Below are 143161 nucleotides of genomic sequence, written 5' to 3'. Positions count from 1 at the left end.
TATATAAAGCAGTAGATAACTTTCTTATTATGTAACACTCATACAACATACATGGATGTGGTTTCTATTTGGCAAATGCTATTGTACTTTTAATATATTTTCTGCACCACATCCCACAGTATATTACAGTACAACTCTGAAAAATCTTCTGCAAAGAACAGGATTGTCACTCCAAGATGGTTATCCCGCTAAACAGATCCTTCTTTCAGTGCTGAACATTGGACCCATAACACTACCGTGCATTTTGACCTCTTTTGTGCAACACTTATCACATCCCACAGCCCTTTGAACTTCTGGAAACCCCTTAACACAATCAGCAATTACACAGAATGTCACGAACACACAAATGAGTTATCAAAGGTAAACAAATCCCATCTTGTCCACCAACTTTTAGTAACTTCTGCACATATCATTCTGCCATGACATAAAACTATAATTCTCTCAACTACTTTTTAAACATATGACAATAAGAGTGCTGGTAATGAGTTAAAACCAAAATAATTCAAAAAATGTTAATTAATTGAGTTCTAGTACTTCCCTACTGAGAAAACTCCAAGAAGTTCCAACATTTCCCTAATGCTGTACCTGCATCTGCTCAGTCTTAATTTTATGCAAGTGATAAGTCTCAAAAAGGTAATCAATTTGCCAAGTATCTGTCTAAAAAATACAAACACATAAATAAATCTGTGCAGGATTGGGACAAAAGATAATATTCCTTTTTAGAAAAAATCTAAACCTAGATGAAAAAAAAAGTTCGATCACCATAAAAAAATCTCTGCCTAAAGTAAATTGTAACTCGCACTTTACCAATTCTTTTGAACTGTTACTACCTGAAAAATTGTGTAAGCCCTTCTGAGAGATGAAGAGCTCTCTACTACAGCAGGGCCACCTGGTGGTCACCTGTCCCTGCTCTCCGGGCATGCTGCCCTGGATCTCCGAGATCCTCCTGCCCCTTTAACAACAATCACTAACTGGGCAGGACTTCAAATTTCTGCAGATAATTAGAGAGCTCCTCAAATTCTGCTTGATTTCTAAAACATCACTTGTTTCACAACTGGCCAAATACTTACATTTGAAAGCAAAGACATTTATATATTTAAACCAGAAGAAAATGCTGCCAAGTGCAAAAAAGGAGGTGACAGCACAACTCTTTCCTCACTTCCATCTTTCAAATTTCCCTTGCATAGTTATTTAAATATTAACATATTAAAGTCAGCACATATTATATCGGGTTTTTGTGTTTTATTTGGTTTTCAATGAATGCAGACACTCAAGAATATTTAATTGCAAAACTCCACAAATTATTTATTTCTGTGTCTGAAATATTAAACATTTTACAGCATCCCAGCTTCATGTGTCTCTACTGCAAAACTGTCATGGTCACTTTCACACTTATTTTGAGTACATCAGATTTGTTTTGAAAAGTTATTTTACTATAGAATACTTTAGAAGTATACTAGGATTCATTAGTGAAATTATTCTTAAGTTTTTCCTTTGGAACCAACCATTTCTTGAATTACCAAATAATATTTTGATTTATATTTACATTTATAAAATATTGCGATTACCTAAGAATTATCTAAAGAAATACCAACCAGCTTTCAGCATTTTTGGACATAGTTGCAAGCTGCATCAGGGCAGGTTTAGGTTGGACATGGAGGAATTTCTTCACAGAAGGAGAGATCAAACATTGGAATGGATTCCCCAGGGAAGTGGTGGAGTTGCCTTCCCTGGAGATGTTTAACAAAACACTGGACATGGCACTCAGTGCCATGGTCTGGCCAACATGGTAGTGTTCAGTCAAAAGGTTGGACTCAATGATCTCAGAGGTCTATTCCAACCTAAATGATTCTGTGATTCCAAATTAAAACAATTCTGGTTTTTAAAATGTTTCCATTTTTTAACCAGCTATACTTATACTTTATAAAAATCAATTGATACTGACCTGAGGAATGACAAAAATTTCTAGCTCCTTTTTTTTTTATGCTGCACAAGTATTATCCTGCAATACTTTACAGGAAAATGTAGAAAATTAAATAGAATTCAACAGGATAGTTTTGAAAGCAATGTCCCACAGAAAAGAGTTACACTCAAGCATCCACTGCTGTCAGTAGTGCACAGGTTATCCCAGTTCTAACGGGGTTACTTTAATGAAATATTTCTATCAAAACTAATGGTTTTATTCGGAAAATTTATACTCTCAATAGAAGGAAAATTACCTGCGGGTCAATCTAGGACCATATCTGCTTGGGAAAAGCAAACCAGGCAACATTTGTACTAATGCACTTCAGTTTTGCCTCTGGGTAGACTTGTCAGTCTGCTCCAGCCTCCCTGTGTCTTGCCAACCTGTTCACCAGCATGTCAGGCTGCAACCAGCAGCTCCAGCGCCAAAACACCAGCTCCTGCTTCTGATGGATGTGAACTGCTTGTCTCTGGTAGTTCTTTGCTACCAGGACCTGAGAGTACTGATGTATCTATCAGTGAGCATCACTCAGCAGTCCACACAGCCGACGGAGAGAGACTTTTCTCTCCACTTGGCACATGAAACAGACCACACTGACCAAACAAGAACATGATTGCCAGGTCTCCCTCACACATGCTCCGAGTGCTTCCAAGCCCTCCTCTCTTCCCAATCCAAATTCATGTTCCTGATTAACACATAACAGATAGAACACCACCAAAACCAAACCAATGTAAAATCCACAGCAGCAGTGGAAGTCCTCACCTACAGAATTTAAGTACAGTAATTTCACTACTATAAGGCGCACCCTTTTGACTAAAATTTTCCCCCCAACCCCAAAGTGCGCCTTATAGTCCAGTGCGCCTTATATAATGTACAAAGTTGCAAAACTTGCCAATCCGGAAGCATGAGTCACAATGGGGAGGCGGTGCCCCAGGAGCGCCGAGTCATGAGGGGAGGTGGGAACAGGTGGCCGCAGCTGGCAGGAGCTGGATGGGGAGGGAGCCAGTGCCGGCCCCAGCCCTGGCAGCCATGCAGGGATGAAGGGAGCCAGCGCCGGTCCCGGCCCCAGCCGCCGCACGGGGAGGGAGGGTGCTGCCGCCAGCCGCAGCCCAGGTGAGGGGGGATGGAACCGCTGGCGTCTGTGCTGGCAGAGTTGCAAGCCGAGCTGCGCCAACCAGTGCCAAGCAGGAGTGCCTCGGCCCGCAGCAGCTGCGGCAGCTGGGCAGGCTAAGCCGGGACCCGTGGCCACGCAGTGGTAGCCAGGAGCCGCGAGCTGCGCCAACCAGTGCCGGGGGCAGGTGGGAGTGCTGGGGCCTGCGGCACAGGGAGGGCACCTGGGGCTGCGTTTAAAGGCTACACCAGTCTGTGAAAAATGTATGCAAATTGAGCACCTGCCAGTAATTCGTTACTTTGTTGCATGCGGTGCAGCTCCTCGCTGCAAAAAAAAAGTGCACTTTATAGTCCGGTGCGCCTTATATAATGTACAAAGTTGCGTAATTTGCCGACTCCCGGAGGTGCACCTTATAATCCAGTGCACCTTGTGGTCGTGAAATTACTGTACATGATTAAATTCTCCAAAACCTTTTTATCTTTCCTTGATTGCTAAAGTTTGCTATCAATGCAGAGTGTGTAGCTGATACTGTGTATCATCAAACTTTATCTTCAAAAGTAACATCTAATCTTGTTATGAATAAACATACATAAGATGCCTGTTCCTCGTTTATTAAATATTAGCTCTGATAGAGAGAGAACGCGCATACTCTGCAGCGCAGTGGCAATGGAAAATGTGTTCTCAGCTCCAGAAGAAATGTAGGCTACTGAATTTGGGGCATGTAGAGAAATACGTGGTCTGAGCTGAAGAAGGAACACGATTTTGAAAAGTGAAGATATGCACAGGTCTCCAGGGAAGCCTTGTGATAACAAAATGATGCCTAATTTTTGCCTGTTCGTTTGATGGCCTTCAGGATGTAAAGAAGAGTGGGTGAAGATGATGATGATGGAAATTGACTCCCTCTGGTCCAGTGACTCTACAGGAAGTTCCAACTCAGAGTATGGGGTTAAGTACAAAACATGAGAGAAATGGAGGCACAAAAATAAGCAGAGAATGTCTCCAAAGACCCATAGCAAAATATTCCAATATAAGGAGACATAAATGTATCAATAAAGTATAATGAGCAATTCTACATTGCTGCCTTAGCTACATAATTTACAGAGCTGCCAAAAGATAATAGTTTTGAAAAGCCTGCCAAAAACCTGCTAATTTGCATATAATTGTCAATAATGCTTTCTCATTTACTAAATGGAAGTTTACAGTAATTTCACGATTATAAGCCGCATCATTTTGACTAAAATTTTGGTCCGAACCTGAAGTGCGGCTTATAATCAGCTGCGGCTTATATATCGACAAAGAACAAAAAGTTGCTCTTGTACTTTGGAGGAGAGGTGTCTGCTGAGAAATGCAGGAGCTTCTCTTTGAAATGGAGAATGTAAACCCCATCCCTCCAAATTATTATAATTTTTAAATCAAGAGGCTTTCAGGCAAAGATATGGGAATTAGGAATAACAGTTCTTTACTAGGGAAATTCAGATAGAAATACAGTACTACAAAGAAACAAACTCCAAACCCTGACAAAGTCAGAGTACAACCTGACACCCCGTCAGGCAGGGTGTTGGTAGCAGTTTGATTAAATGGTGGTTGCAGTCCTCCTGCAGTGACAGATGTGATTCAGTTGAAGCAGTGCTCCTTTAGAAGGTGCAGTTTCCCTCCAGAGGTCCAGTGGTGATGTGGAGAAATCTGGTTTTCCTCTGGAGTCCAGTGGAGAAAGGGGCTACCTTAGTGTCCCAAAACCTCTGTTTGTGTCTTGGTAAGAAATGTTGGATTCTTTCCCCTGGATGGAGTAACTTCCAATGGGATGAAGAAAATGACTCCCTGGAGGAAGGATGGGGTGGTTTCAATGGATGGTCCATTAGCAGAATATCTGCCGCAGAGATAAGGCTCACTGCCCCCATCCTCCATAGATGGTGATAGAATAGATACCTTTTATCACACTCTGTATTATAACGTGCGGCTTATAATGAGATGCAGCTTATATGTGGACAAAGAAAGGTTGCTGACACCCAGAAGTGCGGCTTATAATCGTGAAATTTTAACTTAATAATATAATTAAAATTAAATAACTTTATTATTTCTAATTATAATTATTTACTACAACTTCTATTTCTTCCTCTTCTTCTTCTTCTTCTTGTCCTTCTTCTTCTTCTTCTTCTTCTTCTTCTTCTTGTCCTTCTTCTTTTTCTTCTTCTTTTTCTTCTTCTTCTTTCTTTTTAATATTCTTTGTATGTCTATACCTATAATGAATATTACATTTACAGCTACCACTATTTCTTCTTCAACTTACTATTTTTATTATTCATCTTCCTATTATTACTTATCTTCTTCTTATTGGAACCATTTTTTCCTATGTGCTACTTCTTAGTATTCTACTTCTACTTCTACTTTTACTTTTACTTCTACTACTACTTCTTATTCTTATTCTCATTCTCATTCTCATTCTCATTCTCATTCTCATTCTCATTCTCATTCTCATTCTCATTCTTATTATTCTTATTCTTATTCTTATTCTTATTCTTATTCTTATTCTTATTCTTATTCTTATTCTTATTCCTATTCTTATTCTTATTCTTATTTTCTTATTCTAATTCTTCTTATTCTTATATGTTTTCTTTATTCTAATTCTTATATACGTATTCTAATTCTTCCTATTCTTATATTTTCTATTTCTTTTGTTCTTATTCTTTCTCTTTTTCGCAGTCCTACTGCTCGGGCTGCGGAGCCAGACAGTGCAACAGGCTGCAAAGAGCCCGCAGTGCCCGCTGCAGCCAGGACGGATGTTTCTTGTATGGGGCCACCGCTTCCAGACGGGAACGCGAGGCACAGGGCGGCTCTCGGGAGCATGGCTCAGATGGCCCAAGCTCAACCTGCCTCCAGTCAAACCTCCCCATCTTCGCTCCCTCTCTTCTGCATCTCCATGGAACTCCATGAGGCTCACTCCATCCCACTCATCCTTCCCGGGCTGCAAGGGTTTATCACAGAGCTTGTACATGGTACTATCTCCTTGTTGGGCCTGTCCTTGGCTGTGGTCACTTTCTTCCCTTTGGGACAGGCCTGAGCTGTCACCTGCCCGCAACCACAGCCCGCTGAGGGCCTGGTCTTCCAGCCAGGCGGGCAAGAGGCTGGCTGCCTGGGAGTCGGGCTTCACCTTTTCCTCCTCCATGTGCAACATCGTCTGGCATGCCGTGATCCTGGAGGTGCTTCGTGCGGAGCGAGTGGCGCTCCTGGGACTGGGCAGCGCAGGGCCCTGTGCCCGTTATATACCCCTGCATCACCCAGGGCCCGACAGAACGCTGCTGTGTCACAAAGGGCCCACCCGGCACCCCTTCAGCAACCAGACCCCTGGGAGTGACATGGAGCAGCCCCCAGACCGGAGGGCTTGTAGCCCCTTGTTCTGATCCACTGATTAAAATGATCAGAAATGGCTCTGCCTGAATTGGGGTGCAAATGAGACCATGTGCCAAAGTCAGTTGTATGGGTTTTATTGAACAGTAAGTGTCTCTGTTATTGTACAGAGAGAGAATGACAGAGAGAGAAAAACAGAAATGGAAAAGAGGTGGCGGGAGAGGAAGAGAGTGACAGAGGCAGATTAAGTAGAAAACCTCACCACTCTGTGGATCCCAGTGGCATCCCGTGGATGCCCTCCATCTCCATCTTCTTGGTGCTCCAGGTCCCCCACAAACAGGGGGTTGATGCACACTGGGGCTGGCTGGGAAGGCCCAGGTACCTCCCCTGGCAGGGACAAGTTTGACACAGGTTCTTGCAGCAGCCTCTGGCTTTGTTCATCCCTTTGCATCACGAGCAGAGCTCTGCTGCAAGGCCTCAGCAGTGAGTCTGGGCAGCGCTTTGGGGCTCTTGGATGGATTCTGGCACCTCCTCAGCTGCCCCTCACAGGAGTGTCCTGGGCTTGTGGCCTACCTGGGGTGGGGATTTTACAGCCAGTTGGTGTGAGGGAGGATGGGTGTTCACTGCTGTGACCAGAGGTTACCACAGCCCCAGAACTCTCCTCCTCCCTCCCTGTTGTGGGCAGTGTGTGCAAACGCGGCCTCACAGAGGAGCCTGTGGGCTACGGCTTCTCCCAGCCTGAGCCTTGCAGATGCAAGCAAGGAGAAACACTTCTCTAATTTAGAATGAGAAGTTCCTCCCTCCCATAGGCCCTTGCAGGCACATGTCAATCCGTTGAATTCTATTGGTTTATACAGTTGCTCCACCCGTGGTCCGCTCCTATTCTTTTTATTTGTGTTCCCCCTAGATGTTTCTCTACTCTTCTGTTCCCTGTTGGTCCTGTTTTTTTTAGTGTTCAACTCCTGTTACAACCTGTTCCCCCATTGTTTACCCCTCCTCTTCACCCCTTTCTCCTGTTCCCACTGGGCCTTGACCCTCAGATTTGACATTTTTTCCATGTATTTAACCCTGCATCCTCATCCAGTTGTCATCTTTGTCACTGGACCCTCTTACAGGCAATAAACTTTTCTTGGAGCTCCATTCAAGGACGTATCCTTCACCTGCAGTAGTTGACAGTCCAATAAGCATGCTCCAGGCTTTGAGAGTGCTGGTCGCTCACAGAGACCTGTTGAAGCACACCACTTCAGTCTCAGCCTCTTTATACAGAATGGCCATAATGGGCAAAAAGTCTTACATAGAAATGTTTAAACTGCTATCCATAACATATCTGTGTATCACAATCACTGAAAGAGGATTGTGTCTCCCAAGATGCCTTCTTTAAGTGGAGCTTTACACCCAGATATCATGGTGGTTGAGACTCAGAAGAATCAAAGTCTCTAAGTCAACAAATTATAAAGGAACTTAACAAGGTCTCAAGAGAATACTGTAATCAGTTTTGAGAAAAGGTAGAAAGGAAAGAAATTATTATATGGCCCACAGTCAAACAGATAAATTGATAAAACAACTGCAGCCACCACATTAAAAGTAACAGCTATTATTATTTTATTTATTATTATTATTATTATTATTATTATTATTATTATTATTATTATTATTATTATTATTATGTTGTGAATTCTTAGGATACAAAGAAAATCAGGAAAGTGATCTAGTGGCAACAGGGAGAGTCAAAGTCATGATGTTTCTCATATGAGAATATCAGTTCTGTGCATCTGCTTGAAAAATTTGCATGTAATATCAAGAAAGAACATCTGCTGCTCAGTATGCAGCAGACCACCAAAGCTGCTGTAGAGAAGAGGAGGGAGGAAGAGACTGATAAGAACTAGATCATGATAAGCAAAAGACGAAGTGGCATCCCAGTGAATGGCATGACCTCTATTATCACTTTCTAAGTCACTTACTCCCACTTCTCAACCAGGGACTAGTGCTCATGATAATGGAGGTAGCTGCCATAGGTGGGTTAAGCTGCTAGCACATTTGCTAACATGGGATAATGTTCATGGAATGAATGTTTTCCAGAACACATAAAATAGAGACTTTCAAAGTAACAAAATCCTTCATATGAACTTTTGAGCACATCACCTAACACTACCTTCCAACAGGTACAGAGTTGAAGTTGGGAATCAAGGATGTAAAATATACACTTGTCAGATACAAGTGGGGAAAATGATACTGGAGTAAATGTATAAGGATCCATTTGTGACTAATCGCTTGTAATGGGAGACATGGGAGTCAGATGTATAAAAAGCTATTGCTTCAGGTATGATTTTTAGTGTCATAAGGGCCTTATTTTTATTTCTTTTTAGCACTTTCAATGGTTCACTACACTGAAAAGCTAGAAATTACAGGATGGAGTTCTCAAATGAAGTTACTACCTGCACAATGCAAAGAAAACCATGTGGGTTTTCCTTTCTGAGTATCTTAGTAATTCAGAAATTCAGTATTAAGGGCATGTAAAATATTATCTAAAATCTGTGGGCTTTATTTCATATGTATCCATATAGGCACAGACTTTTAGGGAACCTTTTCTTCCTTTTAAAGAGTGATAATAAACAATTTGTTTTTATTTCCATTATTTTCACATGCCTGTGTTAGTTGTCTTTCTCTAGGTTTCTATACCATCCATATTAAAGAAAATATACTACTTGAGACCATTTCAGCAGCCCGTTTATACTTCAGTGCTGCTCAAAAGATGTTTTAAGATGGGCTCTATTTGGGATGAGAGGAGCACAATTATCTAATAATCTAATAATAATTTAAAAATCTGTGCTACCATCTGTGCAAAAGCCCTGATAGAGGCTCTACTTCAGCACAGTATGACTTGCTTAAAAAAAATGAATCAGTATCTTTAGTAGACAGGGTTTTTTACTATCAGAACAATCTTTCTTCTTCATATTATATGCACAGAGGTCCATTTCTAAGAAAGGTAACTAAGAGGGTATTACTGTTATAAAAAGTCACTGTACTTGTTATATGCATCAACTCTGATTAATGGATTCTGTAAAACAGAGGGAACTGAATTTTTAGTATAATCTGGAGAATTTTGTGAGGTACAATATTATGAAGTGCCAAGCGTGGTTATTAGTCACAGAAGGATCTGAGACTTCTGCTTATTTAATCAGTGAACAGAAATATTCAAAAAATGTGTAATTTTGTGAGTCACTACCACAGAGCTATTTTTTGCAGAAATTATTTTCTGATTTTGAGCAATGAGCAAAGTTGTTCAAAACCTGTTCTCTCTTCTGCCATGCACCTGTGAGCCCCTGGAGTGCAAGCTAGTGTGCAGTTATGGTGTTAGCCCCATGTAAACATAGATGCAGACCATTTTAGTGTTTCAGCTTAATCTAGAAAGAACAGCTGCATAATACCATGGATTTATATAAATATAAAAGCAATTCTACTACAACATAAATAAAGTCTACACTCTGAAAACTGCAATTCATTTTGCCTTCAGAGCCTGAGGAATAAATGGTAAGTAAAATGAACAGAAAAGGGGGAACGAGACCTTGAGGAGGCTGCCTTGTGCAGCTTCACCACCTGCACAGTCATAGACAACTTTTGCTTAGCCAGCTGGAGCGACTTTTGTTCAGAAAGCTTCTGTCAAGTACTACTTCTTTTGGTATTCTCTTAGTCTGAATGGCCTTCTGGTTGGGTTAGGGAGAAGGTAAGCAGAGGGGAAAAGAAAAAAAGGGAAAAAATAATAATGTTTCAAGACATTTTGGTTTCCTCTATGAATTGTACATAAAATAAAGAGGTTAGTAGAGTTTTCTTCCTCTTGTGTCCTTCCAACTGTGGAAAAAAGGTAGGATATGATTCTTGGTTATCTGTCAGGACTAAGGCAGCAAGGAAAATTCGGGAGACGTATACAGAAACAGTAGAGTTGAAATACACACAATTAAATATTTAATTGTAATTATTCTATGTCAGGGAATTTCGTTAAACCTCAGACTTAAATCTGAAATACTCTCCTTTGCTTCACTTAATACCCATAAAATCTAAAAGCAAGGCTTTTTAGCATCTTCTGGAGCATCATGTTGTGTAATGACTTCGAGATGTTTATTTCAAAAACACTTTGGAAGAGAATTTTTATATGAGACACGTCTCAAAGTTGTGTCAAGTAAGAGGCTTTCTGATAGGTATCATCTTATTAATATCTACCTCTTGTGAGTCATAATTCATTTTGTCACAGACTAAAGCAGCAGTACTTTGCTTTGATTAAAATGATAGCTTTGTTCACTCTTCAATGTTTGGAGCCATTGCGTTACAAGGGTCACTTTGTGCCTCCTCTGTCACCACGACCTTCGAATTAGTGCTTTACTTTCCACTTCAGTCTAACATCCTATTTTCATTTACTTGGTGGTTCCATGGTTCAATAGCACTTAGAGGGATGTTGACAGCAAATGGAAAAGTTTGAAGATGCACGTGTTTAAAATAAGACTGCCTAAACCTGTTGCATACCAAATTTATTTTCTTTTTCTTTTCAGATTAATGACAGTTACTTTAAATGATAGGTTTGATTTTGTTCTTCAACAATTACTATTTTTTTTCTTTTTCCTTCCCACCATCGTCTCCCCCTGCCCTACCATCCCCTGAGCCTCACATCTGTGCAAGGGGTTTGTGTCTCAGTCTACACTGAGGTCAATCAGTCTTCTTTCTGCTAGAAGTTAGTACATCCAGCTTTGGGTAGAAAAGTATAATATCTTCCAAAGATGTTGTAAATATGATGTACTCTGCTCACTGCAGCTGACATGAAAGCACAGCCCGGGGAAGGGAACACTGAGGTTGTGTCTTGACAGTCCTGAGCTGCTCTTCCATCCTGTAGAAGGAGGAGCTATTTCTTCTCATCTGTCCTGAAGAAGCCTCTGTGGTAGGACTCAAGGAAACAAATTTAACATCCAGATGGCATGTTGACTAACAAAAATGTTCTCACATTCACAGGGATAATGGGGACACAGAAATACACCTACCACAGTCTAACAGGAATGCAGAATCTTGCTGAATCTGAGTCTGCTGCTGTATTTTTGCTTGAATGAGATAATTGTAACACACAGGTAACTCTTCAGTATTTCTCTTAATGCTTTAGACATGTATCTCACTGCTCTTCATTCTGAAATATATGCATCCTAGAATGATATATTTTATCTTTTAAATTAAATTATAAGTATTTTTTAATGTGATGTCCCTTGAGAGATACGACACAACATGGATAATTTTTACACCTTTGGGAATCTTTGGATATTTTCCCTCAGTTTCACTTGTTGACAATCTTTACTTTTGTGGTCAAAGTTACTATGTATTTAACCTTTGTGTTACTCACAGTAAAGCACTCTAGTAACGAAGAAATCAAATTCTGTTAATGCTTGCTGTCCTGTTTGATAATGACTTTTGTTTTCTTGACAGTCTTGGAATGTACTGCCTGAGTCATCTCTTCTCACATTCCTTGATGATGTCTCAACCCCTTTCAGTCAGAGGTAAAAGCAGGGCACTCAAGTGGATTTATTTATTAGAAGTTTTTAATGACCTTCATGTATTAAATGAAGTGAGTTTTGTGTGATCTGGCTTTATTTGATCTCTTGTTAGCATTGAACATACTGGATCAGGCGCAGAAGATGCTCTTGCAGCACCTAGTACTTTGACTGCCATGAGTGTTTGACGTCCAGGGGAGTGTAGTCCTGCTGTGCATCTCTGAACATGCATTTCAGGTGATTGACTCAGGTTGAGGGGGCCAGTTGAGAGTTGAATTTATTGTCTCATCGTTTACTGTTGTAATTTTAGCACTTCTTTTTACCAGCCTGTTCATGCATCTGTTCATTCCTCTGGCTTATGTTATTACTTATACACGGATGACATATAGATCCACAATTCCTGTTGGTGTTCCCAGACTTTGCCTTGGTATTTCTCTGCCTGTATCATCTCCATAACTGGATATATGCTAATCTTTTACTACAAACAAAGAAGTCAAAAAGGATTCTCTTTAATCTTGTTGTGTACTTTTTCTGCTCATAAGTATTTCATGTCTCAAATATTGCTTCTCTTTCCCTATGTTACAATACTCTGTGAGAGTTTTAAAATGTTCATTGTAATTTATTGTATAATTAGCACCTTGTAGATCAAAACTGTATTTTTTCCCATTAATTGTATGTTCGGGGGTTTTTTTTAATGCAGCGCTTCAGGTATTTTAATTTTGTTTTTACTGCTTATTTAACAGATCCAAAAATCCCTGAAACAAATGATCCCTGGTCTCTGTAAGTCAGGCAGAGCACAAGTTATATTAAAAGACTACCACTTTTCAGTCCAATGACCTAAATTTTATATTGCAGAAAATACAAAAGCTACTGCCTGCTTTTTACCATGTGCAATCACTTTTATATGATTTGACTTCTTTTTGTAGACTTGCCCAGAATATCAATTGTGTTTATAAATTGTGTCTACTCTCTTTCTTTCCTAAACTGTAGGAGCTATAAATATAGGAAGAACCATTTTTGAACAGCATTTTCCTCTCTGGTTTCTTCTATATTAGATCTTCCTGACTTTTAACAGCATAATTTGTCAACTTGCAGTGTACTTTCAGTCTTCATTTAAACTTTATCTTAATTTTTTCAAAATATCTACCCTTTTGTTACACACTATTTATAATTTAATTTTTGGCTTGGCATGTGTTCTTTTTTATTCAATATACATTTAATGTTAAAAATATTTAAATTACTTAATAAGTCAGAGATTGATAACACAGCTGTCGTTGTTTTACTTTGTTGAGAGTTATATGAACTGCATTTAATTTTTTTGCTAATGCCATTCTTATGCCCTTATAAAATACATGTTTCATTTATTTGACGAAATTTTTCAGTATGACCATAAATATATACAATTATTGCAGCATTAATGGTTTCTTATCTGTAAGGAACTATCCCTTCTGATGTTTCTATAACTAGTATTGTCCTGGTTTCAAGGGACAGTATTACCAGGAAAAGGAAAAGGTGAGAGGTTTTTTTTAAACAAAAAAAAAAAAAAAAAAAAAAAAACCAAAAAAACCACCGGATACTAAAAGTCCCCTCCCTCCCAGTTTACTATAATTTGGAAATTCAGGAACTCTCAGGCAAAAGGTATGGGTTTGGAATAACAGTTCTTTACTGATATAGCTACAAGACAAACAAAAGCAGTATCAGTTATGAGGAAAAAAAAAAACAGTGACAGAACAGAACAAAACTCAGTCGCAGTCCCTTTCTCCAGTCACAGATGCCCCTCCTCCTCCGCACAGTTCCGAGGGAGCAGGGCAGGGCAGCCTCTCAGTCGCGGCTGCTGCAGGAGCAGGAGAGCGAGGCGGCACCGGCCGTCCCACGTGGGAGAAGTGTGAGGGAAGAACTTGCTCACTGTGGGCGTCCCGGTTTTCAGTGCTGTTCTGAGAAGCAGGAAGTTTTAGCAGTCGGAGTGCAGAGGCCTGGTCCCACCACGGAGAAAAGCAACTTCTCTCTCCGAGTTCGGGCCGGCGAGCTGCGAATGTCCCCCCACCCCCGGAAGGACAAAGCAGCCGTCGACCATCCCTTTGTCTTGAGCACTTAACAGCTAAGGGGAGCCACTCCGGCCAGCTTAACATAATAATGGGAAAAATTTCTAAAAACTCCCCCAACCCCCAACAAGTATGTTGACATTCATTAAAAGTGGCTAATCTTGTTCTAAAATTATGGTGAAGGAAGCATCAGCATGATTCTTGTATTGAGCTAGAGAACCAGCCTCAGCAGGAAAGGTGTAAATCCAGCAGGGAAAGCAAGGACATGGTTAAAAATTTGGGCATAAGTTGAGGGAATTCCTGTGAACTCACAGGTCAGATATAGACTTACAGCTCAGACTTAAAATCAGAAAGTCTTTGGAAGAGATAACATCCAATGTGGGAGCAAGTGAGATAAGATGCTGCTGGGAGAGAGGGTTATTACTGTATGGGGTATGCAACAATTTAATTCCCTCCACCATTGCCAGCAACTCTTGTGGGACTGGACATTTTCAGATTGATAGTTGTAGCATGGGTGCACAAAGTTAACCTAAGCTTTTGTCACAGCTTAAAAAGTAAGTAATTCATCTGGTGAGTAAATGGACTGAAGGTATATCAGGGAAAGCTTATTTGCAAACTGTCAGCAAAACCCTATAGATTTCTCACAGCAGAGATCTGTAAATTTGTTAGAACTCATTGGCTTGATTTATGTTCTCTATGATGCACTGGGTGTGGTGCTGCTGAGTTGCTCTAGGGTGAGATGTGGCAAAGGGACCAGCTGGGAAAGGATGTGTTTGTTAGCCAATGTTGTTTAGTTTTGTTGTGTTCAAGCTTCATGTGATGACAGACCAAACCATTCTTGCAGAAGCTGAGAACTTTTATTCCAACTCCTTATGCAGCTGTTGAGCGTGGCTATCCCTCTCACTCTCACCCAGGCAATACAGTTGGTTTTAGCACAGAAGCTATTTCATTCCCCTGAATTAAGCACTTGGATCCTTGAGGCCAGTCAGACTTACCCCCTGGCAGAAAATGTATTGATAAGTGCAAGGTTTGTGCAGCCACCAGAAACTTCAGGGATTGGCATGCTGTTTGTAACTGCCTGCAGCAGCATGCTGAGGACATGTGACAGTGCTCCACTGTTGTTTTGATAGATGTGCTTGAAGACATGAAGAATGTGCAACTGCTTTCTTCTTGGGCTTCCAAAAGAATAATGATGCTACTGTATGTTAATTTCTAACAGCCCACAACAAATACTGCTGGGAAATAGATAATAAGTCATGAAAACATTAGATGCTAACAGCATGACGAGTGCTTTTAGCTGTCCTTGGGGATTATGAAAGATGAGATTGTGGCTTGTGGTCAAGGAGCCTGAGTGGGAAGGTCTGGAGTAATGAACAGACAGAACTGGAAGATGGTTTGGTGGGTTTGGGGAAGCAGAAGACTGAAAACAAAAGTCTCAACAGAGAGGATGAGGAACCTTGGGCTCAAGGAGCAGAGTCCTGACTCCTCTGCAACTCACGGTTTTCTGGAGACACCAACAGGCTTCAGCTAATCACTGAGGTGTGTGCTGGAGCCTGGCTTGTGGGATACCTATGCCTAATGTCCTTGAGTGGTTTCATGAAGAAGCACCAATTGGCCTTTTTTTCAAAGCTGTAGCTCATAATCAACAATTTGCACTTAAAATTACATTTTTGGTCACATAATGTGTGCCTACTCATTTGTCAGAAAATCCTGGTAGTAGCCATTAGTGGATTTTTATGAATTAAGGTTTTGTTTTAATACTGATTTTACAAAAATATTTTAAATTATTTTGTGTTGTATTTGTATTCATATTTATATTTCTATTCATATTCAAGCTCATTTTCTCTTCCCTTTTGAAAATAATTTTAAGCTTTGTGTCTTACAAACTTGCAAACATTAACATGCAAAAATATTAGCAAGAGGAAAACAGACATTCAAAGCAAATGTTTAACAGATGTTTAAGCCCTCCACATCTTTCTAACACATTGGATTTTTTTTCTGACCAAATGCATGGTGGTCTCAAGGCTTATCTTTTTTCCTCTCATCTTGCTTCTCATCCAAGCAATATTCTTCCTAAAATTTTTCTTAAGCTGATAATATTGCTACAGTCAGAGTAACTGGCTTTTATGTACTCTCATTTTATTCCCCTTTCCTAAATACGGATTGATTATTCTGTATTCATAAATGCCAACTCACTTTGGTAGATTCATTAAATCCTTTTCTCATGTGCTATGTTTCTTTATTTTGTATCTGTACTGGCAATTTGAATTTCCCAACCCAAGGCATTTCAGTGCTTAGGATTTTTTGCATTCCTTCAGATGTTACAATTTCCATTTACAATTTTCAATCCTAATATGATGAATAGTATTCTTTCCCTTCTTCTTCAGTTGCTCTTTTGTTAAGTACTAATGTTCTTAATGAACACAGAAGCAGTATTTTCATTTGGAGACTATAACGAAATTGACTTTGGCTGCATGTCAGTGGAAATCAAGTTTCCTGCTTCATTTTTCATCTTTCCCTTTTATGGTTTAAGAAACTTTTGCTGTTTATTAAATCACCCTCCAGAATTGCAGCTCAGCTTCGATTCTAATAAATCTCAGTTGATCTGTACACTTAGAAATTTCAAAAATGTATGCTTGTTTTCAATCCACTTTTGGAAATAGTTTTATCTGTCTGCAGTTGATGCCTGTACCTTCATATTTTGTCATGTTGCCCAACCTGGAAATTCCTAGGAAGTTTTTAATCTTTGCCTTGAGAAATCTTTGCTGTTTGCTTTAGTGGAGGGCTTGTACTCTTTAATTTCATTATCTTTTCTTGTTAGTTACCCAAGCTTGTCCTTTTGAAACATAAAAAAAAAAATTCCCTTAGCCCAGTGTTATTTCACCAAGACATCCTGCAGTAAACTCACACCATTATTAGATTTTTATTGTGTAACTTTCTCAGATAACATTTATTATTGTTTTACCATATAGAACTGTAAATATCCTAAAGTCAAAGCAGAGCCTTCTGCTGCATTTGTGACTTTGTCCCTGCCAGCTGTTCTGTTTAATGTTTCTATATTAGTATATGTTAAGAAGAGCTTTGAACTCTCAGTGTTTACTGGCAAAGGTGAGATCACATGTAAGTCCATAGTTTCAGCATTTCTCCATCTTGCATTGTTACAGAGATAGCTTCTCTATTAAAATACAATTCTTTTGATCTGAACCCTTGGATATCTGACTGTAAAACATAAGAATTTCTAGGATTGATTTTTTAAACAAACAAACAAACAAACAAACAAGTTAGAATATGCCTCATCCCTTTAAAAAACCCAAAAAAAAATACAAAAGCTTAATCTGAAGAGTGTATGGTAGCAAAAAAGACATTTGAGATGATTTTGTTGAGTGGACAATATGGCAATGATGTAACATATCTAAAAGGAGTACACAGATAAAGTTCCTGGTCCTCAATGTCCTTTACCATGCTTGAAATGCAAATCAAAATGTGAATTTTGTAATCCATGATGTCTTAGACAAACAAGCAAAATGCTGTTGATTTAAGAAGTGCAATTTGATACAGTGTGTATTATAAGGGATAAAGGGGAAAGTAACGTGGCACATTAGTAGGGTACACACTATTAACAAGTGCCATGAACTGCTGGTTCATATTTTAGACAGGCATTACCTGTTGCAGAATTGCACTGTAACACCTCCCACATAGAAAATACTGCTTATTTTCCTTTCCTTAATATAATGTTTTTAGAATGCTATTTTTCTATGGTGAAAGATTAAAAAAAAAAAAAACAAAACAAAACCAAACACCAATAAATCCCAAAATGATCTTTGCTTTTTTGACAAATACATTATCAGTGGAAGAGGATGATAATTTGTCACTCAGCAATTTTGGAGAGTTCTGTAAAGAAAGAAATAAATTACTTTAATGGTATTATTTCCCAACTGCAGCACTTTCCATGGGGTTTTCTGATTTATCTAACATGTTTATCCATTCCATCTTTCTCAGTTATGACATTTTGAAGAAAAATTAAAATATTTAAAGAACATTACCAACTATTAGAAACATGGAGTGCAGCCTGTGGGAAGTATGATAGCGCCAGTCATTTTATCATCAGTGAAGGTTTGCATTGTTATAAGGAAATCATAGTTGCTTTTGCCTGCTTATCTCTGTAGTGTGGGCCATTAAGATTTAAGAAATTAGTTTTTATTTCAAAACAGGAAATGAAGACAATTTTTTCTCCCCATATGTTCCACCTTGGTGTAAAGCAAGACCTGCAATTATTTGCATAAACCACCATTTTAGACAAACGTGGCAGGCAAAGCTCATGACAAGAATTTGAAACAAGCTGTTGGGTGCTAGTTCAGTAACAGAGAGAGTGTCCTCGATCACTGCTGTGCTGAAACAATATCAGCTTTGTTCTTTCCTTATAACCTCAGCGGTCTCAACTACACCAGGCAATGTGTGCTTCCTTGTTTTGAAGCAGTTTCTTTGCTGCAATTCTTCTGCTGCTTGCTCGATATTTTTTTTTTTAGTTAAGGGAGAGCAAAAAATTTTATATCCTAAACAATGGGACCCAGGAATAGGCCCCAGATGCTGTCTTTGCGCTCATGTTGCAGGTGCCTTTAGTAGGTGTAAGGATGAATTCTCAGTGTACAGCATTGGCATCACTAGGCAGGAGCATGTCCATGTTTTCCAAGAAAGATAACAGGAACATTGATGCACTGAAGGGCTACAGAGGACTTCTCATGTGGAGAGGTGCTGGCTGTGGATGATGAATTTGGGCATCACTGGCTGCAGGAAGGACAGTAGATTCCCAGCCTCGGGGTTACTGATTGCAGCAAAGTGGCAGCTTGTGGCAGCTGGACAGATGTGCTCCCGGAGTGGTTGTATAAAAAGGCCAAAGCTAACACCACTCTGTGTTATCTCAACAATAATTTATTGTCAAGAAAAATAATTAAGAGAAGTGCAGCTAAAAGCTAATATGTTGCAAGAAACTGTAACGATGACACTAATTCCCTTTCAGGTGCCAGTTTATAATAGAAATTCATTAACAATAAAAAATATGCATGTAAGGTGTGAAACAGAAAAGAATTTATTAAGAAATCACAGTTCTTTAAACCCAGCAGGTTGCTGGGTAAATTTGGCCAATTTTCATGCTGGATAAGGAATACCCAAGTGGACACTCTGGTTGTCACTACACTGCCTGTTTCTTTCTATGTTTTCTGCTTCCTTGAAGTCCCTGATCCCTCTCAACCCGTACACCCACAAAGACATTCTTCACACTGCTTAATGGATCTCCAGGGCATCTTTAGGGAGTTACAGCTGTCTGGTGTGCAAACAACACATGATCAAGTCTGTTTCCAAGACATTGTGGGAGTGAGGCAGAAGTTGTAAAGCTTGTACAATTTACCAAAAGTACACATTTTATCCCTCTCTTGGGTTTAACTAGCTTTAGGTTTTCAACTGCATTATTTTTTGCTGCTGTTTTATTTCATTCCTGAAAATGTCTTTGTCTAGCCTTGCTTCCTTCTGTGAGCACTAGATTTCATCTACGGTCATGGACTTCTGCTGTACTACATAAATTTGGGAAAGGACATATTAAAAATTAATGTGCAAACTCACTTGAGGGAGAGGAGAAAGAAAGGAAATGTTGCAGATTTCCCCTCAGGAACACAGAAACAGATGAGAAAAAAATTTTTTCAGCTGCAGGATCACTGCTGTCTGTGGTGAGCAAGAGGATGGCGGTATGGACTTACAAAGCCCTATTTAGGCAGGACAGACTCAAGCACATCTGCAGGGATGAGACTAGGAGTAGTGAAAAATAGCAGAAAGAGATTTAATACCCAAGCAGGACAGCCAAGAGCAGTAGTTTTTGGGCAATGACTCTTTTGTTTAGATACCATATCAAAGAAAAAACTTGTGGGATGAAGTAAAGAGCCTAAGACACATAGTCCTTATCTATCTACTGCCTTCTCTCTCCCTCTCTTTTTAATAGTAGCTCAATATATTTTAATGGGAAGTATCTAAGTATTTTTGCTAACAATCTCAAAACAGTATTTGGGGTTTTCTGGAGAGAAGTCCCCCTTTTGTACTCAAATGATTATGGAATGTATCCAAATATTTCCACAAAATTGACTGATACTAAAAAAAGTGTACTATTCCTGGGGGACAAAAGAAATCTATATATTATAAATGCCTTGAATACTTAGTGGCCTATGGGCACACAGCTTGTCATGAAAGATGACTAAAATTTAAATAGATAATGTATGCAATTAAAAAAAAAATCGTATTACCATACACTGAAGTATGGCATATATTCGACTTTGGAGGAAGATTCATATATCATGTGTATGGCACAGGGCTCTACTCATGAATTATTTGCTTCTATTGCAGTACACGTGCACTACATGATAGATTAAAGGATACAATCCAAGTTGTAGTTGACATGTAAAAGCAGTGCTGTGCATAGAGACATAATTTATGAAATAAATATTATGCAATCATAAGTTTTCGATAGGACCTGCTTTCTTTCTCTTTTGAGACGGAATAATAATAAGTAAGGTTAAAAAAAAAACTCTTGAGGAAAGCACTAGGGGTTTTATATACAAAGAAATATCTTACCTGTGGTTTTTATCTAGTTGAGTGCTCACACTGGTATTTACAGTAATTTCACGATTATAAGCCACACCAATTATAAGCCGCACTTCCGGGAGTCAGAACCTTTTCATTCTTTGTCCATATACAAACCACACCTGATTATAAGCCCCACGTTACAATACAGAGTGTGATAAAAGGTACCTATTCTATCTGTTGAGGATGCGGGAAGTGATCCTTATCTCCACGGGAGATATTCTGTTAATGGGTCATCCATTGAAACCAGGCAGGGCATTGTTCTTTATCTTTTCACAACTCATCCTTCCTCCAGCGAGTCATTTTCTGCTAATGGCCCATTGAGTCCCACTGTGTGAATGATAAAATTACTTCATCCCATTGGAAGTTGCTCCAACCAGGGGGAAGAATCCAACATTTCTTACCAAGACACAAACAGAGGTTTTGGGACACTAAGGTAGCACATTTTTTCCGCTGGACTCCAGAGGAAAACCGGATTTCTTAACATCACCAAAGGAGAAACGGAGGGAAACTGCACCTTCTATAAGACCACTGCTTCAAATGAATCACATCTGTAACTGCAAAAGGACTGCAGCCAACACTTAATGGAACTGCTACCAATACCCTGTCTGACAGGGTGTCAGGTTGTACTCTGACTTTGTCAGGGTTTGGAGTTTGTTTCCTTGTAGTACTGTATTTCTATCTGAATTTCCCCAGTAAAGAACTGTTATTCCTAATTACCATATTTTTAACTGAAAGCCACTTGATTTAAAAATTATAAAAATTTGGAGGGATGGAGTTTACATTCTCCATTTCAAAGAAAAGCTCCTGCATTTCTCAGCAGACACCTCTCCTCCAAAGTACAAGAGCAACTTTTCGTCCTTTGTACATATATAAGTTGCACCTGATTATAAGCCGCACTTCAGGTTCGGACCAAAATTTTAGTCAAAATGGTGCGCCTAATAATTGTGAAATTACTGTACATATTCACATATCTTCTAGAGTCACAGTATTGTTTGGCTTGGGAAGTACATCTAAAATCCTCTACTGAAGAAGGAGGCTGAGACCACCCAAGCCCGCCCCTCCGTCTCCTGATTGCGGCTTTGGGCTGGGACTTGAGCTGCCCAACAGCACCTGAGGTACAATAAAGGTGACACCATTGTTTAATTACCTCTGCTCTAGGGACAAGGAAACAAGACTGAGGCGGGAGAATGTATCCACAAGAAAGCCAAACCCAGCAGCTATCCTGAAAATCAGCCTGGGCCAGGCTCGGGCTGGGAGAGGCCGTAGCCCAAAGACTCCTCTGCTGAGGCCACGTTTGCACACACTGCCCACAACAGGGAGGGAGGAGGAGAGTTCTGGGGCTGTGGTAACCTCTGGTCACAGCAGTGAACACCCATCCTCCCTCACACCAACTGGCTGTAAAATCCCCACCCCAGGTAGGCCACAAGCCCAGGACACTCCTGTGAGGGGCAGCTGAGGAGGTGCCAGAATCCATCCAAGAGCCCCAAAGCGCTGCCCAGACTCACTGCTGAGGCCTTGCAGCAGAGCTCTGCTCGTGATGCAAAGGGATGAACAGAGCCAGAGGCTGCTGCAAGAGCCTGTGTCAAACTTGTCCTTGCCAGGGGAGGTACCTGGGCCTTCCCAGCCAGCCCCAGTGTGCATCAACACCCTGAACTCGGTGTTTGTGGGGGACCTGGAGCACCAAGAAGATGGAGATGGAGGGCATCCATGGGATGCCACTGGGATCCACAGAGTGGTGAGGTTTTCTACTTAATCTGCCTCTGTCACTCTCCTTCTCTCCTGCCACCTCTGTTTTTCTCTCTCTGTCATTCTCTCTCTGTACAATAACAGAGACACTTATTGTTCAATAAAACCCATACTACTGACTTTGGCACATGGTCTCATTTGCACCCCAATTCAGGCAGAGCCATTTCTGATCATTTTAATCAGTGGATCAGAACAAGGGGCTACAAGCCCTCCGGTCTGGGGGCTGCTCCATGTCACTCCCAGGGATCTGGTTGCTGAAGGGGTGCCGGGTGGGCCCTTTGTGACACAGCAGCGTTCTGTCGGGCCCTGGGTGATGCATGGGGTATATAACGGGCACAGGGCCCTGCGCTGCCCAGTCCCAGGAGCGCCGCTCGCTCAGCAGGAAGCACCTCCGGGATCACTGCACGCCAGACGATGTTGCACGTGGAGGAGGAAAAGGTGAAGCCCGACTCCCAGGCAGCCAGCCTCTTGCCCACCCGGTTGGAAGACCAGGCCCTCAGTGGGCAGTGGCTGCGGGCAGGTGACAGCTCAGGCCTGTCAAAGGGAAAGAAAGTGACCACAGCCAGGGACAGGCCCAACAAGGAGATAGCACCACGTACAAGCTCTGTGATAAACCCTTGCAGCCCGGGAAGGATGAGTGGGACGGAGTGAGCCTCATTGAGCTCCGTGAAGATGCAGAAGAGAGGGAGCGAAGATGGGGAGGTTTGACTGGAGGCAGGTTCCCCATGCCTGCCCCTCGCGAGGTCTGGGTTGAGCTTGGGCATCGGAGCCGTGCTCCCGAGGGCCGCCCTGTGCCTCGCGTCCCCGTCTGGAAGCGGTGGCCCCATACAAGAAACATCCGTCCTGGCTGCGGCGGGCACTGCAGGCTCTGCGCAGCCTGTTCCACTGCCTGGCTCCCCAGTCCGAGCAGTAGGGCTGTGAAAAAGAGAAAGAATAAGAACAAAAGAAATAGAAAATATAAGAATAGGAAGAATTAGAATAAGAATGTAAGAGTTAGAATAAACAAAAAATATACGAATAAGAAGAATTACAATAAGAATAAGAATAAGAAAATAAGAATAAGAATAAGAATAAGAATAAGAATAAGAATAAGAATAAGAATAAGAAGAAGAAGAAGAAGAAGTAGAAGTAGAAGTAGAAGTAGAAGTAGAAGTAGAAGTAGAAGTAGAAGTAGAAGTAGAAGAATAATAAGTAGAAGCACATAAGAAGAAATGGCTACAATAAGAAGAAGATGAGTAATAATAGGATGAAGAATAATACAAATAGTAAGATGAAGAAGAAATAGTGGTAGTTGTAAATGTCATATTCATTATAGGTATAGACATATGAAGAATAATACAACAAAGAAGAAGAAGAAAAAGAAGAAGGAAAAGAAGAAGAAGGGGAAGAAGAAGAAGAAGAAGTGGAAGAAATAGAAGTTGTAGTAAATAATTATAATTAGAAATAACAAAGTTATATAATTTTAATTATATTATCAAATTAAAATACGTATTCACATATCTTCTAGAGTCACAGTATTGTTTGTGTTGGGAAGTACCTCTAAAATCCTCTACTGAAGAAGGAGGCTGAGACCACCCAAGCCCACCCCTCCTTCAGTGGATCAGTGGATCAGAACAAGGGGTTGGAAGCCCGCCGGCCTGGGGGCTGCTCCTTGTCACTCCCAGGGATCTGGTTGCTGAAGGGGTGCCGGGTGGGCCCTTTGTGACACAGCAGCATTCTGTCGGGCCCTGGGTGATGCATGGGGTATATAACGGGCACAGGGCCCTGCGCTGCCCAGTCCCAGGAGCGCCGCTCGCTCAGCAGGAAGCACCTCCGGGATCACTGCACGCCAGACGATGTTGCACGTGGAGGAGGAAAAGGTGAAGCCCGACTCCCAGGCAGCCAGCCTCTTGCCCGCCTGGCTTGAAGACCAGGCCCTCAGTGGGCAGTGGCTTCGGGCAGGTGACAGCTCAGGCCTGTCCCAAAGGGAAGAAAGTGACCACAGCCAAGGACAGGCCCAACAAGGAGAAAGCGCCATGTACAAGCTCTGTGATAAACCCTTGCAGCCAGAGAAGGATGAGTGGGACGGAGTGAGCCTCATTGAGCTCCGTGAAGATGCAGAAGAGAGGGAGCGAAGATGGGGAGGTTTGACTGGAGGCAGGTTCCCCATGCCTGCCCCTCGCGAGGCCTGGGTTGAGCTTGGGCCATCTGAGCCGTGCTCCTGAGGGCTGCCCTGTGCCTCGCGTCCCCGTCTGGAAGCGGTGGCCCCATACAAGAAACATCCGTCCTGGTTGCGGCGGGCACTGCGGGTTCTGCGCAGCCTGTTCCGCTGCCTGGCTCCCCAGCCCGAGCAGTAGGGCTGTGAAAAAGAGAAAGAATAAGAACAAAAGAAATAGAAAATATAAGAATAGGAAGAATTAGAATAAGAATGTACGAATTAGGATAAACAGAAAATACAGGAATAAGAAGAATTAGAATAAGAATATAAAAAGAAGAAGAAGTAGAAGAAGAAGAAGAAGAAGAAGAAGAAGAAGAAGAAATAGAAGTAGAAGTAGAAGTAGAAGTAGAAGTAGAAGTAGAAGCAGAAGTAGAAGTAGAAGTAGAATTAGTAGAAGAAGTAGAAGAAGAATTAGAAATAGAAGTAGAAGAATAATAAGTAGAAGCACATAAGAAGAAATGGCTACAATAAGAAGAAGATGAGTAATAATAGTATATAGAATACAGTAAATTCACGAATACAAGCCGCACTGAGTATAAGTCGCATCCCTTGGTGTTGGCAAATATTTCGGTTTTTGTCCCTAAATAAGCCGCACCTGAGTATAAGCCGCTTTGTCGTTCGCAGCGAGGACCCTCGTGCAACAAAGTTGCCAAATACTAACAGAACGGCGGCAGAGCGGGGTTTACTGGCTCAGCTAAGGTTGTGCAGGCTCAGGCCGATAGGGGCTGCCGACGGGGTCAGGTAGCCCAACCCGGTGCTGCCGCTCGGCAGGGCCACTGGGGGCCAGCCGCCGCTGCCACTGGACTCAGTCACCACGGCCCGGCGCTACCCTGTGGTGGCAGGCAGGGACGGAGCCCCCCGCCGCCTCCCAGAGCCGCGGCATTGGCGGCCCGGGTCCCCCGCCACCTCCCCAAGCCGCGGCAGGGGCGGCCTGGGTCCCCCGTCGCCTCCCTGAGCCACGGCAGGGGCGGCCCGGGTCCCCCGCTGCCTCCCCGAGCCGTGGCAAGGGCAGCCCGGGTCCCCTGCCACCTCCCAGAGCCGCGGCAGTGGTGGCCCGAGTCCCCCCTCTCCTCCCCGAGCTGTGGCAATGGCGGCGCGGGGCCCCCCTGTCTCTCCCTGGTCTGTGGTGAAGTAGGGAGCTCTCCCGCCTCTCTCCCCACCCCCCGTGCCTCCTGCAGGCAGCCAGGCTCCACCCGTGGTGCAACACAGTAGCAATTTGTAACAATCGCAAAATGCCGACTTTGCAGAAGCTCGGCTCGGCACTCTGGCTGGCACTTCTGAGGTTGTAAATGTCAGAAAATTATTCACATATTAGCCGCTCCTGAGTATTAGCCACATTTCCGGTTTAGGAGCAAAATCTTAGTCAAATTGGTGCGGCTTGTATTCGTGAAATTACTGTAATAAAAAACAGTAAGATGAAGAAAAAGTAGTGGTACTGTAAATGTCATATTCATTATAGGTACAGACATATGAAGGCTAATACAATAAAGAAGAAGAAGAAAAAGAAGAAGAAGAAGAAGAAGGACAAGAAGAAGAAGAGGAGGAAAAAATAGAAGTTGTAGTAAATAATTAAAACTAGAAAAAATAAAGTTATTTAATTTTAACTATATTATCAAATTAAAATACGTATTCACATATCTGCTAGAGTCTCAGTATTGTTTGGGTTGGAAAGTACCTCTAAAATTCTCTACTGAAGAAGGAGGCTGAGATCACCCAAGCCCACCCCTCCTTCTCCTGAATGCGGCTTTGGGCTGGGACTTGAGCTGCCCAACAGCACCTGAGGTACAATAAAGGTGACACCATTGTTTAATTACCTCTGCTCTAGGGACAAGGAAACAAGACTGAGGCGGGAGAATGTATCCACAAGAAAGCCAAACCCAGCAGCTGTCCTGAAAATCAGCCTGGGCCAGGCTCGGGCTGGGAGAGGCCGTAGCCCACAGGCTCCTCTGCTGAGGCCACGTTTGCACACACTGCCCACAACAGGGAGGGAGGAGGAGAGTTCTGGGGCTGTGGTAACCTCTGGGCAGAGGAGATGAGCTGATTGATTTCTTGGTTTTAAATCCAACACATTTTTTAATTATGCCTTTTGAGAGAAAGAAGCCATCAGTCATCTGTTTCTGTGGTATTTGTCAAATTTATGTCACTATCTTCAAAATAGAAAACAAGGTACATGTCTAAAAGTTTTACCATCGCTTTGATATTGTTTTAGATATAATTTAATATCTGCAATTTATACATTTCCAGACATATTTATGAAACTGTGAATTTCAATGGGAAACTTATAAAACTGATGGTGATTAAAGGCAAAAATTATCTTTTCAAGAGTAGGCCTTGATTCTGTTTTGTCTAAAATTTTCAGAGATGTCGTAGAAAACACACTTGGCAAAAAACTGGGGTTTTTCTGGGTGAATTTCTGTGAGTGTAAAGGAGTGTACTGGGAATTCAATACTCCGGAATTTCTTTCTGTAATGATACTGCTCCAAGAGTTGAAGGGAGGGAAAAAAAATACTTTTTCTAACAGTGCTTTTTCAAGTCACTTTATAAAAGCATCCAAAGTGTTGCTTTATAATCATGTACAGAAAGGAGCTAATTGACGGGAAATTTTATGTCTACTGTGATCATTCTACAACCTACAAACTGGCACCTAGCTGCTCAAAGTAGCCTGGTATCATCTTTACAATAATACACTGCCACGGAAAAGGCCTAAAGTTGTGACACACCATTCCATCGCTCATCCCTGGCAAGCCTAGTGTTTTTCCCTCTCCCCCTACCAAGCTAGCTAAAAGCTCTATTAATCAGCCCCTCTACTTCCCGTGCTAGAACTCTTATTCCCCTCTGAGATAAAGGCATCCCATCAAGTGTCAGTAGACCAGATTTGAATAGATCATCCCATGGTCAAAAAATCCAAATTTTGTCTGATTATACCAGCCTTGAAGCCACTCATTAACCTGATGGATCTGCCTATTTCTATCATTATTATTTCTTGTTGCTGGAAGGATAGAAGAAATTATTGTCTGTGCTCCCAATCCTTCAACCAAATGTCCAAGGCCCTGAAGTCTGTTTTAAGTGGCCTCAGACTTCTTGTTGTAATTTCATCACTACCAGTTAGAACAACCAGTAGCAGTTAGTAATCAGAGGGCCTTAGTAAACTGGAGAATTTTCCAGTAATGTCCCTTATCCAAGTTCCTGGGAGACAGCAGATTTCCCCGTTAATTGGGTCTGGCCATAGCTCTCTAAGTTGAAATGGATATCTGCTTGAATTTTTCATTTAGGAAATGATAACAGGTAGATTTCTTCTATGTTTTGTTTGACTGAATTAGGCCCTCTGTTAAAATGAGAAATTTCCATTTCAAGAGAGGACATCTTTGTAGAAGGAACTATTAAATATTTGGACAATTATGGTCCGCTCTTCTGTAGTTACCCCATGCACACAGCAGAAGACCCTTACAGGGAATGGGCGGTGTATTTCTGGGTGAGCGTCTTCTGGAGATTTAGTATTAAAACTGATTCTTAGTTTTCTCTGAAGTTAAGCAAGTTGTTTTCAGGAAAATTCAAAAATTCTGAGACGCTGGGGTTTGGAGAGATAGCAGTTGTACTGCAGCACAGAAGTTTTACGGTCTGTATGGTTTATATCGGTTTTGCAGTAGGCTAGGAGCAGGAGTTGGGTGTTTTCATTTGAACTTATGTTGGTTGAGTACACAGGATCTTTAAAAGGGTTTCAGACACCATATTCTCTCATATCTCTGACTTCAGGCAGTTGACAAAGTTTGCCTGTCACAGTAGAAAAGATGTCAAAACAATCCAGTATGAAGAGACTTAAATCCTAGAATAAGTTGGATTTTTAAATCTATTATTAAAAGACATTTGTTATTAAAGTTACATGACAGAGACCCAAATAAAATGAGTTTAATAGGAATTATTTGAATTATTTTCTTCTTTGCTATGTTTTTGACTGTTGCAACTTCTTGCAGGCCAGCAAAACTCAATTGCCATTACTATGTTTAATGTAATTTTATCCAGAATAATACACAGACCATTGAAAAAATATTTTATCCATGTCTGTTTCTTGAAATGCAGCCAGAACACTGGGAAAAGTGGTTGTTGCTCTCTGAAATTAAAGAGCCTCTGATCTCCCAACTCAAAACATAAGGACTCCCAAATTTGGAAGGAGACCTTGGTCTGAGCTGCAGCCATCAGGACCTCCAGCAATGAGATTGCCTCTTTTCCACCCAGCTGGAAAGAGAGTTCAGAATGGGCTGAGTTCCTTCTCACATGTATTCCATAGCCTGAGGCAGCAAAGGAGCTGAAATGACAGGGACTTGAGCCAGAGGGCTTCAGTCACTGATTAGCTCATTTAACATCAGCCATGTGGCTTTTAGACAGGAGTCTGGAGCCAAGTATCTCCAAATTACCTGAAGTAAATTGCTTCATAGCTTGTTACTGAAATTCCAAAAAGCCAAAGTTTTTGGCTGCTGTACAGTGTTTAATTAAACTCCACGCATCTGACAACTTCTTTGTGGGATGTAGCACATAGCAAATGCTTAGATGCAAGTTGATTTCAAGATATGGTAAGGGATAAAAACCTAAAAAGTTGAAACTGTATTGTTTTCTTGCAAGCAAGAAGAGGTTTTTTTTACTATACAAAAAAATTGAATAAAATCTGAAACCAACTTGCATTTTTGCTGTTAGAGAATAAAAGCACAGAAATAGCTACGTTGCGATTCCAGGCATGATTCACACATTTGAACTCTATACAAGTATCTCTCCAACCAGACATTTTCCACATTGTTTTAGTTTGGAGGACAAGTGTCTGCCAAGAAAGGCAGGAGCCTCCCTTTGAAAATGGAGAATGTCAACCTCCTCCCTCCAAATTATTATAATTTTTAAATCAAGGGGCTTTCAAGCAAAGATATGGGAATTTGGAATAACAGTTCTTTACTAGGGAAATTAAAATAGAAATGCAATACTACAAAGAAACAGACCCCAAGCCCTGACAAAGTCAGAGTACAACTTGACACCCCGTCAGGCAGGATGTTGGTAGCGGTCCCATTAAATGGTGGCTGTAGTCCTTTTGTAGTGACAGATGTGGTTCAGTTGAAGCAGTGGTCCTGTAGAAGGTGCAGTTTCCCTCTAAAGGTCTGGTGATGTGGAGAAATCCACCTTCTCTCTAGAGTCCAGTGGAGAAAGGGCTACCTCAGTGTCCCAAAACCTCTGTTTTTATCTTGGTAAGAAACGTTGGGCTCTTCCCCCTGGCTGGAGCAACTTCCAAAGGGATGCAGTAATTTTATCAGTCACACAGTGGGACTCAATGGGCCATTAGCAGAAAATGACTCGCTGGAGGAAGGATGAGTTGTGAAAAGATAAAGAACAATGACCTGCCTGGTTTCAATGGATGGTCCATTATCAGAACATCTCCCACAGAGATAAGCATCACCGCCCCTACCCTCAACAGATGGTGATAGAATAGACCTTTTATCACACCCTGTATTGTAACCCAAGACACACATCTTTCTCTCCCTCAGCAGACTTTAAGAAATAATTTTTTATTCATGGTCCTAATAGCTACCTACCTGCTGGACAAAACAGTGAACAAAAGACAATTTTCGTCTCAGAGAGTAGATAGTCCCTGTAAGAAAAAAATAATTAGACGGAAGAAAAACAAGTATTGGCTGCTTTTGGCTAGCAAATGAAGCTGTAAAGTTAATGGCATACATCCCAGAAAAAGTAATGGGTTAAGAAATTTTTTAAGATGCTAATATAGAATTTCCATGCTAGTTTAACACAGAAGTCAGCATTAATATTTATGTGAGAAAATTTAAAATGTTGATATGAGAGGTTGGCATTGTGAAGATGAGGCAAGTCAATGTGTCTCCTCTGTGTGTGTGTGGGGGAAGAGTATGGCAAAGAAATCACTGGTTAGTGATAGTCTTGACTCAGAAGATGTTCCTAAACTTTGATGTGATAGAAAGGGAAAGTATGTGGCACCTCCAAGGAAAGGATTTATACTAAGATAAGTTCTTTGCCATGACTAATAGGCAGAAAGTATTACTAAGTGATATTTTATGCAAAGGTCAAGTTCTATGTTACTTGTAATCTGAGGCATCTGACTCTTGTATGTGATCTGTAGGACATTGAGTAGCTGATTAAGACTGGAGACTGATACAGTGTCTTAACATTTTTAAATTTTCTTTGTATATTTAGATTTCCAATTTCTTGGGGGCGGTGGGGAAGTGATGCTTCATGAAATACAAAGTCTTTATGCATGTGATTTAGGGTACTGTGAACATCACAAATTAAAACATAAATTGCATCTCACAATGACAGTATTTTCTTATTTTTCTGTTGTTTATCCCAAAGCACAGGCTCACAAAGACTAATAAATAAAATAAATTCAACTTCAAGTTACTTATGCAAGTTGAAATATGTTCTCTAAAGAGGGTCACAGAGACACAAACTGTAAGAATTCCATGTCTTTCTGACTATCTCAAAACCATTACTTGAAGTGTGAATGTGTATTTGTCATTCACTGACAAGGCAGATAGCATCAAGTACATATTTTCTAAAAAAAAACCCCAAGAAAACAAAACAAAACAAAAAAACAAACCAGAAAGAAAATATGTTTAATGACAGGTTTATTGATGTATCATAGCTTTAAATTAGGAACTTGCAAAGAACAGAGCATGTCGAGTTGTCCCACAGGTAAGTAATATTAAATACAGCCATCCACCTATGCTAATGTGTTATATAGAGACGGGATAAAAAATCTGTGTTGTCAGTGACTCTTGCAGAAGTTTAGTTTTGAAAACAAAAAGTCAGGAGAATATTAGTGTAATGTATTGATAGAGAAGAAGGACTTTTTAGTTTTCTACTGGTCTAGCACAAACTTCAATGATATTTAAGAAATAGCAGAATGGCTCTTTGCTCTTCTACTTCTCCTTGAATAGGGCAGGATTAGGAGTGTTAATTGAAAAGAAACTTCTCTATTTTTCAGTTTACTTTTCAAGAGAGTCATGCATAAAATGTCATTGCAAAGGGAATGGGGGAATTATATAAGGACAGTTAGAAAAAGCAGTTTATCTTGGGAAATATTAAATTTCCATATTTCTATTATACCTGTGTATGTATGTAGAAAAAGTTTCAGAACTCATTTCGTATTTGACTATTTATAACTTGATTTATTTAAACTTCGATCCTAGATAGAGGGATGTGTGCTTGGATCTTTCCTAAGAGAAACTGAGATTCAGCCAAATTATGACAAACAGAGCAATTTTTTTTTTTTCCCAGGAACCATAATACAGATACATCTGTAATGATTTCCTCAATTACTGATGCCAACAGGACTTTGTTTGCATTAAATGATTTGGAAACTTCCAGAGGACATGTTTTTATTTTAGATTTGAATGTTTGTAGCTAGAAGTCTGTAAGAAGTAAAAGTTCAGTTCTTTCCTAATCAGTTTAATTCAAGAGTAATAAACCTAGATTTTCTGAATTAACAAATAAATACAGTAATGTCACAACTATAAGGTGCACCCTTTTGACTAAAATTTTCCTTTGAACCCGGAAGTGCGTCTTATAGTCCAGTGCACCTTATACAATGGACAAAGTTGTGAAATTTGCCAAACCGGAAGTTTGAGCCACAATGGGGAGGAAGTGCCACGGGAGCGTCGAGTTGCGAGGGGGGGCAGGAGAGTGTAGCCACGGCCAGCAGGACATGCGTGGGCAGGGAGGGAGCTGCCGCGGCCCCGGCCTGGGAGCGGAGGGAAGAAGAAGCTGGCGACCGCAGCCCAGGCGCGGGGAGATGAAACAACAGCAGGAGACAGTGAATGACCCCATCTTGCAGCAATAGCTCCTCTGCTTCAAAGGCTGATGGGTGGAATATCAAGAAGCCTAATCAAAACTTCCATCCCATTGCAGATCCCTTCACCTACCCTGGCAGCGGACTGCCTTCAGCCCCTCACACTGCCACCCAGTAAAGCTCCAGCACTGCAGTTTATCCAGCCAAGATCAGACTCGGGCACAAAGGACATGCTCTGCGGGCACAAAGGACATGCTCTGCAGACACGGTTCAGACGCAGTCCCTGTGTCTAGGTGAGACACAGGCGGTACCAAGCACCCCCAGGCCGGGAGCCAGGGCCGGATTCCCCCGCCAGGGGAAGGCAGGCACACCCAGGCACTGCTGCGGCCCTCAGGAGCGGCGCACAGGCCGTGGCGTCCCGTTAGCTGGGAAGGAATCTGGGCAGCCTGGTGTCGGCAGGAACAGCCCAACAGCCAGGACAGCAGGGCCGGTTCCCTCACAGGCACAGTCATGTCACCTGCCGGCCGGACTCAAGGGGCCGCGATGGAAGACGCTGGCGCAGCCACAAACCCAGCCACGCCGCAAGGCAACAGCGCGGGCACCCTCAGGAAACACAGAGAGCTTGGCCCGCACCGCGGCCTCTGGAAGAAAAGCGCTAAGCGGGGCTTGTGACTGACCTAGCGCACGCCTACCCTGCGAGGAAGGGAGGCGAAAGAGGGAGGGAGCAGCCAGCTCCTCCACCCGCCCCTGAGAGGGAGGCGGGGAGAGAGGCAGCGGACAAGGAGGCGGGCTCCCCTTCCCCTTCCGCTGGCAGCGATAGCCGTGCGCGATGGCGAGCGGGGTGAGCGTCTGCGTTCTGCGGCGGGAAGGTCGCCCGGGGGCGGGCGGAGGGTCCCGCAGCGGGCAGGATGAGGCGGGCGAGCCCTCCCTGCCCTGCCCTCGCTGCCGGAGGCCGGAGGCTGCTCGGGGCCGGGGCCGCGGCCGCGGGCCGGGGTCGCTGTGGCCGCTCCCGCCCCAGCTCCGGCGAGAGCCGGGGCGCGGGGCTTGTGCGGGAGTCTCCGCGCTCCCGCCTCACGCGTGTGAGGCGTGCGGCGCAGTCGGTGCCGCTCCTTAGGCGTGGGAGGCTCCCGCGGGGAGTACTTGCAGGATTGGGAAGGAAAACACGCGTTTGCTCCCCGCCGTGTGTTGTTCTCGGGCCCCGTGCGCGTCCCGTGGGTCTCAGGGCTGCGCTCCGGCCGCTCCCGGGTCGCGGCGGTGGAGGAGCGAGCAAAGACCTTGAGCTTGCGTGGCTTCCTGTGGGCTTCGGGCAGGTGCGACCGAATCGTCTGGAAAGAAGGGGTAAAACTGCCTGCTCACAAAGCCATGTGCACAGCCACAAGCAGCCCAACAGCTCTAGTGCTAGCATGGTGATAGGGGAAAGTTAGAACTGCTGGAAGGTGGTGGTTTGTTTTTTTACTTCCAGTTGTTGGCTTCAAGATTTTCAGCAAAGGTATAAATAATAAGAGGGCAGAAAAAGATGGAGCTTTCCTGGTACCCACTCTGAATAGTCCAGGGGCCTTTGTGGCTTTATGAACTGAATCAGAAATGAATACTTCAAAATGTGCTTCCAGATGCGTACTGTCAGTTTTAGATTATCAAAATTTATCCTGTAAGGAGACTTTTTTCCTCCTCTCTGTCTTTAATTTTGTGTTTACCTAAGCTTGTGGAAATCCAATTTTAGGAATGCACAGTGTCCCATGTAAGAACAAGTGATGACTTAACGAGGGGATGGATTGAAAACCAGTAAATTATTTACTGAATAGTGTTTCCTCTTGCACTTTGTGCTTTGAATTTAGATTTTCTGGCAAAATCTTTGGTAGATTTGGAGATTATGACTGACGACTCAGACTGTGATTCCACAGTTAGTTACTGTGGCACATTCCATGCATTTTTGTAGTATTTACCCTGGTATTAAAAAGCAGGACAAGAAGATTTCATGGTTCTAGTTAGGGGTGTTTCTGTCTAATTTAGATCCCTGCTGGCTGTTGGAATAGGTTCTGATTTTCTGTTACAAAGCTTTTTGAGTCTGTAGTATTTATTTTACCAAATGTAAGCCAACATATGTATCTTAAGTTCGGCTATTACAGGTACAGTGATATAGTTAAGGATTTTCAGGATAGCTGATAATTAAGGATTTTAACTGGCTCTGGCAAAGCCTGGTACTGTTTTTTGTACAACAGAAATACTACAGCCTTTTTTCTCCTGACCACAGGTGATGAATCAGACCTGGCAAGCTCAAAAGGTGGTCTTGGCCCTGTTATTTCTTCCAGCAAGTGAAATTTCAAAAAGGCTGAGTGACTGTATTTCTAGTCTTGGGAATTTACATTAATCCTCTTTCTTTCAAGCATTCCATGGGAACACTACAGCTATTTTGAACACACAAAATGTCTTTTTCTATTGGTTTATATTTCTAATAGCAATGGCTTAGGCCTTGTCATCTTCATGAAATCGACCTCTGAGGGTTATCCAGATGCTTGTCCTGAAGCTGCTCTAGAGTGTGTGACTATAATGCCTGCTGATTTTCTCAGTCAATTGTTGTATGTACCTCTTAATAGGGTTTAGAGATCTAGAAACCCTGCTCTTTCGTCCAGGCTCTGCACCATTGGGATTGAAAAGCTTCCTGGGATGTTTAGATGTGGCTGCAGAGCAGGATTTGTCATGGCCCTGAGAGCTGTGAATGAAGATTTGCTATCAGTGATGATCCCTGTGGCCACTGCAGAGGTGTTACAGCCCTATAGCGAAGTCCCTCTGCATCACTGAGGGGCTCTGCATGCCAGCAGTACACTCACATCTCCTTGCCAGAATCCTGTCTGGAAATCATCCTGATAAGGAACTGGAAATTCGCTCTGATGAGGGTTCCACAGCTTCCCTTCTGAACTTTCCAACTTCAAACACTGTGTTTAATGAACATATCTGAAATGAAGGGTAGGCTTTGATTTTAAACCACCATTTTTATTATGCAGCCTTTCCATTCATGTTGCTCACTTCACTGCAGCGTCTCCCAAGCTCTCCCAGGCTTATTATATTTTTTACTCAGTAAGAGAACGACATCCAAATTTCAGATCTTGGCTTACTCATTACTGTTTAGCTTCCTGAAAGCAAGTGTGGGGCAATTAATCCTTTGTGTTGAAATTATGAATTTCTGATCTGGGATTCTTTCCAAAAGCCAGTGCTGCTTTTATTTTCTCACTTGGCTGAACAGGAATTATTTTAAATGAACCATACAACAGATGGCCTCTTTGTTTTTTCTTGTTGTTCTTGTCTTTTAGGTTATTAAATGCAAGGCTGCTGTTGCCTGGGAGGCAGGTAAACCTCTCTCTATTGAGGAGGTGGAGGTTGCTCCACCAAAAGCTCATGAAGTTCGTATCAAGGTAATTACACCAGTTCTTATCTATATATTTTCTATTTTAGGAGACTGAGCATTAAATATGAATGGTTTGTTTGCCAACAGAGGAAATGTTGACTAGCTATCATTAGTTCATTAGTATCTCAGCTGGCTTTACAGAGAAGAAAATGAGAGTACTTAGATCCTCTGTTTATGAAAAACACTTTTAATTTCTACTAGTCTCACTTCACAGTCTGGTCTGAGGATTATGGCTAATCAATTCCAGTTGTTACAGAACAAGTTCCTTCACAGTGTCTGAACTGGGAACATCTTTATCTTGTTTGAAGGACAGCAGTTTGTCATTTGTGGCAGCTGTGTAACATGCTGGGTTTTACTTCAGTCAGGCTGTAAGTGCTGGCTGCTGAGCTGGGATTGGTCTCTTGGATTCCCTAGATTCAAGTTTCTGATTTCATCAGGACTTTCCAGGAGCCTATGTCTGCCAAAAAGTATATAATAATGTGAAATTTATTTCTGTGGAAAGGATTTCTGCGTGGTGCTGAAGACTTAAGCTGGATTTATGCAGTAGTGAGAGTTCTGCATGGTCTCTCTGGTAATTTTACATCGGAGTCTTACTTTGAATCAGATGCTAAACTACGTTGAGATGACTTGGAGCACTGATTTCTAGCTATGAGAAAAAACATGTCATCTTTTACCCCTTTCACTGATACATTTTAGTTGATGGAAATTATAAAAATGTACTGGTATGACTTTGCTTTTTCAAAGCAAGAAAAAACTGCCTTGCCAGGAATTGAAAGTATGTTGCCACATCTCCAATGTTTCTAGAAATCACCATTTACAATAATTTCACAACGATAAGGCGCACCGGACTATAAGGCGCACATTTTTTTGCAGCAAGGCTCCACCCCCAGCTCTCCCCGCGCGGTTGCTGGCCGAGGCCCCCCCTCAACCTGGCAGCCATTGGCCCCCAGGCCTGCCTGTACCCGGCAGGGTTGGGCTATGCCCGCCGCCGCTCTGTGCAATGTCCCTGAGGCTGGACTATGTCCACCGCCGCTCTGTGCAGCATCCCCGGGGCCAGGGCGTGCCCGCCACTGCTCCGTGGAGCGTCCCTGGGGCCCCGCTGCTCTGGGAGTTCCCTGGCACTCTGGGTGACCCGATGCTGGCAGACTCACCCCGCGCCGCCACTGCCCTGATTCCGGCGGCTTCCCCCGCCCCCCACGCGGGGGCAGACCCAATGCCGGCGGGCCTGCCCCACGTGGCCACCTCCCCAATGCCAGCAGCTTTGCCCCCCTGCCTGGGCTGCACTGCCACCTTTCCCTCCCCCGTGCGGCCGCTGCCCCGATGCCGCCGGGCTCGCCCCGGCCCGGCACTGGCCTGATGACGCTGCTGTGTGGGCTCTGCTTGGCTGGGGATTGTTGCAGGCTCGCACTTCCAGGGTGGCAAATGTCGCAACTTTTTACATCACATAAGGTGCAATGGACTATAAGGCGCACTTCTGGTTTCGGGGGAAAATTTTAGTCAAAAGGGTGTGCCTTTACTGTACTCTTTTCTTCCACACAGATGGTGGCCACAGGCATCTGTCACTCAGATGATCACGTTTTGAAAGGTGCCCTGCCTAACGTAGAATTCCCAGTTATACCAGGCCACGAAGGAGCTGGGATTGTGGAAAGCATTGGAGAAGGAGTGACCTCTGTGAAACCAGGTAACCAACACACATTCAAAAACACACTCTAGATTCACGCCTCAAAGCTCTGCCAAGAACTCAGAAACTTCCTCCTGCTCCTGAGGCAGTGGTTAAAAAACTGCACTGGACTCTCATGTTCCACTTTCCCAGTCTGCTCCTCATAGTGGGGCCTAGACCATTCATCCTCACAGGGAAAGCAGAGGGTTCATGGCTGGTTTCAGCCGGAAAACTCAGGAGAGGCAATTCAAAAGGCAATGCCCTCAGGGCTTGTGGAGCGAAAGGCACCTAACACAGATCCACTTTGCTGCAGGAGACAAAGTCATCCCCCTTGCCCTCCCACAGTGTGGCGAATGCAGCTTCTGCAGGAATCCTGAATCCAACTACTGCCAGAAGTTCCAGTGAGTTTCCTTTGCCATCCCCTACAACTACATGGGATTGACTATATGAGATGTCTGATACGCCTATCAGTGTGTTAGGCAATCAAATATAAATGTTTGTACCACCCCACAGTTTCTCTGAACCTCAAAACCTGCTGCCAGACAAGACCAGCAGATTCACTTGCAAAGGGAAACAGATCAACCACTTCTGTGGGTCAGCACCTTTGCAGAATACTCTGTGGTCCCAGAGTATGCCGTTGCCAAGATAGATGCTGCGGCACCTCTGGACAAAGTCTGCTTGTTTGGCTGTGGGTTTTCCACAGGCTATGGGGCTGCCATCAACACAGCCAAGGTTGGTACTCAGGCATGTCTAACACCCCACAGCCACCCTCACAACCTCATCAATCCCGTGGAAAAGAAACCTCCCCCTGTTCCTCCTCCTCCTCTTGCTGCTGGAGACTCACAGGGTCGTGTCTGTGCAGGTGAAAGCAGGCTCCACCTGTGCCATCTTCGGCCTTGGAGGAGTTGGCCTCTCTGTTGTCATGGGCTGCAAGGCAGCTGGAGCTGCCCGCATCATTGCCGTGGACATCAACAAGGACAAGTTTGCCAAGGCCAAGGAGCTGGGAGCCACTGACTGCATCAACCCTCGAGACTTCAAGAAGCCCATCCAGGAGGTGATCACTGAGATGACTGGGCAGGGCGTGGACTACTCCTTTGAGGCCATCGGGCACGCGGACACCATGGTAGGTGGCACTTCAGCACCTGTCCTCCCTCCCAGATCATCACAGGCTCCTCTCAGGCCAAAATTCACCCCTGTGGAAAGTTTCTTGTCTGCTACCTGCACTGCTGGATGCAGAAAGGCGGTCAGTTGGCTTGGGGATAAAACAGAGTACAAATTTTAAAAGAGGCCACAAGCTCTCCAGGTCTGCTCCAAAAGGGGGGATGTGTGTTTTTTCAGATTACCCTGGAGGAGCAGGAGACTGCACAAAAAGAGCATTCCCCTGACCAACTCAGCAGGGCTTTCCCTAATTCTCCTACCTGTCCCCTCAGATTACTGCCTTGGCTTCCTGCAATATGAACACTGGCGTCTGTGTCATGATTGGGGTAACGGATTCAGAGATTTCCATCAATCCCACGCTTCTGCTGACTGGCCGCACCTGGAAGGGGACGATGTTTGGAGGTATTTTAGAATACAGTCTAAATATTTCAGCTTTTCCTTTCATGGTAGTAAAAATGCGTTTGCAAGTAGAAGACACCTAAAGAGGAGCACTGCATTGCCAGTATTGAACTTTAGCATTACAAATGCAAAGAATCATCGCTACTTGTTTCACGCAGTAACCCACTCATCCTAAAGAGCAGAAAATCTCTCACAAGGATGAGAGTGGCATCAGCACTGGTCACTCAAGCCTGACCTGCACAGTAACACTACCTCAGCAAAACAGCCTTTCTCCCATTATTCATGCAGCTGCTTTCTCCTATTTCTAGGCTGGAAGCCAAGAGACTCCATCCCCAAATTAATTTCCAGCTATTTGGAGAAGAAATTCAATTCAGACTTGCTGATCACACACACGCTGCCATTCGCTAAAGTGAACGAGGGATTTGAGTTGTTACGTGCAGGAAAAAGGTGAGACCCTGACCAGCAGGACTGAGGTACAACAAACCCACACAACTCCTCCTAAAATTCCAACAGGCAGGCAGGGCAACCCTATCTCCACAAAGAGCACCTGAGCCTTTTAAGGAAGCAGAGCTTCACAGCTGAGGGATGGCAACATCTGCCATAGCCCAGAGGGAAGAGCCCGTGCTCAGCACAGGGAACCCTCCTGCCCATGGTTCAGCTCAGCACAGATCCTGTGGCCTTATCCCCTGAGGGGATCCCCTCAGCAGGGATTTGAAGGCTGCCCCACTGCTGCAGGTCTCGTGCAGCTCAGTCAGGCAGAGGCTGGATGACAAAGAAGTGGCCGGTCCTCAGGCACACCTGCCTGCCACTCTGCCTGCTCCTGAGCTGCAGCAAACCCTTCCTTCCCTTCCACTTTTCAGTATCCGCAGTATCCTGCTCTTCTGAAGGACTCAGCCAAGGAAGCCAAGCAGAAGGACCTGCACAGCAGATGCACCTGGGCTTTCCTGCACTTTCCTGCACTTCCTGCACTTTTCTCAAGCAGCACTCACCTTGGGGGGCGCAAGGAGAGAAGCTTGTGGATCTCACCTTTGCTGCTGTCACTGCTGTCCTGTGCTGCACAAGATCCAGAAGGATGTCTCTCCAAAGCAAATGCTTTTGCTAATAAAGGTTTTTAAACAAACTTGTCCAACACAGTGCACTCAGTCAACAAAGAGTCCAGAGCTTTGGGACAATTGGTTGATGGATCAGAAACACAGGTCGTGATTTCCTTGACCTCTCTGTAACAAGGAATTATAGTGTTAGGAATAGGCAGATCCATCAGGTCAATGCATTGCTCAGAGGCTTGTGCACGCAAAAAATACTGGGTTTTTTGACTCTGGGGTGATCTATTCTTTGGATCATATTTGTCCTCTTTAGATCCTGATCTTAGTCTGGAGGACTTTTCTCCTGATCCAGTTTTTATCTTGGAATAACTCTGAAAAATGTACAGACTGTAATGGGGAAGAGACATACATGTGCCTTTATGTCCCATCACATACAGCTGTGGGTGCTAGAGCTGCTATACCTAGCCTATCTGAAATCATCAAGTAAAATTCTCTTACACTGCAGAGTGAAGTTCTGTAGGATGTACTAGGATCACAGCTAGTCTGACAAAGCAATTTGTTCGGAGCACAAAAAAAAAAAAACAAAAAGGCAAGGCTATGATCCTAAAGGATCTCCCCGAAGTTGAAATATTCTATCATTCTATGATAGCATGAAATCAAAATCAGCAATTGCTGTAAGAGTCCTGTTCTCTATTTTAATTTTTTTCCCTCAGCCATTCTCCTTCCACAGGGTGAAGAGAATCACTTTAGCATTTCAACAGACTGTTATCAGTTTGGTTTTTTTAAATCTCTGCTATGCACAATATATCAGGGTGGATCTAACTCCCTCTTTCCTTACCTCATTTGCCTCATTTTACTATGGTTTTGTATTAGGTAGACAATATTTCTGTTCTCATGGAAATTAACTGTATCAGGGCATCTTCAAAAATAGTGAATTACCAATACTGCTAACAAACACAAAGCCATACCTGCTAGGATATGATCTAGTTTGTCCCTCACAGTAGAATGCAAAAATTGTCTCTGAAACAGGTGCCCAGTTACACTGTGGACAGAAATGTAATGCTGGGTCATAAATAAAGACGCTAATATTGGGCTCTGACCTTTAATTAAAAATTATTGAAGCCTGCTGCAGGCAGTAGAAAAGATAAGATTTGTACTTAGCCCTCATTAGTGCATTTCAGCAGCTATTCCACAGAGATCAAATATTCTTCCCTCTTTCCACCTCTTTGATACAGGCAGCAAAGAACCAGAATGTAAACAGGGGGACAGCAAACTCACTCCCAAGGTGAAGACAAACACCTTGAGGTCTGTGCCTGTGTGGACCTCACTGATCAGCTGTTAAAACTTATAAAATACATTACTATATACAGCAAGCAGGATAGCACATATCGTAGACTACAGATACACAGGATGTGCCATTAAAAAGTTAATCATTACATCCATGCCTGCTGACATACAAGTTTGATCTCTATTACCTGGATAAGAAAAAACAACAACCTCCTGTCTGTAATATACACTACAAGCTGCACAGCAACAGGATCTCAGTATCAACTCCCTGCAGTAATTACATGCATTTCAAATGTTACGCAGAGGTGTCTGCTCCCCATGGCACTTAAAAGTGCAAGCATGGCAGACAGCAATTCTCAAACTTATGTTGTCTTCACATCAGTGGTGGGTTTGCAAGCTTGGGGGACGAGAGTATCACATGGATGTTTTAAGGAAAAACAACAGTACACATTTCAAAGATCTTTTTAGAACCATTGTCTAGGCTACACACTCAACAGCAGACACTAGACATGTCTTAAGAGCTATGAAATGCCAGCACAAGTAGCACATTTATGTCCTTATGTGTGAGATGAAATCATAAGCCATATATATGGAATGCTATTTAGGAAGTAGGTGAATGATTTCATTCTCTGTTACAGGACTTTCAAAATTTGTTGGTTTCAACTTCAAACACTGCCAACCATATGGGATATCAGCCATACAGCAATTGTCCTCTGGAATTGCTTTCCAGCTCTTGTGCAATGCAGAAAACAGAATAGGAATCCAAGCCAACTACTCTGTCTCAGGAGTTCTGTAAAGTGGGTCTGCCTGAACAGCCTACAGAGTATTTTTGGTTATGGCTGAGCACTAAGTCAGCCCACTGTCAGGCTGAAGTGAGGATTGCAGGGCATGGGAAAGTACATGAAAATCTTGGAGAAGAACTGTATCTTTGCTCCACGATAACTGGTGGCCGACCTGATAGGATAGCAGGCATGAAAGAGAGTAGGTTTAGCTATTAAGAGAGTAGGTTTAGCTATTAGGAAGAAATTCCTTACTGTGAGAGTGCTGAGGCACTGGAACAGGCTGCAGAGACGTTGTGGATGCCCCATCCCTGTCAGCATTTGAGGACACTTGGATGTGGCTATGAGCAATTTCGTCTAGTGAGAGGTGTTCCTGCCCATGGCAGGGGCTTGGAACAAATGATCTTTGAGGTCCCTTCTAACCCAAGCCATTCTGTGATCTTGTGAAGGACATGTGACTCAACTGCAGAACTGAGTGTGCCAAGCTTGAGTCCACAGAGTAATGCCCTCCTGATTCATTAATGCTACATTGTTTTCTGATCATGGCTAATCCTTTTGGCTAATTCAAATGTCAACAGATGTCTTTTGATTTTAAAAAAAATTACATATATATATATGTATGTATTAGTAATCTTTCTCAATAGCCAGAGTGTTAACTTCTCCTCATTACAGCATTCTAAATAGCTAGTGATCCAAAGAGGGGGTTTATGTCATTAGTGGCTGTCGTCTATGAAATTTTCCCAGTCCTTAGGTTTGCAAGTGTCCTTTCAGCCACATGGAATTCCTTTCTAACTGTGGGAGTTACATCACACTCTGGATGCTCGTCTTATCCTGACCCTCCAACAAGGTCTCAAATCTCATCCAATCTCTGCAAATACATCACCTTGTCCAATGCCTCAGCAGAAAACAGCTCTGGGAGGACCTGAAAAGCCTGGGGAGAGTGAACCCACGCACAAACCTGGTTACACCGGAGTGAAGCAAATGTGTCCTTGGAGACAAAAATCCTCTTCTCGCACATTCTCCCCTTACTGTTGGGGTGAAAATAGTAGCAATAACACAGACAGTAAAGCTTCAACTCAGGAGGACGTGTGTTTTTGTCCACCACACCACATTTTCAAGCGTTTGTTTTTTTATTCTTTTTTTTTTTTCCTTTTGCAAATATTGTGGTGTGAATGTCCACCGGATCACAAGCCCCAACCTGATAAAAGGAGAGACTGAGGAAGCCCCAGCAGTGCCACAGATCTCCCCACTACAACCCTGCCAGAAAGAAAGGCAAGAAATAAATCGATCTTTCCGTGCTTTCTGAGCCTTCAAGGTGGGGAGAGCAAGGAATAGCCCAAGGGCAGAGTAACTGATAAAAGCCTCCCTGGAGGACTTCTGTCCCCATCCCTCTCCCTGTCGCTATCCAGCTCCTCCCCTCAGCACTCCCCGAGCTCCTCAGCAGCCGGCACCCGACACAGATTAACCAGAGCTCTCCAGCGACGGTGCCGCACCGGGACTGCTCCCGCTCCTCGCCTCGGGGATTCTGCAACGCGCGGGGACAGCAGATTCCCTCCAGCCTGCGGCAGCGACAGACACAGCTCTGCCAACACCACATGGCCACTGCGGGAAAAGTAAGGACATCGCATTTCCCCTCCTGCTTCCCGAGGTGCCCTGCTCTTGGCAAAATGTGGTGCAAAAGGTTCAGTCTGCACACCACTCTGCACGCCCTGTTTCCTCCGACCTTACCTCCCACCTCTTGCAAACCTCTGGCAATTTCCCCAGATTCTGCTTTCGAACAACTGCACGCGTCCGTACCTGCACTAGGTAGCGCATTCCCCCTCTGTCCTGCCCAGCTGCTCAGGAGACAAAATACGGAGTTGTGCTGCTCTGCAGAACACTCTCCTGCTCAATCCCACTCTGTGCTCCTGCTCTGCCAGGAAAAGTAGTTCTTCAGTGGTGCCCTCTTCAGCCACTGCTCTCCTGCACTCAGCCTTGTCCATGGCAATGCCCTTTTCAAGCTGCAGGTTCCATTCTGCTGATGTCAAACTGCTTTCAGTTGATCCGGGAAGGGTTTGAGTGATGTCGCACACAAATCAAACCTTGGTAAGGGAAAAATTTACCCTGTTGCTAATCAAATGGGGACATTTCCATAACCACTCTCACTCACCTTCTGCCAGGGTGTCACAAGGCTGACATCAAAGCTCTCCACAGGCATTTCAACCAGGTTGGATCCACAGTCCCCATGACAGCACAGTCTGGGGATATATATGAAAAATCCACCTAAGTTATCAAGACCCAATAATTTTCCAAGGCTATACCTGTTGTTCTTTGGGTGACAAACCACAGATGGGGTTTCCTTATCTTAAACTAGGCCAGTGTTTATTGGACATCACTTGGTTTCAGGTGCAGTTGAGCATCACCAAGTTTGAACATCTTGCATTCAGGTGATTGCAGGATGACTTCCCCCAGCCATGTGCTAAAGGCAAATGCTCCCATGCAATGTATTCCTCTCCGTTGCTTCCAGGTTATCCGGTGCAGGGCTGCTGTTGCCTGGGCCCCAGGCAAGCCACTCTCTGTTGAGGAGGTGGAAGTTGCACCCCCTAAGGCAGGGGAAGTCCGGATCAAGGTAAAAATATTTCAATAACTTTTTTCCATCCTTGTGGGAATTGCTCTTCTTGTGGTTATATTGTCAGTATAACTCAGGGATGTATGTCCTCCAAGAGGCTTTAACTGTCCAGAGCTGCCTTGGCTCAAATGTACCAGCTGCCAGGGACGCCTTTTTGGATTAATCCCTGCCTAAGCTGTCACACAGCTCCATGTCACATGTCCTCCAGCCCTTGCTCTGCTGAACAAGGCCCTGGTACCCACACTGTGGCCTCCCTTCCATTTCCACCTCCAGCTGAGTGCAGAGGAAAGGCACATGGAGCATTCAGGGTGAGCAGAAGGGGAAAGCCCAGCCTGGGCTCAGTGTGCTGCCACTGAGTGCCAGCACTGACTGACAATGTTACACCCCTAAAGCTGCTTCCACAAACTGAGTAAGGCAGAGGCCAGGACATCTACTTTTTCCTCTCCAAATAGCTTGTGGCCACAGGCATTTGTCAAACAGATGAACACCTCCTGCAAGGCTGCTTCCCCAATGCAGAATTCCCAGTTATCCCTGGCCATGAAGGAGCTGGAATTGTGGAAAGCATTGGAGAAGGAGTGACCTCTATGAAACCAGGTGATTGACACACACACAAATACATGCCCAGGAATCAGCTCTCACACAGGCAGCATCTTGAGAGCCACCTAACACGGGATGTTGTTTCCTTCCAGGTGACAAAGTCATCCTCCTTTGCCTCCCGCAGTGTGGCGAATGCAGCTTCTGCAGGAATCCTGAATCCAACTTCTGCCAGGAGTCCCAGTAAGTTTAGTTTACCTTCCCATTCACCTGCATTGGATTGACTATATGACAAGTCTGACTCCCGTATCAGTGTGTTAGGCAATAAAATATAAATGTTTATACCACCCCACAGTATCTCTGAACCTCAAAACCTGCTGCCAGACAAGACCAGCAGATTCACTTGCAAAGGGAAACAGATCAACCACTTCCTGTGGGTCAGCACCTTTGCAGAATACTCTGTGGTCCCAGAGTATGCCGTTGCCAAGATAGATGCTGCGGCACCTCTGGACAAAGTCTGCTTGTTTGGCTGTGGGTTTTCCACAGGCTATGGGGCTGCCATCAACACAGCCAAGGTTGGTACTCAGGAATGTCTAACACCCCAAGGCCACCCTCACAACCTCTTAAATCCTATGCAAAGGAAACCTCCCTCTCTTGCTCTTCCTCCTCCTCTTGCTGCTGGAGACTCACAGGGTCGTGTCTGTGCAGGTGAAAGCAGGCTCCACCTGTGCCATCTTCGGCCTCGGAGGAGTTGGCCTCTCTGTTGTCATGGGCTGCAAGGCAGCTGGAGCTGCCCGCATCATTGCCGTGGACATCAACAAGGACAAGTTTGCCAAGGCCAAGGAGCTGGGAGCCACTGACTGCATCAACCCTCGAGACTTCAAGAAGCCCATCCAGGAGGTGATCACTGAGATGACTGGGCAGGGCGTGGACTACTCCTTTGAGGCCATCGGGCACGCGGACACCATGGTAGGTGGCACTTCAGCACCTGTCCTCCCTCCCAGATCATCACAGGCTCCTCTCAGGCCAAAATTCACCCCTGTGGAAAGTTTCTTGTCCGCTACCTGCACTGCTGGATTCAGAAAGGCAGTCAGTTGGCTTGGGGATAAAACAGAGTACAAATTTTAAAAGAGGCCACAAGCTCTCCAGGTCTGCTCCAAAAGGGGGATGTGTTTTTTTCAGATTACCATGGAGGAGCAGGAGATTGCACAAAAAGAGCATTCCCCTGACCACTCAGCAGGGCTTTCCCTAATTCTCCTACCTGTCCCCTCAGATTGCTGCCTTGGCTTCCTGCAATATGAACACTGGCGTCTGTGTCATGATTGGGGAACTGGATTCTGGTACAGACATTTCCATCAATCCCACGCTTCTGCTGACTGGCCGCACCTGGAAGGGGACTGTTCTTGGAGGTAGTAAACATTGGACTACTGTCTCAATATTTCAGCTTTTCCTTTCCCGGTAGTAAAAGTGCGTTTGCAAGTAGAAGACACCTAAAGAGGAGCACTGCATTGCCAGTATTGATCTTTAGCATTACACATGCAAAGAATCATCGCTACTTGTTTCACGCAGTAACCCACTCATCCTAAAGAGCAGAAAATCTCTCACAAGGATGAGAGTGGCATCAGCACTGGTGACTCAAGCCTGACCTGCACAGTAACACTACCTCAGCAAAACAGCCTTCCTCCCATTATTCATGCAGCTGCTTTCTCCTATTTCTAGGCTGGAAGATGAGAGACGCCATCCCCAAATTAATTTCCAGCTATTTGGAGAAGAAATTCAATTCAGACTTGCTGATCACACACACACTGCCATTTGCTAAAGTGAATGAGGGATTTGAGTTGTTACGTGCAGGAAAAAGGTGAGACCCTGACCAGCAGGACTGAGGTACAACAAACCCACACAACTCCTCCTAAAATTCCAACAGGCAGGGCACACAACCCTATCTCCACAAAGAGCACCTGAGCCTTTTGAGGAAGCAGAGCTTCACAGCTGAGGGATGGCAACATCTGCCATAGCCCAGAGGGAAGAGCCCGTGCTCAGCACAGGGAACCCTCCTGCCCATGGTTCAGCTCAGCACAGATCCTGTGGCCTTATCCCCTGAGGGGATCCCCTCAGCAGGGATTTGAAGGCTGCCCCACTGCTGCAGTTCTCGTGCAGCTCAGTCAGGCAGAGGCTGGATGACAAAGAAGCGGCCGGTCCTCAGACACACCTGCCTGCCCCACTGCCTGCTCCTGAGCTGCAGCAAACCCTTCCTTCCCTTCCACTTTTCAGTATCCGCAGTATCCTGCTTTTCTGAAGGACTCAGCCAAGGAAGCCAAGCAGAGGGACTTGCACAGCAGATGCACCTGGGCTTTCCTGCACTTTCCTGCACTTTTCTCAAGCAGCACCTCACCTTTGGGGCACAAGGAGAGGAGAATGAGGATCTCACCTGTGCTGCTGTCACTGCTGTTCTTCCTGTGCTTGGACAGGACATAGAAGGATATACGCTTTTACTAATAAAGGGCATCTTTCAAACTCGTCCCATGCAGTGCATTCAATCAAAAGTGTTTGCAGTGGGCAGGAAAATCTCCCCCTTACTTTTAAGACCATTCCTCCACTCCCTTGGTCTCAGTAGTGCACAACAGGGCCTTTGCCCCTCCTTTGCTGCTGCCTCCCACCTTCATCTGCCTCAGTGAGCTGGGCCCTCTCCTCTCTGCCCCTGTGTCAGCTGGGTGAATGCTGCAGCTTCCAGCAAAGCCCGGCAGGGAAACCACCCCTGCTGCTTCTGCTCTGAAGCGTATTATATAAAGCAGTAGATAACTTTCTTATTATGTAACACTCATACAACATCCATGGATGTGGTTTCTATTTGGCAAATGCTATTGTACTTTTAATATATTTTCTGCACCACATCCCACAGTATATTACAGTACAACTCTGAAAAATCTTCTGCAAAGAACAGGATTGTCACTCCAAGATGGTTATCCCGCTAAACAGATCCTTCTTTCAGTGCTGAACATTGGACCCATAACACTACCGTGCATTTTGACCTCTTTTGTGCAACACTTATCACATCCCACAGCCCTTTGAACTTCTGGAAACCCCTTAGCACAATCAGCAATTACACAGAATGTCACGAACACACAAATGAGTTATCAAAGGTAAACAAATCCCATCTTGTCCACCAACTTTTAGTAACTTCTGCACATATCATTCTGCCATGACATAAAACTATAATTCTCTCAACTACTTTTTAAACATATGACAATAAGAGTGCTGGTAATGAGTTAAAACCAAAATAATTCAAAAAATGTTAATTAATTGAGTTCTAGTACTTCCCTACTGAGAAAACTCCAAGAAGTTCCAACATTTCCCTAATGCTGTACCTGCATCTGCTCAGTCTTAATCTTATACAAGTGATAAGTCTCAAAAAGGTAATCAATTTGCCAAGTATCTGTCTAAAAAATACAAACACATAAATAAATCTGTGCAGGATTGGGACAAAAGATAATATTCCTTTTTAGAAAAAATCTAAACCTAGATGAAAAAAAAGTTCGATCACCATAAAAAAATCTCTGCCTAAAGTAAATTGTAACTCGCACTTTACCAATTCTTTTGAACTGTTGCTACCTGAAAAATTGTGTAAGCCCTTCTGAGAGATGAAGAGCTCTCTACTACAGCAGGGCCACCTGGTGGTCACCTGTCCCTGCTCTCCGGGCATGCTGCCCTGGATCTCCGAGATCCTCCTGCCCCTTTAACAACAATCACTAACTGGGCAGGACTTCAAATTTCTGCAGATAATTAGAGAGCTCCTCAAATTCTGCTTGATTTCTAAAACATCACTTGTTTCACAACTGGCCAAATACTTACATTTGAAAGCAAAGACATTTATATATTTAAACCAGAAGAAAATGCTGCCAAGTGCAAAAAAGGAGGTGACAGCACAACTCTTTCCTCACTTCCATCTTTCAAATTTCCCTTGCATAGTTATTTAAATATTAACATATTAAAGTCAGCACATATTATATCGGGTTTTTGTGTTTTATTTGGTTTTCAATGAATGCAGACACTCAAGAATATTTAATTGCAAAACTCCACAAATTATTTATTTCTATGTCTGAAATATTAAACATTTTACAGCATCCCAGCTTCATGTGTCTCTACTGCAAAACTGTCATGGTCACTTTCACACTTATTTTGAGTACATCAGATTTGTTTTGAAAAGTTATTTTACTATAGAATACTTTAGAAGTATACTAGGATTCATTAGTGAAATTATTCTTAAGTTTTTCCTTTGGAACCAACCATTTCTTGAATTACCAAATAATATTTTGATTTATATTTACATTTATAAAATATTGCGATTACCTAAGAATTATCTAAAGAAATACCAACCAGCTTTGAGCATTTTTGGACATAGTTGCAAGCTGCATCAGGGCAGGTTTAGGTTGGACATGGAGGAATTTCTTCACAGAAGGAGAGATCAAACATTGGAATGGATTCCCCAGGGAAGTGGTGGAGTTGCCTTCCCTGGAGATGTTTAACAAAACACTGGACATGGCACTCAGTGCCATGGTCTGGCCAACATGGTAGTGTTCAGTCAAAAGGTTGGACTCAATGATCTCAGAGGTCTATTCCAACCTAAATGATTCTGTGATTCCAAATTAAAACAATTCTGGTTTTTAAAATGTTTCCATTTTTTAACCAGCTATACTTATACTTTATAAAAATCAATTGATACTGACCTGAGGAATGACAAAAATTTCTAGCTCCTTTTTTTTTATGCTGCACAAGTATTATCCTGCAATACTTTACAGGAAAATGTAGAAAATTAAATAGAATTCAACAGGATAGTTTTGAAAGCAATGTCCCACAGAAAAGAGTTACACTCAAGCATCCACTGCTGTCAGTAGTGCACAGGTTATCCCAGTTCTAACGGGGTTACTTTAATGAAATATTTCTATCAAAACTAATGGTTTTATTCGGAAAATTTATACTCTCAATAGAAGGAAAATTACCTGCGGGTCAATCTAGGACCATATCTGCTTGGGAAAAGCAAACCAGGCAACATTTGTACTAATGCACTTCAGTTTTGCCTCTGGGTAGACTTGTCAGTCTGCTCCAGCCTCCCTGTGTCTTGCCAACCTGTTCACCAGCATGTCAGGCTGCAACCAGCAGCTCCAGCGCCAAAACACCAGCTCCTGCTTCTGATGGATGTGAACTGCTTGTCTCTGGTAGTTCTTTGCTACCAGGACCTGAGAGTACTGATGTATCTATCAGTGAGCATCACTCAGCAGTCCACACAGCCGACGGAGAGAGACTTTTCTCTCCACTTGGCACATGAAACAGACCACACTGACCAAACAAGAACATGATTGCCAGGTCTCCCTCACACATGCTCCGAGTGCTTCCAAGCCCTCCTCTCTTCCCAATCCAAATTCATGTTCCTGATTAACACATAACAGATAGAACACCACCAAAACCAAACCAATGTAAAATCCACAGCAGCAGTGGAAGTCCTCACCTACAGAATTTAAGTACAGTAATTTCACTACTATAAGGCGCACCCTTTTGACTAAAATTTTCCCCCCAACCCCAAAGTGCGCCTTATAGTCCAGTGCGCCTTATATAATGTACAAAGTTGCAAAACTTGCCAATCTGGAAGCATGAGTCACAATGGGGAGGCGGTGCCCCAGGAGCGCCGAGTCATGAGGGGAGGTGGGAACAGGTGGCCGCAGCTGGCAGGAGCTGGATGGGGAGGGAGCCAGTGCCGGCCCCAGCCCTGGCAGCCATGCAGGGAGGAAGGGAGCCAGCGCCGGTCCCGGTCCCAGCCGCCGCACGGGGAGGGAGGGTGCTGCCGCCAGCCACAGCCCAGGTGAGGGGGGATGGAACCGCTGGCGTCTGTGCTGGCAGAGTTGCAAGCCGAGCTGCGCCAACCAGTGCCAAGCAGGAGTGCCTCGGCCCGCAGCAGCTGCGGCAGCTGGGCAGGCTAAGCCGGGACCCGTGGCCACGCAGTGGTAGCCAGGAGCCGCGAGCTGCACCAGCCAGTGCCGGATGGGAGTGCCGGGGTCTGCGGCACAGGGAGGGCACCTGGGGCTGCGTTTAAAGGCTACACCAGTCTGTGAAAAATGTTTGCAAACTGAGCACCTGCCAGTAATTCGTTACTTTGTTGCATGCGGTGCAGCTCCTCGCTGCAAAAAAAAAGTGCACTTTATAGTCCGGTGCGCCTTATATAATGTACAAAGTTGCGTAATTTGCCGACTCCCGGAGGTGCACCTTATAATCCAGTGCACCTTGTGGTCGTGAAATTACTGTACATGATTAAATTCTCCAAAACCTTTTTATCTTTCCTTGATTGCTAAAGTTTGCTATCAATGCAGAGTGTGTAGCTGATACTGTGTATCATCAAACTTTATCTTCAAAAGTAACATCTAATCTTGTTATGAATAAACATACATAGGATGCCTGTTCCTCGTTTATTAAATATTAGCTCTGATAGAGAGAGAACGCGCATACTCTGCAGCGCAGTGGCAATGGAAAATGTGTTCTCAGCTCCAGAAGAAATGTAGGCTACTGAATTTGGGGCATGTAGAGAAATACGTGGTCTGAGCTGAAGAAGGAACACGATTTTGAAAAGTGAAGATATGCACAGGTCTCCAGGGAAGCCTTGTGATAACAAAATGATGCCTAATTTTTGCCTGTTCGTTTGATGGCCTTCAGGATGTAAAGAAGAGTGGGTGAAGATGATGATGATGGAAATTGACTCCCTCTGGTCCAGTGACTCTACAGGAAGTTCCAACTCAGAGTATGGGGTTAAGTACAAAACATGAGAGAAATGGAGGCACAAAAATAAGCAGAGAATGTCTCCAAAGACCCATAGCAAAATATTCCAATATAAGGAGACATAAATGTATCAATAAAGTATAATGAGCAATTCTACATTGTTGCCTTAGCTACATAATTTACAGAGCTGCCAAAAGATAATAGTTTTGAAAAGCCTGCCAAAAACCTGCTAATTTGCATATAATTGTCAATAATGCTTTCTCATTTACTAAATGGAAGTTTACAGTAATTTCACGATTATAAGCCGCATCATTTTGACTAAAATTTTGGTCCGAACCTGAAGTGCGGCTTATAATCAGCTGCGGCTTATATATCGACAAAGAACGAAAAGTTGCTCTTGTACTTTGGAGGAGAGGTGTCTGCTGAGAAATGCAGGAGCTTCTCTTTGAAATGGAGAATGTAAACCCCATCCCTCCAAATTATTATAATTTTTAAATCAAGAGGCTTTCAGGCAAAGATATGGGAATTAGGAATAACAGTTCTTTACTAGGGAAATTCAGATAGAAATACAGTACTACAAAGAAACAAACTCCAAACCCTGACAAAGTCAGAGTACAACCTGACACCCCGTCAGGCAGGGTGTTGGTAGCAGTTTGATTAAATGGTGGTTGCAGTCCTCCTGCAGTGACAGATGTGATTCAGTTGAAGCAGTGCTCCTTTAGAAGGTGCAGTTTCCCTCCAGAGGTCCAGTGGTGATGTGGAGAAATCGGTTTTCCTCTGGAGTCCAGTGGAGAAAGGGGCTACCTTAGTGTCCCAAAACCTCTGTTTGTGTCTTGGTAAGAAATGTTGGATTCTTTCCCCTGGATGGAGTAACTTCCAATGGGATGAAGAAAATGACTCCCTGGAGGAAGGATGGGGTGGTTTCAATGGATGGCCCATTAGCAGAATATCTGCCGCAGAGATAAGGCTCACTGCCCCCATCCTCCATAGATGGTGATAGAATAGATACCTTTTATCACACTCTGTATTATAACATGCGGTTTATAATGAGATGCAGCTTATATGTGGACAAAGAAAGGTTGCTGACACCCAGAAGTGCGGCTTATAATCGTGAAATTTTAACTTGATAATATAATTAAAATTAAATAACTTTATTATTTCTAATTATAATTATTTACTACAACTTCTATTTCTTCCTTCTTCTTCTTCTTCTTGTCCTTCTTCTTCTTCTTCTTCTTCTTCTTCTTCTTGTCCTTCTTCTTTTTCTTCTTCTTTTTCTTCTTCTTCTTTCTTTTTAATATTCTTCGTATGTCTATACCTATAATGAATATTACATTTACAGCTACCACTATTTCTTCTTCAACTTACTATTTTTATTATTCATCTTCCTATTATTACTTATCTTCTTCTTATTGGAACCATTTCTTCCTATGTGCTACTTCTTAGTATTCTACTTCTACTTCTACTTTTACTTTTACTTCTACTACTACTTCTTATTCTTATTCTCATTCTCATCTCTCTATTCTCATTCTCATTCTCATTCTCATTCTCATTCTTATTCTTATTCTTATTCTTATTCTTATTCTTATTCTTATTCTTATTCTTATTCCTATTCTTATTCTTATTCTTATTTTCTTATTCTAATTCTTCTTATTCTTATATGTTTTCTTTATTCTAATTCTTATATACGTATTCTAATTCTTCCTATTCTTATATTTTCTTTTTTTTTCTTATTCTTTCTTTTTTCGCAGTCCTACTGCTCGGGCTGCGGAGCCAGACAGTGCAACAGGCTGCAAAGAGCCCGCAGTGCCCGCTGCAGCCAGGACGGATGTTTCTTGTATGGGGCCACCGCTTCCAGACGGGAACGCGAGGCACAGGGCGGCTCTCGGGAGCATGGCTCAGATGGCCCAAGCTCAACCTGCCTCCAGTCAAACCTCCCCATCTTCGCTCCCTCTCTTCTGCATCTCCATGGAGCTCCATGAGGCTCACTCCATCCCACTCATCCTTCCCGGGCTGCAAGGGTTTATCACAGAGCTTGTACATGGTACTATCTCCTTGTTGGGCCTGTCCTTGGCTGTGGTCACTTTCTTCCCTTTGGGACAGGCCTGAGCTGTCACCTGCCCGCAGCCACAGCCCGCTGAGGGCCTGGTCTTCCAGCCAGGGGGCAAGAGGCTGGCTGCCTGGGAGTCGGGCTTCACCTTTTCCTCCTCCATGTGCAACATCGTCTGGCATGCCGTGATCCTGGAGGTGCTTCCTGCTGAGCGAGTGGCGCTCCTGGGACTGGGCAGCGCAGGGCCCTGTGCCCGTTATATACCCCTGCATCACCCAGGGCCCGACAGAACGCTGCTGTGTCACAAAGGGCCCACCCGGCACCCCTTCAGCAACCAGACCCCTGGGAGTGACATGGAGCAGCCCCCAGACCGGAGGGCTTGTACCCCTTGTTCTGATCCACTGATTAAAATGATCAGAAATGGCTCTGCCTGAATTGGGGTGCAAATGAGACCATGTGCCAAAGTCAGTGTATGGGTTTTATTGGAACAGTGTCTCTGTTATTGTACAGAGAGAGAATGACAGAGAGAGAAAACAGAGAAAAGAGGTGGCAGGAGAGAAGAGAGTGACAGAGGCAGATTAAGTAGAAAACCTCACCACTCTGTGGATCCCAGTGGCATCCCATGGATGCCCTCCATCTCCATCTTCTTGGTGCTCCAGGTCCCCCACAAACAGGGTGTTGATGCACACTGGGGCTGGCTGGGAAGGCCCAGGTACCTCCCCTGGCAGGGTCAAGTTTGACACAGGCTCTTGCAGCAGCCTCTGGCTCTGTTCATCCCTTTGCATCACGAGCAGAGCTCTGCTGCAAGGCCTCAGCAGTGAGTCTGGGCAGCGCTTTGGGGCTCTTGGATGGATTCTGGCACCTCCTCAGCTGCCCCTCACAGGAGTGTCCTGGGCTTGTGGCCTACCTGGGGTGGGGATTTTACAGCCAGTTGGTGTGAGGGAGGATGGGTGTTCACTGCTGTGACCAGAGGTTACCACAGCCCCAGAACTCTCCTCCTCCCTCCCTGTTGTGGGCAGTGTGTGCAAACGCGGCCTCACAGAGGAGCCTGTGGGCTACGGCTTCTCCCAGCCTGAGCCTTGCAGATGCAAGCAAGGAGAAACACTTCTCTAATTTAGAATGAGAAGTTCCTCCCTCCCATAGGCCCTTGCAGGCACATGTCAATCCGTTGAATTCTATTGGTTTATACAGTTGCTCCACCCGTGGTCCGCTCCTATTCTTTTATTTGTGTTCCCCCTAGATGTTTCTCTACTCTTCTGTTCCCTGTTGGTCCTGTTTTTTTTAGTGTTCAACTCCTGTTACAACCTGTTCCCCCATTGTTTACCCCTCCTCTGCACCCCTTTCTCCTGTTCCCACTGGGTCTTGACCCTCAGATTTGACATTTTTTCCATGTATTTAACCCTGCATCCTCATCCAGTTGTCATCTTTGTCACTGGACCCTCTTACAGGCAATAAACTTTTCTTGGAGCTCCATTCAAGGACGTATCCTTCACCTGCAGTAGTTGACAGTCCAATAAGCATGCTCCAGGCTTTGAGAGTGCTGGTCGCTCACAGAGACCTGTTGAAGCACACCACTTCAGTCTCAGCCTCTTTATACAGAATGGCCATAATGGGCAAAAAGTCTTACATAGAAATGTTTAAACTGCTATCCATAACATATCTGTGTATCACAATCACTGAAAGAGGATTGTGTCTCCCAAGATGCCTTCTTTAAGTGGAGCTTTACACCCAGATATCGTGGTGGTTGAGACTCAGAAGAATCAAAGTCTCTAAGTCAACAAATTATAAAGGAACTTAACAAGGTCTCAAGAGAATACTGTAATCAGTTTTGAGAAAAGGTAGAAAGGAAAGAAATTATTATATGGCCCACAGTCAAACAGATAAATTGATAAAACAACTGCAGCCACCACATTAAAAGTAACAGCTATTATTATTTTATTTATTATTATTATTATTATTATATTATTATTATTATTATTATTATTATTATTATATGTTGTGAATTCTTAGGATACAAAGAAAATCAGGAAAGTGATCTAGTGGCAACAGGGAGAGTCAAAGTCATGATGTTTCTCATATGAGAATATCAGTTCTGTGCATCTGCTTGAAAAATTTGCATGTAATATCAAGAAAGAACATCTGCTGCTCAGTATGCAGCAGACCACCAAAGCTGCTGTAGAGAAGAGGAGGGAGGAAGAGACTGATAAGAACTAGATCATGATAAGCAAAAGACGAAGTGGCATCCCAGTGAATGGCATGACCTCTATTATCACTTTCTAAGTCACTTACTCCCACTTCTCAACCAGGGACTAGTGCTCATGATAATGGAGGTAGCTGCCATAGGTGGGTTAAGCTGCTAGCACATTTGCTAACATGGGATAATGTTCATGGAATGAATGTTTTCCAGAACACATAAAATAGAGACTTTCAAAGTAACAAAATCCTTCATATGAACTTTTGAGCACATCACCTAACACTACCTTCCAACAGGTACAGAGTTGAAGTTGGGAATCAAGGATGTAAAATATACACTTGTCAGATACAAGTGGGGAAAATGATACTGGAGTAAATGTATAAGGATCCATTTGTGACTAATCGCTTGTAATGGGAGACATGGGAGTCAGATGTATAAAAAGCTATTGCTTCAGGTATGATTTTTAGTGTCATAAGGGCCTTATTTTTATTTCTTTTTAGCACTTTCAATGGTTCACTACACTGAAAAGCTAGAAATTACAGGATGGAGTTCTCAAATGAAGTTACTACCTGCACAATGCAAAGAAAACCATGTGGGTTTTCCTTTCTGAGTATCTTAGTAATTCAGAAATTCAGTATTAAGGGCATGTAAAATATTATCTAAAATCTGTGGGCTTTATTTCATATGTATCCATATAGGCACAGACTTTTAGGGAACCTTTTCTTCCTTTTAAAGAGTAATAAACAATTTGTTTTTATTTCCATTATTTTCACATGCCTGTGTTAGTTGTCTTTCTCTAGGTTTCTATACCATCCATATTAAAGAAAATATACTACTTGAGACCATTTCAGCAGCCCGTTTATACTTCAGTGCTGCTCAAAAGATGTTTTAAGATGGGCTCTATTTGGGATGAGAGGAGCACAATTATCTAATAATCTAATAATAATTTAAAAATCTGTGCTACCATCTGTGCAAAAGCCCTGATAGAGGCTCTACTTCAGCACAGTATGACTTGCTTAAAAAAAATGAATCAGTATCTTTAGTAGACAGGGTTTTTTACTATCAGAACAATCTTTCTTCTTCATATTATATGCACAGAGGTCCATTTCTAAGAAAGGTAACTAAGAGGGTATTACTGTTATAAAAAGTCACTGTACTTGTTATATGCATCAACTCTGATTAATGGATTCTGTAAAACAGAGGGAACTGAATTTTTAGTATAATCTGGAGAATTTTGTGAGGTACAATATTATGAAGTGCCAAGCGTGGTTATTAGTCACAGAAGGATCTGAGACTTCTGCTTATTTAATCAGTGAACAGAAATATTCAAAAAATGTGTAATTTTGTGAGTCACTACCACAGAGCTATTTTTTGCAGAAATTATTTTCTGATTTTGAGCAATGAGCAAAGTTGTTCAAAACCTGTTCTCTCTTCTGCCATGCACCTGTGAGCCCCTGGAGTGCAAGCTAGTGTGCAGTTATGGTGTTAGCCCCATGTAAACATAGATGCAGACCATTTTAGTGTTTCAGCTTAATCTAGAAAGAACAGCTGCATAATACCATGGATTTATATAAATATAAAAGCAATTCTACTACAACATAAATAAAGTCTACACTCTGAAAACTGCAATTCATTTTGCCTTCAGAGCCTGAGGAATAAATGGTAAGTAAAATGAACAGAAAAGGGGGAACGAGACCTTGAGGAGGCTGCCTTGTGCAGCTTCACCACCTGCACAGTCATAGACAACTTTTGCTTAGCCAGCTGGAGCGACTTTTGTTCAGAAAGCTTCTGTCAAGTACTACTTCTTTTGGTATTCTCTTAGTCTGAATGGCCTTCTGGTTGGGTTAGGGAGAAGGTAAGCAGAGGGGAAAAGAAAAAAGGGAAAAATAATAATGTTTCAAGACATTTTGGTTTCCTCTATGAATTGTACATAAAATAAAGAGGTTAGTAGAGTTTTCTTCCTCTTGTGTCCTTCCAACTGTGGAAAAAAGGTAGGATATGATTCTTGGTTATCTGTCAGGACTAAGGCAGCAAGGAAAATTCGGGAGACGTATACAGAAACAGTAGAGTTGAAATACACACAATTAAATATTTAATTGTAATTATTCTATGTCAGGGAATTTCGTTAAACCTCAGACTTAAATCTGAAATACTCTCCTTTGCTTCACTTAATACCCATAAAATCTAAAAGCAAGGCTTTTTAGCATCTTCTGGAGCATCATGTTGTGTAATGACTTCGAGATGTTTATTTCAAAAACACTTTGGAAGAGAATTTTTATATGAGACACGTCTCAAAGTTGTGTCAAGTAAGAGGCTTTCTGATAGGTATCATCTTATTAATATCTACCTCTTGTGAGTCATAATTCATTTTGTCACAGACTAAAGCAGCAGTACTTTGCTTTGATTAAAATGATAGCTTTGTTCACTCTTCAATGTTTGGAGCCATTGCGTTACAAGGGTCACTTTGTGCCTCCTCTGTCACCACGACCTTCGAATTAGTGCTTTACTTTCCACTTCAGTCTAACATCCTATTTTCATTTACTTGGTGGTTCCATGGTTCAATAGCACTTAGAGGGATGTTGACAGCAAATGGAAAAGTTTGAAGATGCACGTGTTTAAAATAAGACTGCCTAAACCTGTTGCATACCAAATTTATTTTCTTTTTCTTTTCAGATTAATGACAGTTACTTTAAATGATAGGTTTGATTTTGTTCTTCAACAATTACTATTTTTTTTCTTTTTCCTTCCCACCATCGTCTCCCCCTGCCCTACCATCCCCTGAGCCTCACATCTGTGCAAGGGGTTTGTGTCTCAGTCTACACTGAGGTCAATCAGTCTTCTTTCTGCTAGAAGTTAGTACATCCAGCTTTGGGTAGAAAAGTATAATATCTTCCAAAGATGTTGTAAATATGATGTACTCTGCTCACTGCAGCTGACATGAAAGCACAGCCCGGGGAAGGGAACACTGAGGTGTGTCTTGACAGTCCTGAGCTGCTCTTCCATCCTGTAGAAGGAGGAGCTATTTCTTCTCATCTGTCCTGAAGAAGCCTCTGTGGTAGGACTCAAGGAAACAAATTTAACATCCAGATGGCATGTTGACTACAAAAATGTTCTCACATTCACAGGGATAATGGGGACACAGAAATACACCTACCACAGTCTAACAGGAATGCAGAATCTTGCTGAATCTGAGTCTGCTGCTGTATTTTTGCTTGAATGAGATAATTGTAACACACAGGTAACTCTTCAGTATTTCTCTTAATGCTTTAGACATGTATCTCACTGCTCTTCATTCTGAAATATATGCATCCTAGAATGATATATTTTATCTTTTAAATTAAATTATAAGTATTTTTTAATGTGATGTCCCTTGAGAGATACGACACAACATGGATAATTTTTACACCTTTGGGAATCTTTGGATATTTTCCCTCAGTTTCACTTGTTGACAATCTTTACTTTTGTGGTCAAAGTTACTATGTATTTAACCTTTGTGTTACTCACAGTAAAGCACTCTAGTAACGAAGAAATCAAATTCTGTTAATGCTTGCTGTCCTGTTTGATAATGACTTTTGTTTTCTTGACAGTCTTGGAATGTACTGCCTGAGTCATCTCTTCTCACATTCCTTGATGATGTCTCAACCCCTTTCAGTCAGAGGTAAAAGCAGGGCACTCAAGTGGATTTATTTATTAGAAGTTTTTAATGACCTTCATGTATTAGAAGTGAGTTTTGTGTGATCTGGCTTTATTTGATCTCTTGTTAGCATTGAACATACTGGATCAGGCGCAGAAGATGCTCTTGCAGCACCTAGTACTTTGACTGACATGAGTGTTTGACGTCCAGGGGAGTGCAGTCCTGCTGTGCATCTCTGAACATGCATTTCAGGTGATTGACTCAGGTTGAGGGGGCCAGTTGAGAGTTGAATTTATTGTCTCATCGTTTACTGTTGTAATTTTAGCACTTCTTTTTACCAGCCTGTTCATGCATCTGTTCATTCCTCTGGCTTATGTTATTACTTATACACGGATGACATATAGATCCACAATTCCTGTTGGTGTTCCCAGACTTTGCCTTGGTATTTCTCTGCCTGTATCATCTCCATAACTGGATATATGCTAATCTTTTACTACAAACAAAGAAGTCAAAAAGGATTCTCTTTAATCTTGTTGTGTACTTTTTCTGCTCATAAGTATTTCATGTCTCAAATATTGCTTCTCTTTCCCTATGTTACAATACTCTGTGAGAGTTTTAAAATGTTCATTGTAATTTATTGTATAATTAGCACCTTGTAGATCAAAACTGTATTTTTTCCCATTAATTGTATGTTCGGGGTTTTTTTTTAATGCAGCGCTTCAGGTATTTTAATTTTGTTTTTACTGCTTATTTAACAGATCCAAAAATCCCTGAAACAAATGATCCCTGGTCTCTGTAAGTCAGGCAGAGCACAAGTTATATTAAAAGACTACCACTTTTCAGTCCAATGACCTAAATTTTATATTGCAGAAAATACAAAAGCTACTGCCTGCTTTTTACCATGCAATCACTTTTATATGATTTGACTTCTTTTTGTAGACTTGCCCAGAATATCAATTGTGTTTATAAATTGTGTCTACTCTCTTTCTTTCCTAAACTGTAGGAGCTATAAATATAGGAAGAACCATTTTTGAACAGCATTTTCCTCTCTGGTTTCTTCTATATTAGATCTTCCTGACTTTTAACAGCATAATTTGTCAACTTGCAGTGTACTTTCAGTCTTCATTTAAACTTTATCTTAATGTTTTCAAAATATCTACCCTTTTGTTACACACTATTTATAATTTAATTTTTGGCTTGGCATGTGTTCTTTTTTATTCAATATACATTTAATGTTAAAAATATTTAAATTACTTAATAAGTCAGAGATTGATAACACAGCTGTCGTTGTTTTACTTTGTTGAGAGTTATATGAACTGCATTTAATTTTTTTGCTAATGCCATTCTTATGCCCTTATAAAATACATGTTTCATTTATTTGACGAAATTTTTCAGTATGACCATAAATATATACAATTATTGCAGCATTAATGGTTTCTTATCTGTAAGGAACTATCCCTTCTGATGTTTCTATAACTAGTATTGTCCTGGTTTCAAGGGACAGTATTACCAGGAAAAGGAAAAGGTGAGAGGTTTTTTTTAAACAAAAAAAAAAAAAAAAAAAAAAAAAAAAAACCAAAAAAACCACCGGATACTAAAAGTCCCCTCCCTCCCAGTTTACTATAATTTGGAAATTCAGGAACTCTCAGGCAAAAGGTATGGGTTTGGAATAACAGTTCTTTACTGATATAGCTACAAGACAAACAAAAGCAGTATCAGTTATGAGGAAAAAAAAAAAACAGTGACAGAACAGAACAAAACCTCAGTCGCAGTCCCTTTCTCCAGTCACAGATGCCCCTCCTCCTCCGCACAGTTCGAGGGAGCAGGGCAGGGCAGCCTCTCAGTCGCGGCTGCTGCAGGAGCAGGAGCGCGAGGCGGCACCGGCACGTCCCACGTGGGAGAAGTGTGAGGGAAGAACTTGCTCACTGTGGGCGTCCCGGTTTTCAGTGCTGTTCTGAGAAGCAGGAAGTTTTAGCAGTCGGAGTGCAGAGGCCTGGTCCCACCACGGAGAAAAGCAACTTCTCTTCTCCGAGTTCGGGCCGGCGAGCTGCGAATGTCCCCCCACCCCCGGAAGGACAAAGCAGCCGTCGACCATCCCTTTGTCTTGAGCACTTAACAGCTAAGGGGAGCCACTCCGGCCAGCTTAACATAATAATGGGAAAAATTTCTAAAAACTCCCCCAACCCCCAACAAGTATGTTGACATTCATTAAAAGTGGCTAATCTTGTTCTAAAATTATGGTGAAGGAAGCATCAGCATGATTCTTGTATTGAGCTAGAGAACCAGCCTCAGCAGGAAAGGTGTAAATCCAGCAGGGAAAGCAAGGACATGGTTAAAAATTTGGGCATAAGTTGAGGGAATTCCTGTGAACTCACAGGTCAGATATAGACTTACAGCTCAGACTTAAAATCAGAAAGTCTTTGGAAGAGATAACATCCAATGTGGGAGCAAGTGAGATAAGATGCTGCTGGGAGAGAGGGTTATTACTGTATGGGGTATGCAACAATTTAATTCCCTCCACCATTGCCAGCAACTCTTGTGGGACTGGACATTTTCAGATTGATAGTTGTAGCATGGGTGCACAAAGTTAACCTAAGCTTTTGTCACAGCTTAAAAAGTAAGTAATTCATCTGGTGAGTAAATGGACTGAAGGTATATCAGGGAAAGCTTATTTGCAAACTGTCAGCAAAACCCTATAGATTTCTCACAGCAGAGATCTGTAAATTTGTTAGAACTCATTGGCTTGATTTATGTTCTCTATGATGCACTGGGTGTGGTGCTGCTGAGTTGCTCTAGGGTGAGATGTGGCAAAGGGACCAGCTGGGAAAGGATGTGTTTGTTAGCCAATGTTGTTTAGTTTTGTTGTGTTCAAGCTTCATGTGATGACAGACCAAACCATTCTTGCAGAAGCTGAGAACTTTTATTCCAACTCCTTATGCAGCTGTTGAGCGTGGCTATCCCTCTCACTCTCACCCAGGCAATACAGTTGGTTTTAGCACAGAAGCTATTTCATTCCCCTGAATTAAGCACTTGGATCCTTGAGGCCAGTCAGACTTACCCCCTGGCAGAAAATGTATTGATAAGTGCAAGGTTTGTGCAGCCACCAGAAACTTCAGGGATTGGCATGCTGTTTGTAACTGCCTGCAGCAGCATGCTGAGGACATGTGACAGTGCTCCACTGTTGTTTTGATAGATGTGCTTGAAGACATGAAGAATGTGCAACTGCTTTCTTCTTGGGCTTCCAAAAGAATAATGATGCTACTGTATGTTAATTTCTAACAGCCCACAACAAATACTGCTGGGAAATAGATAATAAGTCATGAAAACATTAGATGCTAACAGCATGACGAGTGCTTTTAGCTGTCCTTGGGGATTATGAAAGATGAGATTGTGGCTTGTGGTCAAGGAGCCTGAGTGGGAAGGTCTGGAGTAATGAACAGACAGAACTGGAAGATGGTTTGGTGGGTTTGGGGAAGCAGAAGACTGAAAACAAAAGTCTCAACAGAGAGGATGAGGAACCTTGGGCTCAAGGAGCAGAGTCCTGACTCCTCTGCAACTCACGGTTTTCTGGAGACACCAACAGGCTTCAGCTAATCACTGAGGTGTGTGCTGGAGCCTGGCTTGTGGGACCTATGCCTAATGTCCTTGAGTGGTTTCATGAAGAAGCACCAATTGGCCTTTTTTTCAAAGCTGTAGCTCATAATCAACAATTTGCACTTAAAATTACATTTTTGGTCACATAATGTGTGCCTACTCATTTGTCAGAAAATCCTGGTAGTAGCCATTAGTGGATTTTTATGAATTAAGGTTTTGTTTTAATACTGATTTTACAAAAATATTTTAAATTATTTTGTGTTGTATTTGTATTCATATTTATATTTCTATTCATATTCAAGCTCATTTTCTCTTCCCTTTTGAAAATAATTTTAAGCTTTGTGTCTTACAAACTTACAAACATTAACATGCAAAAATATTAGCAAGAGGAAAACAGACATTCAAAGCAAATGTTTAACAGATGTTTAAGCCCTCCACATCTTTCTAACACATTGGATTTTTTTTCTGACCAAATGCATGGTGGTCTCAAGGCTTATCTTTTTTCCTCTCATCTTGCTTCTCATCCAAGCAATATTCTTCCTAAAATTTTTCTTAAGCTGATAATATTGCTACAGTCAGAGTAACTGGCTTTTATGTACTCTCATTTTATTCCCCTTTCCTAAATACGGATTGATTATTCTGTATTCATAAATGCCAACTCACTTTGGTAGATTCATTAAATCCTTTTCTCATGTGCTATGTTTCTTTATTTTGTATCTGTACTGGCAATTTGAATTTCCCAACCCAAGGCATTTCAGTGCTTAGGATTTTTTTGCATTCCTTCAGATGTTACAATTTCCATTTACAATTTTCAATCCTAATATGATGAATAGTATTCTTTCCCTTCTTCTTCAGTTGCTCTTTTGTTAAGTACTAATGTTCTTAATGAACACAGAAGCAGTATTTTCATTTGGAGACTATAACGAAATTGACTTTGGCTGCATGTCAGTGGAAATCAAGTTTCCTGCTTCATTTTTCATCTTTCCCTTTTATGGTTTAAGAAACTTTTGCTGTTTATTAAATCACCCTCCAGAATTGCAGCTCAGCTTCGATTCTAATAATCTCAGTTGATCTGTACACTTAGAAATTTCAAAAATGTATGCTTGTTTTCAATCCACTTTTGGAAATAGTTTTATCTGTCTGCAGTTGATGCCTGTACCTTCATATTTTGTCATGTTGCCCAACCTGGAAATTCCTAGGAAGTTTTAATCTTTGCCTTGAGAAATCTTTGCTGTTTGCTTTAGTGGAGGGCTTGTACTCTTTAATTTCATTATCTTTTCTTGTTAGTTACCCAAGCTTGTCCTTTTGAAACATAAAAAAAAAATTCCCTTAGCCCAGTGTTATTTCACCAAGACATCCTGCAGTAAACTCACACATTATTAGATTTTTATTGTGTAACTTTCTCAGATAACATTTATTATTGTTTTACCATATAGAACTGTAAATATCCTAAAGTCAAAGCAGAGCCTTCTGCTGCATTTGTGACTTTGTCCCTGCCAGCTGTTCTGTTTAATGTTTCTATATTAGTATATGTTAAGAAGAGCTTTGAACTCTCAGTGTTTACTGGCAAAGGTGAGATCACATGTAAGTCCATAGTTTCAGCATTTCTCCATCTTGCATTGTTTACAGAGATAGCTTCTCTATTAAAATACAATTCTTTTGATCTGAACCCTTGGATATCTGACTGTAAAACATAAGAATTTCTAGGATTGATTTTTTAAACAAACAAACAAACAAACAAACAAGTTAGAATATGCCTCATCCCTTTAAAAAACCCAAAAAAAAATACAAAAGCTTAATCTGAAGAGTGTATGGTAGCAAAAAAGACATTTGAGATGATTTTGTTGAGTGGACAATATGGCAATGATGTAACATATCTAAAAGGAGTACACAGATAAAGTTCCTGGTCCTCAATGTCCTTTACCATGCTTGAAATGCAAATCAAAATGTGAATTTTGTAATCCATGATGTCTTAGACAAACAAGCAAAATGCTGTTGATTTAAGAAGTGCAATTTGATACAGTGTGTATTATAAGGGATAAAGGGGAAAGTAACGTGGCACATTAGTAGGGTACACACTATTAACAAGTGCCATGAACTGCTGGTTCATATTTTAGACAGGCATTACCTGTTGCAGAATTGCACTGTAACACCTCCCACATAGAAAATACTGCTTATTTTCCTTTCCTTAATATAATGTTTTTAGAATGCTATTTTTCTATGGTGAAAGATTAAAAAAAAAAAAAACAAAACAAAACCAAACACCAATAAATCCCAAAATGATCTTTGCTTTTTTGACAAATACATTATCAGTGGAAGAGGATGATAATTTGTCACTCAGCAATTTTGGAGAGTTCTGTAAAGAAAGAAATAAATTACTTTAATGGTATTATTTCCCAACTGCAGCACTTTCCATGGGGTTTTCTGATTTATCTAACATGTTTATCCATTCCATCTTTCTCAGTTATGACATTTTGAAGAAAAATTAAAATATTTAAAGAACATTACCAACTATTAGAAACATGGAGTGCAGCCTGTGGGAAGTATGATAGCGCCAGTCATTTTATCATCAGTGAAGGTTTGCATTGTTATAAGGAAATCATAGTTGCTTTTGCCTGCTTATCTCTGTAGTGTGGGCCATTAAGATTTAAGAAATTAGTTTTTATTTCAAAACAGGAAATGAAGACAATTTTTTCTCCCCATATGTTCCACCTTGGTGTAAAGCAAGACCTGCAATTATTTGCATAAACCACCATTTTAGACAAACGTGGCAGGCAAAGCTCATGACAAGAATTTGAAACAAGCTGTTGGGTGCTAGTTCAGTAACAGAGAGAGTGTCCTCGATCACTGCTGTGCTGAAACAATATCAGCTTTGTTCTTTCCTTATAACCTCAGCGGTCTCAACTACACCAGGCAATGTGTGCTTCCTTGTTTTGAAGCAGTTTCTTTGCTGCAATTCTTCTGCTGCTTGCTCGATATTTTTTTTTTTTTTTTTTTTTTTTTTTTAGTTAAGGGAGAGCAAAAAAGTTTATATCCTAAACAATGGGACCCAGGAATAGGCCCCAGATGCTGTCTTTGCGCTCATGTTGCAGGTGCCTTTAGTAGGTGTAAGGATGAATTCTCAGTGTACAGCATTGGCATCACTAGGCAGGAGCATGTCCATGTTTTCCAAGAAAGATAACAGGAACATTGATGCACTGAAGGGCTACAGAGGACTTCTCATGTGGAGAGGTGCTGGCTGTGGATGATGAATTTGGGCATCACTGGCTGCAGGAAGGACAGTAGATTCCCAGCCTCGGGGTTACTGATTGCAGCAAAGTGGCAGCTTGTGGCAGCTGGACAGATGTGCTCCCGGAGTGGTTGTATAAAAAGGCCAAAGCTAACACCACTCTGTGTTATCTCAACAATAATTTATTGTCAAGAAAAATAATTAAGAGAAGTGCAGCTAAAAGCTAATATGTTGCAAGAAACTGTAACGATGACACTAATTCCCTTTCATGGTGCCAGTTTATAATAGAAATTCATTAACAATAAAAAATATGCATGTAAGGTGTGAAACAGAAAAGAATTTATTAAGAAATCACAGTTCTTTAAACCCAGCAGGTTGCTGGGTAAATTTGGCCAATTTTCATGCTGGATAAGGAATACCCAAGTGGACACTCTGGTTGTCACTACACTGCCTGTTTCTTTCTATGTTTTCTGCTTCCTTGAAGTCCCTGATCCCTCTCAACCCGTACACCCACAAAGACATTCTTCACACTGCTTAATGGATCTCCAGGGCATCTTTAGGGAGTTACAGCTGTCTGGTGTGCAAACAACACATGATCAAGTCTGTTTCCAAGACATTGTGGGAGTGAGGCAGAAGTTGTAAAGCTTGTACAATTTACCAAAAGTACACATTTTATCCCTCTCTTGGGTTTAACTAGCTTTAGGTTTTCAACTGCATTATTTTTTGCTGCTGTTTTATTTCATTCCTGAAAATGTCTTTGTCTAGCCTTGCTTCCTTCTGTGAGCACTAGATTTCATCTACGGTCATGGACTTCTGCTGTACTACATAAATTTGGGAAAGGACATATTAAAAATTAATGTGCAAACTCACTTGAGGGAGAGGAGAAAGAAAGGAAATGTTGCAGATTTCCCCTCAGGAACACAGAAACAGATGAGAAAAAAATTTTTTCAGCTGCAGGATCACTGCTGTCTGTGGTGAGCAAGAGGATGGCGGTATGGACTTACAAAGCCCTATTTAGGCAGGACAGACTCAAGCACATCTGCAGGGATGAGACTAGGAGTAGTGAAAAATAGCAGAAAGAGATTTAATACCCAAGCAGGACAGCCAAGAGCAGTAGTTTTTTGGGCAATGACTCTTTTGTTTAGATACCATATCAAAGAAAAAACTTGTGGGATGAAGTAAAGAGCCTAAGACACATAGTCCTTATCTATCTACTGCCTTCTCTCTCCCTCTCTTTTTAATAGTAGCTCAATATATTTTAATGGGAAGTATCTAAGTATTTTTGCTAACAATCTCAAAACAGTATTTGGGGTTTTCTGGAGAGAAGTCCCCCTTTTGTACTCAAATGATTATGGAATGTATCCAAATATTTCCACAAAATTGACTGATACTAAAAAAAAGTGTACTATTCCTGGGGGACAAAAGAAATCTATATATTATAAATGCCTTGAATACTTAGTGGCCTATGGGCACACAGCTTGTCATGAAAGATGACTAAAATTTAAATAGATAATGTATGCAATTAAAAAAAAATCGTATTACCATACACTGAAGTATGGCATATATTCGACTTTGGAGGAAGATTCATATATCATGTGTATGGCACAGGGCTCTACTCATGAATTATTTGCTTCTATTGCAGTACACGTGCACTACATGATAGATTAAAGGATACAATCCAAGTTGTAGTTGACATGTAAAAGCAGTGCTGTGCATAGAGACATAATTTATGAAATAAATATTATGCAATCATAAGTTTTCGATAGGACCTGCTTTCTTTCTCTTTTTGAGACGGAATAATAATAAGTAAGGTTAAAAAAAAAACTCTTGAGGAAAGCACTAGGGGTTTTATATACAAAGAAATATCTTACCTGTGGTTTTTATCTAGTTGAGTGCTCACACTGGTATTTACAGTAATTTCACGATTATAAGCCACACCAATTATAAGCCGCACTTCCGGGAGTCAGAACCTTTTCATTCTTTGTCCATATACAAACCACACCTGATTATAAGCCCCACGTTACAATACAGAGTGTGATAAAAGGTACCTATTCTATCTGTTGAGGATGCGGGAAGTGATCCTTATCTCCACGGGAGATATTCTGTTAATGGGTCATCCATTGAAACCAGGCAGGGCATTGTTCTTTATCTTTTCACAACTCATCCTTCCTCCAGCGAGTCATTTTCTGCTAATGGCCCATTGAGTCCCACTGTGTGAATGATAAAATTACTTCATCCCATTGGAAGTTGCTCCAACCAGGGGGAAGAATCCAACATTTCTTACCAAGACACAAACAGAGGTTTTGGGACACTAAGGTAGCACATTTTTCCGCTGGACTCCAGAGGAAAACCGGATTTCTTAACATCACCAAAGGAGAAACGGAGGGAAACTGCACCTTCTATAAGACCACTGCTTCAAATGAATCACATCTGTAACTGCAAAGGACTGCAAGCCAACACTTAATGGAACTGCTACCAATACCCTGTCTGACAGGGTGTCAGGTTGTACTCTGACTTTGTCAGGGTTTGGAGTTTGTTTCCTTGTAGTACTGTATTTCTATCTGAATTTCCCCAGTAAAGAACTGTTATTCCTAATTACCATATTTTTAACTGAAAGCCACTTGATTTAAAAAATTATAAAAATTTGGAGGGATGGAGTTTACATTCTCCATTTCAAAGAAAAGCTCCTGCATTTCTCAGCAGACACCTCTCCTCCAAAGTACAAGAGCAACTTTTCGTCCTTTGTACATATATAAGTTGCACCTGATTATAAGCCGCACTTCAGGTTCGGACCAAAATTTTAGTCAAAATGGTGCGCCTAATAATTGTGAAATTACTGTACATATTCACATATCTTCTAGAGTCACAGTATTGTTTGGCTTGGGAAGTACATCTAAAATCCTCTACTGAAGAAGGAGGCTGAGACCACCCAAGCCCGCCCCTCCGTCTCCTGATTGCGGCTTTGGGCTGGGACTTGAGCTGCCCAACAGCACCTGAGGTACAATAAGGTGACACCATTGTTTAATTACCTCTGCTCTAGGGACAAGGAAACAAGACTGAGGCGGGAGAATGTATCCACAAGAAAGCCAAACCCAGCAGCTATCCTGAAAATCAGCCTGGGCCAGGCTCGGGCTGGGAGAGGCCGTAGCCCAAAGACTCCTCTGCTGAGGCCACGTTTGCACACACTGCCCACAACAGGGAGGGAGGAGGAGAGTTCTGGGGCTGTGGTAACCTCTGGTCACAGCAGTGAACACCCATCCTCCCTCACACCAACTGGCTGTAAAATCCCCACCCCAGGTAGGCCACAAGCCCAGGACACTCCTGTGAGGGGCAGCTGAGGAGGTGCCAGAATCCATCCAAGAGCCCCAAAGCGCTGCCCAGACTCACTGCTGAGGCCTTGCAGCAGAGCTCTGCTCGTGATGCAAAGGGATGAACAGAGCCAGAGGGCTGCTGCAAGAGCCTGTGTCAAACTTGTCCTTGCCAGGGGAGGTACCTGGGCCTTCCCAGCCAGCCCCAGTGTGCATCAACACCCTGAACTCGGTGTTTGTGGGGGACCTGGAGCACCAAGAAGATGGAGATGGAGGGCATCCATGGGATGCCACTGGGATCCACAGAGTGGTGAGGTTTTCTACTTAATCTGCCTCTGTCACTCTCCTTCTCTCCTGCCACCTCTGTTTTTCTCTCTCTGTCATTCTCTCTCTGTACAATAACAGAGACACTTATTGTTCAATAAAACCCATACTACTGACTTTGGCACATGGTCTCATTTGCACCCCAATTCAGGCAGAGCCATTTCTGATCATTTTAATCAGTGGATCAGAACAAGGGGCTACAAGCCCTCCGGTCTGGGGGCTGCTCCATGTCACTCCCAGGGATCTGGTTGCTGAAGGGGTGCCGGGTGGGCCCTTTGTGACACAGCAGCGTTCTGTCGGGCCCTGGGTGATGCATGGGGTATATAACGGGCACAGGGCCCTGCGCTGCCCAGTCCCAGGAGCGCCGCTCGCTCAGCAGGAAGCACCTCCGGGATCACTGCACGCCAGACGATGTTGCACGTGGAGGAGGAAAAGGTGAAGCCCGACTCCCAGGCAGCCAGCCTCTTGCCCACCCGGTTGGAAGACCAGGCCCTCAGTGGGCAGTGGCTGCGGGCAGGTGACAGCTCAGGCCTGTCAAAGGGAAAGAAAGTGACCACAGCCAGGGACAGGCCCAACAAGGAGATAGCACCACGTACAAGCTCTGTGATAAACCCTTGCAGCCCGGGAAGGATGAGTGGGACGGAGTGAGCCTCATTGAGCTCCGTGAAGATGCAGAAGAGAGGGAGCGAAGATGGGGAGGTTTGACTGGAGGCAGGTTCCCCATGCCTGCCCCTCGCGAGGTCTGGGTTGAGCTTGGGCATCGGAGCCGTGCTCCCGAGGGCCGCCCTGTGCCTCGCGTCCCCGTCTGGAAGCGGTGGCCCCATACAAGAAACATCCGTCCTGGCTGCGGCGGGCACTGCAGGCTCTGCGCAGCCTGTTCCACTGCCTGGCTCCCCAGTCCGAGCAGTAGGGCTGTGAAAAAGAGAAAGAATAAGAACAAAAGAAATAGAAAATATAAGAATAGGAAGAATTAGAATAAGAATGTAAGAGTTAGAATAAACAAAAAATATACGAATAAGAAGAATTACAATAAGAATAAGAATAAGAAAATAAGAATAAGAATAAGAATAAGAATAAGAATAAGAATAAGAATAAGAATAAGAAGAAGAAGAAGAAGAAGTAGAAGTAGAAGTAGAAGTAGAAGTAGAAGTAGAAGTAGAAGTAGAAGTAGAAGTAGAAGAATAATAAGTAGAAGCACATAAGAAGAAATGGCTACAATAAGAAGAAGATGAGTAATAATAGGATGAAGAATAATACAAATAGTAAGATGAAGAAGAAATAGTGGTAGTTGTAAATGTCATATTCATTATAGGTATAGACATATGAAGAATAATACAACAAAGAAGAAGAAGAAAAAGAAGAAGGAAAAGAAGAAGAAGGGGAAGAAGAAGAAGAAGAAGTGGAAGAAATAGAAGTTGTAGTAAATAATTATAATTAGAAATAACAAAGTTATATAATTTTAATTATATTATCAAATTAAAATACGTATTCACATATCTTCTAGAGTCACAGTATTGTTTGTGTTGGGAAGTACCTCTAAAATCCTCTACTGAAGAAGGAGGCTGAGACCACCCAAGCCCACCCCTCCTTCAGTGGATCAGTGGATCAGAACAAGGGGTTGGAAGCCCGCCGGCCTGGGGGCTGCTCCTTGTCACTCCCAGGATCTGGTTGCTGAAGGGGGTGCCGGGTGGGCCCTTTGTGACACAGCAGCATTCTGTCGGGCCCTGGGTGATGCATGGGGTATATAACGGGCACAGGGCCCTGCGCTGCCCAGTCCCAGGAGCGCCGCTCGCTCAGCAGGAAGCACCTCCGGGATCACTGCACGCCAGACGATGTTGCACGTGGAGGAGGAAAAGGTGAAGCCCGACTCCCAGGCAGCCAGCCTCTTGCCCGCCTGGCTTGAAGACCAGGCCCTCAGTGGGCAGTGGCTTCGGGCAGGTGACAGCTCAGGCCTGTCCCAAAGGGAAGAAAGTGACCACAGCCAAGGACAGGCCCAACAAGGAGAAAGCGCCATGTACAAGCTCTGTGATAAACCCTTGCAGCCAGAGAAGGATGAGTGGGACGGAGTGAGCCTCATTGAGCTCCGTGAAGATGCAGAAGAGAGGGAGCGAAGATGGGGAGGTTTGACTGGAGGCAGGTTCCCCATGCCTGCCCCTCGCGAGGCCTGGGTTGAGCTTGGGCCATCTGAGCCGTGCTCCTGAGGGCTGCCCTGTGCCTCGCGTCCCCGTCTGGAAGCGGTGGCCCCATACAAGAAACATCCGTCCTGGTTGCGGCGGGCACTGCGGGTTCTGCGCAGCCTGTTCCGCTGCCTGGCTCCCCAGCCCGAGCAGTAGGGCTGTGAAAAAGAGAAAGAATAAGAACAAAAGAAATAGAAAATATAAGAATAGGAAGAATTAGAATAAGAATGTACGAATTAGGATAAACAGAAAATACAGGAATAAGAAGAATTAGAATAAGAATATAAAAAGAAGAAGAAGTAGAAGAAGAAGAAGAAGAAGAAGAAGAAGAAGAAGAAATAGAAGTAGAAGTAGAAGTAGAAGTAGAAGTAGAAGTAGAAGCAGAAGTAGAAGTAGAAGTAGAATTAGTAGAAGAAGTAGAAGAAGAATTAGAAATAGAAGTAGAAGAATAATAAGTAGAAGCACATAAGAAGAAATGGCTACAATAAGAAGAAGATGAGTAATAATAGTATATAGAATACAGTAAATTCACGAATACAAGCCGCACTGAGTATAAGTCGCATCCCTTGGTGTTGGCAAATATTTCGGTTTTTTGTCCCTAAATAAGCCGCACCTGAGTATAAGCCGCTTTGTCGTTCGCAGCGAGGACCCTCGTGCAACAAAGTTGCCAAATACTAACAGAACGGCGGCAGAGCGGGGTTTACTGGCTCAGCTAAGGTTGTGCAGGCTCAGGCCGATAGGGGCTGCCGACGGGGTCAGGTAGCCCAACCCGGTGCTGCCGCTCGGCAGGGCCACTGGGGGCCAGCCGCCGCTGCCACTGGACTCAGTCACCACGGCCCGGCGCTACCCTGTGGTGGCAGGCAGGGACGGAGCCCCCCGCCGCCTCCCAGAGCCGCGGCATTGGCGGCCCGGGTCCCCCGCCACCTCCCCAAGCCGCGGCAGGGGCGGCCTGGGTCCCCCGTCGCCTCCCTGAGCCACGGCAGGGGCGGCCCGGGTCCCCCGCTGCCTCCCCGAGCCGTGGCAAGGGCAGCCCGGGTCCCCTGCCACCTCCCAGAGCCGCGGCAGTGGTGGCCCGAGTCCCCCCTCTCCTCCCCGAGCTGTGGCAATGGCGGCGCGGGGCCCCCCTGTCTCTCCCTGGTCTGTGGTGAAGTAGGGAGCTCTCCCGCCTCTCTCCCCACCCCCCGTGCCTCCTGCAGGCAGCCAGGCTCCACCCGTGGTGCAACACAGTAGCAATTTGTAACAATCGCAAAATGCCGACTTTGCAGAAGCTCGGCTCGGCACTCTGGCTGGCACTTCTGAGGTTGTAAATGTCAGAAAATTATTCACATATTAGCCGCTCCTGAGTATTAGCCACATTTCCGGTTTAGGAGCAAAATCTTAGTCAAATTGGTGCGGCTTGTATTCGTGAAATTACTGTAATAAAAAACAGTAAGATGAAGAAAAAGTAGTGGTACTGTAAATGTCATATTCATTATAGGTACAGACATATGAAGGCTAATACAATAAAGAAGAAGAAGAAAAAGAAGAAGAAGAAGAAGAAGGACAAGAAGAAGAAGAGGAGGAAAAAATAGAAGTTGTAGTAAATAATTAAAACTAGAAAAAATAAAGTTATTTAATTTTAACTATATTATCAAATTAAAATACGTATTCACATATCTGCTAGAGTCTCAGTATTGTTTGGGTTGGAAAGTACCTCTAAAATTCTCTACTGAAGAAGGAGGCTGAGATCACCCAAGCCCACCCCTCCTTCTCCTGAATGCGGCTTTGGGCTGGGACTTGAGCTGCCCAACAGCACCTGAGGTACAATAAAGGTGACACCATTGTTTAATTACCTCTGCTCTAGGGACAAGGAAACAAGACTGAGGCGGGAGAATGTATCCACAAGAAAGCCAAACCCAGCAGCTGTCCTGAAAATCAGCCTGGGCCAGGCTCGGGCTGGGAGAGGCCGTAGCCCACAGGCTCCTCTGCTGAGGCCACGTTTGCACACACTGCCCACAACAGGGAGGGAGGAGGAGAGTTCTGGGGCTGTGGTAACCTCTGGGCAGAGGAGATGAGCTGATTGATTTCTTGGTTTTAAATCCAACACATTTTTTAATTATGCCTTTTGAGAGAAAGAAGCCATCAGTCATCTGTTTCTGTGGTATTTGTCAAATTTATGTCACTATCTTCAAAATAGAAAACAAGGTACATGTCTAAAAGTTTTACCATCGCTTTGATATTGTTTTAGATATAATTTAATATCTGCAATTTATACATTTCCAGACATATTTATGAAACTGTGAATTTCAATGGGAAACTTATAAAACTGATGGTGATTAAAGGCAAAAATTATCTTTTCAAGAGTAGGCCTTGATTCTGTTTTGTCTAAAATTTTCAGAGATGTCGTAGAAAACACACTTGGCAAAAAACTGGGGTTTTTCTGGGTGAATTTCTGTGAGTGTAAAGGAGTGTACTGGGAATTCAATACTCCGGAATTTCTTTCTGTAATGATACTGCTCCAAGAGTTGAAGGGAGGGAAAAAAAATACTTTTTCTAACAGTGCTTTTTCAAGTCACTTTATAAAAGCATCCAAAGTGTTGCTTTATAATCATGTACAGAAAGGAGCTAATTGACGGGAAATTTTATGTCTACTGTGATCATTCTACAACCTACAAACTGGCACCTAGCTGCTCAAAGTAGCCTGGTATCATCTTTACAATAATACACTGCCACGGAAAAGGCCTAAAGTTGTGACACACCATTCCATCGCTCATCCCTGGCAAGCCTAGTGTTTTCCCTCTCCCCCTACCAAGCTAGCTAAAAGCTCTATTAATCAGCCCCTCTACTTCCCGTGCTAGAACTCTTATTCCCCTCTGAGATAAAGGCATCCCATCAAGTGTCAGTAGACCAGATTTGAATAGATCATCCCATGGTCCAAAAAATCCAAATTTTGTCTGATTATACCAGCCTTGAAGCCACTCATTAACCTGATGGATCTGCCTATTTCTATCATTATTATTTCTTGTTGCTGGAAGGATAGAAGAAATTATTGTCTGTGCTCCCAATCCTTCAACCAAATGTCCAAGGCCCTGAAGTCTGTTTTAAGTGGCCTCAGACTTCTTGTTGTAATTTCATCACTACCAGTTAGAACAACCAGTAGCAGTTAGTAATCAGAGGGCCTTAGTAAACTGGAGAATTTTCCAGTAATGTCCCTTATCCAAGTTCCTGGGAGACAGCAGATTTCCCCGTTAATTGGGTCTGGCCATAGCTCTCTAAGTTGAAATGGATATCTGCTTGAATTTTTCATTTAGGAAATGATAACAGGTAGATTTCTTCTATGTTTTGTTTGACTGAATTAGGCCCTCTGTTAAAATGAGAAATTTCCATTTCAAGAGAGGACATCTTTGTAGAAGGAACTATTAAATATTTGGACAATTATGGTCCGCTCTTCTGTAGTTACCCCATGCACACAGCAGAAGACCCTTACAGGGAATGGGCGGTGTATTTCTGGGTGAGCGTCTTCTGGAGATTTAGTATTAAAACTGATTCTTAGTTTTCTCTGAAGTTAAGCAAGTTGTTTTCAGGAAAATTCAAAAATTCTGAGACGCTGGGGTTTGGAGAGATAGCAGTTGTACTGCAGCACAGAAGTTTTACGGTCTGTATGGTTTATATCGGTTTTGCAGTAGGCTAGGAGCAGGAGTTGGGTGTTTTCATTTGAACTTATGTTGGTTGAGTACACAGGATCTTTAAAAGGGTTTCAGACACCATATTCTCTCATATCTCTGACTTCAGGCAGTTGACAAAGTTTGCCTGTCACAGTAGAAAAGATGTCAAAACAATCCAGTATGAAGAGACTTAAATCCTAGAATAAGTTGGATTTTTAAATCTATTATTAAAAGACATTTGTTATTAAAGTTACATGACAGAGACCCAAATAAAATGAGTTTAATAGGAATTATTTGAATTATTTTCTTCTTTGCTATGTTTTTGACTGTTGCAACTTCTTGCAGGCCAGCAAAACTCAATTGCCATTACTATGTTTAATGTAATTTTATCCAGAATAATACACAGACCATTGAAAAAATATTTTATCCATGTCTGTTTCTTGAAATGCAGCCAGAACACTGGGAAAAGTGGTTGTTGCTCTCTGAAATTAAAGAGCCTCTGATCTCCCAACTCAAAACATAAGGACTCCCAAATTTGGAAGGAGACCTTGGTCTGAGCTGCAGCCATCAGGACCTCCAGCAATGAGATTGCCTCTTTTCCACCCAGCTGGAAAGAGAGTTCAGAATGGGCTGAGTTCCTTCTCACATGTATTCCATAGCCTGAGGCAGCAAAGGAGCTGAAATGACAGGGACTTGAGCCAGAGGGCTTCAGTCACTGATTAGCTCATTTAACATCAGCCATGTGGCTTTTAGACAGGAGTCTGGAGCCAAGTATCTCCAAATTACCTGAAGTAAATTGCTTCATAGCTTGTTACTGAAATTCCAAAAAGCCAAAGTTTTTGGCTGCTGTACAGTGTTTAATTAAACTCCACGCATCTGACAACTTCTTTGTGGGATGTAGCACATAGCAAATGCTTAGATGCAAGTTGATTTCAAGATATGGTAAGGGATAAAAACCTAAAAAGTTGAAACTGTATTGTTTTCTTGCAAGCAAGAAGAGGTTTTTTTTACTATACAAAAAAATTGAATAAAATCTGAAACCAACTTGCATTTTTGCTGTTAGAGAATAAAAGCACAGAAATAGCTACGTTGCGATTCCAGGCATGATTCACACATTTGAACTCTATACAAGTATCTCTCCAACCAGACATTTTCCACATTGTTTTAGTTTGGAGGACAAGTGTCTGCCAAGAAAGGCAGGAGCCTCCCTTTGAAAATGGAGAATGTCAACCTCCTCCCTCCAAATTATTATAATTTTTAAATCAAGGGGCTTTCAAGCAAAGATATGGGAATTTGGAATAACAGTTCTTTACTAGGGAAATTAAAATAGAAATGCAATACTACAAAGAAACAGACCCCAAGCCCTGACAAAGTCAGAGTACAACTTGACACCCCGTCAGGCAGGATGTTGGTAGCGGTCCCATTAAATGGTGGCTGTAGTCCTTTTGTAGTGACAGATGTGGTTCAGTTGAAGCAGTGGTCCTGTAGAAGGTGCAGTTTCCCTCTAAAGGTCTGGTGATGTGGAGAAATCCACCTTCTCTCTAGAGTCCAGTGGAGAAAGGGGCTACCTCAGTGTCCCAAAACCTCTGTTTTTATCTTGGTAAGAAACGTTGGGCTCTTCCCCCTGGCTGGAGCAACTTCCAAAGGGATGCAGTAATTTTATCAGTCACACAGTGGGACTCAATGGGCCATTAGCAGAAAATGACTCGCTGGAGGAAGGATGAGTTGTGAAAAGATAAAGAACAATGACCTGCCTGGTTTCAATGGATGGTCCATTATCAGAACATCTCCCACAGAGATAAGCATCACCGCCCCTACCCTCAACAGATGGTGATAGAATAGACCTTTTATCACACCCTGTATTGTAACCCAAGACACACATCTTTCTCTCCCTCAGCAGACTTTAAGAAATAATTTTTTATTCATGGTCCTAATAGCTACCTACCTGCTGGACAAAACAGTGAACAAAAGACAATTTTCGTCTCAGAGAGTAGATAGTCCCTGTAAGAAAAAAATAATTAGACGGAAGAAAAACAAGTATTGGCTGCTTTTGGCTAGCAAATGAAGCTGTAAAGTTAATGGCATACATCCCAGAAAAAGTAATGGGTTAAGAAATTTTTTAAGATGCTAATATAGAATTTCCATGCTAGTTTAACACAGAAGTCAGCATTAATATTTATGTGAGAAAATTTAAAATGTTGATATGAGAGGTTGGCATTGTGAAGATGAGGCAAGTCAATGTGTCTCCTCTGTGTGTGTGTGGGGGAAGAGTATGGCAAAGAAATCACTGGTTAGTGATAGTCTTGACTCAGAAGATGTTCCTAAACTTTGATGTGATAGAAAGGGAAAGTATGTGGCACCTCCAAGGAAAGGATTTATACTAAGATAAGTTCTTTTGCCATGACTAATAGGCAGAAAGTATTACTAAGTGATATTTTATGCAAAGGTCAAGTTCTATGTTACTTGTAATCTGAGGCATCTGACTCTTGTATGTGATCTGTAGGACATTGAGTAGCTGATTAAGACTGGAGACTGATACAGTGTCTTAACATTTTTAAATTTTCTTTGTATATTTAGATTTCCAATTTCTTGGGGGCGGTGGGGAAGTGATGCTTCATGAAATACAAAGTCTTTATGCATGTGATTTAGGGTACTGTGAACATCACAAATTAAAACATAAATTGCATCTCACAATGACAGTATTTTCTTATTTTTCTGTTGTTTATCCCAAAGCACAGGCTCACAAAGACTAATAAATAAAATAAATTCAACTTCAAGTTACTTATGCAAGTTGAAATATGTTCTCTAAAGAGGGTCACAGAGACACAAACTGTAAGAATTCCATGTCTTTCTGACTATCTCAAACCATTACTTGAAGTGTGAATGTGTATTTGTCATTCACTGACAAGGCAGATAGCATCAAGTACATATTTTCTAAAAAAAAAACCCCAAGAAAACAAAACAAAACAAAAAAACAAACCAGAAAGAAAATATGTTTAATGACAGGTTTATTGATGTATCATAGCTTTAAATTAGGAACTTGCAAAGAACAGAGCATGTCGAGTTGTCCCACAGGTAAGTAATATTAAATACAGCCATCCACCTATGCTAATGTGTTATATAGAGACGGGATAAAAAATCTGTGTTGTCAGTGACTCTTGCAGAAGTTTAGTTTTGAAAACAAAAAGTCAGGAGAATATTAGTGTAATGTATTGATAGAGAAGAAGGACTTTTTAGTTTTCTACTGGTCTAGCACAAACTTCAATGATATTTAAGAAATAGCAGAATGGCTCTTTGCTCTTCTACTTCTCCTTGAATAGGGCAGGATTAGGGAGTGTTTAATTGAAAAGAAACTTCTCTATTTTTCAGTTTACTTTTCAAGAGAGTCATGCATAAAATGTCATTGCAAAGGGAATGGGGGAATTATATAAGGACAGTTAGAAAAAGCAGTTTTATCTTGGGAAATATTAAATTTCCATATTTCTTATTATACCTGTGTATGTATGTAGAAAAAGTTTCAGAACTCATTTCGTATTTGACTATTTATAATTGATTTATTTAAACTTCGATCCTAGATAGAGGGATGTGTGCTTGGATCTTTCCTAAGAGAAACTGAGATTCAGCCAAATTATGACAAACAGAGCAATTTTTTTTTTTTCCCAGGAACCATAATACAGATACATCTGTAATGATTTCCTCAATTACTGATGCCAACAGGACTTTGTTTTGCATTAAATGATTTGGAAACTTCCAGAGGACATGTTTTTATTTTAGATTTGAATGTTTGTAGCTAGAAGTCTGTAAGAAGTAAAAGTTCAGTTCTTTCCTAATCAGTTTAATTCAAGAGTAATAAACCTAGATTTTCTGAATTAACAAATAAATACAGTAATGTCACAACTATAAGGTGCACCCTTTTGACTAAAATTTTCCCCTGAACCCAGAAGTGCGCCTTATAGTCCGGTGCGCCTTATATAATGTACAAAGTTGTGAAATTTGCCAACCCAGAAATGTGAGCCACAATGGGGAGGAAGTGCCACGGGAGCGTCGAGTTGCGAGGGGGGGCAGGAGAGTGTAGCCACGGCCAGCAGGACATGCGTGGGCAGGGAGGGAGCTGCCGCGGCCCCGGCCTGGGAGCGGAGGGAAGAAGAAGCTGGCGACCGCAGCCCAGGCGCGGGGAGATGAAACAACAGCAGGAGACAGTGAATGACCCCATCTTGCAGCAATAGCTCCTCTGCTTCAAAGGCTGATGGGTGGAATATCAAGAAGCCTAATCAAAACTTCCATCCCATTGCAGATCCCTTCACCTACCCTGGCAGCGGACTGCCTTCAGCCCCTCACACTGCCACCCAGTAAAGCCTCCAGCACTGCAGTTTATCCAGCCAAGATCAGACTCGGGCACAAAGGACATGCTCTGCGGGCACAAAGGACATGCTCTGCAGACACGGTTCAGACGCAGTCCCTGTGTCTAGGTGAGACACAGGCGGTACCAAGCACCCCCAGGCCGGGAGCCAGGGCCGGATTCCCCCGCCAGGGGAAGGCAGGCACACCCAGGCACTGCTGCGGCCCTCAGGGAGCGGCGCACAGGCCGTGGCGTCCCGTTAGCTGGGAAGGAATCTGGGCAGCCTGGTGTCGGCAGGAACAGCCCAACAGCCAGGACAGCAGGCCGGTTCCCTCACAGGCACAGTCATGTCCACCTGCCGGCCGGACTCAAGGGGCCGCGATGGAAGACGCTGGCGCAGCCACAAACCCAGCCACGCCGCAAGGCAACAGCGCGGGCACCCTCAGGAAACACAGAGAGCTTGGCCCGCACCGCGGCCTCTGGGAAGAAAAGCGCTAAGCGGGGCTTGTGACTGACCTAGCGCACGCCTACCCTGCGAGGAAGGGAGGCGAAAGAGGGAGGGAGCAGCCAGCTCCTCCACCCGCCCCTGAGAGGGAGGCGGGGAGAGAGGCAGCGGACAAGGAGGCGGGCTCCCCTTCCCCTTCCGCTGGCAGCGATAGCCGTGCGCGATGGCGAGCGGGGTGAGCGTCTGCGTTCTGCGGCGGGAAGGTCGCCCGGGGGCGGGCGGAGGGTCCCGCAGCGGGCAGGATGAGGCGGGCGAGCCCTCCCTGCCCTGCCCTCGCTGCCGGAGGCCGGAGGCTGCTCGGGGCCGGGGCCGCGGCCGCGGGCCGGGGTCGCTGTGGCCGCTCCCGCCCCAGCTCCGGCGAGAGCCGGGGCGCGGGGCTTGTGCGGGAGTCTCCGCGCTCCCGCCTCACGCGTGTGAGGCGTGCGGCGCAGTCGGTGCCGCTCCTTAGGCGTGGGAGGCTCCCGCGGGGAGTACTTGCAGGATTGGGAAGGAAAACACGCGTTTGCTCCCCGCCGTGTGTTGTTCTCGGGCCCCGTGCGCGTCCCGTGGGTCTCAGGGCTGCGCTCCGGCCGCTCCCGGGTCGCGGCGGTGGAGGAGCGAGCAAAGACCTTGAGCTTGCGTGGCTTCCTGTGGGCTTCGGGCAGGTGCGACCGAATCGTCTGGAAAGAAGGGGTAAAACTGCCTGCTCACAAAGCCATGTGCACAGCCACAAGCAGCCCAACAGCTCTAGTGCTAGCATGGTGATAGGGGAAAGTTAGAACTGCTGGAAGGTGGTGGTTTGTTTTTTTACTTCCAGTTGTTGGCTTCAAGATTTTCAGCAAAGGTATAAATAATAAGAGGGCAGAAAAAGATGGAGCTTTCCTGGTACCCACTCTGAATAGTCCAGGGGCCTTTGTGGCTTTATGAACTGAATCAGAAATGAATACTTCAAAATGTGCTTCCAGATGCGTACTGTCAGTTTTAGATTATCAAAATTTATCCTGTAAGGAGACTTTTTTCCTCCTCTCTGTCTTTAATTTTGTGTTTACCTAAGCTTGTGGAAATCCAATTTTAGGAATGCACAGTGTCCCATGTAAGAACAAGTGATGACTTAACGAGGGGATGGATTGAAAACCAGTAAATTATTTACTGAATAGTGTTTCCTCTTGCACTTTGTGCTTTGAATTTAGATTTTCTGGCAAAATCTTTGGCAGATTTGGAGATTATGACTGACGACTCAGACTGTGATTCCACAGTTAGTTACTGTGGCACATTCCATGCATTTTTGTAGTATTTACCCTGGTATTAAAAAGCAGGACAAGAAGATTTCATGGTTCTAGTTAGGGGTGTTTCTGTCTAATTTAGATCCCTGCTGGCTGTTGGAATAGGTTCTGATTTTCTGTTACAAAGCTTTTTGAGTCTGTAGTATTTATTTTACCAAATGTAAGCCAACATATGTATCTTAAGTTCGGCTATTACAGGTACAGTGATATAGTTAAGGATTTTCAGGATAGCTGATAATTAAGGATTTTAACTGGCTCTGGCAAAGCCTGGTACTGTTTTTTGTACAACAGAAATACTACAGCCTTTTTTCTCCTGACCACAGGTGATGAATCAGACCTGGCAAGCTCAAAAGGTGGTCTTGGCCCTGTTATTTCTTCCAGCAAGTGAAATTTCAAAAAGGCTGAGTGACTGTATTTCTAGTCTTGGGAATTTACATTAATCCTCTTTCTTTCAAGCATTCCATGGGAACACTACAGCTATTTTGAACACACAAAATGTCTTTTTCTTCTATTGGTTTATATTTCTAATAGCAATGGCTTAGGCCTTGTCATCTTCATGAAATCGACCTCTGAGGGTTATCCAGATGCTTGTCCTGAAGCTGCTCTAGAGTGTGTGACTATAATGCCTGCTGATTTTCTCAGTCAATTGTTGTATGTACCTCTTAATAGGGTTTAGAGATCTAGAAACCCTGCTCTTTCGTCCAGGCTCTGCACCGTTGGGATTGAAAAGCTTCCTGGGATGTTTAGATGTGGCTGCAGAGCAGGATTTGTCATGGCCCTGAGAGCTGTGAATGAAGATTTGCTATCAGTGATGATCCCTGTGGCCACTGCAGAGGTGTTACAGCCCTATAGCGAAGTCCCTCTGCATCACTGAGGGGCTCTGCATGCCAGCAGTACACTCACATCTCCTTGCCAGAATCCTGTCTGGAAATCATCCTGATAAGGAACTGGAAATTCGCTCTTGATGAGGGTTTCCACAGCTTCCCTTCTGAACTTTCCAACTTCAAACACTGTGTTTAATGAACATATCTGAAATGAAGGGTAGGCTTTGATTTTAAACCACCATTTTTATTATGCAGCCTTTCCATTCATGTTGCTCACTTCACTGCAGCATGTCTCCCAAGCTCTCCCAGGCTTATTATATTTTTTACTCAGTAAGAGAACGACATCCAAATTTCAGATCTTGGCTTACTCATTACTGTTTAGCTTCCTGAAAGCAAGTGTGGGGCAATTAATCCTTTGTGTTGAAATTATGAATTTCTGATCTGGGATTCTTTCCAAAAGCCAGTAGTGCTGCTTTTATTTTCTCACTTGGCTGAACAGGAATTATTTTAAATGAACCATACAACAGATGGCCTCTTTGTTTTTTCTTGTTGTTCTTGTCTTTTAGGTTATTAAATGCAAGGCTGCTGTTGCCTGGGAGGCAGGTAAACCTCTCTCTATTGAGGAGGTGGAGGTTGCTCCACCAAAAGCTCATGAAGTTCGTATCAAGGTAATTACACCAGTTCTTATCTATATATTTTCTATTTTAGGAGACTGAGCATTAAATATGAATGGTTTGTTTGCCAACAGAGGAAATGTTGACTAGCTATCATTAGTTCATTAGTATCTCAGCTGGCTTTACAGAGAAGAAAATGAGAGTACTTAGATCCTCTGTTTATGAAAAACACTTTTAATTTCTACTAGTCTCACTTCACAGTCTGGTCTGAGGATTATGGCTAATCAATTCCAGTTGTTACAGAACAAGTTCCTTCACAGTGTCTGAACTGGGAACATCTTTATCTTGTTTGAAGGACAGCAGTTTGTCATTTGTGGCAGCTGTGTAACATGCTGGGTTTTACTTCAGTCAGGCTGTAAGTGCTGGCTGCTGAGCTGGGATTGGTCTCTTGGATTCCCTAGATTCAAGTTTCTGATTTCATCAGGACTTTCCAGGAGCCTATGTCTGCCAAAAAGTATATAATAATGTGAAATTTATTTCTGTGGAAAGGATTTCTGCGTGGTGCTGAAGACTTAAGCTGGATTTATGCAGTAGTGAGAGTTCTGCATGGTCTCTCTGGTAATTTTACATCGGAGTCTTACTTTGAATCAGATGCTAAACTACGTTGAGATGACTTGGAGCACTGATTTCTAGCTATGAGAAAAAACATGTCATCTTTTACCCCTTTCACTGATACATTTTGGTTGATGGAAATTATAAAAATGTACTGGTATGACTTTGCTTTTTCAAAGCAAGAAAAAACTGCCTTGCCAGGAATTGAAAGTATGTTGCCACATCTCCAATGTTTCTAGAAATCACCATTTACAATAATTTCACAACGATAAGGCGCACCGGACTATAAGGCGCACATTTTTTTGCAGCAAGGCTCCACCCCCAGCTCTCCCCGCGCGGTTGCTGGCCGAGGCCCCCCCTCAACCTGGCAGCCATTGGCCCCCAGGCCTGCCTGTACCCGGCAGGGTTGGGCTATGCCCGCCGCCGCTCTGTGCAATGTCCCTGAGGCCGGACTATGTCCACCGCCGCTCTGTGCAGCATCCCCGGGGCCAGGGCGTGCCCGCCACTGCTCCGTGGAGCGTCCCTGGGGCCCCGCTGCTCTGGGAGTTCCCTGGCACTCTGGGTGACCCGATGCTGGCAGACTCACCCCGCGCCGCCACTGCCCTGATTCCGGCGGCTTCCCCCGCCCCCCACGCGGGGGCAGACCCAATGCCGGCGGGCCTGCCCCACGTGGCCACCTCCCCAATGCCAGCAGCTTTGCCCCCCTGCCTGGGCTGCACTGCCACCTTTCCCTCCCCCGTGCGGCCGCTGCCCCGATGCCGCCGGGCTCGCCCCGGCCCGGCACTGGCCTGATGACGCTGCTGTGTGGGCTCTGCTTGGCTGGGGATTGTTGCAGGCTCGCACTTCCAGGGTGGCAAATGTCGCAACTTTGTACATCACATAAGGTGCAATGGACTATAAGGCGCACTTCTGGTTTCGGGGGAAAATTTTAGTCAAAAGGGTGTGCCTTTACTGTACTCTTTTCTGTCCACACAGATGGTGGCCACAGGCATCTGTCACTCAGATGATCACGTTTTGAAAGGTGCCCTGCCTAACGTAGAATTCCCAGTTATACCAGGCCACGAAGGAGCTGGGATTGTGGAAAGCATTGGAGAAGGAGTGACCTCTGTGAAACCAGGTAACCAACACACATTCAAAAACACACTCTAGATTCACGCCTCAAAGCTCTGCCAAGAACTCAGAAACTTCCTCCTGCTCCTGAGGCAGTGGTTAAAAAACTGCACTGGACTCTCATGTTCCACTTTCCCAGTCTGCTCCTCATAGTGGGGCCTAGACCATTCATCCTCACAGGGAAAGCAGAGGGTTCATGGCTGGTTTCAGCCGGAAAACTCAGGAGAGGCAATTCAAAAGGCAATGCCCTCAGGGCTTGTGGAGCGAAAGGCACCTAACACAGATCCACTTTGCTGCAGGAGACAAAGTCATCCCCCTTGCCCTCCCACAGTGTGGCGAATGCAGCTTCTGCAGGAATCCTGAATCCAACTACTGCCAGAAGTTCCAGTGAGTTTCCTTTGCCATCCCCTACAACTACATGGGATTGACTATATGAGATGTCTGATACGCCTATCAGTGTGTTAGGCAATCAAATATAAATGTTTGTACCACCCCACAGTTTCTCTGAACCTCAAAACCTGCTGCCAGACAAGACCAGCAGATTCACTTGCAAAGGGAGACAGATCAACCACTTCCTGTGGGTCAGCACCTTTGCAGAATACTCTGTGGTCCCAGAGTATGCCGTTGCCAAGATAGATGCTGCGGCACCTCTGGACAAAGTCTGCTTGTTTGGCTGTGGGTTTTCCACAGGCTATGGGGCTGCCATCAACACAGCCAAGGTTGGTACTCAGGCATGTCTAACACCCCACAGCCACCCTCACAACCTCATCAATCCCGTGGAAAAGAAACCTCCCCCTGTTCCTCCTCCTCCTCTTGCTGCTGGAGACTCACAGGGTCGTGTCTGTGCAGGTGAAAGCAGGCTCCACCTGTGCCATCTTCGGCCTTGGAGGAGTTGGCCTCTCTGTTGTCATGGGCTGCAAGGCAGCTGGAGCTGCCCGCATCATTGCCGTGGACATCAACAAGGACAAGTTTGCCAAGGCCAAGGAGCTGGGAGCCACTGACTGCATCAACCCTCGAGACTTCAAGAAGCCCATCCAGGAGGTGATCACTGAGATGACTGGGCAGGGCGTGGACTACTCCTTTGAGGCCATCGGGCACGCGGACACCATGGTAGGTGGCACTTCAGCACCTGTCCTCCCTCCCAGATCATCACAGGCTCCTCTCAGGCCAAAATTCACCCCTGTGGAAAGTTTCTTGTCTGCTACCTGCACTGCTGGATGCAGAAAGGCGGTCAGTTGGCTTGGGGATAAAACAGAGTACAAATTTTAAAAGAGGCCACAAGCTCTCCAGGTCTGCTCCAAAAGGGGGGATGTGTGTTTTTTCAGATTACCCTGGAGGAGCAGGAGACTGCACAAAAAGAGCATTCCCCTGACCAACTCAGCAGGGCTTTCCCTAATTCTCCTACCTGTCCCCTCAGATTACTGCCTTGGCTTCCTGCAATATGAACACTGGCGTCTGTGTCATGATTGGGGTAACGGATTCAGAGATTTCCATCAATCCCACGCTTCTGCTGACTGGCCGCACCTGGAAGGGGACGATGTTTGGAGGTATTTTAGAATACAGTCTAAATATTTCAGCTTTTCCTTTCATGGTAGTAAAAATGCGTTTGCAAGTAGAAGACAATTAAAGAGGAGCACTGCATTGTCTGTATTGAACTTTAGCATTACAAATGCAAAGAATCATCGCTCCTTGTTTCACGCAGTAACCCACTCATCCTAAAGAGCAGAAAATCTCTCACAAGGATGAGAGTGGCATCAGCACTGGTCACTCAAGCCTGACCTGCACAGTAACACTACCTCAGCAAAACAGCCTTTCTCCCATTATTCATGCAGCTGCTTTCTCCTATTTCTAGGCTGGAAGCCAAGAGACTCCATCCCCAAATTAATTTCCAGCTATTTGGAGAAGAAATTCAATTCAGACTTGCTGATCACACACACGCTGCCATTCGCTAAAGTGAATGAGGGATTTGAGTTGTTACGTGCAGGAAAAAGGTGAGACCCTGACCAGCAGGACTGAGGTACAACAAACCCACACAACTCCTCCTAAAATTCCAACAGGCAGGGCACGCAACCCTAGCTCCACAAAGAGCACCTGAGCCTTTTAAGGAAGCAGAGCTTCACAGCTGAGGGATGGCAACCTCTGCCATAGCCCAGAGGGAAGAGCCCGTGCTCAGCACAGGGAACCCTCCTGTCCATGGTTCAGCTCAGCACAGATCCTGTGGCCTTATCCCCTGAGGGGATCCCCTCAGCAGGGATTTGAAGGCTGCCCCACTGCTGCAGGTCTCGTGCAGCTCAGTCAGGCAGAGGCTGGATGACAAAGAAGTGGCCGGTCCTCAGGCACACCTGCCTGCCACTCTGCCTGCTCCTGAGCTGCAGCAAACCCTTCCTTCCCTTCCACTTTTCAGTATCCGCAGTATCCTGCTCTTCTGAAGGACTCAGCCAAGGAAGCCAAGCAGAAGGACCTGCACAGCAGATGCACCTGGGCTTTCCTGCACTTTCCTGCACTTTCTTGCACTTTCCGGCACTTTCCTCAAGCAGCACCTCACCTTGGGGGGCACAAGGAGAGAAGCTTGTGGATCTCACCTTTGCTGCTGTCACTGCTGTCCTGTGCTGCACAAGATCCAGAAGGATGTCTCTCCAAAGAAAATGCTTTTACTAATAAAGGTTTTTAAACAAACTTGTCCAACACAGTGCACTCAATCAACAAAGAGTCCAGGGCTTTGGGACAATTGGTTGATGGATCAGAAACACAGGTCGTGATTTCCTTGACCTCTCTGTAACAAGGAATTATAGTGTTAGGAATAGGCAGATCCATCAGGTCAATGCATTGCTCAGAGGCTTGTGCACGCAAAAAATACTGGGTTTTTTGACTCTGGGGTGATCTATTCTTTGGTTCATTTTTGTCCTCTTTAGATCCTGATCTTGTCTGGAGACTTTTCTCCTGATCCAGTTTTTATCTTGGAATAACTGAAAAATGTACAGACTGTAATGGGGAAGAGACATTACATGTGCCTTTATGTCCCATCACATACAGCTGTGGGTGCTAGAGCTGCTATACCTAGCCTATCTGAAATCATCAAGTAAAATTCTTCCTTACACTGCAGAGTGAAGTTCTGTAGGATGTACTAGGATCACAGCTAGTCTGACAAAGCAATTTGTTCGGAGCACAAAAAAAAACCAAAAAGGCAAGGCTATAATCCTAAAGGATCTCCCCGAAGTTGAAATATTCTATCATTCTATGATAGCATGAAATCAAAATCAGCAATTGCTGTAAGAGTCCTGTTCTCTATTTTAATTTTTTTCCCTCAGCCATTCTCCTTCCACAGGGTGAAGAGAATCACTTTAGCATTTCAACAGATCTTTATCAGTTTGGGTTTTTTATAATCCCTGCTATTCACAATATATCAGGGTGTATCTAATTCCCTCGTTCCTTACCTCATTTGCACCATTCTGCTTTCATTTTGTATTAGGTAGACAATATTTCTGTTCTCATGGAAATTAACTGTATCAGGGCATCTTCAAAAATAGTGAATTACCAATACTGCTAACAAACACAAAGCCATACCTGCTAGGATATGATCTAGTTTGTCCCTCACAGTAGAATGCAAAAATTGTCTCTGAAACAGGTTATACTGTGGACAGAAATGTAATGCTGGGTCATAAATAAAGACACTAATATTGGGCTCTGACCTTTAATTAAAAATTATTGAAGCCTGCTGCAGGCAGCAGAAAAGATAAGATTTGTACTTAGCCCTCATTAGTGCATTTCAGCAGCTATTCCACAGAGATCAAATATTCTTCCCTCTTTCCACCTCTTTGATACAGGCAGCAAAGAACCAGAATGTAAACAGGGGGACAGCAAACTCACTCCCAAGGTGAAGACAAACACCTTGAGGTCTGTGCCTGTGTGGACCTCACTGATCAGCTGTTAAAACTTATAAAATACATTACTATATACAGCAAGCAGGATAGCACATATCGTAGACTACAGATACACAGGATGTGCCATTAAAAAGTTAATCATTACATCCATGCCTGCTGACATACAAGTTTGATCTCTATTACCTGGATAAGAAGAAAACAACAACCTCCTGTCTGTAATATACACTACAAGCTGCACAGCAACAGGATCTCAGTATCAACTCCCTGCAGTAATTACATGCATTTCAAATGTTACGCAGAGGTGTCTGCTCCCCATGGCACTTAACAAGTGCAAGCATGGCAGACAGCAATTCTCAAACTTATGTTGTCTTCACATCAGTGGTGGGTTTGCAAGCTTGGGGGACGAGAGCATCACATGGATGTTTTAAGGAAAAACAACAGTACACATTTCAAAGATCTTTTTAGAACCATTGTCTAGGCTACACACTCAACAGCAGACACTAGACATGTCTTAAGAGCTATGAAATGCCAGCACAAGTAGCACATTTATGTCCTTATGTGTGAGATGAAATCATAAGCTGTATATATGGAATGCTATTTAGGAAGTAGGTGAATGATTTCATTCTCTGTTACAGGACTTTCAAAATTTGTTGGTTTCAACTTCAAACACTGCCAACCATATGGGATATCAGCCATACAGCAATTGTCCTCTGGAATTGCTTTCCAGCTCTTGTGCAATGCAGAAAACAGAGTAGGAATCCAAGCCAACTACTCTGTCTCAGGAGTTCTGTAAAGTGGGTCTGCCTGAACAGCCTACAGAGTATTTTTGGTTATGGCTGAGCACTAAGTCAGCCCACTGTCAGGCTGAAGTGAGGATTGCAGGGCATGGGAAAGTACATGAAAATCTTGGAGAAGAACTGTATCTTTGCTCCACGATAACTGGTGGCCGACCTGATAGGATAGCAGACATGAAAGAGAGTAGGTTTAGCTATTAAGAGAGTAGGTTTAGCTATTAGGAAGAAATTCCTTACTGTGAGAGTGCTGAGGCACTGGAACAGGCTGCAGAGACGTTGTGGATGCCCCATCCCTGTCAGCATTTGAGGACACTTGGATGTGGCTATGAGCAATTTCGTCTAGTGAGAGGTGTTCCTGCCCATGGCAGGGGCTTGGAACAAATGATCTTTGAGGTCCCTTCTAACCCAAGCCATTCTGTGATCTTGTGAAGGACATGTGACTCAACTGCAGAACTGAGTGTGCCAAGCTTGAGTCCACAGAGTAATGCCCTCCTGATTCATTAATGCTACATTGTTTTCTGATCATGGCTAATCCTTTTGGCTAATTCAAATGTCAACAGATGTCTTTTGATTTTAAAAAAAATTACATATATATATATGTATGTATTCGTAATCTTTCTCAATAGCCAGAGCGTTAACTTCTCCTCATTACAGCATTCTAAATAGCTAGTGATCCAAAGAGGGGGTTTATGTCATTAGTGGCTGTCGTCTATGAAATTTTCCCAGTCCTTAGGTTTGCAAGTGTCCTTTCAGCCACATGGAATTCCTTTCTAACTGTGGGAGTTACATCACACTCTGGATGCTCGTCTTATCCTGACCCTCCAACAAGGTCTCAAATCTCATCCAATCTCTGCAAATACATCACCTTGTCCAATGCCTCAGCAGAAAACAGCTCTGGGAGGACCTGAAAAGCCTGGGGAGAGTGAACCCACGCACAAACCTGGTTACACCGGAGTGAAGCAAATGTGTCCTTGGAGACAAAAATCCTCTTCTCGCACATTCTCCCCTTACTGTTGGGGTGAAAATAGTAGCAATAACACAGACAGTAAAGCTTCAACTCAGGAGGACGTGTGTTTTTGTCCACCACACCACATTTTCACGTGTTTCGTTTATTCTTTTTTTAAATTTTTAATCCTTTTGCAAATATTGTGGTGTGGATCAAAAGCTCCAACCTGACAAAAAGGAGAGTCCGAGGAAGCCCCAGCAGTGCCACAGATCTCCCCACTACAACCCTGCCAGAAAGAAAGGCAAGAAATAAATCGATCTTTCCGTGCTTTCTGAGCCTTCAAGGTGGGGAGAGCAAGGAATAGCCCAAGGGCAGAGTAACTGATAAAAGCCTCCCTGGAGGACTTCTGTCCCCATCCCTCTCCCTGTCGCTATCCAGCTCCTCCCCTCAGCACTCCCCGAGCTCCTCAGCAGCCGGCACCCGACACAGATTAACCAGAGCTCTCCAGCGACGGTGCCGCACCGGGACTGCTCCCGCTCCTCGCCTCGGGGATTCTGCAACGCGCGGGGACAGCAGATTCCCTCCAGCCTGCGGCAGCGACAGACACAGCTCTGCCAACACCACATGGCCACTGCGGGAAAAGTAAGGACATCGCATTTCCCCTCCTGCTTCCCGAGGTGCCCTGCTCTTGGCAAAATGTGGTGCAAAAGGTTCAGTCTGCACACCACTCTGCACGCCCTGTTTCCTCCGACCTTACCTCCCACCTCTTGCAAACCTCTGGCAATTTCCCCAGATTCTGCTTTCGAACAACTGCACGCGTCCGTACCTGCACTAGGTAGCGCATTCCCCCTCTGTCCTGCCCAGCTGCTCAGGAGACAAAATACGGAGTTGTGCTGCTCTGCAGAACACTCTCCTGCTCAATCCCACTCTGTGCTCCTGCTCTGCCAGGAAAAGTAGTTCTTCAGTGGTGCCCTCTTCAGCCACTGCTCTCCTGCACTCAGCCTTGTCCATGGCAATGCCCTTTTCAAGCTGCAGGTTCCATTCTGCTGATGTCAAACTGCTTTCAGTTGATCCGGGAAGGGTTTGAGTGATGTCGCACACAAATCAAACCTTGGTAAGGGAAAAAATTTACCCTGTTGCTAATCAAATGGGGACATTTCCATAACCACTCTCACTCACCTTCTGCCAGGGTGTCACAAGGCTGACATCAAAGCTCTCCACAGGCATTTCAACCAGGTTGGATCCACAGTCCCCATGACAGCACAGTCTGGGGATATATATGAAAAATCCACCTAAGTTATCAAGACCCAATAATTTTCCAAGGCTATACCTGTTGTTCTTTGGGTGACAAACCACAGATGGGGTTTCCTTATCTTAAACTAGGCCAGTGTTTATTGGACATCACTTGGTTTCAGGTGCAGTTGAGCATCACCAAGTTTGAACATCTTGCATTCAGGTGATTGCAGGATGACTTCCCCCAGCCATGTGCTAAAGGCAAATGCTCCCATGCAATGTATTCCTCTCCGTTGCTTCCAGGTTATTCGGTGCAGGGCTGCTGTTGCCTGGGCCCCAGGCAAGCCACTCTCTGTTGAGGAGGTGGAAGTTGCACCCCCTAAGGCAGGGGAAGTCCGGATCAAGGTAAAAACATATTTCAATAACTTTTTTTTCCTTCCTTGGGGAAATTGCTATTCTTGTGGTTATATTGTCAGTATAACTCAGGGATGTATGTCCTCCAAGAGGCTTTAACTGTCCAGAGCTGCCTTGGCTCAAATGTACCAGCTGCCAGGGACGCCTTTTTGGACTAATCCTTGCCTAAGCTGTCACACAGCTCCATGTCACATGTCCTCCAGCCCTTGCTCTGCTGAACAAGGCCCTGGTACCCACACTGTGGCCTCCCTTCCATTTCCACCTCCAGCTGAGTGCAGAGGAAAGGAACATGGAGCATTCAGGGTGAGCAGAAGGGGAAAGCCCAGCCTGGGCTCAGTGTGCTGCCACTGAGTGCCAGCACTGACTGACAATGTTACACCCCTGAGAAAGCTGCTTCCACAAACTGAGTAAGGCAGAGGCCAGGACATCTACTTTTTCCTCTCCAAATAGCTTGTGGCCACAGGCATTTGTCAAACAGATGAACACCTCCTGCAAGGCTGCTTCCCCAATGCAGAATTCCCAGTTATCCCTGGCCATGAAGGAGCTGGAATTGTGGAAAGCATTGGAGAAGGAGTGACCTCTATGAAACCAGGTGATTGACACACACACAAACACATGCCCAGGAATCAGCTCTCACACACACAGCATCTTGAGAGCCACCTAACACGGGATGTTGTTTGCTTCCAGGTGACAAAGTCATCCCCCTTTGCCACCCACAGTGTGGCGAATGCAGCTTCTGCAGGAATCCTGAAACCAACTACTGCCAGAAGTCCCAGTAAGTTTAGTTTACCTTCCCATTCACCTGCATTGGATTGACTATATGACAAGTCTGACACCCCTATCAGTGCGTTACGCAATCAAATACAAATGTTTGTACCACCCCACAGTTTCTCTGAACCTCAAAACCTGCTGCCAGACAAGACCAGCAGATTCACTTGCAAAGGGAAACAGATCAACCACTTCCTGTGGGTCAGCACCTTTGCAGAATACTCTGTGGTCCCAGAGCATGCCGTTGCCAAGATAGATGCTGCGGCACCTCTGGACAAAGTCTGCTTGTTTGGCTGTGGGTTTTCCACAGGCTATGGGGCTGCCATCAACACAGCCAAGGTTGGTACTCAGGCATGTCTAACACCCTTACTGCCACCCTCACAACCTCTTAAATCCTATGCAAAGGAAACCTCCCTCTCTTGCTCTTCCTCCTCTTGCTGCTGGAGACTCACAGGGTCGTGTCTGTGCAGGTGAAAGCAGGCTCCACCTGTGCCATCTTCGGCCTGGGAGGAGTTGGCCTCTCTGTTGTCATGGGCTGCAAGGCAGCTGGAGCTGCCCGCATCATTGCCGTGGACATCAACAAGGACAAGTTTGCCAAGGCCAAGGAGCTGGGAGCCACTGACTGCATCAACCCTCGAGACTTCAAGAAGCCCATCCAGGAGGTGATCACTGAGATGACTGGGCAGGGCGTGGACTACTCCTTTGAGGCCATCGGGCACGCGGACACCATGGTAGGTGGCACTTCAGCACCTGTCCTCCCTCCCAGATCATCACAGGCTCCTCTCAGGCCAAAATTCACCCCTGTGGAAAGTTTCTTGTCCGCTACCTGCACTGCTGGATGCAGAAAGGCAGTCGGTTGGCTTGGGGATAAAACAGAGTACAAATTTTAAAAGAGGCCACAAGCTCTCCAGGTCTGCTCCAAAAGGGGGGATGTGTGTTTTTTCAGATTACCATGGAGGAGCAGGAGACTGCACAAAAAGAGCATTCCCCTGACCGAATCAGCAGGGCTTTCCCTAATTCTCCTACTTGTCCCTTAGATTGCTGCCTTGGCTTCCTGCAATATGAACACTGGCGTCTGTGTCATGATTGGGGAACTGGATTCTGGTACAGACATTTCCATCAATCCCACGCTTCTGCTGACTGGCCGCACCTGGACAGGGACTCTGCTTGGAGGTATAAGACTTAAGAATACAGTCTAAATATTTCAGCTTTTCCTTTCCTGGTAGTAAAAGTGCGTTTGCAAGTAGAAGACACCTAAAGAGGAGCACTGCATTGCCAGTATTGATCTTTAGCATTACACATGCAAAGAATCATCGCTACTTGTTTCACGCAGTAACCCACTCATCCTAAAGAGCAGAAAATCTCTCACAAGGATGAGAGTGGCATCAGCACTGGTGACTCAAGCCTGACCTGCACAGTAACACTACCTCAGCAAAACAGCCTTCCTCCCATTATTCATGCAGCTGCTTTCTCCTATTTCTAGGCTGGAAGATGAGAGACGCCATCCCCAAATTAATTTCCAGCTATTTGGAGAAGAAATTCAATTCAGACTTGCTGATCACACACACACTGCCATTTGCTAAAGTGAACGAGGGATTTGAGTTGTTACGTGCAGGAAAAAGGTGAGACCCTGACCAGCAGGACTGAGGTACAACAAACCCACACAACTCCTCCTAAAATTCCAACAGGCAGGGCACGCAACCCTAGCTCCACAAAGAGCACCTGAGCCTTTTAAGGAAGCAGAGCTTCACAGCTGAGGGATGGCAACATCTGCCATAGCCCAGAGGGAAGAGCCCGTGCTCAGCACAGGGAACCCTCCTGCCCATGGTTCAGCTCAGCACAGATCCTGTGGCCTTATCCCCTGAGGGGATCCCCTCAGCAGGGATTTGAAGGCTGCCCCACTGCTGCAGGTCGCGTGCAGCTCAGCCAGGCAGAGGCTGGATGACAAAGAAGCGGCCGGTCCTCAGGCACACCTGCCTGCCCCACTGCCTGCTCCTGAGCTGCAGCAAACCCTTCCTTCCCTTCCACTTTTCAGTATCCGCAGTATCCTGCTCTTCTGAAGGACTCAGCCAGGGAAGCCGAGCAGAGGGACCTGCACAGCAGATACTCGTGGGCTTTCCTGCACTTTCCTGCACTTTCCTCAAGCAGCACCTCACCTTGAGGGGCACAAGGAGAGGAGAATGAGGATCTCACCTGTGCTGCTGTCACTGCTGTTCTTCCTGTGCTTGGACAGGACATAGAAGGATATACGCTTTTACTAATAAAGGGCATCTGTCAAACTCGTCCCATGCAGTGCATTCAATCAAAAGTGTTTGCAGTGGGCAGGAAAATCTGCCGCTTTCATTTAAGACCATTCCTCCACTCCCTTGGCCTCAGTAGTGCACAACAGGGCCTTTGCCCCTCCTTTGCTGCTGCCTCCCACCTTCATCTGCGTCAGTGAGCTGGGCCCTCTCCTCTCTGCCCCTGTGTCAGCTGGGTGAATGCTGCAGCTTCCAGCAAAGCCCGGCAGGGAAACCACCCCTGCTGCTTCTGCTCTGAAGCGTATTATATAAAGCAGTAGATAACTTTCTTATTATGTAACACTCATACAACATCCACGGTTGTGGTTTCCATTTGGCAAATGCTATTGTACTTTTAATATATTTTCTGCACCACATCCCACAGTATATTACAGTACAACTCTGAAAAATCTTCTGCAAAGAACAGGATTGTCACTCCAAGATGGTTATCCCGCTAAACAGATCCTTCTTTCAGTGCTGAACATTGGACCCATAACACTACCGTGCATTTTGACCTCTTTTGTGCAACACTTATCACATCCCACAGCCCTTTGAACTTCTGGAAACCCCTTAGCACAATCAGCAATTACACAGAATGTCACGAACACACAAATGAGTTATCAAAGGTAAACAAATCCCATCTTGTCCACCAACTTTTAGTAACTTCTGCACATATCATTCTGCCATGACATAAAACTATAATTCTCTCAACTACTTTTTAAACATATGACAATAAGAGTGCTGGTAATGAGTTAAAACCAAAATAATTCAAAAAATGTTAATTAATTGAGTTCTAGTACTTCCCTACTGAGAAAACTCCAAGAAGTTCCAACATTTCCCTAATGCTGTACCTGCATCTGCTCAGTCTTAATCTTATACAAGTGATAAGTCTCAAAAAGGTAATCAATTTGCCAAGTATCTGTCTAAAAAATACAAACACATAAATAAATCTGTGCAGGATTGGGACAAAAGATAATATTCCTTTTTAGAAAAAATCTAAACCTAGATGAAAAAAAAGTTCGATCACCATAAAAAAATCTCTGCCTAAAGTAAATTGTAACTCGCACTTTACCAATTCTTTTGAACTGTTGCTACCTGAAAAATTGTGTAAGCCCTTCTGAGAGATGAAGAGCTCTCTACTACAGCAGGGCCACCTGGTGGTCACCTGTCCCTGCTCTCCGGGCATGCTGCCCTGGATCTCCGAGATCCTCCTGCCCCTTTAACAACAATCACTAACTGGGCAGGACTTCAAATTTCTGCAGATAATTAGAGAGCTCCTCAAATTCTGCTTGATTTCTAAAACATCACTTGTTTCACAACTGGCCAAATACTTACATTTGAAAGCAAAGACATTTATATATTTAAACCAGAAGAAAATGCTGCCAAGTGCAAAAAAGGAGGTGACAGCACAACTCTTTCCTCACTTCCGTCTTTCAAATTTCCCTTGCATAGTTATTTTAATATTAACATATTAAAGTCAGCACATACTATATCGGGTTTTTGAGTTTTATTTGGTTTTCAATGAATGCAGATACTCGAGAATATTTAATTGCAAAATTCCCCAAATTATTTATTTCTATGTCTAAAATATTAAACATTTTACAGCATCCCAGCTTCATGTGTCTCTACTGCAAAACTGTCATAGTCACTTTCACACTTATTTTGAGTACATCAGATTTGTTTTGAAAAGTTATTTTACTATAGAATACTTTAGAAGTATACTAGGATTCATTAGTGAAATTATTCTTAAGTTTTTCCTTTGGAACCAACCATTTCTTGAATTACCCAATAATATTTTGATTTATATTTACATTTATAAAATATTGCGATTACCTAAGAATTATCTAAAGAAATACCAACCAGCTTTGAGCATTTTTGGACATAGTTGCAAGCTGCATCAGGGCAGGTTTAGGTTGGACATGGAGGACTTTCTTCACAGAAGGAGAGATCAAACATTGGAATGGATTCCCCAGGGAAGTGGTGGAGTTGCCTTCCCTGGAGATGTTTAACAAAACACTGGACATGGCACTCAGTGCCATGGTCTGGCCAACATGGTAGTGTTCAGTCAAAAGGTTGGACTCAATGATCTCAGAGGTCTATTCCAACCTAAATGATTCTGTGATTCCAAATTAAAACAATTCTGGTTTTTAAAATGTTTTCATTTTTTAACCAGCTATACTTATACTTTATAAAAATCAATTGATACTGACCTGAGGAATGACAAAAAATTTCTCGCTCCTTTCTTTTTATGCTGCGTAAGTATTATCCTCCAATACTTTACAGGAAAATGTAGAAAATTAAATCAGAATTCAACAGGATAGTTTTGAAAGCAATGTCAAGCATTCACTGCTGTCACTAGTGCACAGGTTATCCCAGTTCTAACGGGGTTGCTCTAATGAAATATTTCTATCAAAACTAATGGTTTTATTCGGAAAATTTATACTCTCAATAGAAGGAAAATTACCTGCGGGTCAATCTAGGACCATATCTGCTTGGGAAAAGCAAACCAGGCAACATTTGTACTAATGCACTTCAGTTTTGCCTCTGGGTAGACTCGTCAGTCTGCTCCAGCCTCCCTGTGTCTTGCCAACCTGTTCACCAGCATGTCAGGCTGCAACCAGCAGCTCCAGCGCCAAAACACCAGCTCCTGCTTCTGATGGATGTGAACTGCTTGTCTCTGGTAGTTCTTTGCTACCAGGACCTGAGAGTACTGATGTATCTATCAGTGAGCATCACTCAGCAGTCCACACAGCTGATGGAGAGACGGTTCCACAGGAAGATCTTTATTTCTTTCATGAAGGAGGTCCATCAAAGACCTCGTTAGACAAAGGGGAGACAGTCATATTTATAGATTTGGGTAGGATCCAAATTATAACCCATAGAAAGTTATACAAAAAACAGCATCCAATCTAAGTCAAAGTAAACTAACCAATTACAAAAGCTGATTTCTAACCAATTATTTTCCAAAGTGATAAGAGAGGGCCTAAATTCCTTACGCATTAGTCATTTTTGTAACTAGGATACCTTATCTTTCACAGCACGTTCCAGGGGCCCGGTGCTGAGAGTCAGGGGGAGAGTTTGTATCATCCTCAGATGGAGGCACACAGCCAGCTTCTGCCACTGCACTCAGACTGTCCCAGGATGGGCACCCTGGCAGATCACTTGCATCTTCATTCAGCCACACACTGGCTGCCAAGCTTGCAAGTGATTTCTTGCCCCACATCTTCTTGTATTCCAAAGTTAAACTAAGGTACAGAAAAACCCTCACTAAAAATCTAATGCCTCTAGGGTCGGCATAATAAAAAAAAAAGTTTAAAAAAAAAAGAAAAAATGTAATACAGAACCCTAGTTGTTTTGGACTTTTCTCCCCACTTGGCACATGAAACAGACCACACTGACCAAACAAGAACATGATTGCCAGGTCTCCCTCACACATGCTCAGAGTGCTTCCAAGCCCTCCTCTTTTTCCCAATCCAAATTCATGTTCCTGATTAACACATAACAGATAGAACACCACCGAAACCAAACCAATGTAAAATCCACAGCAGCAGTGGAAGTCCTCACCTACAGAATTTAAGAACATAAACCTGAACCGTGTGACAAAGCCTAAATAGTTCATTCGAGAGTATGGCATGGTAACTTGATTTGCTTGCATGGTGCTGAGAACAGAAAGAAAGATGCAAAACCACTCACGGTATCCAGGGGCTTCCAAAAGTACACAGCAACACTGGGGACAGCATCACAAAACTACAAGGGAAGCAAAGATGAAAAATAAAAAACTTCTTTCATCTCTGAAATTGGACAATGAGCATTAAAGAGATCTGATTTATGTATCTGTCCCTCTGTGCACTGGAATCAGTGCCTACAATGTTCGGAATTTCAAAGATACTTAAAAAAACAGAGCATCTGCTTGGAGGCTTTTTGGAAGCACTGACAAACTAGGGGTTGCCGAGAACATGAAATTTGCAGGCGAGGTTGGCAGAGCTGAATCTCACCAAGGAAATGGACAAGGCCAGAGTTGATTTCAACAACAAGGTGTGCAACCTGTATAGGACACTCAGTGGCCAAATTACCTTCCAGTTCCATGTCAGCTTTCACGAGCCTACAGATTTAGTTTCTCAATTTTGTTATTAAGTATTAGGTGACTTTCATGTTATTTACTGAATGTCATAGTTGCTTATGTCCTATTATCAGTTTTCCACATGCTGGTGCTGTTGCCTATCTGTGGTATTTGCTACGATTTTGCTAGCATGTCACTGGAAAATAAAAATTCCCCTTCTTACTGAGGGGTAATTCATTATACCTGGCAACTCCTCAAGCACCATCACCTCTCATGGAAAACCCCAACAGCTCTGGCAGAACTGTTCCCCTCTTCTTTCACAATCATGTCTGCAGACCTCACAAGAAGCCCTTCCTACCCTGCCTGAAGAAAAATGTTTTTTGAGAAGATGAAACAACAGCAGGAGACAGTGAATGACCCCATCTTGCAGCGACAGCTCCTTTGCTTCAAAGGCTGCTGGGTGGAATGTCAAGAAGCCTAATCAAAACTTCCATCCCATTGCAGATCCCTTCACCTACCCTGGCAGCGGACTGCCTTCAGCCCCTCACACTGCCACCCAGTAAAGCCTCCAGCACTGCAGTTTATCCAGCCAAGATCAGACTCGGGCACAAAGGACATGCTCTGCGGGCACAAAGGACATGCTCTGCAGACACGGTTCAGACGCAGTCCCTGTGTCTAAGTGAGACACAGGCGGTACCAAGCACCCCCAGGCCGGGAGCCAGGGCCGGATTCCCCCGCCAGGGGAAGGCAGGCACACCCAGGCACTGCTGCGGCCCTCAGGGAGCGGCGCACAGGCCGTGGCGTCCCGTTAGCTGGGAAGGAATCTGGGCAGCCTGGTGTCGGCAGGAACAGCCCAACAGCCAAGACAGCGGGCCGGTTCCCTCACAGGCACAGTCATGTCCACCTGCCGGCCGGACTCAAGGGGCCGCGATGGAAGACGCTGGCGCAGCCACAAACCCAGCCACGCCGCAAGGCAACAGCGCGGGCACCCTCAGGAAACACAGAGAGCTTGGCCCGCACCGCGGCCTCTGGGAAGAAAAGCGCTAAGCGGGGCTTGTGACTGACCTAGCGCACGCCTACCCTGCGAGGAAGGGAGGCGAAAGAGGGAGGGAGCAGCCAGCTCCTCCACCCGCCCCTGAGAGGGAGGCGGGGAGAGAGGCAGCGGACAAGGAGGCGGGCTCCCCTTCCCCTTCCGCTGGCAGCGATAGCCGTGCGCGATGGCGAGCGGGGTGAGCGTCTGCGTTCTGCGGCGGGAAGGTCGCCCGGGGGCGGGCGGAGGGTCCCGCAGCGGGCAGGATGAGGCGGGCGAGCCCTCCCTGCCCTGCCCTCGCTGCCGGAGGCCGGAGGCTGCTCGGGGCCGGGGCCGCGGCCGCGGGCCGGGGTCGCTGTGGCCGCTCCCGCCCCAGCTCCGGCGAGAGCCGGGGCGCGGGGCTTGTGCGGGAGTCTCCGCGCTCCCGCCTCACGCGTGTGAGGCGTGCGGCGCAGTCGGTGCCGCTCCTTAGGCGTGGGAGGCTCCCGCGGGGAGTACTTGCAGGATTGGGAAGGAAAACACGCGTTTGCTCCCCGCCGTGTGTTGTTCTCGGGCCCCGTGCGCGTCCCGTGGGTCTCAGGGCTGCGCTCCGGCCGCTCCCGGGTCGCGGCGGTGGAGGAGCGAGCAAAGACCTTGAGCTTGCGTGGCTTCCTGTGGGCTTCGGGCAGGTGCGACCGAATCGTCTGGAAAGAAGGGGTAAAACTGCCTGCTCACAAAGCCATGTGCACAGCCACAAGCAGCCCAACAGCTCTAGTGCTAGCATGGTGATAGGGGAAAGTTAGAACTGCTGGAAGGTGGTGGTTTGTTTTTTTACTTCCAGTTGTTGGCTTCAAGATTTTCAGCAAAGGTATAAATAATAAGAGGGCAGAAAAAGATGGAGCTTTCCTGGTACCCACTCTGAATAGTCCAGGGGCCTTTGTGGCTTTATGAACTGAATCAGAAATGAATACTTCAAAATGTGCTTCCAGATGCGTACTGTCAGTTTTAGATTATCAAAATTTATCCTGTAAGGAGACTTTTTTCCTCCTCTCTGTCTTTAATTTTGTGTTTACCTAAGCTTGTGGAAATCCAATTTTAGGAATGCACAGTGTCCCATGTAAGAACAAGTGATGACTTAACGAGGGGATGGATTGAAAACCAGTAAATTATTTACTGAATAGTGTTTCCTCTTGCACTTTGTGCTTTGAATTTAGATTTTCTGGCAAAATCTTTGGCAGATTTGGAGATTATGACTGACGACTCAGACTGTGATTCCACAGTTAGTTACTGTGGCACATTCCATGCATTTTTGTAGTATTTACCCTGGTATTAAAAAGCAGGACAAGAAGATTTCATGGTTCTAGTTAGGGGTGTTTCTGTCTAATTTAGATCCCTGCTGGCTGTTGGAATAGGTTCTGATTTTCTGTTACAAAGCTTTTTGAGTCTGTAGTATTTATTTTACCAAATGTAAGCCAACATATGTATCTTAAGTTCGGCTATTACAGGTACAGTGATATAGTTAAGGATTTTCAGGATAGCTGATAATTAAGGATTTTAACTGGCTCTGGCAAAGCCTGGTACTGTTTTTTGTACAACAGAAATACTACAGCCTTTTTTCTCCTGACCACAGGTGATGAATCAGACCTGGCAAGCTCAAAAGGTGGTCTTGGCCCTGTTATTTCTTCCAGCAAGTGAAATTTCAAAAAGGCTGAGTGACTGTATTTCTAGTCTTGGGAATTTACATTAATCCTCTTTCTTTCAAGCATTCCATGGGAACACTACAGCTATTTTGAACACACAAAATGTCTTTTTCTTCTATTGGTTTATATTTCTAATAGCAATGGCTTAGGCCTTGTCATCTTCATGAAATCGACCTCTGAGGGTTATCCAGATGCTTGTCCTGAAGCTGCTCTAGAGTGTGTGACTATAATGCCTGCTGATTTTCTCAGTCAATTGTTGTATGTACCTCTTAATAGGGTTTAGAGATCTAGAAATCCTGCTCTTTCGTCCAGGCTCTGCACCGTTGGGATTGAAAAGCTTCCTGGGATGTTTAGATGTGGCTGCAGAGCAGGATTTGTCATGGCCCTGAGAGCTGTGAATGAAGATTTGCTATCAGTGATGATCCCTGTGGCCACTGCAGAGGTGTTACAGCCCTATAGCGAAGTCCCTCTGCATCACTGAGGGGCTCTGCATGCCAGCAGTACGCTCACATCTCCTTGCCAGAATCCTGTCTGGAAATCATCCTGATAAGGAACTGGAAATTCGCTCTTGATGAGGGTCTCCACAGCTTCCCTTCTGAACTTTCCAACTTCAAACACTGTGTTTAATGAACATATCTGAAATGAAGGGTAGGCTTTGATTTTAAACCACCATTTTTATTATGCAGCCTTTCCATTCATGTTGCTCACTTCACTGCAGCATGTCTCCCAAGCTCTCCCAGGCTTATTATATTTTTTACTCAGTAAGAGAATGACATCCAAATTTCAGATCTTGGCTTACTCATTACTGTTTAGCTTCCTGAAAGCAAGTGTGGGGCAATTAATCCTTTGTGTTGAAATTATGAATTTCTGATCTGGGATTCTTTCCAAAAGCCAGTAGTGCTGCTTTTATTTTCTCACTTGGCTGAACAGGAATTATTTTAAATGAACCATACAACAGATGGCCTCTTTGTTTTTTCTTGTTGTTCTTGTCTTTTAGGTTATTAAATGCAAGGCTGCTGTTGCCTGGGAGGCAGGTAAACCTCTCTCTATTGAGGAGGTGGAGGTTGCTCCACCAAAAGCTCATGAAGTTCGTATCAAGGTAATTACACCAGTTCTTATCTATATATTTTCTATTTTAGGAGACTGAGCATTAAATATGAATGGTTTGTTTGCCAACAGAGGAAATGTTGACTAGCTATCATTAGTTCATTAGTATCTCAGCTGGCTTTACAGAGAAGAAAATGAGAGTACTTAGATCCTCTGTTTATGAAAAACACTTTTAATTTCTACTAGTCTCACTTCACAGTCTGGTCTGAGGATTATGGCTAATCAATTCCAGTTGTTACAGAACAAGTTCCTTCACAGTGTCTGAACTGGGAACATCTTTATCTTGTTTGAAGGACAGCAGTTTGTCATTTGTGGCAGCTGTGTAACATGCTGGGTTTTACTTCAGTCAGGCTGTAAGTGCTGGCTGCTGAGCTGGGATTGGTCTCTTGGATTCCCTAGATTCAAGTTTCTGATTTCATCAGGACTTTCCAGGAGCCTATGTCTGCCAAAAAGTATATAATAATGTGAAATTTATTTCTGTGGAAAGGATTTCTGCGTGGTGCTGAAGACTTAAGCTGGATTTATGCAGTAGTGAGAGTTCTGCATGGTCTCTCTGGTAATTTTACATCGGAGTCTTACTTTGAATCAGATGCTAAACTACGTTGAGATGACTTGGAGCACTGATTTCTAGCTATGAGAAAAAACATGTCATCTTTTACCCCTTTCACTGATACATTTTGGTTGATGGAAATTACAAAAATGTACTGGTATGACTTTGCTTTTTCAAAGCAAGAAAAAACTGCCTTGCCAGGAATTGAAAGTATGTTGCCACATCTCCAATGCTGCCAGAACTTTGACCTTGCAGTTGTTCTGAATTTCTGACCAAAGGGGAATTATTTAGATCTGTGCTACTATTCTGTTCTTCAGGGTGTCTCAGAATATATGTTTCTTCACAGATAGTTGCCACTGCTGTCTGTCACACTGATGCCTATACTCTGAGTGGTGCTGATCCTGAAGGATGTTTCCCTGTGATCCTGGGACATGAAGGAGCAGGAATTGTAGAGAGTGTTGGGGAAGGAGTAACAAAAGTAAAGAAGGGTAAGAAAATACCTTACAAGTTTTCTGCCTTCCTTAAAAGTGTTACTTTATTTGAAGACCAACTGTCAAATTCGGTCACTGAAATGCCATATTGCAGGAGTTAATACAATATTTTATTATGTATGCATCTGTAGATTTCTGTGGTCTATGAGACACAACACTAATGTATTCAATGAGCTCTTGACTTAAAGCTTGAAAGAGGCCAGAATAATTTTTTTTTTCTTGAAATCAGATCAGTGTATATTTAGAATATGGTTGGGGGTTTATTGTTTTTTCAAATTATAGTTTTTATCTGTTGGTGTAATTAAAAGGCTTAAAGTGTTTAGTCATGTTGTTCACTGTTGATTTGGGATTGTTTTGTTTTACAGTAACTTGCTACTTGTTCTGGAATGATGAATTTCAGATGGGCTGCTCAGCCAACATTAAAACAGTTTATCTAGTACTCTATAATACCACCATATACCATACACAGCTTTTAGTACACAGAGGTTTTAAGTGAACTCAAGTTCACAGAAAAACATGGAGAATTGAGTACAGTAATTTCACAACTACAAGGCGCACCCTTTTGACTAAAATTTTTCCTCAAACCCAGAAGTGCGCCTTATATAATGTACAAAGTTGCAAAATTTGTCAAACCGGAAGTGTGAGCTGTGAGCCGTGGGGGGAGCCGGCAGTGCCACGGCAGCTGGCTGGAGGCGGGCCCAGGGGCCTGCGGCACCGCCCCTGCCGGGTGGAGGCGGGCCAGGGGGCCCGAGGCACCGCCCCTGCCGGGTGGAGGCGGGCCCGGGCACCAATGGCTGCCGGGTTGAGGCAGGGCCTCGGCCACCAACCGTGCAGGGGGAGCTGGGGGCGGAGCCTCGCTGCAAAAAAAAAGTGCGCCCTATAGTCCGGTGCGCCTTATATGATCTACAAAGTTGCGAATTTTGCCGACTCCTGGGGGTTGCACCTTATAGTCCTGTGCGCCTTATGGTCGTGAAATTACTGTAATCTTTTTTTTTTTTTTTTTTTTCAGCATGCCTTGCTTGACTCAGTAACTAGACACAGAGTATTTTTTTTCTTAGGGGACACTGTCATCCCTCTATACATCCCTCAGTGTGGAGAGTGCAAGTTCTGCAAGAATCCTAAAACAAACCTGTGCCAGAAGATAAGGTCTGTATGACTTTGACACATGCTATAGTATTTGTTCAATGTACACCTGCTGTAGTTAGCAAAAGTAATTGACAGGAGTTTTCTTTGAAGAATAAATCTGTTGATGCATCATTTAATGATTTGGAAAGTAGGTGTTTCAGGGGTCATTCATGCAATTTTTTCCCACTCTTACTTAAAATTTCTATTCTTCCCTTAAATATAACTGTATCTCTCTTTTCTTGTATGTGAAGGTGCAGACTGCTACCTTGTGTCCGCAGGTTGGAAAACATAAATACTGATTCCATATTTAACCCATACTTAAGGGAAGAACTTCAGAGAAATTTACTCTTGGGAGTGAACACCAATGCTTTCAAGTGGTACAAAATCAAACAGACAGCTCTTTTTTTCCTTAACACATGCTTCCCAGATAAATTTGCAGCTCCCGTTCTGAAAAAAATTCTCTCAAACTCAAAAAAAAACCCTGAGTGACATAACTGACAGGTGCTATTCAGGGGGAGGGTACTGAAGGAGGCCAACATGATGGTGTGGTTCTGTGGCACAAGCAGTTAGCATTGGTAACTAACAAGGTCAGCATGTGAATAAACTCAATTTCTTTCCATTTTTCCTTGGAGGAAAATTAATTGCATGAAGTTTTAGGAGTTTAGCATCTCACTTCTCTGAACTCCTAGGTTTATTGAAATGGTCAAAATATAAAGGTGCAAGTATGCAGCTGCCTCTCTCTGTTGCTGCTTTCTGGTAAGAATATTTGCTGCTTGAAACACTGACTGTATTTTCCTGTCTTTGCCTCAAGAATTACTCAAGGGAAAGGAGTCATGCCTGATGGTACCAGCAGATTCACCTGCAAGGGAAAGCAGATTTACCACTTCATGGGGACCAGCACCTTCTCTGAGTACACCGTGGTGGCTGATATCTCTGTAGCCAAGATAGATGCTGCAGCACCTTTGGATAAAGTGTGCCTGCTGGGCTGTGGCATCTCCACAGGCTATGGCGCTGCTGTCAACACTGCTAAGGTAAAGGCTGGGCTTGTGGCACAGCTTAGTGACTATGTTAGGACTGTAAATGTGATGTACCAAATCTGTGTTTCTTCCTCCTCTTCAACTGATGAAGTTTAGCTAAGAATTTTTAGCTTCCCCATATGAGTCCAGATCAGGTTAGAAGAACCTGTTGCACTTTGGAGGAAATGCAGGTGGAGTATTCTGCATCCCTTTTGACTGCAGCTATGTATCAATTACTTTTCTAGTTCATATTCATCTTGCTGCAAGTCATTCTGATAGTCTAAAGCTCAGGATGAGACAGAGGTGGTAGGTGAGTGGGCATGAGTCTTCGAGCAAAAGAAAAAGCTTAGTACCTAAAGAACTTTTTGGATTAAATTTCTATATAGTTTCCCTTATCTATTAAATCTCATAGCCACATACATTTGCTTCTATTTTTTCCCTTATTACAGCCTCCTTAACTTGCATTTCCTGTGGAAGGATGAATTTTTTTCTGCTGTTCATAACTCCTTTCTTACTCCTAGGTGGAGCCTGGCTCTACATGTGCCGTGTTTGGTTTGGGAGGAGTTGGGCTGGCTGTTATTATGGGCTGCAAAATAGCAGGAGCATCCCGGATCATTGGCATCGACATTAACAAGGATAAGTATGCCAAAGCCAAAGAGTTTGGAGCTACTGAATGCATCAGCCCCCAAGACTCCAAGAAGCCCATCCAGGAGGTTTTGGTCGAGATGACTGATGGCGGTGTGGACTACTCATTTGAGTGCATTGGAAATGTTGGAGTCATGGTGAGTGCTTGGCCAACAGGAGCATGTACAGGGAGGAACCAGTTCAGCTTATCAGGAAGATCAGCTGCTTTCTTAACACAAAACATGCCAGACTCACTATTTTTTTTTTTATAGTAATAACTGCTATGACTAAAAAGGACAATTTACACTCAATCCTAATTATGTAAAGAAAGCAGCTGCTACTTCTTGAATTGAAATGGCACTTAAAAATGTTTTTTCATTAATCAGACTTTTTTGAGATCCTGATTTTCTCTGTGCTGACAGTTGAAATTAACAAAACTTACATAAAATATATTGTGCAATGAAAATAAAATCTCAGAGATCACTCAGTATTTCCCTAACTTCTCAAGTAATTAATTTCACCTCTGGAAATGCAGAAGTATTACTAAATGTAAGGCTAGGTTTTCGTGAATTACAGTAGCATTCCTAACTGTTGATAATACAGTCTGTGATTATAGTTTATTTGGACTTTCAGTGGGAGTTCAGAGTGACTTTGAAAGCTAGATAGGATATAAGAAGTGCACAGTGAACCTTTAACAGTATAACGGAATCTGAACCAATGGAAAATATAATTTTCAGTGTATTTATTGTTCCTTAAATGCTAATGTGGTGATTCATTAATTGGGGGAAAGGAAGTGCTGCCAGTCCATAGGGAGCATAAATCTTAGCAATAAACATTCTGCTTTGTCCTGTCTGTCCATGAAGAGGGCTGCCTTGGAAGCCTGCCACAAAGGCTGGGGAGTCAGTGTGATAGTCGGCGTGGCTGCTGCTGGCCAGGAGATCTCCACACGGCCATTCCAGCTAGTAACTGGGCGGACATGGAAAGGGACCGCATTTGGAGGTAACTCTGTGGGGATAAAAATAACTTGCTCTGGGCTAAAGCTGGGAAGAACACACTCTCTTGGTTTTGCTTGTGCAAGAAATGTACTATTAACAGGCTATTCGTAAATGCTATGTTGGCTTTTAAGATAAAGACTCTTAAAATCTGTTACTCCTACAGACACGGTCCAGATTAACACATTGGTATGGTATCTAACATATTTTGAAGACAGAATATATCTATATGCTACTCAATACTAAAAGGAGTGAGATAGGAAGACTGCTTTACCACCAAGTGAAGGTTTGGTTCAGTTTGGTCTGGTGAAAGGACCTGGTCTTTGGGGAGATGGGAAGTGACATCAATATATTTGTGACACTTAACCACTGGGTAAATTGGGGAGTATTACAATGTGCTATAAAGACCTTTAAAATAAAAAGTGCTTGATACACATTTTCTGCTGTTAACTCAAAACCACATTGAATTCTTTTTTTGGGGGAATTCACTAATTGCTGAAGTTGGAAGCATTCAGACTTTGAATTATTACATCGCTCTTTGTCCAAACAATACAAAACTTACTGGGTTGGGTTGTAGAGAGATGTAGGGGGCCTGATAGAGATGCCTTGTGTGTACTTTCCTAGGTGAAGGCTGCTGTTAATGGTGAATGCTGGAACAGCTAGTGAAAGATTTTTCGTAACACTTGTGTGTGTTTGGATAATGTGTGCTTTTGCCAGAGCTCCATGGGAGGGACAAACATGTCACTTGTCTCTGTTTCTTTTTATATTGATCATGCAAGTGCCTGTGTAAGGGCTGTGTTTTTAATTTTCTGAGATGGGTGGAAAAGGGAAAAAACAAGGCATGTTATCCTTCTTTCAGGCTGGAAGAGTGTAGATAATGTACCGAAACTGGTGACTGAATACATGTCCAAAAAGATCAAGGTTGATGAATTTGTGACTCACACGCTGCCTTTTGACAAAATTAATGAGGCTTTTGAGCTGATGCATTCAGGAAAAAGGTAATGTTCACAATATTGAAAGGTACACAAGACACTTCTTGATCAGACACTGTCAAAGTAAAGGTTCCCTGCCCACTGTCATGTTTTGACCAGGGAAGCTAAAGGGTGACATACACCACATGCATTGATTCTGATACAAACACATTCTCTGAACTTCCAGGCATGTGCCAAAACCCAGGCACACAGTGAAAAGCAAGCAACTGAGAAATACCCACAGGTGTAAAGCTGATAAAAGGGGAAAGGCCAGTCTCAGGTTTTCACCATTGCTAAAACATTCTTCCTTATAAAAAGAAATGTAAACAAACTGAAGATTACATATTCAGTAATATTTAGGTTCCTCTGCAGATAGACAAATACTTTTGAACATTATCTCCAGAAACCAGCATGGTCTTTGTATTTGATCTCAATCTATATTAATTTATTGTATAAAACTTTGGAGAAAGTACTAGCTCTATCTGCTTTAGCTCATATGGATTCTATTTGGGATAAATCAGTTGACTGTATTTGTTACAGTTGGAAACACTGTATTTATGCAAATTTCATCCAGCAGTTTATCCCTGCCCAAGTTATAAACTTCAGTATAATTTCAGTGCTTTATTCACATATGAGCATGTCCTAGGAAACTGAAAATGAAAGCTACCTAACAGAAAGCTTTCCAAACAGACAAAAGGGACAATGCCTGTAAATATTACTGCTCCTGATCAATCTTGGCTAGCTACTGAAAGCTGACACCTAGTTTGAAAAAGTGTTCATTTGGAGTTTATTTTACTGGAGGAAAGACAAAAAACCCCCCAAAGATAACAAGCATTATCCTGGATTTTTAATAAATATTATAGGCATAAGCATGACTTCATCCTTACAAAAGACAGAGTTAAAATGTCTCAGCAATTAAAGGGAGGGAGAAAATTGACTTTACGGTAATTTTTTTTTTCTTTTTCATTTTAAGCATTCGAACTGTGCTAAAATTTTAGAGCCAAATGTGGACCTTCTAATTGACCAGCACCATACTAACTGCCTTTTGATAATGGAATTTTTGATAGAAGATAAAATCAAGCAACTAAAAACTCACTGGGACTAAGAAGACCATGTATTTTAGGGTGAGCATTCTGGGTATTAAATAACAATACACTGTAAACCACTGAATAGCATAACAGAATTATTACAGGTTATGGAACTTCTGTTTCTCTACTCATTCTTCAAATTCAATAGTGGCTAACTTAATCTACTTAATAAAGGCTTATTTCTAAACCCAGTGTTGGAATTATTTAGCATTAAGAGTGACTGTGATTGCTGTGTCTTGTTTTCCTCTAGTGCTATTACAGTGTGTATGTGACAAAGGAAGTGTTCTGCAGAGTCCACAGCAAATGATGTGGAATTCGCTGCACAAGGCAAAGCTAAGCACTGGGGTGAGAAGCAGCATGCATTTGCTGCAACTGTCCTGAGAGAGGGGCCAGAACTTGTCAACTGTCTGAGGCTATTCTTGGACTACAGTGGATTGTAGCATCCAGCTCAACCTTGAAGCCAAATGTAGAGCAGAGACTCTGGTCACTGGTGTGGTCCATGTTCTGCCTTATTTCTCACTGGTCTCTTTGGCAGGCCTCTTGTAAAGATCATGGCACAAACTCCACTAGTCACTTGCTCTAGTAGTGTCCTCCAAGGATGCAGTAGGACAGTTGTCCCATTTCCTCAACTTACTGGCAAATGAAGCAAACTTTGCAGTCAACACTGCAGAAACGAACAATGTGAGATTGTTGCCTCTAGTAAGAAACCTGATCAAGCCATTGAAGCAGGAAATACTACAGTTAGAACAAGTGTGCTCTTGAGGGCTGCAGAGCATTGTCTGATGATGACTTCAGGATTTTCTGGGATTTTTTTGTTGGAGGGAGAGGGTTTAAGTCTCAGTTTTGGAGTTGCAGGTTTTCTTAACTCTAGATGAAGTAATCTGACTGGGTAAGGTTCTTTATGTTCTGAAACCTGGAATCAGTGTCTCACATCCAGAAAAACACAGAGAAATAGCAGAAAACAGACTGCAAAGCAGAGGCAGAAAGCCTAGCCAGTTAAAAAAAAAGTTAGATACGTAGAAATTCAGTGTGTTTCAGTGAACCGAGGATATTAAGTGAGAAGTTTAATGTTTCAAAGAACCCTGGTCAAAACAACTTCTAACAGAGAACACTGAATACAAACACTAATCTTACTAGAAGAAATTCTCTCTCACCACCACCAATTACATCAAGCCACTGCTATACAAGTGGGACAATTACATCTTTTCCATCTCTCATTAAAAGATATCCCCTAGAGCGTTTTGAAAAGAGTTGAGGTACTGCATTTCTACTTCATTTCCAACAGTAAAGAACAAATATGAATGTCATAAGAATTCAGTTTTGAGTATCAGGAGGAAATAAAAACAATTTGTACCAAGCAACGAGGTGATTCTCAGTACCTTGTAGCTCCAGGAAGGCTGGCTGAACATCAGAAAATCCAGTAGAAAACTTGCTGTTAAGCTGTTCCAGTGAGAGTACTCCATAATTACAAGATGGTATCAATACAATACTAGGGAACCCAGCAAACCACCCCCCAGCTGGATCTGACATTTAAAATACTTACACTGGAACAGCTGTTCCTTTGTGCTCCACAGACTAGATTAAGACCACAGTCTTGTCTGCATTACATTATTACCTCAGAGAATCTGCACCTCAGAGTGTAGTGATACCAGAGCACGTGGGTCAAAGACTTGTAGCTTCTTCCCAGCTTCAGGAATTGATGACCCAGCCCCTATTTTGTCATGCAAAGCTTTTGATTGAATGGAGCATGTTTGAAATAGAGTTTTTTAAAAGTTGCTCAGCAAACAAAGGGACTCAATACCAAGAGCTTCTACCCCATTTTTGGTGATCGAGGTGCTGTATTGAACTGCACCATCCTGACAATGGTAAAACTTCAGTGGACAAAAAATTCCACTAAAGCACTGTGCATGAAATGTGCATGTACTCTGCTGGCTGTCATGTAAAATACGCAGACTGGCCCCTATCCTCCTCCTGCCACTCAACACCATCTACCAATCCTTCTTTCCTTAAATATTCAAGTCATGTTGCAGAAACAGCATGAAGAATTTTCACACTGACTTACACAACAGTAAAGGGAAAATACATTAAGAGATTGATTTGGAACTAATTGCAGGATTGTGCTTTTGGTACAAGTGTATACAGTTGCTAAAAATGTCATTAAAAAGTAGATTTAAGTTGGGATCTTTTATTTAGGTGGATAGCAACTTATGTAAAAATCAAAAATAGTTAATTTCTACAATTCAGTCAGCACAAGTCTAGTACGTCATGTCCAAGCAAAGACACAGCTAGACAGGTGAAAAAATAGCTTTTCTCAATATTTTTATTTAATAAGTTATGTTCTCAAGGGTGATGTGCCCTCCTGTTGAAAGCTCTGGTGTAGATGCTAAGCAAGCTTTCCACTCATTTAGAAATCCTGCATGAGTATGAACTCACTGTAAGCAGTTATCATGCTGTGATTTCAATTTCTAGGCAGAAATGCATAGCATCATAGATTACCTGCATTAAAAATGTGCTAAATTTGGTTGTATCAGTGCAACAACGAAGAGGTATCCAAGTGGCACATGTGTGAATTTGAAAGGGGGAGTTCTAACTGGGTGCATGCATCTACCAGTGGGGCTTGCACTACTCCAAGCAAACCTGGATGTGATTGAAAATTCTATGTCTGGGTTTGGATTACAAGACCAAAAAAAAAATTCTGTTAAAAGCAGCTGCAACTTTTATTTTATAGACCAAAAATGAAGCCCCCCACCCCCTGCATCATACACACACATAGAAAAGGCAAGACCATTGTAACCATTCCAGTGAAGGATATGGTGGGCAAACCTCCAAGGACAGACATCTCCTCAACACAGCTCATTCAGCACAGGAATCCCACTCAAGTACTACAGTCTGTTTTGCTAAAAATCTCTACACACACACGCATACGCACACACACGCGCTCTCTGTGCATCGTTTCAGGTCACTTTACTGCATAATTCAAACAAGAATAAAGGTAATGAAAACATCGCAGTGAAGTTACAGCAACAGAGATCTGAGGCACTCAGGGCAGAGAAGACATTTTATGGCAAATTTGGGAGTAGATGTGTCCAGTTCTGTGAAGCACTAACCCCTTTCCCCCACCTAAATCTGCAGTGCCAAGGGGAGCCAAGGGTATGCAGCACTTCATGTTCTTGGATCTGTGGCAACAAATTCACCAGACGTTTTGTAAGCGGTGTATTCTATGCCCATGATTGTATGATTTAATGTCTGTGTTGGTTTAAGTTTTTCTTGCATTACAGTGGTGTAAGACAAAGTCTACAATGGGGTCTGAAAAATTTTTCATTACAATACAGAAGAAAAAAATATATTCCTGCAGCACAGACACCAAAGATGATGGAAGGGAAATGGGCATGGAAAAAGAAAGGGTAGAAAGAAGAGAGGCTTCATCAATCCACACTCCCTAACATAACCATTTCCAGCTCACCATGACCCATTAACAAAATATAAAGGGGAATATATACCAACATTGCCCACTCTATACCCTGTCTGAGGAAAAAAGCCCCAGTTTTCATAGCTGCCCCCTAAGACTTTCCAAAAGCCTGAAACTCACTCAACCAATGGGGAAGAAAATGACCCGTTTAAAAATTACCAAAAGAAAATGAATACAGTGTTGAACATGTTTCATTTTCACACACTCAGACTTGTTTTGAGATACTTCACTGTAAGTCTTGCAAATCCAATCCCCCACAGCTACTGTGGATGTACTTCTACAAAATGCCCCACAATTAACACACGTAGGGATCCCATGAATCATGGGATCTTTTTGGTTCTTGTTTCATTCCTTTACCCAGGCAAGTCTGATACATCAGCTTCACCAAGCTTTTGGTGCAGGAGGCTGCCTGCAAGTACTGCTTCACCAAAAAGCAGGTTATTCCAGGGAGATGCATATAAGACAGACTTTGTTAACTTCCCATCCTATCAAATCTCCAGCAAGAGAAACAAGTGCTGCCATTAACACAGTGTGCCACCCATAGTGGCAATCACCACAGAAGCCAACAGCAGAGAGATGGGGGCAGAATTAAAGGTACCCCCTCTTGTATGTGCATGTCTTTCTCTCTTCTGCCCCCTTCTCAACTGATAAACAAGGTCCAGAATAGTATCTGCAGAAGCAAGAGCAAGTCTTTGGAATAAGAAATGCCTAAAATCTCAGGTGCCAGTCACAAACCAAGAGTGACAGGGCACACTGAAATGTGAAAAAAACCTGGATCCCAAAACATCAAGTCCCAGTGGGAAAGCTTACCCACACTTTTCTAGCTAATACAACAGAAGCAATTGTGGGTCTAATTGGAAGAAAGGTGCTAAAGACATAATTAAAGAAAAAAGGAAAGTGAGTGTTGTAGGTAGGAGGAAAGCAGGAAATTCTTTAAATTCTTCTCTGCTTTTGCAGACATTGGGTCAGGTTCTTCAAGATATTCCTCTTATCTACAATCACTGAGAACAAAGTAAATGGTGAAATCTTTCTATTCTGTACTCTTAAAAAAATGCATAGTACAGGGGCAAAAAATATATGTATTTCTCATTCTGATGCACCTGCTCAGTGTGGACTATCACTGGGTCATGAAGTGGGGGTGAATGCTGTCCAGGCGCCGGGTCAGGATCTCACAGCCTGTGTCTGTGACCAGCAGCGTGTGTTCAAACTGTGCCGAGCGCTTCCCGTCCCTTGTCACCGCAGTCCAGCCGTCGGGCCAGGTCTCATCCTGCCAGCCTCCTGAAAACAGAAAGCATCCCTTCTTGCCTGTCTTTAAGTAACAGCTATCAGTCCCCCAAAGGGAAATGAAAAATCTGTCAGCTCTACAGGACAGAACCAGCATCATGTTCAATCACTACTTAAGAGCAAACAAGAGTAACCATTTTACTCTCCTGCTCAATTGCTCACCTTCACAGATCATTGGTTCAATTGTAAATACGTGACCTGGCTTCATGACTCCAACTGCCTTGTTTTCTGCAATAAAATACACACTCAAGTTAAAAAAGAGAATACCACCTTAGTAAATGAACAAATCCTTGTCCTAACAGAATACAACAGAAACATAGTTAAGCCAGAAAAGGCCTTCTGAGATCTCGGTTCACTTCTCCTTTGTTACATATACATATGGATTTCCCTTAGTTCTTTCCTTCTCCCCATCCACCAACACTGTAATATTTACTCAAGCAGCTTAAAATTAATTGCTGTCTTTCTCTCCAACAACTGGAATTTCAACTCTAGTTCTATAAAAACACTGAAAAAATATAAACCAGGAATTTCTGCACACTTTTATAATGGCAAATCATAATTAAAAAACAACAGAAGTAAGAAGCACTTCAGATATTCAGAGAAGGCTTGGAATGAACTTACTTGTTTGCACTGAGCCATTAGTTCCAATAAATTATCAAAATGTGACAGTGCTTAAGTAATCCCATTATTCCATTTATGAAAGACACACTGCCCCCTCATTACCCTGGATAATGGGGTCATAGTAGTGTCAGAGTGATAATGCTGTGTTCATTAGCTACCATAAAACAGCAAAGCATTTTGAGGCATCCAGGACAATAACACAGCAACTTTTTGGTGTTAAATGCAACAAAAATGCTTATGTGGAGGCACATGAACTGAGGGACACCATGACTCCAGGAGTGCAGTTTGACTGGAAAAAGGCTTCAGCCCATTTCCTCTGCCCTGTTTCATCTGGAAGGACAGCACACTCAGATGTAATTGAGCCTGAGAGCTAGAACAAATTCCAGAACTTCACAGGAACCATTAGCTCCCAGCTCCCATCTAACCTTGTGTAAATTTATTACACTATCTAAATCACGTAGAGGCTTTAAAAATTGCAGACATCAAGCTGCCACTACAGCAACAGAACATTTTTCTTAGAAAATGAGCTTTTTGCTTTTCAAGCTCCTTTCATAGCAGGCTAGAACTAAGCAGCAGCATTCTCTTTTCTCCATGAGGCTTTAAGTCCCTCAGATCTTTCCACTGTGCTTTTGCTGTGACTCTGTATTTAAAAATATCAGAAAAAACACCCAGCATTTTTCTTTCTGGGAACAGACGTATTAGCTCAGTGAAAAAAAGTTCAAAGTTCCAAATAGCCAGCAAAGATAGAAATTTCCTTTGTCATGGATTGAATTTTAATTGGTATAAAAAGCTCTCCACCTCAGAAGAATCCATATTTTCTTCATCTTATATAACAAAAAGTATATCCCAGGAATTGATACCCTTTTAGCCTGCAATTAATAGATTTTCTCTGTTGTCAGAAAAGTAACTTAGGGAAATGATAGCATGGAAAGCCAGGAATTGCTAGACTATATAACTGTAACATGTTTTAAAGCTCACTAGGAGATGGGAAGATGGAGGCACCTCTTAGGTCTGAGGAATTAAGTGTCCTATTATATGGGCAGCTTTGCAGCTGAAGTGAGTATGAACTGTTCATCACTGCTTCATGATGTTTACTCTGCCCTTAGTTGTTCACTGGCACTTAACCTTCCATCCTTTGCCTCTGTGGATACTGTTCCTTAGTCTTGCTGGAGAAATTGTTATGGGGCGATGGACATTTCCAAAAACTACCACTACTGGGGGAATGTTCATTCCTCCACTGCCACACACTAGGATGAAGTTTCCAAAAATACCAAATCATAACACTCAAATGAAGGAAACTGAAAGAAACAGGATCCAGATTCAGGCACAACACCCATTTATACTATTCAAGGAGCTTTTTATTTGCATCTGTAAATGGCAATAAGGTTTTGCTTAGAACTTCTAAAGAGAGAAACATTTGGCACTTCATGTCAGACAAGAATGTCTAAGAGAATTCAGCTGAGAATTTGGGAAAAAACTTTGAGCACTTACCCAGTACTGATGAGAGGTAACACTAACCATTAGTGCAGGCAGATAATGCAAGCACAGATTCATAAAGTATGCTACAGTCCAGAGTTTAAAAAACCAAACTTATTTCTCAAGTGCAAAAATGCCAGTTTGATGGCTTAAGTCAATTGGGGGCATTCACTGCAAATAATGTCTTATTTACAGGACAGCACAAAGGGAACAAATACTCACTGGCGTAATGGGGCACGTTAGGAGCCGTATGGAAAAGTTTATGGATTCCATGCCCGCAGTAGCTCCGAACCACTGAAAATCCATTTGCTTGAGCATGTTTCTGAATTATGTTCCCCAGTTCTCTGTATCGAACACCAGGTTTTACTGCAAAATTAGATACAGAGGGAAATTTAGAGAGCTTTCTTTCAACACAACCAACCATCAAACACCATCACTGCAGCACTCATGGCTTGTGTGTCCATCTGTTCCAGTATGCAACTTCCTATGATCACAATGCACTGAGTATGCATGTAACCACAGTAACTTGCGAGAGGGAGGAAAATGTCTCATATTAAAAAAAACAAACAAGAGAGACAGAAGAAAATGCCTTTTTCACAAGAATACTGCTTTCTTGCTTTCATGGATGCAAATGCTCACATTAAAAGGATGCTGAAGTTTGAAATTAAAGGACTTTCAAAGTACTTATGAGCTTTCACACCCTGAGCTGTAGTGCTTCTTGCAATGAATGTATGAACTATATTTTAATATACACTTACCCCTCTACTACGTGAAAAATGCACATAAAGGACTGATATTTAGAAAAAACAATTAAAGGGGAAATGGGTATCTCTACTCTTAGACAAGACTCTCAATGACAATGCTACAGCACATGAGAATGTTCATATTCAGGTTTAACTTTTTTGACAATCCTTTTAGGAAGCTTTACAAGTTAAAGAGTTTGAAATACATGAAAATAGTGTGAAAAATTCACTTTGAGGACTTGGAAAAGGGAGTAATAATACCATAAAAGCAACAATGTTTCATCATTCAGCTTATGAAGATTCATAGCATAAACAACCTTGAGCCCCTTAAAACAAAATATCAAGCTTTTGCAAGACTATTCCCAACTCCCTGAATATATGCCGTTCCTTCAAGAGCTAGATGTGTGATTCTGTGGTCATCCAAAGCAGAACTCACATAAAGCTAAAACTTTATGTGGTGCAACCATTTAGTTCAATTCTCTACTAATGTAAGCAACTACAACTGAAATCCCTAAGGTGAATTCACAGAAAATAACAAGAAACTTATATTACTGGAATATACATGCTTCTCCAAAAATTAAAAAAGGACATGGTAGGAAAGAGATTACAGTAATTTCACGATTACAAGCCGCACCATTTTGACTAAAATTTTGGTCTGAACCCGGAAGTGCAGCCTGTAATCCGGAGCAGCCAATATAGGGACAATTTCTGAAAGTTGCCAACCCGTGAGAGAGAGCCCGCAGCAGCCCCAAGCCATGCTGGAGCCCGGCCCGCCTCTGCCAGCCCTGCCGCCTCTCCAGGCCGGGTCAGCTGAGGCAGGCCTGCAGAGAGGCGGGCCGGGCCAGCAGAGAGACAGGCTAGGGCAGCAGAGGCGGACCGGCAGAGAGGCGGGCCGGCCCTGCAGCATTGGAGGGGCTGGCAGAGGCGGGGAAGCCTGACAGCGCGGGGAAGCCCGGCAAAGCCGGGGCCAGCCGCGCCAGCCAGGGCTAGCAAACGCGGTGGTGTCGGTGTAGGAGTCGGGGGAAGGGGGGGGGGGGGTGCGAGCGAGCCCGGCAGCAGCGGCGGCCGGCCCCAAGTGACAGCGCCGAGCTGGGCCACCCAGCCCCATTTGCAGCCCCAAGCAGGCCCAGCCCGCCCAGCCCCAAGCCAGTAAACCCCGCGATTCTGTTACTATTTGGCAACTCTGTGAAAGTTGCACGGGGATCCTCGCTGCGAATGAAAGTGCAGCTTACAGTCCAGTGCGGCTTATTTATGGAGGAAAAACGAAACATTGCTGACACCCCGGAAGTGTGGCTTATACTCGGTGCGGCTTGTAATCGTGAAATTACTGTAATCTGTTTGGTTTGTGCTAAGCAGCTGTGAAGTTTGGGCCTGACAGCACGTACAACTCGTTTCAATATGAGAGAGGAGCAGAGTGCTCTTGCTCCAGAGGTCTCTCAGCTAGAGCTCTCCTGGTCCAACACCAAGATGTTAAGATGATTTAAAGAGGGGAGAGGTGACCCCCTTTTAACAGCTGAGACACTTGGTGTCAGAATTCCTACTCACATGCCATGTCTAAAACCCTTTAACACACATTACAGCATTTTAAAAGTTGGTAAAAAAGACAGCGAGAATTTTAATCTCTTGTAACAAACACAGGGAAATTTCTGTCACAGTTTCTACATCAAAGCCAGGATACATAGGATAAGAGATACCATATGTAACATTTGGTATAAGAAAGTACAGGACCAAAGACACACACTGTTCTGGTTTAGCTCTGAAAAACAAAGTGGTCATTTCAGAACAGATATCCCACATAGATAAGTAATCCGTATTCTTCACAGCTCAGCCTGGCAGTATTTTCTTGATCACACAGTGGATACATAAGACATCAATCCTGTGGATTTTTGTCTTTTCAGATGGACTAGCTATCTCCAAATTATTAACCCAAATCATGTTCATTTAAATTTCTTTTATTGACATTTACTTTTGATAAAATGCAAGTTTAAAGCCTTACTATATAGCACCTTAAACTTCAATCTTTAGAGGCCACAAAGTGATTAAATTGTAATAGGGACTTTAGGAAGCTGCATGGTATAAAAGACAAAGATGGTACCAGATTTCCAGGGACTTGAGAATTTCTTCTTTTGTTTTCTGAAGTTGAACATAACATTCTGCAGCTACCTTTCTATCTCACTGTGCGTCTTGACGCAGCTGCCCTGACTGTTAACTAAGCAAGATAATTAAAGTTCTGTAGCTACTGGAGGATGCGGTTGGCACACTTCTCTGGCACACTCCCACAGAGAATCAAGAATTCATAACTAGCTTTATGAAATAACTATCAGGTTTGGCAGGGCTAAAGAGATATGTTTAGGTGTTCACACAGTGTTTTACCTTACCAGTTCACTGTGCAACACCATACAAATTATAAAAGTAGGATTTTCCAAAACATACTTTGCTTGTTACATTCTCTAAGCTACTCAGATCACGGATATCTTACTTATCAATGGTCAAAAAAAGGCTGTTTCCCTGTCAGTATCATCTGCAGATCAGCTCAGCATAAAACACATTTTCCTCATCAGCCCACATTTAAAAAGAAGTTGCAGCCACCACTCACAGAACTGTGCCAATTGAAGGATCACTGCATTACACAACACCATCATCAACACACCACTGCTTCTGTGTGCCGCACCACAAGTCACTCTGAGCAGTGGCAATATGAGCAAGCATGTTTGAGAACCAAAACGTTCCTGCTTCAGACATGCTTTACCTGCATCGATGGCTTGCATTAGGCACTCATAAGTTGTTTGGACGAGCCTCCTGGCACCCTCGTCCACTTCTCCGACATAAAACGTCTCGTTCAGATCTCCGTGGTAGCCATTGCGATAGACGGTGATATCCACTGTAAACAACAGCAGACATGGGAAATCAGCACTCTGCTCCTCACTGCCTGCTGCTCGATTTGTGAAACAAACATGTAAAAATGGGGGATTCTAATTGTGAAGTGATTACTTCATGAGAATTCCATATGAAAACTCTTACACCAGAATCAATTATTTCATGCTTATCATGTAGATTCTATATAATAATTTATAAGTTAGTGTTTCACTGGTGAACAGTTTGGTTTAATGAAATTAAAGGGGGTGGGGGAGGAAAAAAAAACCCTCAACAATGCAACACAGAGACAGCAAGCCAGCATTGTTTTTTAGGTAAATGTAAAAATGGGGAAGAGAAGCTCTTTGCTCCATGGTGATTTACCTGGTTGAAGTACTTTCTTAGAATTAATTCCAGCACTAATAGGGGGAAATTAAATTTTAAAAGGTATGTAAAATCATGGTCTTGCTGTGGCAGAATGGGAATTTTTGTTTCTAAGTCTTTGTCAGTCAGCTGGTAGTTCTAGCTACTAGATCACCAAACTCACTAGAAGAGTTATTGCTCTGCTATTCATGAAGAGACCCACACTCAAATCCTCTCAGAGATAAAAAGTCATGAAGGAAACTGTAGTAAACAACAACTTTAGGAATATTGTACATGAGCTGCTGAGAGAGACCAGTACAATCTTGACAGGAAGATGTGGGAAAACACACTTTGGTGTCAACTGCTAGACATCACTTGCTAGTACCTTCTGAATGACGTGTTCCTGTGATTCAAAAATACTGTTTTGGACTTTGGAATGGCTTCCAGGCTAAAAAGTTTTAAATAAAGAAAAAGATGGACACTTCCTTTTAATTGCTCATTGGGTACACTCCCTCCAAGCTACCTTTTCTATCCCTTCTTGTAAACTGCTTTGGTGCTCCTTTTCAAGAGGCTTTTGAGCCACTGCTTTACAGAAAGGAAGTCCAGTTCTTTCGCATCATAACAAAGCAGAAGGCTCCAAGCTTGATCAAGTGCAGAAATGTAGACAAAGGTATGACTAAAGCCTCTTACAGAATGTGTTCTCTAGGGCTGAGGTACAGCCTTAGCATGCAAATAGCAGAGAGGTAAGGCACCATGTAGATGAAGCCAACCATGCTGATTAGAAGGCTGGAGCACCTTTTCAATTAGAAAAAGTGGAGAGAATTCAGATTGTTCAGCCTGGAAAAGAAAACGCTTTGGGGTGACTTAATTGTGGCTTTCCAGTAGCTGAAAGGAGCCAAGAAGACAGAGAGGAACTTTTAGAAAAGCATGTAGGATCGGGACAAGGCGGAATAGATTCAAATTGAAAGAGAGCAGGCTTCAAGGAGATACTAAACAAAAATTCTTTACGATGAGTAGCGAGGCACTGGAACAGCTTGCCCAGAGAAACTGTGGATGCCCCATCCCTGGAAATGTTCAAGGCTAGACTGAATGGGGCTTCAGTTTACATTGAAAGTGTCCCTGCCCACAGCACAAGGGTTGAAGCCAAACGATCTTTAAAGTCCCTTTCAACCCAAGCTATGATTCTATGATCTGGGCTTCTTAGGTTGGACCCCAGCAATGCCTGAATAGCTGGCAATAATAAAGTCCTGTGCAAAGGCATCATCTTTGAAATTAAAATAGGACGAAGAAGCTTTGGCATACACTGTCACATGTATCCTACAAGATCAGAGCCTTCAATCAGACCACACCTTACCTAGACAGTGGCAGCAATCATGAGACTTGTTCTGAAAAGGTTGGTACCCATAACAAGGAGGTGTAGACTCACTAGCCTGTATTACAAGCTAAAATGTATCAAATATCTGATAATCTAAAAAGATTACAATCTGCTTCTAGAGGCAGGTCAAACCTTAGCATAAACTGTGTATTTATTTACAAGTAAGAGAAAAGCAAATCAAAGCCATCAAGAAAGGTGTAAACATTTGTACAAAAAAAGTGTAATTTAATTTTTACTGCCAAACTAAGAAAAAAACGTATAAAAGTATCTCTCACTACCCAAGAAGGCCTAAGTACCTTGAGTACTGAGAAGCACCTATACAATGCCTCCACATTTGGACCCTTTACAGTCATCATAATCATCATGAGCATAGCAAAATTTTAAGAATCTAGAAACATCTAATAAAGAATTCACATGGAACTAATCCAGCTGAATAATTCAATATACATTTTATTCACTATATATACATAGCCTGGAACAACTGGAATCTAGCCCACAAGTGGAATGCTCAGGTACTACACTAATGCACAGATCAGGGCAGAAGAATTATAAAGCTCTTAAAGTAGACTGAATGTTTGAAATTATTTTATTAATTGAATTAATTAAATTAAGTATGTAAAGAGCAAAGGTAAATGAGAACAACCTAACTGGTAAAGGAGAACAAAGCTCCTCTTAAGAAGCTACTCCAATCATGTTGCCTGCTTCTGAAACCTCACCTTACTGCACGCTTTAAGTGCACAGAAGGTAAAAATGTTGAAGGTTAATTTTCATAGCACTTACCATTAACAATATCTCCCTCCTGCAATGGCCTCCTGTCAGGAATTCCATGACAGATCACTTCATTCACTGATGTACAACACGACTTGGGGAAATTATAATAATTCAAAGGGGAAGGATAACAATTCCTTGCAATACAAGCCTAAATAGAGAAGATACAATTTACACCAGTAAGTTTCATGCAAAGAAAAAACACTGAAAACAACAGCTTTACAGTAAGAATGATAGGCTGTCTTGAAAATAACATTCTTCAAGTGTTTTTGGCAGTGTTTTTGTTATGCCTTGCATTTTTTATCAGGAAGAAATTAGAGCTGCTTTGATTTTGTTTCTACTCATTTTCACGTTTGACTGCAAATGCTGAGATATTCAGGTTTGAAACAATGCATGGCAATATTTAAGTTTTAAAAAGTAATTTTCAATTACTTTTAACTGCCCAGTCCAAGATTTGTGCAAGACACACAAGCTAAACAAAATAATATTTAGCACTACTCTGTCCCCCAGCTTTAAAACCTTAAGCTGTTTCCCTTGCACTGTAATAGCCTTTTAGGATTTTTGCAAAACAGACACATTTCGTACATACTTACACATACATACATACACATACTTTGTGACATACGAGTAAAGTACTAAAAAAAAATATTGTGTTAACTTTTTTTTTTCAAATTCTTTAAAAATACTGTTTTTAAAACTGCAAAATACCAGTAAGGGATATCAGTCACTATCAACAACCTTCCAAAGTTTCCATAAACTGCTGAGGAGGGGTAACTCCATGTTAACTACTAGTTGTTCACATTATACATTATGCCTAAGCAAGTAGTTTAGTGTTTAATGCAGTTCAACAGAAGTTTCCAGTCTAAAGAAAGTAGACAATCTTGGCTCAACAGCTACACATGCAGATAAAAAGAAAGCTCTCTAACAAAGTTAACTATACCACAACTGTTTCCCTTCCCACAATGCACAGCAGTAGCCTCAAGTACCAGATAACATGATTCATAGAAAAGACAGCAAAGAAAAAATTACACAATTCAAATATCCATGGAAAGTTAAGGTAGGAATATTCTTGAGCATGTTCTTTAAACACTTCACTGGACTATGGCTTTATTTTGTCTGACTGCATCAAACATCTTGTTTCAGCTCTCTCTGAGGCACCTCAGTTCTGATTCCGAATCATAAATAATTTAACTTTCTCCTCTATATGTCTTAACCAACCACAGAGAGTACAAGAAATCTATGGCCTACATATGGTGTTCTCTGTGGACAAAAAAGGGTTTAGAAGAAAGAAAATAATATGATGTTAACTGAGAAAGCAAGTGAAGAAATTTAGAAAGAAATCTGAAGCCAGAATAGGGAAGGAGCTGATACAGAGAGAGGCCCAGGAGCACCTAAATCACTTTGAACCCACCATTGCACTGTAGTATATTTCTGCCATCTGCACTACCCACCAGCTTCAAACTGGGAAACAGTTTGAAATAAAGAAATGGAATTCATGCAACAAAGAAAACCACACAATAACAATTTAAAAATAAAGAGAGAGAAGAAAACACTTACGAACACCAAAAGAATAATAAAATAATCTTACTAAATGGACAGCATGATCAATTTCTTCAGTAGTTACTCCTGGTTTCACCATCATGGCAGCAACATCCAAGACTTCTCTAGCAAGCTGAAAATGAAACAATTTAAAATTTAAAAGAGATTGAAAATTGATCTATTGGCTTAATTTAAGTTGATTTAAAATATGCCAGGACTACTCTCTACAAGATTCATAACCCATTTTTGACAGCTACACCAGATCATCAGGAAAGCTGTGTGGAGTTGGGCTCTAGAAAGACTTTGAGATGTCTCCAGGTCATGTATTCAGCCACATCTGTGAGAGCTGAAAACACCCCAAATAAGGTTTGGACCACATTTTCCTTGAATGCCATAATCTTAAATCAGATTACTGAAATACAGTTCAAAGTTTGACTTTACACACAAGGAAGTGATTACAACTGAATAGCTCTTTTTCAAAAATTCTTAGGGACAGGGCTTTGTTTTGCTTTTTACTTAGTACCAACTCCAGGAGAGGAAAAAGTTCTCATTTATGCACTATAAAGCATATTCTTAACAGTAACAACATGTCAGGCACAGATTGTCTTACTACTAATAACAAATGCAGGAAACAAAAAAGTCATCCTTCTCCTTGCAAAATACTTTACTGGTAATTGGGGTGAAAAAAGAAAAAGCCAGAAAATATCAAGTTCCCCAAACTATCTGTCAGTGCTCTAAAAGTTTGAAAGTTTGTACTCTCAAATTGCTGTGACAAGCTAGTAAAATCATTACAGATTTTTAAAGACTATAAAGGCACCTTGCAAGAGAAATCAAAACTCCCTTACCCTACACACTACTCGCATCCCTTCTATATCCTCAGGTGACAGTATTTTTATTTGAGAGGTTCCTTTTAAAGCCTGTTCTGATTCAGACATTCCTGAAAAGAAAAAAAGGGAGAGGATTAAAAAAATGAAAGAAAAAACCCCATATATATAGGGTGATGATTGCTACAGACATCCAATTCCAGGAACTTCCTTAGGTTACCAAAGGAAATAGAAGTACAGACTTTCTCATCATAGCCTAAAGTAAGAAACCCACCAAGCTATAGTATTAATCATAGTTATTCAGATTAAATGGAATTCATAAGCTTTCCGCAATACCATAATGTGCCACATGCTCAGAAAGCCCATTCATTTACTGCATAAAACCAGCATGTTCACGTAGTCAAAACACAACCTTAAATCTCAGGTTTACAAGGAAGTTATTTTGCCAATAGAAAAGCATTTTTCAGCTGCTGTTAGAAAATAATTAGTGAAAATTACATTCTAAAACAGTCATAAAGGGTTACATGTGCTTGGGAATATATCTGGTTATCTACTGCAATAACCAGCTAACAAAACCATGTAAATTCTTCCTACCAAATTCTGTGCAATCTCATCTTTACATATGAGTGACCCCCTAAAATCCAGGATTTTGTGTTGTTTTAATATTTACACTCTTTAAAAACAACTATGGAACATCTCAAGATTTAAAAATAATGCTAGAAAACTTCATAGCAGCCTTTTGGGGAAATACAAAGTCCCAATACCAGTATAAAAAGGGGAAAATACCAAAACACTCCAATAAACAATGCATGAATGCATTCCCTCTCTGTCCAAAACCAGCTGGAACTCATACACCAGTTTTCTTTTGGGGGATGCATACTACAAAGTTTTCTTGGTTTTGTTATAAAATAAAACATTTTCAACAGATATGCTCATGCCACAGAGAATGGTTTTGCAGAATTCATCTGTGACAGTCAACTGATTGCTGTTTGTTATCAAATTAACAACAGAACTAGGACTTGTGTGTTTGAGATTAAAAAATCCCCAAAACCAAATTAACTAACTCTTAATTTCCCATACATCTTTGAACGACAACCCATTACAAACTTTGGACTTCGAAAAAATACTTGCAACCACGATTTTTTTAAAAATCAGTAAGTTACTGTGGCAAAGAAGTGAGAACAGATAGAAGAGGTTCCCTTCTCCAGTATCTGCTTGATGCTTTAAAGGTTTTTTCAATGCAAAGGAAAATAGAGAGAAAACATAACTCTCAAAATTGTGATTTGTTTCATGTTACCTAGTGGGTGATCAGCATAATCCGGTCTCTGAATATAACTTGGCACAGGTCTTGTTGGCGTCTAAATAAATCACAGGCAAGGCTGGTTAGGTTGCAAGAACACTTATTATAGTCACATAAACAGAGTCATACAGCAAAATTTAATACAATACAAAATATTTCATGTGAAATATGGCTAAGTTCATTTAGAAAAAGTTGCAAAGTATGTAAACACTCCAAAAATTCCAACTTTCCAGATATTCTGGTGTTACTCTCTATTGCTATAATATTATACAACTTTTAATAGTCAACTGCACAGCTTCGCAAAAATCAAATTTTTATTGTCAAGTGAATCAAACTGGTTGTATGATGCGTTATCCCTTATTTTTCTGCTGCCTTCTAGACTGCAAGTGTACTGGCTCCAAATACATCCCTCCTCTCTTTAGTAAGATTGCTACTGCTGATCACTACCTTAGTCAAAATCTCTAATTTCATTTGCATCAGTCTCACAGCAGTCACAAGACAAAAAGCCAATGTTCAGAGATAACACAACTAAATTACTTAGTCAGTGAAATACCCCAAACACCTTTTTCTCCAACAACACTAACAAACACACATGGGCTCATGCTCTCCTAATCTGTTCCCTAATGAGCCTGTAACAGATGGAAAAGACTAGAGAGAGGATGCCACCAGGGCAGCTTTTCTAGCACAGGCCAATTAGAAAAGACAAATGTACGGAAAATGCCGTTATTGCTGTAAAAAAAGCTTCAGCTTATTCCATGGATAAACTTGTACCGATTTAAAAATACAGTTATGTGTGTGTATAAGCGCGCATGTTTATTTTTTATATATACATACATACATATATACAGCTGTATGTCATCATCTTCCAAACCCACCTTTCACAAACAAAGATCTTACTGACCTCTGTTGTTCTTCACCATTCCAGTGCTGGAGGTAACTGTAACCTCTGTTCTTTCAGCTTTCTTTCAGTTCACCAGTTCATTCACCAGTCTATTTTAAACCACTGACATAATATAATATAAAACCATTTATTTAAATTCGAAATTAATTCACCTGAGCTTTTCAGAAAAAGGCTGCTCCATAACTGGTGAGGACAACAAACAGCTAGGAGACATCATCGGAACTAGTAGTAGCTTTTTTGCAGAGTAAATGTCACAGTGTACATCCAAAAGATATGAGCTTAAGCCTGTTACTGATGCTCACAGGCACTCCCTTAATTATAAATACACCAGGAGACAGAACAAGTTAAACTAAAATGAACTACAATAACGACATCCATGCACATCCTTGCCATTGGGTTCAGATCAAGAAGCTCTCCTCTCTCAGCTAAAATGTGGGAGTTCATCAGGTCAGGAGTGGTCCATTAGTTGCTACAGAATGCAGCAGTGCTGGAATAGAGTAGCACCTCTTGCTTACCAGCGGATAGTGTGGCCTGAGTTTCCCAGTGTATCGATAACCAGACCAGGGATTTGTGTTAACATCACCTTCCAGGCTCCAAGAGGAAACTTCACGCTTAGCTTTTTCATCTTCTGAAAAGACAAGAAAAAGGGGGGAAAAAAGTTGCAGCAGCAAAATCTGTCTTACTGAGAACTGTGGGGTCTAGAAAGTGACTTAGAAGTACATAAGCCTAGACCTGACTCTGTCTGGTGTTTTACAGACTGATATACGAAAGTGTAAGTAGCAGTTACCATTTTGCATGTCCATTCCAAATTTACAATCTTCCTACTCTATTCAATAGCAAACTGGGGAATGTCAGGACTGAATGCACAAAGGAAGTATACTAATTAAGATCTTCTTCATTTGTAGTTTTATAACACAGTGCTTGTTTTCATTCCTGGGAAAAAAACCTGTTTCACCAGAGGCACTCAGTATCCCTTCAATTAACACCCTTGCACTGCAGATGAACATTCCTTTCTTGTGATCTCCCTTAGCACCCAGTGACCAAACGACCTGAAGTGGGAAGGAGGCCATCCAAAAGTGGAAGCAGGCCATCCAACATGTGGAGGCTGCTACCCCTCCAAAGTTGATGAACAGAGTGCAGGGTCCTGCCACTTCTGCAGTTCAGGACAAGCAGTGCTCGCACCTTAGAACATGGTCCCAAACTGCTGGAGCTTCCCAGCTCTCTGAACCCTGTGAAATTCATATCTGACTTCATTCACAAATAACACATTCCAATGAGGGCAAATTGAAGGTGTTCACATAAAGGATTGAAACAAGCAGATCCTGAGCAATATCGAAACTAGGAGTATTTATTCAGAAAGAGAAGGTAAGGATTAAGAAAGAGTACAGTAACATTAATTTTTAAATCATAACTGGACAGCTTGTTTGTTTTCTCTTTTTATATCTCAGAAGGATGAATAGGTAGCAAAAGGCCTGCCATTGCAAGCCCTAACATCAGCTCCTCAGAGCCTCTGTGGCTGACATCTGAGCCATCTGCTCAAGTGACATTCAGTTCAGATGAAATTGAGAAATAACAATTTAAAAGTCCAAAGCTTTTCATATTCACACAAATTAATAGGATACAGAATGCAAGTGTGAACTATTAGATCCCTACACTGGGAAGAGAGAAAGAAGGAAAACATTTGTAACTGTCTGTCCTACTCCAATCTATTTACCATTCAATATTTATCATGGAAAAAGAAGCTTTATTGGGTTTTAGGAAAGGGGGTAAATTATTTGAGGATGTGAGTTTCTGCCATATCACTTTTTAATCCTACCTCCCTTTTCAGCAGGGCTTAATGAAGATAGGCAGGGTGGTGGCAGGGAGGAGGCAAGGGGGCAGAACTGTTTGCCCTCTCTTTGGTTTTACACTCGTGTTATTTTCACTACTCAGGTAAGGTAGAATCTGCCACCGTTTCTGTGCCAGAGCTACCAGCTGTCACTAAGGCACACTAAGATGTTACCTTGAAATGAACTCAGCAAAATCCTAGCTATGATACATCCTCTATCAGCAGCTGCACCATGCACACAGGCCTTCTCCCTTTTTTTCCGAAAACGCACAGAACAGCTTCACTCTGACCCACTTGCGTTCCAGCAAGTGTCAAATCACAAAGGCTTTGCAAGAACCTTTCCCACTGTACTGCCTTTGACTGCATTAAACATCAAAATGCTATAAAAGAACACTGCCTTACAACAGTGATTTATTTCTCTCCTTGCCCTTTATTTCAGCACCCCTCTTTCTGTGTCCATATACCTGGCAATATAGCTCAAGCAATAATTCATGCAAATAGAAAAGTGAACAGAAACAAACACTTCTGTGAACGTCTGCCTCTGAAATTTTACACAGCACTTTAGACTGTCGAGAACTGGACAAAATTTCAGATATGCATCATCCAGTGCCAGGTATCTTGGGAAAAAACCCAATACTATTCCCAGGCAGAGAAGCACAGAGCAGTTGAGGTTGGAAGGGACATCTGGAGGTCATCTGGTCTAATCCCCATCTCAAGTAAGGCCACCTAGAGCTCACTGCACAGGATAAAACCAAAGCAATATGAAAATGCATTTTAAAAAGCGATGTACTTACTTGCTTTCTTGTGTAATAACTTGTGAGTGGCCCAGCTTCCCTTAAAGCATTCCTAGAATTGCAAACACAATGTATAAATACATGTTTTAAGCAGTATTTACATGGACAGATATGCCAACCTGACAAAATAGAGGAGTAAATACATTTTAAAAGAAAGCTGAAAGACTGTTTTCATTAACCCTTGTAGCAATACACAGTAAATGCTACTGTAACTGCTAATCTTAGCAATAGAAAATATCACATTCAAAAGTTTATGAACCAGAATAGGCAGAAAAAGCACAGCCAAACAGACAACACCCATGGCAGTGAAATACACTGATATAATCCTATATATTATCGACCCCTTATCATTTGAATTAGTAACTAAACACCATGGTGGTTGCAGGTTGGCTGAAACGGAGTCTATCTCTGTACCTGATCTTACAGCACTGCAGTGAGCAGCAAGGTCCTCCCTTGACCCCTACAAGAAGCCATCTCCTCCTGCTAATTGCATCCCTTCTGCCTCCTGCTCCAGCACAGGAAAGCAACAGAGGCCAATTAGCACAACCACAGGGGAACTAATGAAGTAGACTAAACGGCGGAAATGAGGGCTACTGAGTGAAAATAGGAAACTGAAGAAAAATGTCGAGAAAGTTAAAATGGAAGTCAAGAAAAGAGTAACTGTGGAGGAGCTTGTGCTTGGGAAGAAAAGACCAAATAGAGTAGTTCATGCAAGAAACAAAGAATCAGCAAAGGGGCAGATGGAAATGGCTAGCAGCTGGAGAATAAAGGAGTAAGATGAAGAAAAGACATGAAATAAAAGATTTAAGTAGAAAAGTAACAGAAGGCAGCATTAAAAGTCATCCTTCAAGGTGCTAATTAGCAAATTACTTGGGTTTGTAGCAGAAATTCAAAACCAATGGCTATGTGCACTCAAAACACCCCTTAAGAAACTGCTAATTCCAATCATTGACAATTACAGCTGAATTTCTGAAGAAAGAGGCAGGAAGCAAAGTGTTTTTCTTTTAAGGAAAAACAATACTAATGCTGAATCATCACTGTAAAACTACCATCCAGAGCCAACTACTGATTCAACCTAAAGTACACAAGACTCAACCAGTCCAAGACAACACATCTGCAAACTAAGCCCAGCTTGTAACATTTTATCCTTGCTTCAGGGTTGCTCTTGAGCACTTTGAGCTTTCTGCTCCTGTTTGGCCACCTTCTCTCCCTCCTCCCTCCCTAGTATTGCAATCACTAGTTACCAAAGCACTCACAAACACGGAGTACAGTGGTGCACAAGTACACCTACGTTCAAAGAGACCCTGCTGTGTGTGTGTGTGCTGTTCCCCTGATGACAAGAACCAGTTGCTTGCTGTGTTCTGCCACCCCACACACCAGGAGTGACTGCACTGCCAGGAGCTCTGAAACCAACACTTCCGACAACGGGAGAGAGCGTCACTTCCAACAGCAGCCCAAGGTTTTACTGTCACACTTATACTGCCCACTGCACACACAGACCTTTGCACTGCACTGTTCTCTGCTGGGGAGCTGGGAGGAAAGGAACAGGTTTTAACTGAGGCCTGCTTTAGGAAAATTTAAAAAAATATCAAAAAATGCAATTTCAAGGACACTAGAAGCACCAGTATGGTTTTAATCCCCTTTCAAACACAAGGTCTTTATTCTGAAGCATAAAAGAAGGATTACACAACTAAGGACTTAGAGCAGCTGCCAGGTCTGCAAACTTAGAATCCACTTTTTTTGAATATAAAGGAGTATTTGGGGAAGGAAGATGTACATCAACTGTGGTAATTACTGATTGTAGTTCGTTCTCTGCTCTCCCAAGAAATTTTGGGGGATGTTCTCCAATGCCCTTGCTTTGTCTTACACCAACAGCCTTTCCTCTTTGCTGGCCCATAAACAGAACACCAGGAAAACACAGGACCTGGGACAGCACCATAACCTGAGAGGGTCCATTTTGGCTTTTTATTTCCTGCAGCTGTGGACAACCTAAGATGATTCTGCATAAGGCTGCCTAAGTTTTCCCAAATATGTTTCCCAGATTTTACTAGCCCTCTGTCTCCAGAGAAGCAGTGGTTCTGCCAGAACTCCTGGAGCACAGGTCCAAAGCTGCTGTACCCCAAGACAACCCAGACACACGCACCATGTGCACATCCATCAACTGCAACAGGCATACACAGTAAGTCCAGATCATTTTTGTGAGCAGGGGCTGTTACAAGGGCAATGTACAACCAATGAATCTCTCTGCCTTGGCCTGACACTTCTGGAAGGCACTCAAAGGATATGCTGCACATCCACCTACAGCCCATCTATTTTGTGTAGGATCAGCCATACGCTTCCTGCGAGCACTGGACTTACAGGGTACATACAAATTATTTATATTCAACAGCCTACTGCACAAACACCACATTGCACATGACTGCAGAGCCCTGCCTTGGCAATTCCACACAAAAATATGGTAGCTGTCATCTCACAGGTTGGAGAATCATAGCTCTGGTAACAAAGCACTACCAAAGTACCACTGCAAACACCCTCACCTTCTATACTGCACACTTCCCAACAAGCTATGGAAGAAACTTCCTCTTCCTCTCCATCTAAGCCATTTTCTGGAGTATTTTCTGGAGAAAATTATGCTTTTCACTGAGTCCTCTCCTGAGACATCTACTTCAATCTTGCTATTACCATTCCTGTCTCTTACAAATTCTTCTGTGTTCCTATGCCCTACCCAGGTCAGGATAGAACATTTTCAACGACTAAATAAACAACATCCAGGGAAAAAACATCCAGGGTGATTTTAAAATGAAAAAAAAAAATTTTTCCAGATACAGTGAAAAAAGGAACATGTTACACTGTATGGCTATATTTTAAAACATTAAACAGCTTCAAGGGCAAAGTACACAGGAATAATATGAATTTGGCTTCAAGTTTCTTGGAAGACTTCCTGGGTTTCATTTCAAGCACTACATTATCCATTAGCATGCCTGATACTAATATCCCCACCCTTCTCACCTAACATGTGACTTTTATACCTCAATCAAAACAGATGTGGAAACACTAAAGAGAACTGTACAAGAAGAGAGGTCAAATGTATGACAATAAAGCAAGCAGAGGGGTAATCCTTGACTTGTTTAGAGCAATCTTGGGTGCAATTATTCTATCAGTAAGAAAAATATAAATTTTATACATTTATATTTAAATTTTCTGTCTTCTAGTCAGAGGCTGTCAACATTCTGAAACCTTTAACAACATTTCTGGCTTCAAGACATTCTTAAGCCAATCCCACTGGTTTTGTGTTTGGAGACAAGTTCAACCCAGTGCTCACCAGAATATCAAAAGGTAACCAAAGGCACAACCAGCATTACCATTTGGAAAGATTCCTGTTGGATCCCCCCTATGGAAGCTGTGTTATTTCTGAAAATTATTTTTACCTTAAGGACTCGCCCAATAACAACAGAATTATGTGACATAGCAGTATTTGTTTTATAGTATGGTGCATTTTTACTATGAACACATTGATTACTACCAAATACCTTGAGGGTTTTTTTTTAAACCAACCATTAAAAGAAAAAATCTTTTAAAACAGTTATTGAAGTCATTAGACAAAAAACCATTGTGTTATGTTTATTTTCACCTTTACAATAATAACAGAAAGCTTCTTATTTGTTCAGTTTATGTATGCATACAGTCTGATTAAGAGGTGGGAAAGAATGGTCAGCTGCAAATTCCAGAGGAGAAAAGGATGCTCAGTCAAGATTAGGATATTACTACACTACAAACTTCTGTATAGCAAAGATATAACAAACTAGATTGAAATAAGCTACCCAGAGACAGGGATGCCCTGTCCTTGGATATGTTCACAGCCAGGACGGATGGAGTCTGAACAACCTGGTCTAGTGGAAGGTGCCCTGCCCACAGCAGGGGTTGAAACTAGATGGTCTTTTTAAGGTCCCTTCTAAGCCAGACCACTCTATGATATCCAAGCCCAGGACGCTATGCAGGCACCACAGCACAGAATACAAGGCCTTCTGATAGCCTGTCTTTCTGAATTGCCTTTGCACGGGAGCAGCTCATTTTAAGTTAGCACTGACAACCCGTCTGTCAGCACTCCAACTTGTGCCCATCTTCCACAGAATCACCCCCTCCATCCTCTATATGGTCATCATTTAGAGCCACTGTGATTAATTTCCAAAAATACCTACTTTGCAGGAAAAAAAAGATAGTTGGAATCAAGACTGTGAGGACAGACTGTCTCTTTGCATGTCATTATATCCTGAATTGCAATGGACAAACATCAAGGAAACAGTGCCAAGCAGTACACTTAGATTATTTAAAAATATTCTAAGCAATCTTTTTATTAGAATTTGCAAATATCTTTCAGAATGTAAAACTGTCTGGGGCTTAACCTGAGACCATGTCATTTTGCATAATGAGAAGTCATTTTTAACCAAACACCTTGAAGGTATGCAAAACAGAAGACAAAAAAAACCAACCCTGAAGTACAGCATTTGGTTTAATACCAGGTTATTAGTTATATATATATATATATATATATATATATATATATATATATAAAATACAGTACAGATTACCTCACATTTTATCCATAAATACAAGTATGTTGAAGAGTTAATACATTTGATGCTAAATGAAACAGTTCTTTTCAGCATGCTGACATCCTTCTAGGGCAGTAGAAGCCCACATAGACAGTCTCCAGTTTGAAAAACTCCATACAAAACTCCCAAACTAGCCTAAGCAGCATACATTAATAGTCTTTTTTTCAGAAGAGTCAAATATGTGTTTTCAGATTCAACTCCAAGAGAAGTCCCTACATAGTAGAACCTTGGTATCAGCAGGGTTGATTGACTTTCTCCATCATCTAAGAGCTGATCTTACCCTGAGACTCCTGGGTCCCTCATGACTAAGGGACCTTAGTCCCTGTGAGCCCTTCCTTTGAGGAAGGGACTGCATTTTGCAGCTCTTCAGATTTACAGAAATATACAACTGATTTTTGAGAGCAGTGAAGGAACAATGGACCAGAGGAATTGCAACTAGACTATCCTGTCATACATGGAACACTAGATCAACAAGTCTGCCTACAGGAGCCTGAAGTTTTACACTGAGAAAGTTGTGAGGGCTCAGCTTTTATACCTCACCAATAATCAGCTGCTTACCTCAGACACAAGTATTCATGGTGATTTATAGGCAATTAAAAATGTCAGCTTCCTGATGAAGGAAATCTGATTTCTAGAAGATGGTGTCAGCTGAGTGCCCTTTATGCCTGAGGAAACTCCTGTGTGCTGCAGTTGAATCCAAACAGCTGGTTTCAGCCTATTTCAGGCACAAAGAACAGTGAACCAAGGATGAAACATTGCACTGATGTCCTACGGTCTGATGTGAGAGAGGACAAAAAACAGTTTCATCCAGGTCCACTGCTCCTTACTCCCCATCCCCAACACACTGACAGTGAAAGGAAACAGCAAAGCAGGCAATGGGACAGCTACCTTCTCTTCTTGTCCAAAATTTTTTCACAAATTACTGTGACCTTGACCATCCAAAGATGCCAAGGGCCCAGGCCAAGTATCAGTGAAAATATGCCTTCAACAAAGCAGTAAATTGTATATAAACTCACTGAGAGAACAAAACAGTGTTTCTTTCCTGTCACCAAAACAAAACAACAACAAAAAAAAACCAAAAAACAATTTATACAACTGCTTTTCCTCCATTTAAAAGAAAATTCTGAAGACCTCAGAAGTGGCTCAAGGAATCAGGGACAGCCTAAGGGAAAAGGATAGAAGTGTGCATCCTTAGAGGGCACACAAGCCAGCTACAACACAGGCTGTGCTGTGAGGTGGAATAACATCCTAGGTCCACTTACTTGCTTATCTAGGAGTTATTTATGCATGTAAGACCAGAATGGAAAGAAAACCACCAAAGAGAGAATTCCAGAAAAGTTTCAGCAGTTAACTGCTGTCAGCTGAAACCTGCTGAAGTTCAGAGAAAATAACAGTCCTTCACCTGCTTATTTGAAGAGGCAGTCAGATTGTCAGCAGCACCTCACCTGCCCTCCTGGCTGTGCATGCCAGACACTGGGGCAGGTCTGCAGTGAGTCTCCTCCACGGCACACAGAAGGTGATGAGGAGAGCTGGAGCCTCGGGACAGTTCCATGCTGGGCCCCACACAGGGTACTAAGGGGGGCTAAGGGTCCTTGCTACAGGATGGACAGGGGGGCTCTCAGTGCATGACATTTCTTGCACGTCTTTAAAACAGGCTGTCACTAATGTCCTTCTCAGTAAGACCTTGCTCCAAACCTCCAAAGCAATTTCAGTGTGCTTACCCACATTCCTGATTGGGACAGCAAGGGACAACACAGCCTCAAGTCACTCAGAAATTAGATGACTGGGATTCTCAGTTCAGTATTTCATCTTCTAGGCAGGACAGCTTTACAAGCATGTAGTCAGTTATCCAGCAGCCACTATTTTAACAAGTCAGGAAGTATTTCCAGTAATTCTCCTTTCACCTAACACCAGCAGCTTATATTTCAAAATAATTAAACTCAGTATATATAAAACAAGAATCTCTACAGCCTATATGGCATTAGCTGAGTTAGAGATGGGAAGGAGGGAGTGAAAATGTAACTGGAACTCTTCACATTGGCCTGCTTGTTCTCTTAACAAGTGGTTTTGTCATCACCAATATTTATATATACCAATGATGCATTTGTGATGAGTTTTATATCAGACATGTCAAAACACACAGTAAAACACAGATCAAATCCTAGAAGTTAACCACAAGAACCACACAGGAACTAGAGTTACAGAATTGTCAGAACAATTCTGAGTTACAGTTGCTCTAATCTGGCGTCAACAACCAGCATAGGGCACAGAGACTCAGGGGAAAATACCAGAAACAGTGCAGCGGGTGTGTCACAAGCACTTGGGAAATTTTCCCCTAGTCCTATGCAAACCATAACTATCAGCTTACATTCTGACTCAGAAAAAAATTCTTCCCAATTAATAAGTTAATCTAGCTGATGTGACTGAATTATTTTCTTACGTTTATTTACAAAAGTTCAATGACTTTACTCCAAATTATAATTGTGACAAGGAAAGCCAGTGTTAATCTCTGAACTAAACATGTATGCCCTCACTGATTTTGACAGAATTACACATACAAAAAGTTCAAAGAATTAGGCTATGTATTTTAGTGCACATTTTAAAGTTAATAAAAAAAAATCCAAACAAAACCAAAATAAACCCCACAAACAAAAAACGCACTCAACAGTCATCAGACAGCTCTTGCTATCGAAGGACCACACTCTGCTACCACTGTGGTCTACAGAACACGTCCAATTCTCCAATTATTATGTGGGAGCCTGACTGCTCTATGACATGTGGCCTAACCTGAACCTTCCGGTTTGACACCCTCAGAGTAGAACATCAAAGGATATAGTGGGGGGAAAAAAAAGTTAGGAACGAAAAGTGAATCACAAAAAAAAAAGAAGAGTATCAAACAGTTTTCACAGAAATTCGTAACTTAAAGAAAATCTGCTTTTAGAGCAACAAGTCTCCCGGTGTCTACCAAAGCCGAGCAACTCCAGAGCTGACGCCGGCAGAGAAACGCACCCGCTAGAATTTGATGAGCACGTCCTCACTTTGTCCCACTAAGCCTTTATTTTTAAGGGGAGCACTCGGACCACCCACACCTGCAGGCAGGGGAACATCCGTGCACCCACTCACGAACGCCCGGCTGTGCCGTAGTGCCGCTGAGGTCCCGCATCGCCCGCGGCCACGAGGAGAAATGGGGCTCCCGCCCCGCCCGGGGCCGCCAGCCCGGCTCCCCCGGCTCCAACAACCGAGGAACAGAGGGGGAACTTCGTGTGGGATCCCTGGCCGGGCGCTGCTGCCCCGGGCCGGCCGGGGCGGGCGGGCAGAGAGGCAGAGCCAGGCACGCCGGGCTGGGCCCGGGCGGCCGGGAGCCGGCGCGGGGAGCTGGATCCAGCGCCCGCCGCACGCCCGGAGCGCCGGGCGAGGGGCTGGGCCGCGGGGAATCTCACCTGGGAGCAGAAGTAGGAGCCCTGGATGCCCAGCTTGAGGCAGGTGGGGCACTGCAGCTTGGCCTCGCTGCTGCAGCCGGCGGTCTCGCAGACTCTGCGGGTCTCCACCGCCGCCGCCATGCTGCCGGGCGGCCACGGGGGAGGAGCCGCCGCCCGGAGCTGCCGCCGGCTGGGGCGGGCGGGAGAGCAGGACGGAGGGACGGAGGGAGGGGGAGAGGGAGGAGGCTCCGGCCTTGAACGCTCCCGGCGGTGGGTCATCCGCAGCTCCCCCGGGCGACGTGTGCCAGCGCCTCGCCACCTTCCCAGTAAAGAGGTGTTTAGCCTATTTAGCCCAGAGAACAGAGGACTGTGAGGGGATCCCATATATGTTTGAAAGGTGGGTGTCAAGAGGGTGGTGGCAAACTCTTCAGTGGTGCCCGGTGACGGGGTGAGGAGTTAACGGCCATAAACTAAAGCGCAGGAAGTTTCGCTTCCACATGAGGAGGAACTTCTTTGCTTTGCTGAAAGTGGCAGAGCACGGGAACAGCTGCCCAGGGAGGTCATGGGCTCTCCCTCTCTGGAGACATTCCAGACCCACCTGGACACACTCCTGTGTCACCTGCTCTGAGTGACCCTGCCTTGGCAGGGGCTTGGCCTGGATGATCTCCACAGGTCCCCTCCAACCCTAACTGATTTCGTGAATAACTTCCTGTAGTCTTCATCTGCGAGGCTGTACCAGAAATTTTTCAAGTTTATCTTCTTTATGATGGAGTGTGGGCTGTGGTATGTAGGTCTGTCTGTGTGGTTTATAACAACTCTTTCACTCTATTTTTAGCCCAGGTAAAATCATCACAAATTCAGTATTCAGTAAAGCAGTAACTAAAATTAGAAAAATAGGCTGCAGAGTCAAGGTGGCATTGTTAGATGAAGGAAGCTGTCTTCCTGGAAAGAGAAAGATTAGAAACCAGTGATCTGTCACAAAAATAAATGTGATTAATGCACATACTGTATTTCTCCTATTTGCACAGGTTAGAGAGCGAAAAAAGATACTACCTCTGCCTGTAAAGATGACTGTGCTTCTCTGGGTATTGTCAAACCTAGTGTCAATGTAGGATCATAGTGTTGTTAAGGTTGAAAAAGACCTTTAAGATCATCAAGTCCCATTGTCAACATTGCATCACCACCATGTTCACTTCCAAATCACATCCTCAAGTACCATATCCACATTTTTTAAACACTTCCACCTAGGAAGTGATCACCCCCTGGGTGGTGACTCTACCTTCTCCCTGGGCAGCCTGCTCTAATGCTTTACAATCCTTTCCATGAAGAAAGTTTTCCCAATATCCAATCTAAACCTTGCCTGACACAACCTGAGGCCATTTCCTCTTGTCCTGTTGGTTACCTGGGAGAAGAGACCAACCCCCACGTGGATTACAGCCTCCTTTCAGGCAGCTGTAGAGAAAAATAAGATTCCCCCCTTGAGCCTCCTTTTCACCAGACCAAACACCCTCAGCTGGCTCTCATCAGAGCTGTGCTCAAGACCCTTCCCCAGCTCTGTTGCTGTTCTCTACACACACCATCACCTCAATGTCCTTGTAGTGAGGGGCTCAGAACTGAACACAGGACCTGAGGCACAGCCTTCACAGTATCTCAGAAGAATGATCTACTATCCTATGTACTAAAACATCTCTAACTTAATATCAGTGCAAGATGCTTTTTACAGGTTAATGTCAAGAAGCAGTTGCTTTCAAAAAGAGCACGGTGAGATGCCTATTGAGTGGAAGAATAGCTGCAAAACACTTCAGAGCATGCATCTGCAAGATCCAGCCACTAGTACTGGGATCCCACTCCTTGTTTGAATTTCAGCTGTCTTCCCACTGCTGGCAAGTACAGACTATGATTTCAGTTACAACTTTGCAGGATGAGATTCTGTCTTTCTACTTCAGTGCCACTAACTTCAATTAAACTACACCAATCCTTATTATGATCTTAGTACACAAAATTTCCCAGCATCCAGATGAGTCCCCAGAAAGTGTGATTCAAAATCCAAACTATAATCTCAATATTTTCTGCAACTGTCTTAGTTCCCGTGGTCTTCTGTCCCCATCTTTAACAAAGAATAATAATAATTTTTAAAAATCTTTTTCTCCTGGGCTTAGAGGTTAGGTAAAAATTTCTGCTTTCCCAGAACAGAAAAGCATGCATCCTATTTTTTTTCAGAGTAAGTGTATTCATATAAATCTACTTGATGCATTATGATAGTGTTAATTGGCAAAAAGTAGCTAAGTGGCCCAGCTGACTATAGGACAAGGGCAACAGATAAAGTGTATGATCCAGGTTTGCTGTGTGATAAGTAGTTCCACTTGGCATGGCAAATTAACCAAAGGAATTTCATGCCATGCTATTACTGAAGTGTAGTTGCAGGTTCTGTCTTTCTGACAGTTCTCACCTTCAGTACTTCAGTACTTCTCCAGTACTGAGAATACTTGTATCAGCTTACCATTTGTAGAAAGCGTGAATTCACTGTCAGAGTGAATTAGGAATGTTTCTAGAATGCTTGCAAAATGCAAAGATTACAATAATTATTTTCTTAAACAAGTGAAAATAGCTGTATTCTGATTCAAGCTGTGACAGTATTTACATCTAAATTCTGAAGGCAGGAAACCAACTGCCAACCAACATCATGAAATATCTTTAAAAGATGCATCATTAAGCAAAGACGCATTCTTAAAGCAAACTGAATGGGCAGAATCACTCCTAAGCAACCCATGTCACTAGCAGGTATTGTACTGTGAAAAATCAGTGCTTCTTTTCCAAGTAACCAACAAACCAAGCTATCAAGCAAAGCAGGACAGGTACCTTCATACATTTCTTTGTTCCATTTAGAGAACCCTAAGGAGTTGCAGACATCGTTTACCTGGTTAAGCAGGGTTTGCAAGTACCCGTTGTCACTGCCATGGTATAAAAAACCTGAAATACACTGACTGATCTAGTTTCAGTGTCTTCTGCTCAAATGTCATCATCTGCTTCTTGATGAGCTTTCAGTACAATCGTTATTAATAATTTAGGATACTTTACTAAATTTTGTGAGCATCTAATTCACATTCAAATTCATATCTGAGTATAAATTCACAATTTTTCCTATTTTTGTCTTTCCTTACTGGGACAGCGTCAGTATACACCTGTGCTCATTTTGTAGTGTCGATGAGGAGGCATGTAAGGAAAACACAGGACTCCTGCTCTAACTAGCAGAAAGGGTTCCTTCTGTTATTCAGTTTCATTTATTTGCTGTACTTCTGAAGTGCAAATTAAAGGCTTGCTGTTTCCCTGCTTCCTTAGAAAAGCCAAGGATGCATGTATTAATTAAACAATTTAAATATAAGTGTAATTTAAAGAACAGCAAGCCCCCTAATTGAGGAATTTGCAAACTTGCACACTTGTCCTCCACAGTCTTTGGAAAGAACAGACTGCAATGGCAGATCAGCCTACAATAACAAACCCTGAAAGATTTGGCCTAGGATTTGCTGTTGAAATGGTTTTCAAACAGCCCTACATCATCATACCCATAGTAAAAACGATGTGGTTTCTGTGGTATTTCAATGCTTTTGTTTTCCAATTTGGCCTTGATGTTCTGATTTACAAAGTGAACTGACTCCTGCCTCCTGGAGGTCAACCCACTGCCATTTCCCATTATCTGATGGCACACTCATTCTCGCTGGGGAAGTTCACTGACCTTAGCTATGACCTTACCTGAGCAGAGATCTTTTTTTTCTCTGTCAGGCTTTCCACATCCCTTTCTGCCTGCCTGTGCCCGTGTTACAGACCGACGCACAGAGAGGCGTGTGAGTCACGGATTTTACAGCCCATTCATGATGCTTGATTTATGTCCACTGCTGTCCTCCCAACTTCTCCACAGTGATGCAAGGCTAGGAGTACGTGAGGGCACCAAAGAGGGCAAAAGGGGAGGTCAGCGATGTCTCATGGGTCAGAAAGCAGCCACAGGAAAGAGAGAGCAGCTGGCAGCTGAGACAGCTGCTGCTTAAGGAGAAAATGGCCACTGAATTTGACATTACTTAATTAAGAGAGCACCTTATCTTGGGTCCCCCCTCCTGGCTTTGCTTCTCTACATTGCAGGAGTGGGGGCTGGGCAGTCCCCCTTTCCCAGTGAAGCTCTTGGTAGCTGTCTCCTGTTCAGGCTCATTGAAGACGCAATTAAATACCTCTTTGTCTAGCGATGGCTGAAACAATGCAAAAATGCCACCCAGGAGCCAGACCACATGCAAATGTGCACTGTTGTGGCTTGGCCAGATGGTACAGGCACTTACTGAGTTTCTCATGCCAAATGCAACAGTTATGTAGGTTGTGTGTGTCTTTATGTGCATGCAAAAAAGAGAAAATCTCAAACACATCACAAACACCTCAAAGATGGCCACAAAAACACGATCTCAAAAAGTGAATGGAAAGCAGCCCTATAGGAAACATTACCCAGAGGAAAAGACAAACCTGTGCTCAAAGCAAAATAGTCTTACTAAGAGCATA

The 143161-nt window shown here is 43.0% G+C and overlaps 5 protein-coding genes and 1 pseudogene across 6 annotated transcripts; 5 read left to right on the top strand and 1 right to left on the bottom strand.

The window, feature by feature from the left end:
• The first annotated feature begins 33035 nt into the window (after nt 1-33035).
• Nucleotides 33036-39926, top strand: LOC116996739 (annotated as a pseudogene).
• Nucleotides 39927-43307: 3381 nt separating this feature from the next.
• On the top strand, nt 43308-47719 carry LOC116996738 (alcohol dehydrogenase 1-like). The gene is made up of 9 exons (XM_033060695.1): nt 43308-43693; nt 44587-44688; nt 45141-45282; nt 45378-45465; nt 45578-45797; nt 45931-46191; nt 46496-46631; nt 46942-47080; nt 47494-47719. Exons 1-9 carry the CDS (start codon nt 43676-43678, stop codon nt 47516-47518), a joined length of 1131 nt encoding a protein of 376 aa, XP_032916586.1. The 5' UTR covers nt 43308-43675; the 3' UTR covers nt 47519-47719.
• Nucleotides 47720-81053: 33334 nt separating this feature from the next.
• On the top strand, nt 81054-88080 carry LOC116996966 (alcohol dehydrogenase 1-like). The gene is made up of 9 exons (XM_033061089.1): nt 81054-81157; nt 83635-83736; nt 85270-85411; nt 85704-85791; nt 85904-86123; nt 86254-86514; nt 86822-86951; nt 87257-87395; nt 87809-88080. The coding sequence occupies exons 1-9, from the start codon at nt 81146-81148 to the stop codon at nt 87831-87833; spliced, it is 1119 nt and encodes a 372-aa protein (XP_032916980.1). The 5' UTR covers nt 81054-81145; the 3' UTR covers nt 87834-88080.
• A 3485-nt stretch (nt 88081-91565) lies between these two features.
• Nucleotides 91566-95723, top strand: LOC116996963 (alcohol dehydrogenase 1-like). Of its 2 annotated transcripts, XM_033061085.2 has the most exons (9): nt 91566-91667; nt 92562-92663; nt 93123-93264; nt 93360-93447; nt 93560-93779; nt 93911-94171; nt 94478-94613; nt 94924-95062; nt 95476-95723. In XM_033061085.2, the coding sequence occupies exons 1-9, from the start codon at nt 91650-91652 to the stop codon at nt 95498-95500; spliced, it is 1131 nt and encodes a 376-aa protein (XP_032916976.1). In that variant the 5' UTR covers nt 91566-91649; the 3' UTR covers nt 95501-95723. The 2 variants fall into 2 exon arrangements, with proteins under 2 accessions (XP_032916976.1, XP_032916975.1); XM_033061084.2 differs by lacking the exons at nt 91566-91667; nt 92562-92663 and adding an exon at nt 92694-92975.
• Nucleotides 95724-100908: 5185 nt separating this feature from the next.
• Nucleotides 100909-110639, top strand: LOC116996965 (alcohol dehydrogenase class-3). Its single transcript, XM_033061088.1, has 9 exons — nt 100909-101008; nt 103486-103587; nt 104492-104633; nt 105695-105782; nt 106573-106792; nt 107299-107559; nt 108265-108400; nt 109253-109391; nt 110338-110639. Exons 1-9 carry the CDS (start codon nt 100997-100999, stop codon nt 110360-110362), a joined length of 1125 nt encoding a protein of 374 aa, XP_032916979.1. The 5' UTR covers nt 100909-100996; the 3' UTR covers nt 110363-110639.
• Nucleotides 110640-113145: 2506 nt separating this feature from the next.
• On the bottom strand, nt 113146-138799 carry METAP1 (methionyl aminopeptidase 1). Its single transcript, XM_033061086.2, has 11 exons — nt 138644-138799; nt 130591-130642; nt 128484-128596; nt 127065-127125; nt 125789-125880; nt 124993-125076; nt 123417-123555; nt 120795-120926; nt 117525-117668; nt 115368-115433; nt 113146-115199 (listed from the first exon to the last, which is right to left on the bottom strand). The coding sequence occupies exons 1-11, from the start codon at nt 138761-138763 to the stop codon at nt 115039-115041; spliced, it is 1164 nt and encodes a 387-aa protein (XP_032916977.1). The 5' UTR covers nt 138764-138799; the 3' UTR covers nt 113146-115038.
• Nucleotides 138800-143161: the final 4362 nt, after the last annotated feature.

The sequence above is a fragment of the Catharus ustulatus genome, chromosome 5 (assembly GCF_009819885.2).
Source record: "Catharus ustulatus isolate bCatUst1 chromosome 5, bCatUst1.pri.v2, whole genome shotgun sequence".
In the NCBI taxonomy this organism is placed as follows: domain Eukaryota; kingdom Metazoa; phylum Chordata; class Aves; order Passeriformes; family Turdidae; genus Catharus; species Catharus ustulatus.
The sequence above is the reverse complement of the archived record's forward strand: the minus strand, read 5'-3'. Positions and strand labels throughout refer to the sequence as shown.

Bases quoted from the DNA above. Each gene is read 5' to 3' on its own strand.
- METAP1 (XM_033061086.2), bottom strand. From the start codon at position 138,763: ATGGCGGCGGCGGTGGAGACCCGCAGAGTCTGCGAGACCGCCGGCTGC. The intron at 120,927-123,416 runs GTAAGTGCTATG...TGTTGTTTACAG, and splicing joins GGAGGGAGATATTGTTAATG to TGGATATCACCGTCTATCGC. The intron at 117,669-120,794 runs GTAAAGCATGTC...CTAATTTTGCAG, and splicing joins AATGCAAGCCATCGATGCAG to TAAAACCTGGTGTTCGATAC.
- LOC116996963 (XM_033061084.2), top strand. From the start codon at position 92,796: ATGTACCAGCTGCCAGGGACGCCTTTTTGGACTAATCCTTGCCTAAGC. The intron at 92,976-93,122 runs GTGAGCAGAAGG...CTCTCCAAATAG, and splicing joins AGGAACATGGAGCATTCAGG to CTTGTGGCCACAGGCATTTG. The intron at 95,063-95,475 runs GTGAGACCCTGA...TCCACTTTTCAG, and splicing joins TTGTTACGTGCAGGAAAAAG to TATCCGCAGTATCCTGCTCT.
- LOC116996966 (XM_033061089.1), top strand. The intron at 83,737-85,269 runs GTAATTACACCA...CTGTCCACACAG, and splicing joins CTCATGAAGTTCGTATCAAG to ATGGTGGCCACAGGCATCTG. The intron at 85,792-85,903 runs GTGAGTTTCCTT...ACCACCCCACAG, and splicing joins AACTACTGCCAGAAGTTCCA to TTTCTCTGAACCTCAAAACC.
- LOC116996965 (XM_033061088.1), top strand. The intron at 103,588-104,491 runs GTAATTACACCA...GTTTCTTCACAG, and splicing joins CTCATGAAGTTCGTATCAAG to ATAGTTGCCACTGCTGTCTG. The intron at 105,783-106,572 runs GTCTGTATGACT...CTTTGCCTCAAG, and splicing joins AACCTGTGCCAGAAGATAAG to AATTACTCAAGGGAAAGGAG.
- LOC116996738 (XM_033060695.1), top strand. The intron at 44,689-45,140 runs GTAAAAATATTT...CTCTCCAAATAG, and splicing joins CAGGGGAAGTCCGGATCAAG to CTTGTGGCCACAGGCATTTG. The intron at 46,632-46,941 runs GTAGTAAACATT...TCCTATTTCTAG, and splicing joins GAAGGGGACTGTTCTTGGAG to GCTGGAAGATGAGAGACGCC.